General features: G+C 42.6%; 1 protein-coding gene across 1 annotated transcript; it reads right to left on the minus strand.

Annotated features, from left to right (window-relative positions):
* Positions 1–5,206: 5,206 nt before the first annotated feature.
* LOC311136907 (semaphorin-3D-like) lies at positions 5,207–74,468 on the minus strand. The gene is made up of 18 exons (XM_084171222.1): positions 74,263–74,468; positions 58,757–58,998; positions 48,544–48,704; positions 44,628–44,690; positions 44,425–44,544; positions 44,231–44,324; positions 43,577–43,705; positions 37,982–38,118; positions 32,952–33,066; positions 32,752–32,821; positions 32,284–32,428; positions 30,175–30,397; positions 29,750–29,838; positions 29,299–29,340; positions 26,878–27,035; positions 22,723–22,787; positions 22,483–22,622; positions 5,207–6,709 (listed from the first exon to the last, which is right to left on the minus strand). Exons 2-18 carry the CDS (start codon positions 58,944–58,946, stop codon positions 6,179–6,181), a joined length of 2,472 nt encoding a protein of 823 aa, XP_084027348.1. The 5' UTR covers positions 58,947–58,998; positions 74,263–74,468; the 3' UTR covers positions 5,207–6,178.
* Between the last annotated feature and the right edge of the window lie 69,711 nt (positions 74,469–144,179).

Here is a 144,179-nt window from a genome sequence, read left to right on the forward strand (position 1 = left end):
GACACACCGCCCCAGACCATGACGGACCCTCCACCTCCAAATTGATCCCGCTCCAGAGTACAGGCCTCGGTGTAACGCTCATTCCTTCAACGATAAACGCGAATCCAACCATCACCCCTGGTGAGACAAAACCGCGACTCGTCAGTGAAGAGCACTTTTTGCCAGTCCTGTCTGGTCCAGCGACAGTGGGTTTGTGCCCATTGGCGACGTTGATGCCGGTGATGTCTGGTGAGGACCTGCCTTACAACAGGCCTACAAGCCCTCAGTCCAGCCTCTCTCAGCCTATTGCGGACAGTCTGAGCACTGATGGAGGGATTGTGCGTTCCTGGTGTAACTCGGGCAGTTGTTGTTGCCATTCTGTACCTGTCCCGCAGGTATGATGTACGGATGTACCGATCCTGTGCAGGTGTTGTTACACCTGCCACTGCGAGGACGATCAGCTGTCCGTCCTGTCTCCCTGTAGCGCTGTCTTAGGCGTCTCACAGTGCTCACATTGCAATTTATTGCCCTGGCCACATCTGCAGTTCTCATGCCTCCTTGCAGCATGCCTAAGGCACATTCACACAGATGAGCAGGGACCCTGGGCATCTTTCTTTTGGTGTTTTTCAGAGTCAGTAGAAAGGCCTCTTTAGTGTCCTAAGTTTTCATAACTGTGACCTTAATTGCCTACCATCTGTAAGCTGTTAGTGTCTTAACGACCGTTCCACAGGTGCATGTTCATTAATTGTTCATGGTTCATTGAACAAGCATAGGAAACAGTGTTTAAACCCTTTACAATGAAGATCTGTGAAGTTATTTGGATTTTTACAAATTATCTTTGAAAGACAGGGTCCTGAAAAAGGGACGTTTCTTTTTATGCTAAATTTATATTAATCTGACTAGGCTAAACATTTTAACACTGCCAGAACTTTGTCGGAGCCTACGACCGTACGTAGGGGTACTGAATTGGCAGATCTAGACCTAGACCCTGTCACACCAAGAAGTCCGACAATCATTTACAAGATAAGAATTTGCCCAGGACATGGACATTTTCTGTGGGATGGCAACATTTTTGCATAACACGGCTGAAATCATACAGTCTGTGTGGGCCTTCAATCCGCACCTTTGGCCCCCTGACTTGATGTGGCACTAGCACGAGTTGACTCCCCCTGGGTGGCACAGGCAAAAGGATCTCTGCGAGTCACTCTGCAAAATACATTTTTTTATGTTTAATGCTGTGTCAAGTTATTGTTTGATTCATTATTTGCTTTGAATCATTAGCCTACAATTATTTGTTTTAAACAGAAAGGACAACCTTTCTTTATTATTGTTTTCAATAACATGAATAGTAATTGGATTAAATTAATATGCTGTATCCTTACCTTCAATCTGAATTTGTGATGGCTTTGAATCAGACACTGGGCTGGGGTTACTGTCACCCCCCCGGTAGTATCCCTGACAGTAACTTCACACTGGGCATGTCTATTCCACGTTGGTTTAACGTACAGCGCCTTCAAAAAGTATTCACACCCCTTGACTTTTTCCACATTTTGTTGTGTTACAAAGTGGGATTAAAGTGGATTTAATTGTCATTCTTTGTCAACGATCTCCACAAAATACTCTGTAATGTCAAAGTGGAAGAAAAATTCTAACGTTTTAATTAATGGAAAATAAATCACTAATATATTTTGATAAGATAAGTATTCAACCCCCTGAGTCAATACATGTTAGAATCACCTTTGGCAGTGATTACAGCTGTGCGTCTTTCTGGGTAAGTCTCTAAGAGCTTTGCAAACCTGGATTGTACAATAGTTGCCCATTATTCTTTTAAAAATACTTCAAGCTCTGTTAAGTTGGTTGTTGATCATTGCTAGACAGCCATTTTCAAGTCTTGCCATAGATTTTCAAGCCCATTTAAGTCAAAACTGTAAGTAGGCCACTCATTCAATGTCGTCTTGGTAAGTAACTCCAGTGTATAATTGGCCTTGCATTTTAGGATGTCGTCCTGCTGAAAGGTGGATTTGTCTCCCAGTGTATGTTGGAAAGCAGACTGAACCAGGTTTTCCTCTAGAACTTTGACTGTGCTTAGCTCTATTCAGTTTATTTTTATCGTAAAACACTCCCTTGCTGATGACAAGCATACCCATAACATGATGCAGCCACCACCATGCTTGAAAATATGAAGAGTGGTACTCAGTGATGTGTTGTGTTGGATTTGGACAAAAAGTTAATTTCCTTGCCACATTTTCTGCAGTATTACTTTAGTGCATACTGCAAGCAGGATGCACATTTTGGAATATTTTCAGGGTTCCTTCTTTTCACTCTGTCATTTAGGTTAGTATTGTGGAGTAACTACAATGTTGTTGATCCATCCTCAGTTTTCGCCTATCACAGCCATTTAACTCTGTAACTGTTTTAAAATCACTATTGGCCTCATTGTGAAATCCCTGAGCGGTTTCTTTCCGCTCCATCAACTGTGTTAGAAAGGACACCTGTATCTTTGTTGTGACTGGGTGTATTGATACACCATCCAAAGTATAATTAATAACTTCACCATGCTCAAAGGGATATTCAATGTCAGATAAAAATGTTTTACCCATCTACCAATAGGTGCCCTTCTTTACGAGGCATTGGAAAACCTCCCTGGTCTTTGTCATTGAATCTGTGCTTGAAATGTACTGCTCGACTGAGGGACCTTACAGATAATTGTATGTGTGGGGTACAGAGATGGGGTAGTCATTCAGAAACCATGTTAAACACCATTATTGCACAAAGAGTTAGTCCATGCAACTTATTATCTGACTTGTTAAGCACATTTTTACTCCTGAAGTTATTTAGGCTTGCCATAACAAAGGGGTTGAACACCTACTGACTCAATACATTTTAGCTTTTCATTTTTTATTAATTTGTAAACATTTCTAAAAACATTTCACATTATGGGGTATTTTGTGTAGATCAGTGACACACAATCTAAATGTAATCCATTTTAAATTCAGGTTGTAACACAACAAAATGTGGAAAAAGTCAAGGGGTGTGAATACTTTTTGAAGGAACTTCATTGAAATTACATGGAAACAACATGAATTCAATCAGTGTGTGCCCAGTGGGTTATCTCCTATGATTCCAGCAATTCTTAGTTCTAGAGGAGAGAGGATCGTCTCACTCTACCGCGCTCCAGTTGTACCGGCAGGTAGCTTAGTGGTTAAGAGCGTTGTGCCAGTAACCAAAAGGTCGCTGGTTCTAATCCCCAGAGCTGACTAGGTGAAGAATCTGTTGATGTGCCCTTGAGCAAGGCGCTTAACCCTAATTGCTCATGTAAGTTGCTCTGGATAAGAGCGTCTGCTAAATGACGTAAATGTAAATGTCCACCTGTGGGCTACTAATGGCTTTTTTTTTACTTGAGCTCAAATCACTTTTTCTTTATCTCTGCCTCTGATCGGCATTCTGAAGAGGCAGTGTTCACTGTCATTCCTACACTCTCCCATGCTATGTTTTTCATTTTTACTGATAAAGCCACAACTGAGTGAAACAAATAAAATGTTTTGGTTGCACTCAACCTCTGACACTAGCACCTCTATTTCAGACTCGAGATGAATTTAGTTGTTGTTGCTTTTTTTTGGTTACGCCATTGTCGTCGATGTATATTTCCCACAGGCTTTAAAGGGATGATTTTGACCATATATGGATAATTAGGGGCATTTCGAAATGCAAATAGCCAAGGTCATGCACGAGCACTGGGGCTGAGAACAATTGGTATACTGTATAGCAATGGTGATCTCCTACCGGTGTACGTATGACGCTCGTAGGATTGTTTGATAAATCACACTTTTTGTATGCGAACAAGAATTCTAAATTTCGTTCGTAATGAGAATTTTTGAATAGTTTCTACACAATATTGATAAATGAGGCCCCAGAGGTTGTATAATACTACATCACAAGATCACACTCATAGAAAAAAAGGTTCCAAAAGTTTTTTTTGCAGAGGGATAGGATTCTACCAAGAACCGTTTTGATCAGAAGAACCCTTTTTGGAAGACAAGGGGTCTTTGTAAGGCAAAGGGTTCTACCTAGAACCTTTAACATCCTAAGAACCGTTTTTGTAAGAAAGGGTTCTTTGATGATTCTTTTGTTTTACTGTAATATCTGTGTTTTTGCATGGATTGATGGATTAACGTTATGCTACACAAAGATAAATAACATACAGTTTTTTTAACTAATCAAATCTGTTAGGAATTTGATTTATTGCACCCATCACTGAGATGGATTCTTCCAGTTTAGATGATTGAGGTAGTCTCAGTATTCAATCTTCCCTACCCTGGCAGTATGCAGGTTGCGGGTGATAAACAATTCCACTTTTTGGCTATCCAGCATAATGTGACTTGCAGGCCTGTAAACCAGGAGATTCCTAACACCCCTGTGTGAGGGTATAACTAGGCCCTCAAAGAAATACCTTCTATATGTAATATATTGTCAAAATTACATTTTAAAGGCTAATAAGGCTACCTGTTCATAGAGGGTTCTAGGAAGAACCCTCCAAAGATAAAAGGGTTCTCAGTAGAACCCTTCATAGAAGGTTCCAAGAAGAACCTTTAGATTATACAATGGTTCTTGGTAGAACCGTTCATAGAGGGTTCTAGGTAGAACCATATACAGTGGGATCTTTGAAGAACCCTACATAGAGGGTTCTATCTAAAGGGTTCTACCCAGCACCAAAAAGGGTTCCCCTATGGGGACAAACCCGAAGAACCCTGTATGATTCTACTTTTTTCTAAGAGTGCACCTTGGGCTTTATACTGTTAGTCTGTCCAATCAGCCCAATACTGAGAAACCAACCTCTCCTGTTCATCAGCTGTATCTCCCATGGAAAACACACACACACACACACACACACACACACACACACACACACACACACACACACAAACAGTTCTCCTTGTACAGTATCTATGGTCAGCTGGGACTGAATCATCCTGACACGCTTTGAAGAGGGACAGATCATTAAGGTCAGCTAGTGTGTGTGTGTGTCTGTGTGTGCGTGTGTGTGTGTGTGTGCGTGTGTGTGTGTGTGTGTGTGTGTGTGTGTGTGTGTGTGTACAGCTGCTGTTACTATATCAGTACTGGACCAGCTGAGCTAAACAAAGTTCACTGCAGTAAAAAAAAATGAAAACGTATGGTGCATTTTTCATTTCTCTCACTCATTCTCCCTCTTCTCCCCCATACTCATCCAGAAATTATAAGACAAGAGTTTATTTAAATAACTTTCAGACAAGACCAAAATACATCTACATACAAAAAGAGAAACATTCACTTTGTACAAAAATATGATTCTTTGTTCATTCTAGACATAATATATGATTATCATAGTAGCAGTAGAATAGGTCCTATCTAAGCTTAACTAGAGCATGCAGTTTCACCTGTACATGTTATAAAAGTATTTACAGTCATTCAACATAAATGCATCTGATTAAGACACAAAACACTGACCTCTGGGACACGTCTCAATAGGCTAAAATATAGTTATGGCTAGAAGGGATGCAGCTAATGTTAAAGTGATGTCACACTCTCGCTGTGAACTAAGACTTTGAACTAACCTACCCACCCGAAAGCTAGTTAGTTAGTTAATGCTGGCTAGCTTGCAAGGGCGGTAGTTAAAATTGTCAAAAAAACGTTGATTATAGCAAGTTTAGTCAATATCAGTGTGACAACTAAGGCACAGTGATTGCAGTGATCTTCCCCTTAAATGTACAACTACGGCATTAACATGTACTACGATCAAAACAGAATGATTCTAAACACTCTCCAAAGTCCCAAATTCAGCAGACAAGTTCTACACTCTCGAGTTTAAAATCACTTTTGACATTAGCTTCAACCCTTCTAAAATAGGGTTATTTTGCTACAGTATGTCAGCAAAAGCACTGAGATGCTATTGAGACATGGCCCTGGACTGAGGCACAGCCAGGGGAATCATGGGTAGTGTAGTTTGAGAAGCCAGGCCTATGTGAGTGTTTGACTGGTATGAAAGAAGATTATACCTCTGTAAGAAGAGTCTATCGTGGTCCATCTTATCAACGACAGGATCCCTGTTCCCATGCCGTTATAACTGTCCCTCAACTAACTATGATCATCTTACCTATGGCCCCCTCTTACACCTATAAACATTGATGCACTCCCTTAATACTTTGACTGATTACACTTTTCGCTACTGCTGTTCCAGTAGCAATGCCTCCCCTTTGGTACCCTCACCACCACATCCTCTCCTCCGCTGCCCTACCCTCTCTCCATCCTTCTCTTTATCCCTCTCTGCACCCCTCTCTCCATGGTGTCGTCTGTTCCTGCTCTTCTTCAGCTCCTGGATGTGTTTCCATTTTCCTGCCCCTAACCCCGCCCCCTGCCCTCTTCCCCCTCTCCTATTGGCCGGCCTCTTCTCCAGCCACAGCGAATCACAGTAGTCCTCCAGCGAGCCAATGGGAGAACGCATCACACGCAGATAGTCCTTATAGCGCTGACGAGATTCAGCCCCGGGGCGAATCTCAACGCTGGGTTCCTCACTGGGCTTGGTCCGCCCGTCCAGATGCACGTAGGGAATGAGGCGAAGTGTAAGGCGGAGCAGAGTGTGTGTGAAGTGTGTGTGTTCCTGTGCCACACACACATACACGCCAGCGTCGGCAGGGTGGAGAGAACGGATGAGAAAACCTCGGTCTGTAAGGACCACTCTGTCATCTGGCCTCACCTGGAAGACGGGGTGAGATGAGAGAGTACACTTGCTATAAGCAGTCATATACTGTAGTACTCTATAAAGACAACCATCTATAATAGGAATGAAACATTGGACAGACTTTTAGCCTAACTCAACCAAGAAAACACAAGCAGGGAGATAAGCAGGACATTAACAAATATGATGGTAATGAAACATATGGAATGTGTGATATGGGCGGCAGGTAGCCTAGCGGATAGGAGAGTTGGACCAGTAACAGAAAGGTTGCTGGTTCAAATCCCTGAGTTAACTAGGTGAAAAATCTGTCAATGTGCCCTTGAGCAAAGCACTTAACCCTAATTGCTCCAAGGTCGCCATCAATAATGGTTGATCCCTGGCTCTGGATATGCAAAAAAAACAAATGTCCAATTCACACACACTTGTAAGCACCTAATTATTGTATCTTATATCTGGGTGAACTAACACTCACAAGGTCTAACAGGGAAAACCAGACCTATCAACACCAGACTGTAACCCTTCAACAACAAGTCACACACACCAATACCTCACTCACGCACACAGCTAATTTGTACCCAAGGTGTGTTAAGCACGGTAATGGCCCTTGAAACAGGATGCACATTAAAGGTTTGGGTGCGGTGTTTGTTGACTGATGGGGTCAGAGGTGTGTGTGTGTCAGGGTCGCTAGCATAGCAGAGTGATAATGGTCTTCTCTATCCATGCCCACAAACATCCCCTATGATTCATCAGGTGACACAGCCTAAAACAACACATCTGGGCTCTGAGAGAGAAAGAGAGAGAGAGAGAGAGAGAGAGAGAGAGAGAGAGAGAGAGAGAGAGAGAGAGTAAGCAGGAATGTTTCAAAGCATACCTCCCCCCTGCCAGAGGGGAAACTGAAAACAGAGATAGTTGGGGTGCTTTGAAGAGGAAGAGATCATTCTGGCCAGCTAGTTTGTGTGATCTGTGTGTGGGTCTCAATAGAATATCACTCAATCTTGATGATGTGTAGTTGAGCCAGAGGCAGCAGACCCTACAGTTGGGATATGATAGGAGTCTGCAGACCTGAACATGGTGACCCATATAGAGACGTTCTAGTGTTTAGCACCGTGCTATTATAGATATATACTTTACAATCAGATCAGTGGATAAAAGTGTCAGGAGTGTTTTAGGTGGAATCTGACTGTAATTTGTAGAGAGTAGAGTGGAATGTTAGTTTCACATGATTCTGCATTTATTCTGAGTATGGTTTGTTTGAGTCAACAGTTTGGAGACACCAGCTCTTAGGTTTTATAACTGAGTTTTACAAGGGGATATGTTCAGCGGATATGGGGGATATGAAACACTGTGAATGAACAGATACTGATATGCAGGTGTTCTGACCAGCTGGTCCAAGGTACTTCCTGTCACAGCCGGTCTGGATTGGAAATGATGGAAGGAGAAGAAGAGAGAGAGAGAGTGAGAGATAGAGAGGGGTGGGGGGAAGAAACTGAAGAAACGGAGGGTGAAGATTTGAAAAGGGAGGAAGGGATTGAGGAGAGATGGAGTACATATGGAATGAGTTGGAGGACAGAAGGAAGGAAAGGGAAAGAGAGGAAAAGGGTGATGGGAGGAGAGGAGAGGAAAGGCAGGACAGTCAAATGTTTAAATAAAACATAACCCGCTCCTACAGTTGAAGTCGGAGGTTTACATACACCTTAGCCAAATACATTTAAACTCAGTTTTTCACAATTCCTGACATTTAATCCTAGTAAATATTCCCTGTCTTAGGTCAGTTAGGATCACCACTTTATTTTAAGAATGTGAAATGTCAGAATAATAGAGAGAATGATTTATTTCAGCTTTTATTTCTTTCCTCACATTCCCAATGGGTCAGAAGTTTGCATACACTCAATTAGTATTTGGTAGCATTGCCTTTAAATTGTTTAACTTGGGTCAAACGTGTCGGGTAGCCTTCCACAAGCTTCCCACAATAAATTGGATGAATTTTGGCCCATTCCTCCTGACAGAACTGGTGTAACTGAATCCGGTTTGTAGGCCTCCTTGCTCGCACACACTTTTTCAGTTCTGCCAACAAATGTTCTATAGGATGGAGGTCAGCGCTTTGTGATGGCCACTCCAATACCTTGACTTTGTTGTCCTTAAGCCATTTTGCCACAACTTTGAAAGTATGCTTGGTCATTGTTTATTTGGAAGACCCATTTGCGACCAAGCTTTAACTTCCTGACTGACGTCTTGAGATGTTGCTTCAATGTATCCACATAATTTTCCTTCCTCATGATGCCATCTATTTTGTGAAGTGCACCAGTCCCTTCTGCAGCAAAGCACCCCCACAGCATGATGCTGCCACCCCCGTGCTTCACGGTTGGGATGGTGTTCTTCGGCATGCAAGCAACCCCCTTTTTCCTCCAAACATAACGATGGTCATTAGGCCAAACAGTTATATTTGTGTTTCATCAGACCAGAGGACATTTCTCCAAAAAGTACGATCTTTGTCCCCATGTGCAGTTGCAAACCGTAGTCTGGCTTTTTTATGGCGGTTTTGGAGCAGTGGCTTCTTCCTTGCTGTGCAGCCTTTCAGGTTATGTCGATATAGGACTCGTTTTACTGTGGATATAGATACTTTTGTACCTGTTTCCTCCAGCATCTTCACAGGGTCCTTTGCTGTTGTTCTGGGATTGATTTGCACTTTCCGCACCAAAGTACATTCATCTCTAGGAGACAGAATGCATCTCCTTCCTGAGCGGTATGACGGCTGTGTGGTCCCATGGTGTTTATACTTGCGTACTATTGTTTGTACAGATGAACGTGGTACCTTCAGGCATTTGGAAATTGCTCCCAAGGATGAACCAGACTTGTGGAGGCCTACAATGTTTTTTCTGAGGTCTTGGCTGATTTATTTTGATTTTCCCATGATGTCAAGCAAAGAGGCACTGAGTTTGAAGGTAGGCCTTGAAATACATCCACAGGTATACCTCCAATTGACTCAAATCATGTCAATTAGCCTATCAGAAGCTTATAAAGCCATGACATCATTTTCTGGAATTTTCCAAGCTGTTTAAAGGCACAGTCAACTTAGTGTATGTAAACTTCTGACCCACTGGAATTGTGATACAGTGAATTGTAAGTGAAATAATCTGTCTGTAAACAATTGTTGGAAAAATTACTTGTGTCACACTACAAACAAACAAACAATATACAGTATCAGGGCTCTAAAGTACAACCAATTTGGATATGCGACCAGGAGTTTTAGTTTTGGACCAGTGTGCGACAAGGATTTTTTTGTTTTTATGATAAGGCTACGCTGTACCATTGTTTCTGAGTACCCTAGAGAAAAAAACGATGCAGATTCGATAGCGTCATGGTTGCACCGTTACTGCAGAGAAAACGGCTTGCTTGTAGCCCAACCAGGTCAAAAGATCTGACCCATATTACCGGTGTAACATTTTTATTGCTAGGAACCCATTTTAGGGTGTTTTCACACTTGGTCCCTTTCAGCCAATTTTTGTGAACTCAGTGCGGTTTGCTAATTTTTTTGTGCAGTGTGAACACTCCAAAGGAACTCAGACCCTTCAAAAGAGCCCCCAAAGTGAACTGAACTGAGACCATCTTGAGCGTTGGTCTGAGTTCCGTTCACTTGAATTCCGTGGTCCGTTTCCCTTTTTTAAGGCAGTTGTCATTATTCCCACACCACACGCTAGACTACTGCAACATCGTTTCCCCTGCCATGAAATTCACAAATATGTGTGGAGTTTTTAGCTCAGACTATTTACAATATGTGATCTATAGGCTAAGAGAGCTTTATACGCTGTTTATTCGATTGTGGGGTTTGAATAGTGTGAGAAGACAACATCATATTTGGTGAGAATCACAACATAGGGTACAAAATCTATTCTAGATTTTAAAGTGGCAGAAGCCTACATTGGGTGTACATTTTTAAATGACAGCATTATTTAATCTGCAGTTATTCTTCTGCTATTTATTCTGTTACCAATTATATTTATATGTTAACAGTATCTTCTGATTACAATTATTATGTCCCATGTTTTAACTAAATGCAATCTATTAGCTTCCAAAATGTAAGTAGGTAACGCATGGCTTGTCCTGCACTTTGTAAAAACCAAAAGTGAATTGAGTGAATGTTGGAAAACGTTATTGGTTCCTTTCTAAACATAGCAATGTGAATGCAAAGAGGACTCGAACCACAAAGGAGGTGAAGTGAACTGGCAAAAGAGTTGAGTCCTCATTCAAAGGCAAGGGAAGTGTGAATACAAGATAACTGAGTTATTTTGCTTTTTTTTACCCCAGAGTTCACTTTAAAGAGGCCTGAGATCGGTTATTTTAAAGAGGACTATATGTGAATACGCCCACATTCATAAACCATGTCATGGACCTTTCTAAAACGACTCGCGTGTCGTTAACCATTTGTTTACACTTTGCTCAGTCATGTTACCTCATTGGTAATTTTACCGGTATATCCAAAAATGTTGGTGCACAGAAATAAAGGAAAAGCGATAGCTTCTTCAGGAGATCAATGTTCTTAGCAATGAATGAATAATATATGTCTTGCATGTCATCATCACAAATCTGACATTTTTTTAAAGACAATGCACAATTTTCAATATAATGCGTCTCAGTAGGAAAAGTATGTTTTTACACAATGTAGAAACCTAATATTCCACAAATTACATTGTAATTTCAATGACAGGTATTCGTATCAACATCTTAGCTTTTATAATAAACAAATGTCTTTACAGTGTTACATATTTGTTTCTAGGAGCACAACATGTGCTTCAAAAGTAGTTTGAATTCATTTACAGTAGGCCCAATATTGGCTGTATCTCAATCAATGAAAAAAAAAGTATTTTCTTGTGCTCCTAAATTTCATGTGGTGCTCCTAACTTTCTTAATCGCTGTAGAGTATATAATAAACGTTGATAAATGAAAAGCTTCTCTAAAGGTCAATTCCCCAGTAGCATGTGTGTGGACAGCTGTTAGAGTGAATGTTCTTCTCTGTGGGACTTCTCCTTTGTTTGGATTAGAAAGAAGATTATATTATATTGCATCTGTATCCACACACTATTCAACATAGTCATGGTCAAACTATTCCAGCGAGAGTACTCCTGCATCCAATCCTTCAACCTCCTTCCCATTGTGTTGCTAACCCACAAACACATGGCCCTGCCTGGGGAGGACAGGGTTATGGTTTCCCCTGTAGAGGCACACATAAACACATGCATATGCACACTCACATATTCACACTCATACACACTCACACCACACACTGCCAATAAAGAAATCTGGGACGGTTTGGGGTAAAAGGGTGAGGAGACAGGGAAAAGAGGGGACATGAGGAGAAGTGAAAGAAGGGGAGAAGAGAGGATGGAGGAGAAAGGTGAGGGGAGAGGGGTGATGAGAATATAATGATAGGGGAGGTAGATGAGACAAGGAGAAGGTGTAGTGACTGGAGTTGTTGATTAGGCCAGTCTCTGTCGTCTCAATGAGTTGCTCTGCTCACCTTTTCTCACCAAAACACCCCCACCCTCTCCCTGTCCCTCTCTCGTTTCCTCACCTCCCAGTCCCACTCCTCTAATACAAACACATGTATCTCGCCATCTCCTTCTCTTTCTGTGTTTCTCTCCTTCTCTCTCTCTCTCCCTTTTCTTCATGCCTCCTCAAATACATCCCCTCTTCCATGTAAAATACAAATAAAGCCCCTTCCTCTATCTCAATCTCTCTTTCTGTCTCTTGCTCTCTCTTGCTCTTCCAGTGTCTGGTCTCAGTCAATCGCCACCTGTCTAACAGAGAAAGGGTTCCGAAGGTTCTATTTCCTCATAACGATCAGTGAGTTCAGGGAGAGAGGAGAAGAGATGAGGTGGCAGGAGGTAGAGGAGAAGAGCATCAGAAAGAGAGAGAGAAAAAAAACTGATATTTGTATGGGCTGTGTTTCTGCACAACTATCATTATCACTCCTCTCCATCTTGAAGTCACTAGTGATTGACCCCTGGTCATCGGCTCTCTGCTCTACAGAAGAGAGAGTTGATAGTTGAATGTTTAGGTCTTAGACAAGGTTACTCATCGAACATCACAGCATACTACACAGTGGTGGAAAAAGTACCCAATTGTCATACTTGAGTAAAAGTAAAGATACATTAATAGAAAATGACTCAAGTAAAAGTGAAAGTCACCCAGTAAAATACTACTTGAGTAAAAGTCTAGAAGTATTCGGTTTTAAATATATTTAATTATCAAATTAGATGTAATTGCAAAAATATACTTAAGTATCAAAGGTAAAAGTAAAAGTATGAATCATTTCAAATGAATTCTATTAGGCAATACAAATGCCACAATTTTCTTGTTTTTTTATTTATTTACGGATAGTCAAGGGCACACTCCAACACTCAGACATAATTTAGAAATGAAGCATTTGTGTTTAGTGAGTCTGCCAGATCAGAGGCAGTAGGGATGACCAGGGATGTTCTCTTGATACGTGTGTGAATTGGACCATTTTCCTGTCCTGTTAAGCATTCAAATTGTAACGAGCACTTTTGGGTGTCAGGGAAAATGTATGGAGTAAAAAGTACATTATTTTCTTTAGGAATGTAGTGGTGTAAAAGTAAAAGTTGTCAAAAATATAAATAATAAAGTAAAGTACAGATACCCCAAAAAACTACTAAAGTATTTTTACTTAAGTACTTTACACCACTAACGCTAATCTAACAGCCTTATTAGCCTTTAAAATGAAATTATGAAAATGCATTACCTACAGCGCATTCAGAAAGTATTTAGACCTCTTGACTTTTTCCACATTTAGTTACATTACAGCCTTATTCTAAAATGCATTAAATTGTTTTTTCCCCCTCATCAATCTACACATAATACCCCATAATGACAAAGCAAAAACAGGTTTTTAGAAAGCGGGCTGTCATGTGCCTTTTACTGAAGAGTGGCTTCGGTCTGGCTACTCTACCATATAGCCTGATTGGTGGAGTGCTGCAGAGATGGTGGCCCTTCTGTAAGGTTCTCCACAGAGGAACTCCGGAGCTCTGTCAGAGTGACCATCGGGTTCATGGTCATCTTCCTGACCAAGGCCCTTCTCCCCCGATTGCTCAGTTTGGCCGGGCGGCCAGCTCTATGAAGAGTCTTGGTGGTTCCAAACTTCTTGCATTTAAGAATGATGGAGGCCACTGTGTTCTTGGGGACCTTCAATGCTGCAGACATTTTTTGGTACCCTTCCCCAGATCTGTGCCTCGACACAATCCTGTCTAGGAGCTCTACGGACAATTCCTTCGACCTCATGGCTTTTGCTCTGACATGCACTGTCAACTGTGGGACCTTATATAGACAGGTGTGTGTCTTTCCAAATCATGTCCAATCAATTGAATTTATCACAGGTGGACTCCAATCAAGTTGTAGAAACATCTCAAGGATGATAAATGGAAACAGGATGCACTTGAGCTCAATTTCTAGGCTCATAGCAAAGGGTCTGAATACTTATGTAAATAAGGTATTTCTTATTTTTGTATATATATATATATGCATTTTATAAAATTCCTAAAAACCTGTTTTCACTTTGTCATTATGGGGTATTGTGTGTGGATTGATGAGAAAAAATATAATATTTAATCCATTTTAAAATAAGGCTGTAACATAACAAAATGTGGAAAAGGTCAAGGGGTCTGAATACTTTCCGAATGCACTGTATATAAGGCCTTTCTTTGAGGGACTAGTTATACCCTAACACAGGGGTGTTAGGAATCTCCTTGTTTACAGGCCACATCAGGCCTGCAAGTCCAACTATGCTAGCTTGCAAAGTGATGTGTAATTCCTATTGGAATTACTAACAGACAGTTAGTGGCATTGTTTATCACCCGCAACCTGCATACTGCCAGGATAGGGAAAATTGAAGACTGAGACTACCTCAATCATCTAAACTGGAACAATCATCTCGTAATGTGTGATGGGTGCAATAAACAGATTGGATTAGTTTAGAAAACGGTATGTTATTTATCTTTGTGTAGCATAAAATTAATCAACCAGTCAATGCAAAAACACAGATATTACAGTAAAACAAACAATTCTGAAAATCGCCCTGCAATAGAGCATGCTGGGAAATATGATATATGGTTATATGTAGAACCCTTGCCTTCCAAAGAATCATCAAAGAACCCTTTCTTCCAAAAACAGTTCTTAGGATGTTAAAGGTTCTTGGTAGAACCCGTTGCCTTACAAAGAACCCTTGTCGTCCAAAAAGGGTACTTCTGATCAAAACTGTCCTTGGTAGAATCCTATCCCTCCGCAAAAAAAACTTTTTTTTTTTCTAAGAGTGTACCCTGCTTCTGACCTCTTCCTACAGTAACACTGGCAGTTCCAAAGTCAACCAATCATACTGCTAGAGTTAGAAACAGGCTCCGCTTCCGGTCTGAGGGCAACAGTGAACTCAGTGCACTCTGGTACACACACTTCAAATATTTTTTCTGTTTATATTTTCTGTAATTTTCTGTACTTTCTGTAATTCAGAAATCCCTGAGCTGACTAAGTGCAAAATCTGCCAGTGTACCTTTGAGCAAGACACTTTACCCTAATAGAGCCCCACAGTGGAGGTGTCATAAAACCTAGCAGTCAAACAGGGAAACGGTTTCAATCGTTTCTCCACCATTCATTTTCCCCATAGGGGATTTTAGAAACACTTAAAATAAGTGCTGTGTTTCTTGTAGGCTGGCGTGACATTTTGATAACCATATAAATCTCTATCGGACAAGGTGACTTTTATCAATATATTCGGCTCTATTTACTCTCAGATTCGAAAATGCTTCGAATTAAAGTAGACATCATGCAAAACTACAAATCCCTGCAAGTTCCAACACGTCATCTCTAGCTGACACCTTTGCTAAAAGGTATTGTGTCAATTTAAAACTTGCACAAGACATTTCACAGAATTGTCCATATAAAGAAATGTTGCCAATTTATTCATTACTACATTTAGCTAACATTAAATAGTTAATACAGAGATTTTTACCTTTGCCTCGATTCGGCAGTCTCGTCCAGATCATCATGGCAATTGTAGTTCTTTATGATAACCACATTAGCAGCTAATTAGCATTTCATTTTGGGGGGTAAATACAGGCAAATATTGTCCTAGAGAGATTTACACGGTTATCAAAACACAACGCCAGGGTAAGCCTACACGAAACACAGCCCTTATTTTAAGTGTTTCTAAAATCCCCTATGGGAAAAATGAATGGTGGAAAAAGATAAACGATTGGAACCATTTCCCTGTTTGACCGCTAGGTTTTATGGGTATTATGACTCATACTGTGGTACTCTATTGCTGCTGTAAGTCGCTCTGGATAAGAGTTTCTGCTAAATGACTAAAATGTAAAAATGGCATAAATCAGGACAAAATGTGTAGAATTGCAGGAAATTAACTTAAAAACTGCAAACATTTCTCTCCACCCTATGGCAGAATGTGGAGAATTACATGAAATTAGTTATAAAATTGCAGAATTTTATCTCTGCCCCATGGTAAAATGTGTATAATTAACTCAAAGCATCATTTTCTCTATGCCCCATGGCAAAATGTGTAGAATTGCAGGAAATTAACTCTAAAATGTAAATGTTTTCTCTCTGCTAAAATGTTACTTTTCTTGCAAAGATTGCTGATCTAGAACATCGAAGCACCCCTCCAGGTTGTTTTGGTTGGTCGTGTTGTTTTGCTGTTATGTAAGGGTACATGATGTAACAGCAAGTGTCTGTTTTAAGCAGTTAAAATGTCTGTTTTTCAGCCATGGGACATGATGACTTACAACTAACCTCTGTACTACTGCTAGTACTGTAAGCCTCTGATAGCACAAGATTAACTTCTTCCCTGACCTGATCCCTCTTTACAAGCTGTGTGTGTGTGCAGGGAGGCAAAAGGGTGAGGACCCAAAAAAGGCAAGAAAAACATTTCCTCACGGAAACACGGTGTAAAGTGCAAGAAAAAATGAGTATATTTTTAGAGAATAAGTACGTAATACACATTTGATTAATCTCAATACTCCTAACTTTCCAAACCACAATAGACAGAGAAAATAGTTCCAGAGGGAGTTGGGCTCTTTGGTCTGTGTTCAAGGTTTATCATGACATGTAATGATAATCTCAGTCTCCCCACACAGGAATACATAGCCCACTGGGCACACACTAAATCAATGTTGTTTCCACGTCATTTCAACAAAATTAGGTTGAACCAATGTGGAATTGACGTTGAATTGACGTCTGTGCTCAGTGGGAGGGCACTATAAAATCTTTTTTTCAGGTTCTCACTCTCAAAATCACACTTTTTAAAATAGAAAATCAACACAATTGGAAGTCCTATGTCCACAACAATGCTTCGACCACATTAGGAGACCACTTTTGAGGTCTGTGGAAAATACAAATAACATTTATTTGGGGGGGGGGGGGGGGGGGGGGGGGTAGTTGCTTTTAATTAAATTGCACACTAACAAGAGACCATTGTGTTTCGCTAGCGGTGTTTATGTAGGGGTTCTTGTAGTGGTGTTTAATGTGATGGGAGAGTTTGCTAAAAAAATACCCACCCAATTGATACAAATCATTATGATATCATTCTGCCAGGTAGGCCTACTTTGCAATCAACATTTCGTTGGGAAGGTTTATTGGGAAAGCCTTTAGAAATGACTGTTTAGGCATGCTAACTGGCTACACAATAAGACACAGGCGCACAGAAACAGACGTTATTCTTCAGAAAGTTGCAGGAAATACAAATCACTGATGCATTCTTTTCATGAATTATGAGAAACAAGTGCAATTTAACTACTTTTCTAATAAGTTCAATACATTTAACCTTCTGTGCTCAGTCCAGACGCTCAGCCAATGATTTCGATATGAACCTTCGGATCTACACAGCAAATTGGCCAGTGTTGATTATTTTAGTCTAAAATGTTACATTCACTCTGTTAGAGTGAAATTAACATTCAGTGGTGTAAAATAACCACAGTGTTGGTGTTAATAACTAGAGTTATTGTTTTATACTGTGTAGAGAAAAACAGTCCCATCAAAACCACACCGATCATTACCATATTTCCCAGCATTCTATGCAGGTATTTTTTTTTTTTTTTTTTTTTTTGGGGGGGGGCGGTATTTTAATATCTGTGTTTTTGCATGTACATTGATCGAATGATTAATCTTATGCTACACAAAGATAAATAACATACATTTTTCTAAACCAATCCAATCAGTTAGTTACATTTATTGCACCCGTTACTGAAATGGTTGTTCCGGTTTAAATGGTTTAGGTAGTCTCCTTAACCTGAGTTCCTAATCCTGGTATCCATTCTGAATGCAGATAGCGAGGTGAATAAAAATTCAAACTGTTGGATATCTTAACTCTGGCTGGATTCCAAAAGGAACTACACATCAGTTTGCCAGCCAGTATCATGTGATTTGCAGGCCTGACGTGGCCTGTAATTTGTAAAAACCAGGTTGTTCCTAACACCACTGTTAGGGTAAAACTATGCCAACAGCTTCATAAAGTCAAAAAAGGTATGATAACATGTGCATAGATACTCATGTGGTGAAAGCAACATGACTTTAAAAGGAACGAATTCAACAACCATGTCTCTGTCACTAACAAATACAGTCATGGGTGGTAACCCTACAATTCACTTGAAAAGAAACAGCACCATGGGAAATATGCAAATTAGGCTTTTCACCATATAGTGTTAAAACACCTCAAATCACTCACTGTAACAGTGTTTTTGCATAACACTAATAGGAGTTAGCTCTAGATTAACGCTAGTGTTGAATAGAAATAACACTGTGAGTGTTAATTACCCCATAGCGATAAATTTGAGTAACACTGGCAAACGTAAAGCAGTGTTATTTTTTTTACAGTTTTTTCCAACCGCTTACACACAAAATCTTATCATGTCACACAATTTTTGAAACCTCTCACTCAAAGTGCAAAACTACACACCAAATCTCCAAAACCATAAGCTATTTCTCAGCCTTTGACTCAAGTTGTCAATTGCATAAAACACTTTTTTCAAAACGCTACACACAATTCTCTACCTAAAACACAAAAATCTAATAGGAAGTGACTTGCTTTCCTTTTCCAAACACAACCAATCAAAATGCTACACTTATTCACCAGGTCACACACACACTCCTCACATGTGCAAACACTAATTGCTTAACTGATCACTAACCAATCACTGCTTTACTGTATTATAGGCCTATAAATAGGTCAAAGGTCAGATTACCTGTTTTTGAACAATGGATGCCAACAATGGACAGAGAGCAAGAGGAGTAGGAGGGAGAGGCAGGGGACAACAACGAGGACAAAGTCAAAGACGAAGAGTTGGAAGACGAGGGCAAAGAAGAGAAGGAAGGAGAGCTATCTCTGATGAGATTAGGGCAACACTTGTTGATCATGTGATCAACCACGGTTTGACCGTGAGAGAGGCTGGACTGAGAGTCCAGCCCAACTTGAGTTGATTTACAGTGGCGTCCATAATTAGAACAGGTATGCAACTATCTAATTACTATTTTAGCATTACAGTAATGTACTGTAAAATACGTCTGACTGCATAGTATTGCATAAAGTATGAAAAATTGATGCACTCACTAACTGTAAGTCGCTCTGGATAAGAGCATCTGCTAAATGACTTACAGTTTTTTCCGACTGCTTACACACAAAATCTTTTCATGTCACACGATTTTTGAAACCTCTCACTCAAAGTGCAAAACTACACACCAAATCTCCAAAACCATAAGCTATTTCTCAGCCTTTGACTCAGTTGTCAATTGCATAAAACACTTTTTTCAAAACACTACACACAATTCTCTACCTAAAACACAAAATTCTAACAGGAAGTGACTTGCTTTCCTTTTCCAAACACAACCATTCAAAATGCTACACTTATTCACCAGGTCACACACACACTCTTCACATGTGCAAACACTAATTGCTTAACTGATCACTAACCAATCACTGCTTTACTGTAGTATAGGCCTATAAATAGGTCAAAGGTCAGATTACCTGTTTTGAACAATGGATGCCAACAATGGACAGAGAGCAAGAGGAGTAGGAGGGAGAGGCAGGGGACAACAACGAGGACAAATTCAAAGACGAAGTGTTGGAAGAGGAGGAGGAGGAGGAAGAGGAAAATGAAGAGGAAGAGGAAGAGGAAGAAGAGGACGAGGGCAAAGAAGAGAAGGAAGGAGATTTATTTATGTGGATGAGGTTGGCTTCAACCTCACCAAAACCAGGCGCCGCTGAAGAAATGTAAAAGGACAGAGGGCAATTACCAATGTCCCTGGACAGCGTGGGGGTAATATAACTATGTGTGCTGCCATCACTCAAAACGGGGTCCTCCATCACAATGCCACACTGGGTCCGTACAAGACCGGCCATAGGCTCACTTTTCTGGATGCAATTTACACAATGCTTGTCCCTGATCCAGATCAGGAGCCTGCTGGATTTGTGGTTATATGGGACAATGTTAGTTTTCACCGGGCTGTTCTGGTCCAAAACTGGTTTGCCACCCATCCACAATTTGTAGTTTTGTACCTACCCTCATATTCACCTTTTCTAAATCCCATAGAGGAATTATTCTCAGCCTGGCGCTGGAAAGTGTATGATTGCCAACCCTATGCCCGCATGCCGCTTCTCCAGGCAATGGAGGACGCATGTGGGGACATAGAGGTTGCCTCTGTCCAAGGTTGGATACGCCATGCTAGGAGATACTTCCCTCGATGTTTGGCAAGAGAAAACGTATCTTGTGATGTGGACAAAGTATTGTGGCCAGACCCAGCCCGGAGAAGAGATGAAGCGTAGCTTAGCACTGGTGACTGCCCACCCCCCTACCAATTCCTGGACTGCCCCCCGGGACCCCACACACACAATTGTGTTCTTTACTGTATTCTAAAGAATATACTTTTGGTTTACATATGTTTATGGTTTTGTTGTGTGCTACTGTATACAACAGTAATGTTTGGCCTAATAAATATTTTCTGTTTCTACATTGCATTGGTGTTTACAGTGTACTTGTTACCCCTCTCAGCAGATTACTTTCACTGTAGAACATTGTATTGAAATGTAGATATAAGCCTATGAAAGACCAAAGAGCTTTAGATTTAGAACAACAGTGTTTACATGGTATATCCAAAAATGTACTATTATGAAAGAAGTGTTTGCCATTTGATGCAAATGCTTCATTCTGACATGTGTTTACGGCATTTTGAATGCAGTGTTACATTTTGAAGGAGATGTGAGGCATTTTGCATTTTGTGTGTGCAGTTTTGGGAATTGTGTGTAGAGTTTTGAAAAAAGGAGACATAGTTTTGAAAACGTGTGTAAGCAGTTGGAAAAAACTGTAAATGTAAATGTAATGTAATGGAAAGGCAAAGACATCATGGAGGACGAGGACACTTGTTTACAGATGTACAAGAGACTGCAATTATAAATATGGTTTTGGCCAACAATGCAATTAGGATTCGAGAGATAAGAGAGTATATCTTCAATAATGACACCATATTTAACAACATCATTGCTGTAAGCCTGTCGACCATACAACGCATCCTCCAATGGCACCAAGTGACTATGAAACAACTTTACAAGGTGCCATTTGAGAGAAACTCTGACAGAGTCAAGAATCTGCGACATGACTTTGTAGAGGTACAATGTTAGTTTTCACCGGGCTGTTCTGGTCCAAAATTGGTTTGCCACCCATCCACAATTTATAGTTTTGTACCTAACCCCATATTCACCTTTTCTAAATCCCATAGAGGAATTCTTCTCAGCCTGGCGCTGGAAAGTGTATGATCGCCAACCCTATGCCCGCATGCCGCTTCTCCAGGCAATGGAGGACGCATGTGGGGACATAGAGGTTGCCTCTGTCCAAGGTTGGATACGCCATGCTAGGAGATACTTCCCTCGATGTTTGGCAAGAGAAAACGTATCTTGTGATGTGGACGAAGTATTGTGGCCAGACCCAGCCCGGAGAAGAGATGAAGCGTAGCTTAGCACTGGTGACCCCCCCTACCAATTCCTGGACTGCCCCCCCGGGACCCCACACACACAATTATGTTCTTTACTGTATTCTAAAGAATATACTTTTGGTTTACATATGTTTATGGTTTTGTTGTATGCTACTGTATACAACAGTAATGTTTGTAATGTTTTCTGTTTCTACATTGCATTGGTGTTTACAGTGTACTTGTTACCCCTCTCAGCAGATTACTTTCACTGTAGAACATTGTATTGAAATGTAGATATAAGCCTATGAAAGACCAAAGAGCTTTAGATTGAGAACAACAGTGTTTACATGGTATATCCAAAAATTAGCTATTATGAAAGAAGTGTTTGCCATTTAATGCAAATGCTTCATTCTGACATGTGTTTATGGCATTTTGAATGCAGTGTTACATTTTGAAGGAGATGTGAGGCATTTTTCATTTTGTGTGTGCAGTTTTGGGAATTGTGTGTAGAGTTTTGAAAAAAGGAGCAAGTTTTGAAAACGTGTGTAAGCAGTTGGAAAAAACTAAACTACGAAGTATTACATTAACACTCAAAATGTAACACCATAATCAGAGTACTTTCTACACTCTGTAGAGTGGGACCATATTTTATCTGAAGTAGTGTTAAAATGAACTCTTTAAGTGTTGATTTATCGCTGCAACATGTACTGTGTACACAATTCATGTGGATGGTCTATTTTGAGATCAAAACGACGACTATTGCCGAAAAGTTTGAATCCCTGTGTGTGTGTTTGCTTGTGTGCGTGCTGTCTCACCTCCTCTCTGTGTTCAGCTCCAGGTCTGTGTATGAACCAGCGTATGGTGGCCTGTTGTGATTTGGGAAGACACTCCAGGAAGGTCGAGTTATTCTCCACCCCAAACATGATCCTCTCCTCCACCCTGCCTCCATGCAGAGCTGAGAACACAGAAATAAATTCATGAAGTGTTAACATGTTATATCGGGATTGGCTGAGCAACACACACGAGAGGGAAGCATATGTTGTGTTATCACTTACTGTCATCTGTGTCCCAACACTGGCTGGAAGGGTCGCCATGTTTAATGTCTTGTCTCCTTGCTCTCCTGTCAATCCAAAATGCATACATAAACCCACACACACATGCCACAGGGTCGGGGTGAAAGGTAAATAAAGGTAATAAGGTCACGTCCTGCTGTCAAGGCAATGTTTGGCTGCATACATAAATTCTTCAGTGTGAGGTGAGTTCATTGTAGTTAGCCTACAGCAAGACCAGGGGCAACATTTTACTCTTCTAAACGCTCACACAAAATGGTGCCTGTGTGTGTCCTGAGTTGCTGTTTTCCAGGGGTTTCTATTATAGGTAACAGGAGTTACTTCAGGCTGTGATTTAAGCTGCTCTGTCTGTCATGATAACCCTGTTAAATCTGTCTAACATACTGAACATCCTGACAACAACCACATATGGACAACACACTGAACCCAACAACTGACAACCACAGACAGATAACACACTGAACCCAAATACAGACAGCCACATTTGGATAACACACTGAACCCAATACCCAGGTATTCAAGTGTTTTGGACAAAGACTAGAGATACCAAAGCTGCCTCTCTCTCTGAAAGCTATGGATGTATCTATGGATGTTTACACAGTCAACCACATACATTCTATAAATTGAGCTTGAACCTGAGCTACAGTGGCTTGGGAAAGTATTCACCCCTTTGGCATTTTTCCTATTTTGTTGCCATACAACCTGGAATTAAAATGGATTTTTGGGGGGTTTGTATCATTTGATTTACACAACATGCCTACCACTTTGAAGATGCAAAATATTTGAAACAAACAAGAAATAAGACAAAAAGAAAACTTGAGCGTGCATAATTATTCACCCCCCCAAAGTCAATACTTTGTAGAGCCACCTTTTGCAGCAATTACAGCTGCAAGTCTCTTGGGGTATGTCTCTATAAGCTTGGCACATCTAGCCACTGGGATTCTTGCCCATTCTTCAAGGCAAAAATGCTCCAGCTCCTTCAATTTGGATGGGTTCCGCTGGTGTACAGCAATCTTCACGTCATACCACATATTCTCAATTGGATTGAGGTCTGATCTTTGACTAGGCCATTCCAAGACATTTAAATGTTTCCCCTTAAAACACTTGAGTGTTGCTTTAGCAGTATGCTTAGGGTCATTGTCCTGCTGGAAGGTGAACCTCGGTGTCCCAGTCTCAAATCTCTGGAAGACTGAAACAGGTTTCCCTCAAGAATTTCCCTGTATTTAGTGCTATCCATAGTTCCTTCAATTCTGACCAGTTTCCCAGTCCCTACCGATGAAAAACATCCCCACAGCATGATGCTTCCACCACCATGCTTCACTGTGGGGATGGTGTACTCTGGGTGATGAGAGGTGTTGGGTTTGTGCCAGACATAGCGTTTTCCTTGATGGCCAAAAAGCTCAATTTTAGTCTCATCTGACCAGAGTACCTTCTTCCATATGTTTGGGGAGTCTCCCACATGCCTTTTGGTGAACACCAAACGTGTTTGCTCATTTTTTCTTTAAGCAATGGCTTTTTTCTGGCCACTCTTCCGTAAAGCCCAGCTCTGTGGAGTGTACGGCTTAAAGTGGTCCTATGGACAGATACTCCAATCTCCGCTGTGTGGGGTGGAAAGGTAGCTTAGTGGTTAAGAGCATTGTGCCAGTAACCAAAAGGTTGCTGGTTCTAATCCCCGAGCCGACTAGGTGAAAAATATGTCTGTGCCCTTGAGCAAGGCACTTAACCCTAGTTGCTCTGGATAAGTGTGTCTGCTAAATGACAATAAAAAATATTTGGTTTCTTTGTTGCCTCTCTGATTAATGCCCTCCTTGGCTGGTCTGTGAGTTTTGGTGGGCGGCCCTCTCTTGGCAGGTTTGTTGTGGTGTCATATTCTTTCCATTCTTTCTTTCCATCCGTGGGATGTTCAAAGTTTCGGATATTTTTTATAACCCAACCCTGATCTGTACTTCACCACAACTTTGTCCCTGACCTGTTTGGAGAGCTCCTTGTTCTTCATGGTGCTGCTTGCTTGGTGGTGTCCCTTGCTTAGTGGTGTAGCAGACTCTGGGGCCTTTCGGAACAGGTGTATATATACTGAGATCATGTGACTTTATTTAACTCATTATGTGACTTCTGAAGGTCTGGTTGCACCAGATCTTATTTAGGGGCTTCATAGCAAAGGGGGTGAATACATATGCACGCACCACTTTTCCGATATTAATTTTTTTGAATTTTTTATTTAACCAATTTGGACAATTTTGTGTATGTCCATTACATGAAATCCAAATAAAAATCCATTTAAGTTACAGGTTGTAATGCAACAAAATAGGAAAAATGCCAAGGGGGATGAATACTTTTGCAAGGCACTGTATATGCCTCCCTATATCGTTTTCTACATTTACATTTTACATTTTAGTCATTTTAGCAGACGCTCTTATCCAGAGCGACTTACAGTTAGTGAGTGCATACATTATATATTTTTTTCTTTCTCTCTTTTGCTCTCTCCCCGTCTCTCACCATCTCTCTCTATCCGCCATAGATTTAGGTAATGTGTAGAGTTTTGGGCCACTGCTATAGTCTGACTAGGCTACTTATTCTGGACACACACACACACAAAGAGGACAACGGAGAGTAACAGTAACATTAATCATTAGCCCATCAGAGAGATTCTAATCAATGCTTCTGACCTAAGAGAGAGAGAAAGAGGTAGGTGAATACCCCTATGGCACAGAGAAACGCTGAAGAAACAAAAGCCCACCAAAAATAAAATAAAGAAAATATCTGAACACTCTATTACAGTCCCTAGAGCCCTGAATTGGGACAAAAATAGGGCAAGGTCAGGTAAGAGATAAACTTTCTCTCTTCTTCAGGTTCATTAAATCATGCTTGTGGACGTCTTCACATTCCTGATCTGACAGTGAAAGATGAACGTGTCAGAGTAAATGACAAATATACCTCATTTCATGGATAACTAAGAGGTAATCTATTGATCCTGAGGCCTGCTATGGTTCAGATACCTTAGATGAAAGGAATAGCAATGTGGCACAGCTGTTGTATATGCTCCTGTATAGTTTATTTGTTCTTCAGGCTACAAAATGTTATATTCATATATGGGAGAATATGCATTCGCCAAAAATACATCTGAACGGATTTCTGCAAATATGTCAATACCAATTGGGAGTCATCTTACATTTGAGAAATGTACAGTCCTATTGGTCAAACAACCATGAAAAGGTAGGCTCTCTCCCTCAGTTATGCACATCAACAACAAAAAGATCAACAACTAATGCGAGCCAGAGAAAGATGAGCTAAAATCTAACGAAGGAACATTAGAGAAACCCTCTCAAATGTATTAAATTAGTTGCCCGTCAAAATTGCACTTATAGACGATGGGGAATTGTAGCCTACTCGTCCTTCTGCAGCTTGCCTGCCAACAATGCTAGCTAGCTACTTCCAGACACAAATGAGAAAACACCTTACTCTGACCATTTTACTCGCCCTAGCAGAGCTGGTCAGCTATTTACATGTTATCTAGAGCATTCTTGACTAACTATTACTTTCGTTGCCTACGTTTACTGACACTGGTCGGTCATATTCTGTGGGTGCTGCGTGTTCGTAAATTCATCAGTTAGTCTGCGCTCTGGCACAATCAAAACCTCTTATAAAGTTGAGGCAAATAGAACCTATTTGATATTGATATTATGATTGTGTGTTTGTTTCATATCTGCAAAGTAGCTAAAATGCTGTCAGTTCCACTTTAAGTGCCTTTGAACGGGGTATGGTAGTAGGTGCCAGGCGCACTGGTTTGTGTCAAGAACTGCAAAGCTGCTGTGTTTTTCACACCCAACAGTTTCCCATGTGTATCAAGAATGGTCCACCACCCAAAGGATATCCAGCCAACTTGACACAACTGTGGGAAGCGTTGGAGTCAACATGGGCCAGCATCCCTGTGGAACGCTTTCGACACCTTGTAGAGTCCATGTCCCGATGAATTGAGGCTGTTCTGAGGGCAAAAGGGGGGCCGTGAAACTCAATATCAGGAAGGTGTTCTTAATGTTTTGTACACTCATTGTATGCCTGTGTGTGCGTGCGTGCTTGTGTGTGTTTCTGTATGTGTGTGTTTGTGTGTGTGTTTTGTGTGTGTGTGTGTGTGTACTCTACCTCTTGGATGCAGGGATGTATCGTGAGCAGGTGTATCCATCCCAGGCACAGTAGGGGTCTCTGGCGAGGCAGCACTCTGCACACACCTGACCATACAGGTGACACCTGCTCAGTGACACCTGGGCTAGCCCCGCCCCCGAACCCACATATAGCTGTTGCTATGGAGACAGAGATGGAGAGAACAAACAACCTCAGAGAAGGGTACAGTCCAGCACACCTGGTTCAACTAATCAACTAATCACCTTGTTATATGTTGTTGTTTACACTATACTATGGTTCATTGTGGTAAAATATATCTGTTCTTCTGATCTCCATTTTGGAAAGTGTGTGTGTCCATATGAGTGCACATGTGTGATTTAGTACACCCACATGTCCAGCGGTATATAGCACAGTATCCTCAGGGTTCTAACCTCCAATTATTATTACTGGAAGTCAACCCTATAACTCTAAAGCTTGTTTAAATGACAAAACCTTCAACAACACATGATAGAGAGAGAGCGAGAGAGAAAGAGAGAAAGCGCGAGAGAGAGAGAGAGAGAGAGAGAGAGAGAGAGAGAGAGAGAGAGAGAGCGAGAGAGAGAGATGTTTTGTATGGATCTGTCGGGACTCGTCTGAACCAGGGATTCCAAAACAAACTCTGAACGGAAACATGGAAAACACTGGGGGATGGGCTATGATGAGATGAAAACACACACACACACACACACACACACACACACACACACACACAGGCTGTGGCAGATGAAGGGAGGCTGTGATTGGAGTTGAAGGGTCTGCTGACATCCCGGACCCTCAGATAACGAGGGAGGAGAGGAGAGGGGGAGGGAGGGACAAGGGAAGGATGAGAGGGGAGGAGGAGGGGGACAGAAGGGAAAGTGAGTGGGAAGGTGGCTGTGGAAGATGCAGGTAGAAGCACTGAGCCTGATGTACAGGGCATTCGAAAAGTATTCAGACCCCTTCCCTTTTTCCACATTTTGTTAAATTATAGCCTTATTCTAAAATTGATTAAATAAAAACAAATCCTCATCAATCTACACACAATACCCCATAATGACAAAGCGAAAAGTTTTTATATTTTTTTGCTAATTTATTAAAAATAAAAAACAGAAATAACTTTTTACATAAGTATTCAGACCCTTTGATATGACACTCGAAATTGAGCTCAAGTGCTTCCTGTTTTCATTGATCATCCTTGAGTTTTTCTACAATTTGATTGGAGTCCACCTGTGGTAAATTCAATTGATGTGACATTATTTGGAAAGGCACACACCTGTCTATATAAGCTCCCACAGTTGGCAGTGCATGTCAGAGCAAAAACCAAGCAATGAGGTCAAAGGAATTGTCCGTAGAGCTCCGTAATGTCTGCAGCATTAAAGGTCCCCAAGAACACAGAGGCCTCCATCATTCTCAAATTGAAGAAGTTTGGAACCACCAAAACTCTTCCTAGAGCTGGCCGCCCGGACAAACTGAGCAATCGGGGGAGAAGGGCCTTGATCAAGAAGGTGCCCAAGAACCCGATGGTCACTCTGACAGAGCTCCAGAGTTCCTCTGTGGAGATGGGAGAAACTTCCAGAAGGACAACCATCTCTACAGCACTCCACCAATCAGGCCTTTACAGTAGAGTGGCCAGACGGAAGCCACTGCTCAGTAAAAAGAACATGACAGCCTGCTTGGAGTTTGCCTAAAGGACTCTCAGACCATGAGAAACAAGATTCTCTGGTCTGATGAAACCAAAATTGAACTCTTTGGCCTGAATGCCAAGCGTCATGTCTGAAGGAAACCTGGCACCATCCCTAGGGTGAAGCATGGTGGTGGCAGCATCATGCTGTGGGGATGTTTGTCAGCTGCAGGGACTGGGAGACTAGTCAGGATCGAGGGAAAGATGAACGGAGCAAAGTACAGAGAAATACTTGATGAAAACCTGCTCAGGAGAGTGCTCAGGACCTCAGACTGGGGCGAAGGTTCACCTTCCAACAGGACATCGACCCTAAGCACACAGCCAAGACAATGCAGGAGTGGCTTCGAATGGGAGAAACTCCCCAAATACAGGTGTGCTAAGCTTGTAGCGTCATACCCAAGAAGCCTTGAGGCTGTAATCGCTGCCAAAGGTGCTTCAATAAATACTGAGTAAAGGGTCTGAATACTTATGTAAATGTGATGTTTCCGTTTTTAATTTTTTATACATTTGCAAAAAATTATAAAAACCTGTTTTTGCTTTGTCATTATGGGGTATTGTGTGTGGACTGATTAGGAAAATAAACAATTTAATACATTTTAGAATAAGGCTGTAACGTAACAAAATGTGGAAAAAGTCAAGGGGTCTGAATACTTCCTGAATGCACTGTATATTGTAGCTATATGAGAAATGTAGGGAGGGGTGGAGATGGAAAGGAGGGATACAGAGAAGAGGGGTGTTCTTACCTGTTTAGAAGAGATCTCCATACTTAGGATGGGAGTGGGAGTCTGGAGGAGAAAGTAACCATTATATCCACTACACACACATATACACAGATTCATACTTTAATACGTAAAGCAGTTAGCTAATTAGTTCTGCTTGAGAAGAACCAAGCTCTCTTTCCTGCCACAGAGCTGACTTCATGTTAGGGAGGTCAACCAATGAGTCTGTGAATCAATGTGAGAAAAGGAACTCACTCTATCTCTGTGATTCTAGACAAACACACCAACTCTCCTCTCTGTACCCCTAGATCTACTGCTGTGTGTTTAGAATAGAAGGACATTAATATTTTACTGCTCTTTGATGAGCTGACAACCCCTTGAGAGAAACAAGTACAGTGTTTGTCTTAAAAAAGTTCACATCAGGTTCAAACAGGCTTCGGGGGAACAGAATGAACTCTCTGTGTGTGTTTGTTACCTGGAACACCTGGAGCTCCTCCAAAATCACCTCCTCAGTGGACCAGTTCTCCTGAGTGATGCTCACCACCTTCAGAACTGAACCAGCATCTGAACACACACACACACACACATAAGAAACACATACATACATGGACACATGCACACAGTGTCCTTCTCTTTTGGAAACTTTCTAGTGAGAGAGTTCTACTGAAATGCGACTACTTGGCTCCAAACAGACTATGATGTTGTAGAGCTTTGAGCATTAGAGCAAAGATAAGGGGTTCATTGACTCATACACTGAAGAAACCTATTGCAACCGAACACAGTCTCCAACATTCAAACAGCCTTCAAACACATCAATATTAGATCATAAAAAAACAGAATTATGTGTGTGTTAGTGTGCGTCCGAGCATGTGTGTGGATGTGTGTGTTGGAATCTCTCACCTGTCCCCAGAAACATGATTTCATACAGTCCATCCTCAGCCATGACACGGTCCACCACTATCTGTGTCAGTGTGTAGTCGACACGTACACGTGTAAACAAGGGCCGGCCGGTCAGGGGGTAGACAGAGCGGAACATGAGGGGGTGGAAGCGGATGAAGCTTACCACCTCGTCTGAGAAGTCCTTGGTGGTTTTTATCCTGGGGTCATACGTCTTACTGGGACACTGAGGAAGGAAGATACTGTCAGTTTCTGAAAAGAGACATCAAATAATGTGTAGTTTCAGAGACTAAATGAGATGAACTGAAACAATTTATCTAGAGGTATAGAAAGTTCAGTCAACAAAAAGAGAGTATGGATGTCTACCTTAAAGCAAATACTGATCTAGGTACCTACTGGTAACACAGACATTTTTGGGATTCCCTGTCATTAGTTACAAGCATTTCGCTACACCCGCAATAACATCTGCTAAACACGTGTATGTGACAAATACATTTTAATTTGATTATTTTTCAGGTTTGCCAGTGGCCTCTGAATAACAGGTATGTGTCACCATCTGGTGGTGAGATGAGGTACTCCTCTAAATTAAGTACATCTGGAGCACACAATCCTTTAGTATATTTACATTTACATTTTAGTCATTTAGCAGACGCTCTTATCCAGAGCAACTTACAGTTAGTGAGTGCATACATTTTTCATACCGGTCTGTTCCTTTTACAATACAGTAATAAGCCATCAGTTTATGGCGCTATGCTTGTTGACTCTGGATTTTCTCTCTCTCTCTCTCTCTCTCTCTCTCTCTCTCTCTCTCTCTCTCTCTCTCTCTCTCTCTCTCTCTCTCTCTCTCTCTCTCTCTCTCTCTCTCTCTCTCTCTCTCTCTCTCTCTCTCTCTCTCTCTCTCTCTCACACACACACACACACACACACACACGTAAAGCACACACACACACACAATCTTGTTTAACTAACCTTGTGGGGACATAAAATGAATTCCCATTCAAAATCCTATTTTCCCTAACCCCTAAACCTAACCCTAACCGTAACACTAATTCTAACCCTAACCCTAATTCTAACCTTAACCCCAAACCCCATAGAAATAGCATTTTTCCTTGTGGGGACTGACAAAATGTCCCCAGTTGGTCAAATGTTTTGTTTGTTTACTATTCTTGTGGGGCATTCTGGTCCCCACAAGTATAGTTAAACATGTCCATAGCGGGTTAGTGTTTTTCATCATGAATCTTGTTCTGGAGGCAGCTCTGCCGAGAAGTCACTAGCTGGCACAGCCACAATTACATTTTTTTGTCATTTAGCAGACGCTCATCCAGGGAGACTTACAGTAGTGAGTTGATATATTTTCATTTTTACTGGTCCCCCGTGGGAATCGAACCCACAACCCTGGCATTGCAAGTGCCATGTTCTACCAACTGAGCCACACAATGTCATAAAATCAGATTTTAAACCTAACCCTAACCTTAACCCTAATCTTAACCACGCTACTCACCCTAATGCTTAACCTTAACCTTAAATGAATTTTTACAATATAGCCAATTTTTTCTTTGCAGCTGGCCCATCTAACAGAAATCACTCAGTTCTGCCTCAAGGACAAGACTCATCCCAATAAACGTCCACCTGCACACACACACACACACACACACACACCAGTCACAGTACCTCATGCTAATCAGTTCTACAAACACTGTGGAACAGGACACATACGGCGGTGATCACCGTGACGACTTAGTGACATCATCAAAGCTGCCTCCCAGACTGACGTTTATTATTGTTCATCAAGACAGAGACTGGGTCATATATCACACAACCTCACACACACACACACAAACACTTGCATGGTTTCACATATAAACGTTGACTTCTGTCACACACTCTCACAGACTATTAATTAATTATGCGCACAGGCACATGCAATAGATAGGTATTTATTATTGTTAATCAGGACTGTGTCATATATCAGGATTGGGTCATATTGTAAGCCATTTAAGAGGAGGGTATTTCCAAATTATCCTGAACAGAAACAATATGCAGTCAGCTTTCAGGCAGGAGGGAAATGGAGCGGGGTAGGGTTAGCAGAGATGAGCGTGTTTGTTTGTGTACCGTTCCAGGGCGAGGGTAAGGTATTCTCCCCTCATATTCTACCCAGCGATGGTCAGGTCCTTCCTTGTGAGCGTAGGGTCCGTTGAACACAGCTCGTATGTCAGCCATGCTGTACACACACACCGCCGAGCCACGGAACACAGAGCTGGGGGAGTAACACAGTACAGTGTAATAAGTATATTATAGTGGGAGAAATAAGCGGAGCGGTAGAGAGATGTCTCAGTAAGGTATGGTGTAAGGCAGTGTTTCCCGACTCCAGTCCTCCAGTACCCCCAACAGTACACATTTTTGTTGTTGCCCCGGACAAGTATACCTGATTCAACTTGTCAACTAATCATCAAGCCCTCCATGAGTTAAATCAGGTGAGTTTGTCTGGGGCTACAACAAAAATGTGTGCTGTAGAGGGTACTGGAGGACTGGAGTTGGGAAACACTGGTGTAAGGTATGGTGTACTAAGTGTAATTTTACCTGGAGGTGGTGAAGATTCCATACACTACAGGGTTCTTCTCATCTCTAGTGGGAAGCATGAATATGTCCTCTACAACACACACACACACACCGCACACAGACACAAACACAAAAGGTAAGAATGTGGCATTTAGTGCGCATGTGTTGTGTGTGTGTAAACATGGAAGCGTGTCAGGTGTGCGTGTGTGTTTGTGTCTTACGGAGCTCGTCAAAGTGTGTGTCCACTCCTTCAGGTCCAGGGATGGAACACACCAGTCTGGCTTTGAGGAAAGTCGTCCACTTATTGGTCAGACTCCTCAACCCTCCCACGTCATTCTGAAACACAACCACAACACAACCATAACACAATCATAGTCTGACACACAAATACAACTGAAATCAGGTTTAAAACCATGAAACAACCATAGTCTAGTCCAAAGACCTGACATATTAAGCATAACACAACAGCACACCTTTTTACAGACCTTGACATCTTAAACTCCTGTTTGAGACTAGTTTAAATAAACCCAGATAAAGACAGACACATGTACCTGGTTAAATGTGATTATTTAACTGGCAGAGGAATGAGGCCTGCTCATTAACGGTAATGATGACGGCAGTCAGAATAAACTGACAAAAGAGGGAGAGAGGACTGAAGAAGCAAATTACTGACAAGGAGGAGAGAATATGGTAGAGGGATTTAGTAGAACAAGAATAACAGTACGAAGGAGGAATTGAAGCCAGAAAAAAAGGAGAGAAATAAAACAAAAGAAATAGAAAGAGGAGGGAAGAATAATTGAAGGTAAACTAGCAAGCTCATTAATTATGCAGATATTCTAATTAGCATATGTATACCCCTGACTGAGTGCTCTTCTCAATAAAAAGTGCCGTTCTCTGGGCTAGGGCAGGAGTACTCAAGTATACATCTCAAGTACAGGGCCCCTTTATCCAGCACAAGGGCCCTAGACTAACCTCCCTATTGAACTTGGCCCGAAGACTATCTTAAATAGACACACAATTATAGAAAGAGTTAGGATAATGGCTTTAGCGTTTTCTAAATGGGATTATCTTCAAATGAAGCTCTGTTATTCCACTTATCCAGGGAGGAACCCCTCTATGGTCAGCTGTAGACACAGGAAAAGGAATCCCTCTCCTGCCTCTCCTGCCTCGCCGGCCTTAAAGCTTACTCCCAAGTCATAAACACTCCAAGTGCCTGTAACTGGGAATTTGGCAATAGAGCTTGGACTTTTTATTTTGGGAAGATGTGGCGACATAACGCAGTACAGGGACAGTCTCCCTACTACCAAAAAATACCAAACCTCAAATAGCTGGGAACTGAAACTGAATCTCTTCGTCCAGCAGTGGCCAGGAGCTTCCAATAGCACGTGTGGGTGCATACTTTTGTTCAAGCCAAGAAGTAAAACACCTGATTCAACTAAACAACCTGCTGTAGTCACAGAACTACACTGTAAAAAAAACTCCTGTTGATTTTACGATAACTTACTGGCAGCCAGTTACCTGTGAGTTACTGTAAAAAAAAAAGGTACAGTATGTTACCGTAAATTCCAAATAAAATTTGGCTTAACAGTACATTACTGAAAACTTTACAGCAGCGGTCTTCAACTTTTTCTTGCCCAGGGACCCCCTCCCAGGCAAATGGCAGCACAGGGACCCCCATCATATATTAACAAAAAATAAAAAAAATCTGGTCTTGTATTAACATCAGGTGAATGATAATGGTAAGGAGAATAATCAACATTTTAAAATGAATAGATTTGGTAGATTATAATTGGAGGAAGTGTACACTCTAACATAGCCTATTATACAGAAAGGTAACTCCAAACAAATTTTTTCTAAGAGCAGCTGTTTAGCTGGTTAAACAAAGGTTAGCCATGTTTTGGCAAAAAGGATTGTTCAAGTCAAGAAAGCTTACCACTTGCCGCACTTGCCGCACTGGTAGCCTATTTGCGGGTGCTTTTTCAAAGCCTATGTCAGATACACCAGTGTAATTGGCTCCAATTAGTGTAATTCAAAATGTGTTTATTCTGTTGTTGCTAGCGATATTCATAAAAAAATTGGAATAAAATATATGTATTTTTTTACTTTTCTTTCTATTTTCGATGTTAAACCAACGTTTGGAATTTACAGTAACATACTGTACCTTTTTTATTGTAACTTACAGGTAACTGGCTGCCAATAAGTTACCATAAAAACAACAGGATTTTTTTTACAGTGTAGAATTAGATTCTATTTCTATGGCTGTAGTCTCCATCTAGCCCCCAACAAGCCTGAGTAGAGCTTATGCTGTATCGCTTCACTAATTCAGCTCCTTCAGAACTGTGAACATGGAAGGAATAAGAGCTACGGGTAGGGGCTAGGGATAGAGGTAGAACCTAAAGAATGGGTAGGGGGCTAGAGTAGGGGCAGGACCAACATGGGACTGGACCAACTCTCCTACTGTCACCCTTACAAAGAAATAGCTGTTTTCACATGTTGAGCTTCAATTTAGCTAGTGAAACCATATTTTCACATGTATTACATTTTGAGTTCACATGTTAACACCACCTTTACACGTGAGGAGAATAACATGTGAATTGCAGTTCCATATGTGAAATGTGGGGTTTCACGTTAAAAACGTTCACGTGAGTATCGGATATGCGGTTTTACTAGTGAAAAACATTCACATGTAAAAATCACATTTGCCTTTTTCACATGTAAAACAACACATGAAAATCTCACTTTCACATGCGGAATTACAAGTGTAAAAATCTAATTTGCAGTTTCATATGTGAAAAGCTTTAACGTCATTGTTTTTCAAATCTGAACTTGCAATTCTAATTTGCAGTTTCACAAATAAGAAAACTCCACATTTACACCAATGTCAGAGTGAAGGAAAAGCAGCCAACAAGTGCTCAGCATATGTGGGAACTCCTTCAAGACTGTTGGAAAAGCATTCCAGGTGAAGCTGGTTGAGAGAATGCCAAGAGTTTGCAAAGCTGTCATCAAGGCAAAGGGTGGCTATTTGAAGAACCTCAAATATAAAATATATTTTGATTTGTTTAACACTTTTTTGGTTACTACATGATTCTATATGTGTTATTTCATAGTTTTGATGTCTTCACTATTATTCTACAATGTAAACATTTTTTTAAATAAACAAAAACCCTTGAATGAAGTGTCCAAACTTTTGACAGGTAGTGTATAAGAAATTCCTGACGCTTGTAAGAAATCCCGCTATGCCCTCAGATGAACCATCAAACAGGCAATGCGTCAATACAGGACTAAGATTGAATCCTACTACACCGGCTCTGACGCTCGTCAGATGTGGCAGGGCTTGCAAACTATTACGGACTACAAAGGAAACCTAGCCGCGAGCTGCCCAGTGACGCGAGCCTACCAGACAAGCTAAATGCCTTTTATGCTCGCTTTGAGGCAAGCAACACTGAAGCATGCATGAGAACACCAGCTGTTCCGGATGACTGTGTGATCATGCTCTCCGTAGCTAATGTGAGCAAGACCTTTAAACAGGTCAACATTCACAAGGCTGCATGGCCAGACAGATTACCAGGACGTGTACTCAGAGCATGCGCGGACCTACTGGCAAGTGTCTTCACTGACATTTTCAAGCTCTCCCTGACCGAGTCTGTAATACCTACATGTTTCAAGCAGACCAAGAAAGCGAAGCTAACCTGCCTAAATGACTACCGCCCCGTAGCACTCACGTCGGTAGCCATGAAGTGCTTTGTTGACTCACATCAACCCCATCATACCGGAAACCCTAGACCAACTCCAATTTGCTTACCGCCCCAACAGATCCACAGATGACGTAATCTCAATCGCACTCCACACTGCCCTTTCCCACCTGGACAAAAGGAACACCTATTTGAGAATGCTGTTCATTGACTACAGCTCAGCGTTCAACACCATAGTGCCCACAAAGCTTATCACTAAGCTAAGGCCCCTGGACTAAACACCTCCCTCTGCAGCTGGATCCTGGACTTCCTGATGGGCCGCCCCCAGGTGGTAAGGGTAGGCAACAACACATCTGCCATGTTGATCCTCAACACTGGGGCCCCTCAGGGGTGTGTGCTTAGTCCGCTCCTGTACTCCCTGTTCACCCACGACTGCGTGGCCAAGCACGACTCCAACACCATCATTAAGTTCGCTGACTAAACAACAGTGGTAGGCCTGATCACCGACAACCATGAGACAGCCTACAGGGAGGAGGTCAGAGACCTGACAGTGTGTTGCCAGGACAACAACGTCTCCCTCAATGTGAGCAAGACAAAGGAGTTGATCGTGGACTTCAGGAAAAGGAGGGCCGAACAGGCCCCCATTAACATCTACGGGGCTGTAGTGGAGAGGGTCAAGAGTTTCAAGTTCCTTGGTGTCCACGTTACCAACAAACTATCATGGTCCAAACACACCAAGACAGTCGTGAAGAGGGCACGACAACACCTTTTTCCCCTCAGGAGACTGAAAAGATTTGGCATGGGTCCCCAGATCCTCAATAAGTTCTACAGCTCCACCATCGAGCGCATCCTGACCGGTTGCATCACTGTCTGGTATGGCAACTGCTCGGCATCTGACCGTAATGCACTACAGAGTGTAGTGCGTACGGCCCAGTACATCACTCGGTCCAAGCTTCCTGACATCCAGGACCTATATACTAGACAATGTCAGAGGAAGGCCCAAAATTTTTTCAAAGACTCCAGTCACCCAAGTCATAGACTGTTCTCTCTGCTACTGCAGGGCAAGCGGTACCGGAGCGCCAAGTCTAGGTCCAGAAGGCTCCTTAACAGCTTCTACCCCCAAGCCATAAGACTGCTGAACTTTTCATCAAATGGCCATCCGGACTATTTACGTGTTTTTTTCACGTTGTCGTTTTTATTTTAATTTTTTTGTAAGGGCATCCTTAATTCATACACCTCAACTGGGACGAGACATTAGGCTGCCCTGTCAGCCAGACACAAAGAGAGGTTGAACTATGATTTACCCTCTTTGACAGCAGTGGTCCGCTCCTCTGTCAGCAGACTACACAAAGGAATGTACCAGGATGTATCCTCCCAGGGAGGTTTAAGCATATCTGTGGGAGAAGCTAGCACTATAGTAGTGGACACAGATCTATCACTGTACATGCGCCCTGTTAGATGGCTGTCCTCCTCTTCACCCCTTCCCTGACCTCTCCCCAAACCATCCCTCACTCTTCACCTTCATTCTTTCACCCTTCTACACCTCTCCCCTCTCTCACCTTGCAGACGCGTGCTACGCGGGACAGGACACTCTTATCGCTCCTGTCGCGTGATGACTCTCGGAAGAAGAAGTAGATTTTGTCATCGTCAGGGTTGTAGGTATCGGACACAGGGTGAGCTGATATAAACCTGGCCTCTAGAGTGAGAGAGAGAGAGAGAGAGAGAGAGAGAGAGAGAGAGAGAGAGAGAGAGAGAGAGAGAGAGAGAGAGAGAGAGAGAGAGAGAGAGAGAGAGAGAGAGAGAGAGAGAGAGAGAGTTATAAAAGCAACATTGTTCATTTCCTGCCTGACCCTATGGACACAGCGGAGCGTCTTTTAGAAGTTAGAGTTAACACGCGCCTCAGTCTCCTCTGAGCACCCTGATTTATGAACATTAAAATACCTCCAGACAGAGCCATGGAACAGAGGAAAGGAACGAGACAGAGAGAGAGAGAAAGAAAGAAAGAAAGAAAGAGTCTGTGGCCGTGATCTGAGTGTTACGGTAACATGATATCAACCCTGGAAACTAACCGAAGCCTCTGGGGAGATTCCTTAAAATAGTCTAATGTAGGCCTGCTCACACACACTACACATAGTCACTGTTACTGTACGTTTGGTAAGATGTTCCAGAACCCCTGACACACACACGCACACGCACGCACACACACACAGTGACAGCACGCCTCCAGAGATCTCACTCACACCCCGCCCCTGGCTCTGAAATGTGGTGACAGGAGTTGGAAACTGGTGACATCTGTTGATCCATGACAAACGTACACGAGAGTGATTCATAGAATAGATGGAGAGGAGCGTGTATCATAGAATAGTGCTTGTAGTGTGTGTATGTAGACCAGGGACCTGTGAATTGTGACATACTGTAAATCCCCTAGTAGGTACAGTATGCATGCCCTGTACAGTAGGTGTGCTGTCTTTAGTGTGGAACTCATGTAAAAGTCATAAATGAATAACTGGACTGTTTGCTTTGGGCAGGAATGCCAATTACCTCACTCAAGCCCACCCTGAGAACACAAAACAGCTCTGTGTATCAATGGAAAGACTGGGAAGTGAAACACTCAATGGCAAAACTATCCTATGATTGAACTCACCTGCTTCAACCAAGCCTTATGTACCGAGACTGAGAGGAAGGATGTATTCAAAAGAACCAGGCCAACAGTTACTGAGATATAATGTCATGCCACAATGAATGGCTCTACAAACTCATAATTCACAGCTCTACAATACGTGTGTGTGTGTTTGTGTGTGTGTATGTTGTGTGTGTGCACAGCAAATTGGCCAGTGTTGATTTTTCAGTGTAACATTTCTTGTGTTGATTCAGGAGTTACATTCACTCTGTAAGAGTGAAATTAACACTCAGTGGTGTAAAATAACCCCCAGTGTTGGTGTTAATAACCAGAGTTATTGTTTTACACATTCGAGAGTAAAACAGTCCCATCAAAGCCACTCCCATCATTATCATATTTTCCAGCATGCTCTACTGCAGGTCAATTTTATTTTAGGATTGTTTTAATATCGGTGTTTTTGCATGTACATTGATTGATTGATTAATCTTATGTTACACAAAGATAAATAACATACATTTTTCTAAACCAATCCAATCAGTTAGTTAGATGTATTGCACTCGTTACTGAAATGGTTGTTCCAGTTTAAATGGTTTAGGTAGTCTCCTTTTCAACTTTCCTAACCCTGACAGTCATTCTGAATGAAGGTTGCTGGTGAATGAACTGTTGGATATCCTAACTCTGGCTGGATTCCAATAGGATTTACACATCACTTTGCAAGCCAGCTTAATGTGACTTGCAGGCCTGATGTGGCATGTAAACCAGGAGTTTCCTAACACCACTGTGTTAGTGTCACGCTCTGGCTCCGGGACTGTGTTGTTTGAGCCAGGGTGTATTCATTTGGTTGTGTTGGGTATAGGGTGTGTTCATTTGTTGTGTTTGGTTTTGGTTTTGTTTCCGTGTTTGGTCAGTGACTCCCAATCGGAGGTAACGAGTGTCAGCTGTCGGCTCGTTATCTCTGATTGGGAGCCATATTTATACTGTGTGTTTTCACCTTGTGGTTGTGGGTTTTTGTTCCGTTTCGGTTAGTTAACCGTGGACTTCATGAGTCGTCTTTTGTTTTGTAGTTCGATAACGTTTGTTTAATAAAGTCATGTTTCTTGGACACGCTGCGCCTTGGTCATACTTAGACGACATAGACGACCGTGACAGAAAAACCCACCATCAAAGGACCAAGCAGCGTGTCCGGGAGCAAAGAGACTGGACATGGGAGGAGGCGCCTGGTAAGGAGATCGAGAGGCTGGCGATGGCCCAGGTGGGCAAATCGTGGTCCTGGGAGGACATGCTCGGGGGCAAGGGACCTTGGGGGAAGATCAAGGCCCTGGCGAGAGAGGAGCAACGGCGTCAGCAGGGTCATCGTTGGAAGGACGTGAGGCAACCCCAAAAAGTTTTTTGGGGGGGGCACATGGCTTGGGCGGCTGGGCAGCAGGAGGCTGCCACAGGGAGATGTGGAGAGAAGGCTACCGGATTACGGGAGCCATTGGCGAATAGAGGGAGGGAAGCAGTTGAGGCACGGCGTGAGAGACTGAGGTGTGTTACCAGTCCGGACCGGCCCGTTCCTGATCCCCGGTTAAGGCCAGTGGTGTGTGTTCCCAGTACGGACCGGCCTGTTCCTACTCCACGCATCAAGCCCACGGTGTGCGTCGCCAGTCCAGCCCGGCCGGTTCCTGTTCCACGTAGAAAGCCTACGGTGTGCGTGGCCAGCCCAGCCCGACCTGTTCCGACTCCACGCATCAAGCACACGGCATGGACGACGGAGGCAAAGATGGGGCGAATCCAGGAGGCCACCAGGCCAGGGGTACACCGCCCTGTACGTCCTGTGCGGATGCCTCACACAGAGTGTGTGAGGGTAGGCATTCAGCCAGGACGGGTGGTGGCCGCTGTTCACTCCAGGCCTCCTATCCGTCTCCACAGCCCGGTCCGGCATAGTCCTGCTCCCCGCACCAAGTCCACGGTGTGCGTCGCCAGTCCAGCCCGACCTGTTCCTGCGCCACGTACCAGACCCACGGTGTGCGTCGCCAGTCCAGCCCGGCCGGTTCCTGCTCCACGTACTAAGCCTACGGTGTACGTCGCCAGCCCGACCCGGCCTGTTCCTGCCACCCGCACCAAGTCTATGGTGCGCGTCGCCAGCCCGGTCCGGCCTGTTCCTGCCACCCGCACCAAGTCTATGGTGTGCGTCGCCAGCCCGGTCCGGCCTGTTCCTGCCACCCGCACCAAGTCTACGGTGCGCGTCGCCAGCCCGGTCCGGCCTGTTCCTGCCACCCGCACCAAGTCTACGGTGCGCGTCGCCAGCCCGGTCCGGCCTGTTCCTGCCACCCGCACCAAGTCTACGGTGCGCGTCGCCAGCCCGGTCCGGCCTGTTCCTGCCACCCGCACCAAGTCTACGGTGCGCGTCGCCCGGCCAGAGTCTGCCGTCTGCCCAACGGCGCCTGAACTGCCTGTCTGCCCAACGCCGTCTGAACTGTCCGTCTGCCAAGCGCTACATAAGCCGCCCGTCTGCCATGAGCCTTCAGAGCCGTCCGCCAGACCGGAGCCGCTAGAGCCTTCCGCCAGACAGGATCAGCCAGAGCCTTCCGCCAGACAGGATCAGCCAGAGCCTTCCGCCAGACAGGATCAGCCAGAGCCTTCCGCCAGACAGGATCAGCCAGAGCCTTCCGCCAGGCAGGATCAGCCAGAGCCTTCCGCCAGCCAGGATCCGCCAGAGCCAGCCAGCCAGGATCCGCCATTCAGTCCGGTGCTGCCCCTTAGTCCGGTGCTGCCTCTTAGTCCGGTGCTGCCCCTTAATCCGGTGGGGGTCAGTTGGAGGGGGCTACGAAAGCGGGTAGTGACTATGGTGGGGTGGGGACCACGACCGGAGCCAGAACCACCGCCGAGGAGGTATGCCCGCCCAGCCCTCCCTTGTTTAGCCCGTATTGAGGCGCGGTCGCAGTCCGCGCCTTTAGGGGGGGGTACTGTCACGCTCTGGCTCCGGGACTGTGTTGTTTGAGCCAGGGTGTATTCATTTGGTTGTGTTGGGTATAGGGTGTGTTCATTTGTTGTGTTTGGTTTTGGTTTTGTTTCCGTGTTTGGTCAGTGACTCCCAATCGGAGGTAACGAGTGTCAGCTGTCGGCTCGTTATCTCTGATTGGGAGCCATATTTATACTGTGTGTTTTCACCTTGTGGTTGTGGGTTTTTGTTCCGTTTCGGTTAGTTAACCGTGGACTTCATGAGTCGTCTTTTGTTTTGTATTTTGTGCGTCATCTATTAAAGTCATGTTCGCCACAAACGCTGCGCTTTGGTCCGCTTCCTTTCAAGACGGCCGTGACAGTTAGGGTAAAACTAGGCCATCAAAGTAAGGCCTTGTGATATTGTTTTGTCTATTTATTTCACAGCGATTTAGATGGTACAATGATTCCCAACACTATTCAGTGCTTGTTTTCTCACATAAACTGAAACTGTAGTGAACAGTGTAGAATATTAGCAACCAGGAAATGACAGAGAGATATCTACATTGGCCACTTGACCCGATATCCACTAGATAACACAGCAACAAAGTCAAAACAGCTTTCCCATTTTGACAAAAGATGACGACCCGGTGGGAGAAATCAATAGGCGAATATCACAGCCAATCACAACACTGGCGGATAAGTAATACTGTGAAACACTATAATTGTACTATTACTGCAGATATATTATGGACATTTTCTGAAATTACAATGCAAAAATGCAAAAAAATACTATGTGTAGCACCTTTAAATACCAGCCCCTCATATCATGCTTGGACAGCCTGGGATACAAATGCAAGTTGGTGGCATTGATATTTGGCAGTCTCGGCCACGTACATAGGCTTATGGTACGTGGCCTTTAGATTACAGGCCTGCTTAAGGGTAGAGCAAATCAACTGGCTAGGTACTGCTCTGTTTCAGCCATTATGGGCAGCCTAGCTGTGTGGAGGAGAAGGTGCTTTTTGTTTCCTTAAAGCTGCAATATGTAACTTTTTGGGCGACCCGACCAAATTCACATAGAAATAGAGTTATAGATCTGTATTTGTCATTGAAAGCAAGCCTAAGAAGCGGTGCATCGGTTCTATGTGCACCTTTTCTATGACTACCATTCTTAAGTTTAGTTTTTGCGTCTTTTACTTTCGGTTTTGTACACCAGCTTCAAACAGCTGAAAATACAATATTTTTCGTTATAGAAAATATATTTCACAACGGTGTAGATGGTACAATGATTCTCTACACTATACTTGCTTATGTTGGCACATAACCTGAAATTAGGCAAACTACTAGAATTTTAGCAACCAGGAAATGCTGGAGCGATTTCTGCATAGATTTCTGCATAGTGCATCTTCAACGACCTTTGAAATGTTTGAATCCTTTAAGATGTAATGTGATTTGTGGATTCAAATGAAGTATTTACAATGTGTGTGTGTGTGTGTGTGTGTGTGTGTGTGTGTGTGTGTGTGTGTGTGTGTGTGTGTGTGTGTGTGTGCGCGTGTGTGTGCGTGCATGTGTGTGCGTGTGTGTGTGTATGTGTGTGTATGTGTGTGTGTACCGTTGATCCAGTAGTCCTCTGAGATGTCAGTGCGTATATAGTGCTGGTCGGGGGGCGGGCCCAGGGAGCGGGTGAACATTGTGTCTTTACCCAGGAAGTCTGATGCTGTGCCCGCATACAGGAATTGGTCTGCAACCAATCAGACACAAGGAGGGTTAGGCCTGGACCAGTGATGATGAGGGTCAAGTAAAACTGTAAATGTGAACCTATTAGAGTAGCCAGCCCAACTCTGATAAAAAGCAAGAAAGCAAACCTGAACAAACACAAAGTCAATCTCTCTAAATTGTGCATCATGCTTTCAGTGATATGACATTCTTTGGCATGAAGTGAGGGGTTTTTGTAACCAGATTTCTGAAAGAAGATATGTGGAGCAAACATGTTTCAATGAATCTAGCCTTGACAAAAATATTTCAGATAAATTAGGATTTGGCTTAGGAGATGACAATGTCTTTCTTACCTCATCATAACAACACACACACAGAGAGTGCGAGCGTACATGATGAGGGTTTTGTAGAGGGGTTTTGAACACCAGGACAGGAGCGAGAAGGAGTTAGGGCTGAATGTGGGTGTAGAATGGTGTCAGGGTGGGGCTGAGATACCATCAGAAGGTCTAGGGTAGTAAAAATAGGACATTATGATGGGGCATAGTCTGACCTGTGAGTACAGAGGTGAAAGGTTGCAAGGGGTCGTAAGGACATTTCAGCCTCCCAGACTCCACTGTACCGGACAACAACTGGAACACACCCTCCTGAAGAGAAGGAGAGAGAGAGCGAGAAAGAGAGAAAGACTGTGTAAGTAAGCAGTGTGTGTTGTGTGTGTGTGTGTGTGTGTGTTCTCTCCGACTCTACCTCTCTGCGTCCTGAGATCTCAATGAAGGCACACATGGGGTGGAAGGCTCCTGTCCCACAGGTGTACAGATGGGTGCGGTTATAGTTGTGGAGCACACGCACAAAATTGCCACACTCCAACTGAGAGTAAGAAGAAAGGAACCGTGATTGTATTGTCAATGTGAATGAAACAAGGCTTCAGGCTTTTTCCAGATTGTACTCACATGAGCATTCTTGCCGGCCAGTTTACACATCTCCACTCTGTCTCTGGGGGCTGGCCAGCTGATCTGGGAATATATGGACAGGGAGGTTTACATGACATACAACACACTACAAACAATACCACTGATCCTGCATTAGAACCACACAACTCAACACATAAGAACAAAGCATAACGCACAAAACCCTGAGAGTAGGAAACTTATGTCAATTAGACAGGAATCAGCCTGTCTTAACAGTGATCTTAAGGGGGGATAATGTTCTGTGTCCCTTGTATGTAATGTAGCCGATGTTCACACATGTTATAACTGGCTTATGTTCTTAGCATGTTCACCCCTAACCCACTACCAAGGAGCGCCATCACTGGGGTTACACAGACTCCACACATCCCCCCACACGCGCATATACACGTACCTCCGTCAGCGTATTAGGATTCTATAATACTGCCTCGCTCCATTGAATTCATACAACAAGTCTTCTGATATGACATATTAAGTACACAGTATAGTACATTACAGGTCTGGGCACGTGAGAGGATTTTGGCTTGAGCTGGATTTGAGAATTCCAGTAACATAAATCCTATACCACCAATCAATCAATGCATTCGTTTCACAATGGGATGATTGGGTCACACTTGATTTCACAATCTGCAATGTACCTGGTATTCACTTAGAACTTGGCATATCATGTGGTTACTTGTTGGTAACTTTGGAATTCATTGTAATAGGTACCATTTTTGCAACAGGTACCATTTGTCGCAGGTAAGTAAGGATTATGTTGAATTCAATTGTACCTATAGTGCAATTTCAATGTAGTCATAGTTGTAAATATCCGGTTCTTACCAGTTGAAATAGGACAGTAAGATGTGTTACAAACTAAGGAAAATGAGACACACCTGTGAATGTGTGTCTAATTTTCTGTCTATCTTATTCCTAGATATACACTGAGTATACCAAACATTTTGACCTCAGAGCAGCCTCAATTCGTCAGGGCAAGTGATATTATTAAGTGATCATAGTTTTCACCTGGATTCAGCTGGTCAGTCTATGTCATGGAAAGAGCAGGTGTTCTTAATGTTTTGTATACTCATATTCACACAGCTCTACCACAGAATAATCTAGTCTAACTATCTGGCAAGCATTAGTATCAATGACCAGAAATCAACAGTTAGAAAGCACCACTCAGGCTTACAACAACGAGATATAAAGATCAAATAAACTTAACTCGGTCTCGCGCAGGGATCAACCACACCTGCATAAACACACACTCGCTTCTACAACCTCAAATCTACACTGAGTATACCAAACATTAGGAACACCTTCATAATATTGAGTTGCTCAGAACAGCCTTAACTCATCGGGGCATGGACTCTACAAGGTGATGAAAGCGTTCCACAGGGATGAAAGCGCTCCATGTTGACTCCAATGCTTCCCACAGTTGTGTCAAATTGGCTAGATGTCCTTGGGTGGTGGACCATTCTTGATACACACAGGAAACTGTTGAGCGTGAAAAACCCAGCAGCGTTGCAGTTCTTGACACAAACCGGTGTGCCTGGCACCTACTACCATACCCCGTTCGTCTTGCACACACACACAATCCATGTCTCAATTGTCTCAAGTCTTAAAAATCCTTCTTTAACCTGTCTCCTCCCCTTCATCTACACTGATTGCAGTGGATTTAACAAGTGACATCAATAAGGGATCATAGCTTTCAACTGGATTCACCTGGTCAGTCTATATCATGTTTTATATACTGAGTGTATGTGTCCCATTTGCAGCTGTATGTGTGCGCGTACACGTGTGTGCGCACGTGTGTGGTCTAGGTCAAAGTCAAGGTCAGCAGGTAGTCTGATAGACAGACAGAGCACCCTGTTAACTGACTGGTGCTAATTCCATCCACTCTACAACCTCTGCCCACCACTACAATACATCACTGATTACGCAGCATTCCTCACAGATCCAATCCACATAGCTGTGTCAGTAGTCAGGTGGAAGATATGCAGCACAAGCACAGTCAGGTTTAAATGACTGCCTAAATGACAGATACAATGATGGGAAACTAAATCTAGTATCTAGTAATGAGTCCATGGAACATACCAAGTGCCTATAGACAGTCTACACCCCCCTTGGATTTCTTCACATTTTATTGTGTTACAAAGTGGGATTAAAATGAATTTAATAGTCATTTGTTGTCAACGAGCTACACAAAATACTCTGTAATGTCAAAGTGGAAGAAAAATTCCAACATGTTTTAAAGATGAATGAAAAATAAAACACTAATATACCTTGATTAGTTATGTATTCACCCCCCTGAGTCAATAAAACACACCTTTAGCAGTGATTACAGCTGTGAGTCTTCTTGGGTAAGTCTAATAAGAGCTTTGCACACCTGTATTTTGCAATATTTGCCCATTATTCTTTTCAAAATTATTTTATCTCTGTTAAGGTGTTGGGGATCATGGCTAGACAGCAATGTTCAAGTCTTGCCATAGATTTCCATGCAGATTTAAGTCAACACTGTAACTTGGCCACTCAGGAACATTCACGGTCTTCTTGGTTAACAACTCCAGTGTAGATTTGGCTTTGTGTTGTAGGTTATTGTCCTGCTGAAAGGTGAATTCTTCTCGGAGTGTCTGGTGTAAAGCAGATTGAACAAGGTTTTCCTCTAGGATTTTGCCTGTGCTTAGCTCTATCCCGTTTCTTCTTATCCTGGAAATCTCCCCACTATTTGCTGATGTCAAGCATACACAAACCATGATGCAGCCACCACCATGCTAGAAAATATGAAGGCAGTTCCTCAGTGATGTATCGTGCTGAATTTGCCCCAAACATAAGGCTTTGCATTTAGGCCAAAAAGTGTATTCCTTTGCTGTGTTTTTATATTGTTTTTGCATTACTTTAGTGCCTTGTTGCATACGCATGTTTTGGAATATTTTTGTCTGTATATTTGTATTATTCTTTTCACTCTGTCATTTAGGTCATTATTGTGGAGTCACTACAATGCTGTTGATACATCCTCAGTTTTCTCCCATCACAGCCATTGAACTCTTTAGCTGTTTTAAAATCACCAATGGCCTCATGGTGACATCCCTAAGCAGTTTCCTTCCTGTCCTACAGTTCAGTTCAGAAGGACGACTGTATCTTTGATGGGTCTGGTTGGTTTAATACATCATCCACAGCATAATTATTAACTTGACCATGCTTAAAGAGATCCTAAAGAGATATTCAATGTCTGATTTGTTATTGTTACCCATCTACCAATCACTGTCCGTCTTTGTAGTTGAATCTGTGCTTGAAATTCAATACTTGACTAATGGACCTTACAGATGTTGTATATATGGGGAAGTGGTAGCCATTCCAAAATTATGTTAACCCCTATTATTTCATTTTTGTAAAATTTGTAGAATTTTCTTTTCACTTTGACATTATGGAATATTTTGTGTAGATCAATGAAAAAAAATACAATGAAATCTATTTCAATCCCACTTTGTAACGCAACAAAATGTGAAAAAAGTTCAAGGGGGTGTAGACTTCCAACCGATAGGCACTGTAGCTGAGCCTATTGGAGCCTATTGGAGAGAGTTGGGTGATTCCATGCATGAGTGTGCATGTCTGAGGAGTGACAGTTTGTGTCTGCATGGGGTTATAGCTAGTCAGCTGTTAAGACTTGAGTTCTGCCCAGGGCTTTCCTTCCTTCTGCTGGAGAGAGATACTATACTGTCTCCAATAGGTCCGGCTCATACCCTTTTTCGCATAATCATGCCAAATTATACTGTGTTGGCTTAGATATTTTTATTTTTACATTGTCCTTTCCCGCACAATTACATGTATCTAGCTATTTGGATAAAGATTGCGCCCCCCAAATTCCCTGCATAATTAAAGTAAAAATTTGCTCTCCAGAAGGGTTGCAGGTGTAGCATACCTTCCTGGGGGCTCTACTGAGGTGGTCAGGGTCCAGTAGGTAAACTGAGTCTCTGGTTCCCAGCAGCAGCCTGCCTCTCTCCTCATCCAACAACACAGAGTGGGAATGGAGACCATCAGTAGGACTCAGGAACACTGATACACTACCACCCTGGACCAGCTCTGAGAGAGAGAGTGAGAGAGAGAGAGAGAGAGAGCGAGAGAGAGAGAGAGTTAGGGTCAAAACACACACAGGCATGCATGCGACTTTCATACACATATTCTGATGCATGGAAGAAGTTTGGTTTGTTACGTCAAGAATTCATAGAATACACTTAGCTTAATGAACCTGGAAACTATGAGCATAGTTTGGAGAGACATTTTATAGAGAGAGACAGGTTGTGTTGAAACAGGTGATGGATGTCTGCGTGTCTTGGCATGAGCTGAAACTTTCTAATCGCTTGTCTCACAATTCAACATCTTAACTGAATGAAGAGAGACTGAAAATCCTTCTGTGTGTGCATGCGTGTGTGTGTGTTTGTGTGTGTCTGTGCATGTGTGTGAGAGAGAGAGAGTGTTGGTCTTATGGCTCATCACCTCTCCTACACACACAGATAAACTTTAGACTACAGACTGACAGAAAGAGAAGCTAATGCATGGGCACGCTACACTCACATTACAATAAGGGCATAATGAGATATTACAGTGGGTTTAATCTTCATACAGTGACAGTGTTAAAGATGCCAGGATAAAGTGACCTCAACCCACAGTGTTACTGACTGGCTGTAGATGGAGAAGGAGATGAGGAAGAGTGGGTTTGTCCTCAGTCACCTCCATACCTGCATCACTATCAATAACCCACCATCACCATTGTAATAGATCTCTGTCACCCCAACATATCCATACCTATACACCATCAATCATCATCTTCACTAAATCTCCAAATGGTTAAACCTGACCATTAAACTGATGTCACATGTCTGTCAAGACTAGGTTTAGATTAGACCCTGATCAAAGTTACAGTTTGAGTTCCAGAGGGGAAAGCCTTCTGAATAGCTCCCATACATCCATAAACTAATCCAGATACCACAGCACCTGCCCTCCACCCCTGAATATCTCCTGCTCATCCATGAATACTTTCTTCTAGAGTGAGAGCTGAGCTTCAGAGCCAGACCAGTGAGAGGTATGTATGCATGTTTTCACAATATCCATTCACCTGTCTCTAACCTAGTCTAATCTCTCCATAGTTCAAATGCAGTTAGAAACTTTATGTTATGCACCACATACATGACCAAAATATGTAATAAACAACCTGGTAGACGTAACAAAGTAAACAAAAATCCAGGACACTCAAATTAGTATGATACACTACATGCCCAAAAGTATGTGGACACCTGCTTGTTGAACATCTCATTCCAAAACCATGGGCATTAATATGGAGTTGGTCCCACCTTTGCTGCTATAACAGCCACCACTCTTCTGGGAAGGCTTTCCACTAGATATTGGAACATTTTTACGGGGACTTGCTTCCATTCAGCCACAAGACCATTAGTGAGGTCAGGCACTGATGTTGGACAATTAGGCCTGGCTAGCAGTCAGCGTTCTAATTCCTCACAAAGGTGCTCGATGGGGTTCAGGTCAGGGCTCTGTGCAGGCCAGTCAAGTTCTTCAGCACTCGGCGGTCCCGTTCTGTGAGCTTGTGTGGCCTACCACTTCACGGCTGAGCCATTGTTGCGTCGAGACGTTTCCACTTCACAATAACAGCATTTATAGTTGTCCGGAGCAGCTCTAGCAGGGCAGAAATTTGATGAACTGACTTGTTGGAAAGGTGGCATCCTATGACGGTCCCACGTTGAAAGTCACTGAGCTCTTCAGTAAGGCCATTCTACTGCCAATGTTTGTCTGTAGAGATTGCATGGCTGTGTGCTCAATTTTATACACCTGAAAGCAACGGGTATGGCTCAAAAAGCCAAATCTACAAATTTAAAGGGGTGTCCACATACATTTGTATATACAGTGGGGAGAACAAGTATTTGATACACTGACGATTTTGCTGGTTTACCTACTTACAAAGCATGTAGAGGTCTGTAATTTTTATCATAGGTACACTTCAACTGTGAGAGACGGAATCTAAAACAAAAATCCAGAAAATCACATTGTATGATTTTTAAATAATTAATTTGCATTTTATTGCATGACATAAGTATTTGATCACCTATCAACCAGTAAGAATTCCAGCTCTCACAGACCTGTTCGTTTTTCTTTAAGAAGCCCTCCTGTTCTCCACTCATAACCTGTATTTACTGCACCTGTTTGAACTCGTTACCTGTATAAAAGACACCTGTCCACACACTCAATCAAACAGACTCCAACCTCTCCACAATGGCCAAGACCAGAGAGCTGTGTAAGGACATCAGGGATACAATTGTAGACTTGCACAAGGCTGGGATGGGCTACAGGACAATAGGCAAGCAGCTTGGTGAGAAGGTAACAACTGTTGGCGCAATTATTAGAAAATGGAAGAAGTTCAAGATGACGGTCAATCATCCTCGGTCTGGGGCTCCATGCAAGATCTCACCTCGTGGGGCATCAATGATCATGACGAAGGTGAGGGATCAGCCCAGAACTACACGGCAGGACCTGGTCAATGACCTGAAGAGAGCTGGGACCACTGTCTCAAAGAAAACCATTAGTAACACACTACGCCGTCATGGATTAAAATCCTGCAGCGCACGCAAGGTCCCCCTGCTCATGTCCAGGCCCATCTGAAGTTTGCCAATGCCAGTGGTCTGATGAGACAAAAATAGAGCTTTTTGTCTAAACTCCACTCGCCGTGTTTGGAGGAAGAAGAAGGATGAGTACAACCCCAAGAACACCATCCCAACCGTGAAGCATGGAGGTGGAAAGATCATTCTTTGGGGATGCTTTTCTGCAAAGGGGACAGGACGACTGCACCGTATTGAGGGGAGGATGGATGGGGACATGTATCGCGAGATCTTGGCCAACAACCTCCTTCCCTCAGTAAGAGCATTGAAGATGGGTTGTGGCTGGGTATTCCAGCATGACAATGACCCGAAACACACAGCCAGGGCAACTAAGGAGTGGCTCCGTAAGAAGCATCTCAAGGTCCTGGAGTGGCCTAGCCAGTCTCCAGACCTGAACCCAATAGAAAATCTTTGGAGGGAGCTGAAAGTCCGTATTGCCCAGCTTTAGCCCTGAAACCTGAAGGATCTGGAGAAGGTCTGTATGGAGGAGTGGGCCAAAATCCCTGCTGCAGTGTGTGCAAACCTGGTCAAGACCTGCAGGAAACGTATGATCTCTGTAATTGCAAACAAAGGTTTCTGTACCAAATATTAAGTTCTGCTTTTCTGATGTATCAAATACTTATGTCATGCAATAAAATGCAAATTAATTACTTAAAAATAATACAATGTGATTTTCTGGATTTTTGTTTTAGATTCCATCTCTCACAGTTGAAGTGTACCTATGATAAAAATGACATACATCTACATGCTTTGTAAGTAGGAAAACCTGTAAAATCTGCAGTGTATCAAATACTTGTTCTCCCCACTGTATAATGTATATTATGTTTGGTAAGGTATTGTATGTATTCATTTGTGGATTTATATTATCCATTTCGTATGATTTGTTACAAATTACAATTCGTATGATATGTTACGAATTACAATTGGTATGATACTGTATGTAATTAATTGCAATTCACACAATATGTTACACATTTGCAATACGTATGATATGTTGTGAATTCTAATTTGTTGTAGCAAATGTTAGCTAGGTGGCTAGGTGGCTAACATTAGCTGGGCTAGGGGTTAGGGTTAGGGGTTAAGGTTAGGTTTAAGGTTAGGGTTAGGAGTTAGGTTAAAGGGTTAAGGTTAAGGGTTAGCGGAAGGGTTAGCTAACATGCTAAGTAGTTGCAAAGTAGCTAAAATGTAGTAAGTAGTTGCAAAGTTGCTAATTAGCTAAAATGCTAAAGTTGTCCGTGATGAGATTCAAACATACAACCTTTGGGTTGTTAGACGTTCATGTTATACACCCACCTACACGCCCACCTAACCATCCTCCCTGTATTTTTGCCTTAATGCCTTAAGTAACCTTCTGTCTTTTGTAACCATACCAAACGTAACATATCATACACATTTTAGTGTCTCGTCAATGAGACCAGGCTGCATGAAATCATACTTGGGAGGAAAGTACTTTTCTTGTTCGGGGTAATTGATTTGGGTGAGTCTTCCCAAAACCACCGTAGCTAACTTGGTACTTTACTTCACTTGACGAACCAGACTAAAGCACACACAGAGCTTCCCTCACCCCAGACTGCCCCACATTGAGGTGATGTTGACTTTATGTTTCTATGCTGGGTGAATGAAGGCTGGTGACTCCAGAGATCTGGGTGTGTGAGGGGGTCACTGTGAGAGGTTTGACTCTGTGATTAGCCTTAGGGTGTGAAGGCTTAGCGAAGTTACTCACCACCAATATTTGAACTATTAGACCCCCTCCCTCACCCCCTAATACCTCTTCCTACACACACATCACCCCCACCTCTCTCTCTCTCTCTCTCTCTCTCTCTCTCTCTCTCTCTCTCTCTCTCTCTCTCTCTCTCTCTCTCTCTCTCTCTCTCTCTCTCTCTCTCTCTCTCTCTCTCTCTCTCTCTCTCTCTCTCTCTCTCTCTCTCTCTCTCTCTCTCTCTCTCTCTCACAAACACACAGAGCCCCTATGCCCTTTCCACACTAAACCTACAGAAAGCTTAGTCGTGCTAGCCCTTGGTTAACTCTGTAATTTGCTCGGTAAATACACAGCACTAGGATCCCAGGGAATGGCCTTGCTTAGCCTCACTGTTAGCACTTAGCTTAGCGCTCTGAGCTCCAGCCAGTCTCTCTCCAGGCACTGTTCAGCAAACCCTGATTATCCCCATGGAGTTCTACTGGTTTATTTGAGTTAGATAGCATATCACATCGGCTAGCGGCTAGCATCAGGCCTTAAGATAACCCCACTGATGGACTGTCTGAGTGCATGTGTAGCGGTTGTGCGTGTGACAGCTACAGCGCCATAGCCCAGGGTGTGTTCACTATATGGTGACTAAGAGGCTTCCTCTCCTCCCCACCCTATTCTCTGAGGATGGGAATCAACAGTGACAGAGAAATATGTGTCTGCTTATGATATACAGATGAATATCCTGCAGGGAAATACTTTATAGTTTTTATCTCAAGTTAATCAGATACCAGAGTTAAAACATTGAGATCTTCAGTCAAACTTAATCGATGTCATGTAAAACAGGATGAGGATTGTTTTCAGATTGGAATGTCATAACTGTATTGGGTTGGAGGGTTAACACTCCAGCTATACTGTATAGGAACATTGTGTAATATCACAGAACCATCGACCTGAATCAGCTTGGAAAAATGTAAGACATGGAAGTGTTCCCCTGGCAAAGAGAGATGGAGAACATGGATTTACAGTTACATATAATTCAGGGCTATAAAGTAAACTGCTTGTCTGGATCTGGATCAGCATGTGGGTTATGGAACAACTGATTTGCATGAGTTTAAAGTGGGAGGGCCAGTCAGATTAACTCTGTAGAATATATGCCAGTATTATTACATCATAAACCAAAATGTCCTAATATGATCGTATTATAGATTATAGCCAAACTGTTCGCCTAGTTACTTGGCAAGGAGCCACTAGTACGACAGTAACATATGTACAGTACCCTCATACTGTCGTCACAGCTCATCCTCATGACAGGTTTTTGGAAATACACACAAAAACAATAACTAAACACAGTCTGCTGTGATAATATTTAGATTACATCAGGATTATTTAGCTGTGTGTGATTGGACGGGAGCCATACTGTAGCCATACATGTTTAGGATCCACACAGACACTGAGAGAGGTTTCAGACTAGAGCATCAGTGAACCTTGAATGTTGTTCAACACAACACAGTGCTATGTTGTTGATTGTTCTCCCTTTTGAAAAATGCTGAACTCTTTCACCTCTGAAGGAATCAAAGGACAAATGTTGTCTGATGGTTATTGAGAGGAAAGTTCACTGCGAATACCCTTTCTGAACTCCAGTTCATTCAGCCAGGGATGATGTGTGTATTTTAAGTTTGTGATCATAAAGAGATGATGTTGTTTGAAGCGTGTGGTCAATCAGGGATGATGATGTTTTGGAGGAATTTGTTCAATCGGAGATGATTGACTTCAGTAGAGTTTGACTTCCCGTCATGGAAGCTTTTGCTTTGATGGATTTCATAATACACTCTCAGAGCCTAATCTGATAACATTCTGAATATTTGAGTTTTGCTGAGTTCTAAGGCTCAGATATTCAACTGGCATGAAACAAGACAAGCTGCAGAGCTGGACATGCATATTTCTACAGGCCAAATTGCTAAATAAATAGAGTGTTTCAGAAAGTTATTATTTCTACCAGTACTTATGTACTACAATGTATTTATGTTGGAAAATAACAACATGTAAATGAGCTTATGTTTTCAGCCATGCTGGGTTTGTAGGAGACTTGGTCAGGGAAGAAGGTTGGTGTTAAGGGGTGAGAGTCCAGGGCTGGAATTGGGATGAGGGGGTTTGTATCTGGGTTACTGTAGTGCAGAGGTCGGCAACAGGCAGCCACGGGCCAAAACCCGTATTTTTTTTGCCCCCACAAAGTTTTTAGTAAAAAAGGGGTTTCGGTCAAAAAATACTGTAAAATCACCAGGAATTCAGCTAAAAATGTGTTCCCAAGTATTCCCACAAAAAAAAGGGACGTGATTGTGTCTCAATGTAATCAAGGTATCAAATTATTGTTCTTTTCAAATACAATCTATTTTTGGGCTTATTTGTGATCAATTTGCAGTGCAGAAATTATTATAATTATTACCCCCCACCCCCCGGGACACTTTTTTGCTTTGGGGTAGAATGGGTTTTTAAAGAGTTATAGCTTCCCTTTGGTGGGGTTTAAAAACAAACACAGCCTCTAGTTTACCCAACACTAAACACACTGACACACACAGAGGACCACAGCTACCACACAGCCAGACCAATTGTGGTCCTGTATTGCTCAGTTGGTAGAGCATGGTGCTTGAAATGCCAGGATTGTGTATTCAATTCCTGGGGCCACCCATACGAAACATTTATGCACACATAAAAATGATTTTGGGGATAAATGTGTCTGCTAAATGGCATAACGACAAAAGATTTACAGTTGAAGTCAGAAGTTTACATACACTTAGGTTGGAGTCATTCAAACTCGTTTTTCAACCACTCCACATATTTCTTGTTAACAAACTATAGTTTTGGCAAGTCGGTTAGGACATCTACTTTGTGCATGACACAAGTAATTTTTCCAACAATTGTTTACAGACAGATTATTTCACTTATAATTCACTGTATCACAATTCCAGTGGGTCAGAAGAAAAACAATTGGAGACCTCCACAAGTCTGGAAGAAGCCACTGCTCCAAAACCGCCATAAAAAATCCAGACTACGGTTTGCAACTGCACATGGGGACAAAGATCGTACTTTTTGGAGAAATGTCCTCTAGTCTGATGAAAATAGAACTGTTTGGCCATAATGACCATCGTTATGTTTGGAGGAAATAGGGGGACGCTTGCGAGCCGACAAACACCATCCCAACCGTGAAGCACGGGGGTGGCAGCATCATTTGTGGGCAGAACTGAAAAAGCGTGTGCGAGCAAGGAGGCCTACAAACCTGACTCATTTACACCAGCTCTGTCAGGAGGAATGGGCCAAAATCCACCCAATTTATTGTGGGAAGCTTGTGGAAGGCTACCCGAAACGTTTCACCCAAGTTAAACAATTTAAAGGCAATGCTACCAAATACTAATTGAGTGTATGTAAACTTCTGACCCACTGGGAATGTGATGAAAGAAATAAAAGCTGAAATAAATAATTCTCTCTACTATTATTCTGACATTTCACATTCTTAAAATAAAGTGGTGATCCTAACTGACCTAAGACAGGGAATTATTACTAGGATTAAATGTCCGGAATTGTGAAAAACTGAGTTTAAATGTATTTGGGTAAGGTGTATGTAAACTTCCGACTTCAACTGTAAGTGTCTTTGAACGTGGTATGGTAGTAGGTGCCAGGCGCACCGGTTTGTGTCAAGAACTGCAACACTGCTGGGTTTTTCATGCTGAACAGTTTTCCGTCTGTATCAAGAATGTTCCACCACCCAAAGGACATCCAGCCAACTCGATACAACTGTGGGAAGCATTGGAGTCAACATGGGCCAGCATCCCTTTATACTCAGTGTAGATTTATGTACACACATGGCAGACTGAGCTACATACTTTATATACCATACTCATTGTGTATTTCTGTATCAATATAGAACTCTATAAAGTACATGTGCATTTAAAACAAATTAAATGTTTGCCTATTCATCATCACCACTATAAATGCTTCAGAGATTTAACATGGTAACAGAGTGTAAAAGAGATTTTCCTTACTGTACAGACTAAAGCCAAGTTGTCATACAGTGGAGGCTGAAAAGACTACAGTTATTGTAGTTTTACAGCATGATAAATGCAATACAACTCTACGCTCTCCCTTTAGTACCTACAGTACGGACCACCCTACATAGCTGTCTCTCTGTTTTCAAGCTTTCACACCTCATATCTTTTAACACAGCGGCCAAGTGATTGTTTATTGGTGTGCGTATTGGTATGTGTGTCTGTTCTGATAACAGTTGTGTGTCGTTCCACGAAATTATTGCCTTTTGTGTTTTAAGTAGAAATTTTGCACAAGTATTGCATTTTAAAAGCCTGTTATATTAAATGAAGTGCCCTTTAATATAGACCATATGGAATATTCAATAAATATGATTTTTATTATGGATAAAGGCTTGCTAAAGTGCCAACATGCAGCATTGTGACATGTACCCTCTGTGTATCCTCTGTGACTTCTAGGAAGATTTTAACCCACTTAACAGCAACATCTTTGTAAAGCCCTAGTTATTTTGTTGCTTTGACCAAGTAATTTCTGAAGATTAGTATGTATTTAATTTGATTAGGGTTTCATTTTAAGGAAGAAAAAAAAAGTAACTGTCCCTTTTTTTAAGGTCAACCCTGTTACATTAACTGAACTCTTATTTTAATATGGTGAAACTATTATTTTTACATATTTGTTTTTCAAAAGAAACATTGAACATCTAACAGTCAAATCATAGTGTAAAAGCAGGTGAGCTGGTGTTACTCTTGTTTGCAATTTTGTGGTGTTTTGTGGTGGAAAGCTGAGTGGGTCGAGCATAACATGTCAACCCTGTTACCCATAGATAGACAGGCTAGAAATGTTTTCACAATTCAATTTTTTTTGTGCAGCTTGCATTCAATTGCCGCTCCCTGTTGCACAGAACATGCTTCCAATCCCCCTGTCACAAAGGGATTTACGGCTGATTTAAGAAGAAATTGTCAACACTGTTACGGTCAACCCTGTTACGGTCAACCCTGTTATGGTCAACCCTGTTACTTTATTTGGCACTTAATAGGCACTTACTATAGTCATTTTTATTTATTTAACCTCTTGAGATGGGAAAACATGTTTTTTATTAAGTTGAACATGTGCTGTTTATTACATAATGTTAAAATTAGGCAATTTATTTTTACCAAGTTATACTACTCAAAAGGCACCGAATTGGTGGAAAGACCCTTCGAACTCACATGAGCTGAAAAGAAAAGTGAAGAAATATAAAAGTAAAACGATCAAGAAGAGAGGGGAGAGGAGAGAGATAGAAGTCAGAACAATCATCTGGATAGTGCACCAGAGAACGGCTCATTTACAGATAATTCAACATAGCTACTGATAAAAATACTGCAGGTAGCTATCATAGAGCAACAGTTAAAGTAACTGGCATGATGATGGAGAAAAAGCTGTTGTGTATGTTGCACTTTCTGCATATATGAAGTTCCACCTCTGTTGTAGATATCATGTTCCCTCTTTGTAGATGTGGCAGTAATTTCTTGCTTAGAGCATGTTGCCAAAAACCTGTGCCAACTTAAAGTTAGGCCGCTGTTTGTCAAAATGTTGGTTCAGGACCTACTGGTGGGTCATAGCTAGTTCATCCTCCCAGCTAAAGCATCTATTAAATCTAGTAGAATCAATTTCATCTGGTTAAGTAATATATTAAACATGATTATATCATTCAGCTATCAGTGCATCAGCATGTCATTATTGTATCATAGCTCCCAGTCTCTTACCTTTGTAGCTGAGATGGACTCTGGGGACACTCTGTTTGACACTTTCTCCAGAGGGCAGGAGGACCAGCAGTACCATCCCCAGAAGAAGCAGCCCTGGGTGGGCTAGAGACAGCCTAATCCTGCCCTGACCTCCAGTGAAGCTCCAGGGCTGTCTCTCACCAGGCTCAGGCTCAGTCCCTCCAGTCTTCATGTTGAGAAAGTGAAGGTTTTCTTCTATGATCCACTACTTTTTCTCAACAGTCCTGAAAGGAGGAGGAGAGCAATGTCAAGGAGTTTGGGAGTTAACCAAGGTAAGTCATCTTTCTTCTCTGTCTTTTCTCTTCTCTCCCTCCCTCTCCCTGTCTCTCCCTCTCTCTTCCTCTCTATCCCTGCGTGAGTGTGTCTGTCTGTTTGTGTGTGTGTGCGTGTGTATGTGAGTGTGTGCAAGGGTGTGTGCGTGTGTGTGTGTGTGAGTATTCAGCTGTTTCTCCATGGTACCCTATAGGCATGTGTGTTCTCTGTACCAGGCCAACATCAGCTGTTCCCTGTCCCTGCCTCTCCTTTTGTGTCCATCTAAATCTGTTTGCGCAAAACAGAAGGTCAGGCAAACAAAAACAGCCACCATCTTTCACACATACATCCTTCTTTCTAAGGTCTCTTTCACCTCCCTCTCTGCCTCTCTCTTTCTTTATCGGTCTCTCTCTTTCTCATGCTAAACTCATTTCATTCTGTACCTAAATGACAAGATGATTCTGGCCCATGGTTCTTGCATTAGGCTGATGACCCAGTGTCAACTGTTCCTTTATGTTGTGTTATAAATGTTCTAGGATCTGCATATTTCTTCACGCTGCACCAGAGAGGTGTTAAGACTGAGTTTAGACCAATAATACTGCCGTTAGACAGGACAGGATGGATAGAGAGTAGAGCAAAGTGTTTAGGGGCAGCCTACGGTGAGTGGACACAGACTTAATAGTAATTGTTTAGTCAGTAGAAGGTCAGAGGTGACACTAGGGGTGAGACTAACGGGAGACCTGTATGTAGGGCTGAGTAACCAATAACAATGCAGTTTCTTGAACTCTCATAAAATCTGTTATTTCCTTGCAGTGATACATCCTAACACATTTCACATATCTCATCTAGTTAATGATTAACTAACCAATCACAAATGGATGCTTCAGAATGCAGATTCTCCCCCTCTCACCCTCCCTCTTTTCCTACATCCCTCTCTCTCGCTCCTCCCTCTATCTCTCGCTCTACCTCCCACACAGATAACATACATCAACCTATCTATGTTTAACATGATGTCACGACTTCCGCCGAAGTTGGAGCCTCTCCTTGTGCGGGCGGCAATCGGCGGTCGTCGTCACTGGCTTTTTAGCTGCCACCGATCTACGTTTCTGTTTTCTATTTGCTTTGTCTTGATTGTACACACCTGGTTCCCATTGCATTATTATTATTTCCCTATTTAACCCTCTGGTTCCCACATGGTTTTGTGCGTGTTTGTACTTTGTTTTGTGTCATACACTTATGTGAGCTGGTGTGTTTTCCCTGTGTGGAGATTAGTATTGTTTATTTTCGAGTAAAGTACGTTGTGTACTCAGTTCTGTGTCCTGCGCCTGACTCCGTCCTACCGCTGCACATTTCACACATGACACATGAATGTCGGACTAAATTAATTAATCTGATTAATTCTACATAGACACATTTTTCAAACTCTGCAAAAAAACAAACATATCCAAGTAACCAAGTTAGATGGAGAGTGAGCGAGAGGGAGAGAGAGATACAGAGATAGAGACAGAGAGAGAGAGAGAGAGAGAGAGAGAGAGAGCGAGAGTGAAAGTGAAACCAACCAACCTGCACATGTCCTCTATGCATATTGTTATTGTTCAATGTATGGTTATTCTGACCCTTGATTATTGTTGTTACTGTTGTCCCGTTGACAATATTATTATTATTTTAATTACGTTCATATTGTAAATCTCCAAAGTAAGCTTTGGCAATATGTACAGTGGGGGAAAAAAGTATTTAGTCAGCCACCAATTGTGCAAGTTCTCCCACTTAAAAAGATGAGAGAGGCCTGTAATTTTCATCATAGGTACACGTCAACTATGACAGACCAAACGAGAAAAAAAAGTCCAGAAAATCACATTGTAGGATTTTTAATGAATTTATTTGCAAATTATGGTGGAAAATAAGTATTTGGTCAATAACAAAAGTTTCTCAATACTTTGTTATATACCCTTTGTTGGCAACGACACAGGTCAAACGTTTTCTGTAAGTCTTCACAAGGTTTTCACACACTGTTGCTGGTATTTTGGCCCATTCCTCCATGCAGATCTCCTCTAGAGCAGTGATGTTTTGGGGCTGTCGCTGGGCAACACGGACTTTCAACTCCCTCCAAAGATTTTCTATGGGGTTGAGATCTGGAGACTGGCTAGGCCACTCCAGGACCTTGAAATGCTTCTTACGAAGCCACTCCTTCGTTGCCCGGGCGGTGTGTTTGGGATCATTGTCATGCTGAAAGACCCAGCAACGTTTCATCTTCAATGCCCTTGCTGATGGAAGGAGGTTTTCACTCAAAATCTCACGATACATGGCCCCATTCATTCTTTCCTTTACACGGATCAGTCGTCCTGGTCCCTCTGCAGAAAAACAGCCCCAAAGCATGATGTTTCCACCCCCATGCTTCACAGTAGGTATGGTGTTCTTTGGATGCAACTCAGCATTCTTTGTCCTCCAAACACGACGAGTTGAGTTTTTACCAAAAAGTTATATTTTGGTTTCATCTGACCATATGACATTCACCCAATCCTCTTCTGGATCATCCAAATGCACTCTAGCAAACTTCAGACGGGCCTGGACATGTACTGGCTTAAGCAGGGGGACACGTCTGGCACTGCAGGATTTGAGTCCCTGGCAGCGTAGTGTGTTACTGATGGTAGGCTTTGTTACTTTGGTCCCAGCTCTCTGCAGGTCATTCACTAGGTCTCCCCGTGTGGTTCTGGGATTTTTGCTCACTGTTCTTGTGATCATTTTGACCCCACGGGGTGAGATCTTGCGTGGAGCCCCAGATCGAGGGAGATTATCAGTGGTCTTGTATGTCTTCCATTTCATAATAATTGCTCCCACAGTTGATTTCTTCAAACCAATCTGCTTACCTATTGCAGATTCAGTCTTCCCAGCCTGGTGCAGGTCTACAATTTTGTTTCTGGTGTCCTTTGACAGCTCTTTGGTCTTGGCCATAGTGGAGTTTGGAGTGTGACTGTTTGAGGTTGTGGACAGGTGTCTTTTATACTGATAACAAGTTCAAACAGGTGCCATTAATACAGGTAACGAGTGGAGGACAGAGAAGCCTCTTAAAGAAAAAGTTACAGGTCTGTGAGAGACAGAAATCTTGCTTGTTTGTAGGTGACCAAATACTTATTTTCCACCATAATTTGCAAATAAATTCATTACAAATCCTACAATGTGATTTTCTGGATTTCTTTTTCTCAATTTGTCTGTTGACGTGTACCTATGATGAAAATTACAGGCCTCTCTCATCTTTTTAAGTGGGAGAACTTGCACAATTGGTGGCTGACTAAATACTTTTTTTCCCCACTGTACATTGTTATGTCATGACAATAAAGCAAACTGAATTGAATTGAGAGAGAGCGAGAGAGAGAGAGAGCGAGAGAGAGAGAGAGAGAGAGAGAGAGATGGAGAGATGGAGTTATGTGGAATGTATCCTTGTATTGTCATAGATACACCATATCACTCCTGTTCAGACAAAATGGAATCAGAGCTGGTTTCCATGTATTTGATGCCATTCCGTTTGCTCCGTTCCGGCCATTATTATGAGCCGTCCTCCCCTCAGCAGCCTCCACTGGTGTGTGTGTGTGTGTGTGTGTGTGTGTGTGTGTGTGTGTGTGTGTGTGTGTGTGTGTGTGTGTGTGTGTGTGTATGTATGTATGTATGTATGTATGTATGTACAGTGGGGAAAAAAAGTATTTAGTCAGCCACCAATTGTGCAAGTTCTCCCACTTAAAAAGATGAGAGAGGCCTGTAATTTTCACCATAGGTACACGTCAACTATGACAGATAAAATGAGGAAAAAAATTCCAGAAAATCACATTGTAGGATTTTTAATTTATTTATTTGCAAATTATGGTGGAAAATAAGTATTTGGTCAATAACAAAAGTTTCTCAATACTTTGTTATATACCCTTTGTTGGCAATGACACAGGTCAAACGTTTTCTGTAAGTCTTCACAAGGTTTTCACACACTGTTGCTGTTATTTTGGCCCATTCCTCCATGCAGATCTCCTCTAGAGCAGTGATGTTTTGGAGCTGTCGCTGGGCAACACAGACTTTCAACTCCCTCCAAAGATTTTCTATGGGGTTGAGATCTGGAGACTGGCTAGGCCACTCCAGGACCTTGAAATGCTTCTTACGAAGCCACTCCTTCGTTTGGGATCATTGTCATGCTGAAAGACCCAGCCACGTTTCATCTTCAATGCCCTTGCTGATGGAAGGAGGTTTTCACTCAAAATCTCACGATACATGGCCCCATTCATTCTTTCCTTTACACGGATCAGTCGTCCTGGTCCCTTTGCAGAAAAACAGCCCCAAAGCATGATGTTTCCACCCCCATGCTTCACAGTAGGTATGGTGTTCTTTGGATGCAACTCAGCATTCTTTGTCCTCCAAACACGAAGAGTTGAGTTTTTACCAAAAAGTTCTATTTTGGTTTCATCTGACCATATGACATTCTCCCAATCCTCTTCTGGATCATCCAAATGCACTCTAGCAAACTTCAGACGGGCCTGGACATGTACTGGCTTAAGCAGGGGGACACGTCTGGCACTGCAGGATTTGAGACCCTGGCGGCGTAGTGTGTTACTGATGGTAGGCTTTGTTACTTTGGTCCCAGCTCTCTGCAGGTCATTCACTAGGTCCCCCCGTGTGGTTCTGGGATTTTTGCTCACCGTTCTTGTGATCATTTTGACCCCACGGGGTGAGATCTTGCGTGGAGCCCCAGATCGAGGGAGATTATCAGTGGTCTTGTATGTCTTCCATTTCCTAATAATTGCTCCCACAGTTGATTTCTTCAAACCAAGCTGCTTACCTATTGCAGATTCAGTCTTCCCAGCCTGGTGCAGGTCTACAATTTTGTTTCTGGTGTCCTTTGACAGCTCTTTGGTCTTGGCCATAGTGGGGTTTGGAGTGTAACTGTTTGAGGTTGTGGACAGGTGTCTTTTATACTGATAACAAGTTCAAACAGGTGCCATTAATACAGGTAACGAGTGGAGGACAGAGGAGCCTCTTAAAGAAGAAGTTACAGGTCTGTGAGAGCCAGAAATCTTGCTTGTTTGTAGTTGACCAAATACTTATTTTCCACCATAATTTGAAAATAAATTCATTAAAAATCCTACAATGTGATTTTATGGATTTTATTTCCTCAATTTGTCTGTCATTGTTGACGTGTACCTATGAGGAAAATTACAGGCCTCTCTCATCTTTTTAAGTGGGAGAACTTGCACAATTGGTGGCTGACTAAATACTTGTTTTCCCCACTGTATGTATGTATGTGTGTGTGTGTGTGTGTGTGTGTGTGTGTGTGTGTGTGTGTGTGTGTGTGTGTGTGTGTGTGTGTGTGTGTGTGTGTGTGTGTGTGAGAGAGAGATAGTGGTTGTGATTGTCTTTCTCCCTCACATCAAGCGGTGGTGACACGATCTAGACCAGGTGAGTAAAATTCATGTAATGGATCTTACTTTACGCTTGAACAGACATATCACACACACACACACACAGGAACACACAGACACACACACACACACACATAACATTCAACACCAGCACCTCTGCAGTAAATGTGTTGGAGAATGTAGTGTTAACAGAGAGAGAAGCTCAAGTGTTAGGAGAGGAGATTCAACAACCCTCTTAGCCAGCTCTGACAGAGATAGAAAATTAGGAAGAAAGCAGTGGGCTTAGCTGTACTAAACACTATTTTCAGAGATAGGTACAGCCCTATTCAAGTATTAAAGAGACGTCAGATCAGATCCCCTATGTGCCTGGATAGAAAGGGAGAGAGTGTGTGTGTGCGTGTGTGTGTGTGAGTGTGCGTGTGTGTGAGTGCGTGTGTGCGTGTGTGTGTGTGTGTGGAGGATTTGACCTACTGTCAATGGAGTCCTGAGCCTTTGACGTACTGACCGTCTCTGGAGAATATGTAACTATGCCTCCATTACAGAAGACACTAATACTGAAGGCACCATTCATCTAGATAGATCACATGAGAGGGAGAGAGAGAGAAAAGGAGGCAGATGGAAAGATGCCTCCTTTTCTCTGGTTGCCCAGCCTGTGCCATGCGGTTAAGCTAACATCCCTGTTTCCTGACGGGCTGCATTAAGTGTGTGTGTGTGTGCTTGTGTGTGTGTGTGTTCGTGTGTGTGTGTGTGTTTGTGTGTGCGTGCGTGCGTGTATGTGTGTGTGACAGGGCAACAGTAACTGTTATCTTTGGCAGGGTGGGCAGCACACAGTGCAAGGGGCAAGGGGAAACGGTTATGATGGTGATAGTGTCAGTGACTGACCAAAGCTAATAGTTCTCTCTCTCACACACACACACACCATAGCAATAGAGTCCGGATGGTGAAAAGTTCAGTTCTGTTATAGTGTGTGGTGTTCAGCTCGACAAAATGATGTCTCATCAAAAATATAGCATTCTTCTTTGAATTACCCAACTGTTTTTGCCCAACTGTTCTGAACAGTGACACACCCAACCAAAAAGCATGTCACTAAATATACAAAATCCTGTTTCTAAACCACCAACCACAACCGACATACCAGAGTCCCCAACAAATCATTTGGGAATCATTGTAATGGAACCACAATTGTCGTGGATTGCTGATGGCGATCATATACAGTACCAGAGGAATATATTCTCTCTCTCTCTCTCTCTCTCTCTCTCTCTCTCTCTCTCTCTCTCTCTCTCTCTCTCTCTCTCTCTCTCTCTCTCTCTCTCTCTCTCTCTCTCTCTCTCTCTCTCTCTCTCTCTCTCTCTCTCTCTCTCTCTCTCTCTCTCTCATATTCTGCTTCATGGAAAAAGTTAAGTTTGGTACATCAAGAATTCATAGAATAGACTTAGTTTAATTAACCTGGAAACTATGTAGCACAGTTTGAAGAGACGTTTCATAGACAGAGAAAGGTTGTGTGTCGAAACAGGTCATGGATGTCTGCGTGTCTTGGCATGAGCAGAAACATTCTAATCCCTTGTCTCTCGGTTCAACACCTTAACTGAATGGAGAGAGACTGAAAATCCATTGAATGCATGGTGTATGTGTGAGGAGAAAGCGGGAGCGAGACAAGGAAAGACCACCCTTGGTAAAGCATTAGCTACCACTGAAGTACCCAGTAAGTAAGCCATAATCACATCTCTCCATCTATCAAGGACAAAGTGAATTAGACCTCCTATTACACACATACACACACATACACACACACCCACACACACTATTCCCTGACCAAGGGCACAGACTTGGCGTAATAACAGAGCTAATTAGTTTTAGCTCTCAGGACTTGAGCTGTTTTTCTTGGCAACAGTCAATCATGTTTCTTTGTGCTGTTTAAGAAAGCATGTTGCTAACTCCCATGTGGTTCTATGTGAGTGTCTACTAGACTAAATACATGACTGACACTATGTTATGTTGAAACAATACACAACATAAAATATACCAGCAACATTTAAATTGTCTCTATTAGCTATTATTACTGTATAAAACACAGTTAAGAGAGAAACATAATAAAATGAAGGGCCTATAACAACAGTGTAACTTTAAGCAGGATTTCTCACAGTCAGTGTTGGTGCTGTAATGTTTTACTCACAGTGTTAGTTTGTTGTTTCTCCACTCATAAAATGCTTCCACTGACTTACACTAACAGAACTCTGAACTGATGTCTGTGTAATACTGTTCATAAATGCTCCACTAATGTTTATTTTCAATTATTTCCACTAATATTAGTGCCACCGCTCTCTATCCTCTCACTCACCTCTCCTCACTCCTGAAGAGAGACCTCCCTGTTCTACTGTTTGGGAACTGTTGTGTTTTACACACACAAACACATGCACACACACACACACACACACACAGAGCGAGAACTCCTTGGGTTATAGTGAAAGGGGTGAAATGTGTTTCATTGCACAACCCTAAAGGCTACAGTAAACAAATACTCTGAAATACTCTGCATTTACCATCCCTATGGGACTGCAGAGAGCTCAACATTAGTCATAATATCTATATAGTAACTATACAGTGTTGGAAAAAAGTATTTGATCCCCTGCTGATTTTGTACGTTTGCCCACTGACAAAGAAATGATCAGTCTATAATTTTAATGGTAGGTTTATTTGAACAGTGAGAGACAGAATAACAACAAAAGAAATCCAGAAGAACGCATGTCAAAAATGTTATAAATTGATTTGCATTTTAATGAGGGAAATAAGTATTTGACCCCCTCTCAATCAGAAAGATTTCTGACTCCCAGGTGTCTTTTATACAGGTAACGAGCTGATATTAGGAGCACACTCTTAAAGGGAGTGCTCCTAATCTCAGCTTGTTACCTGTATAAAAGACACCTGTCCACAGAAGCAATCAATCAATCAGATTCCAAACTCTCCACCATGGCCAAGACCAAAGAGCTCTCCAAGGATGTCAGGGACAAGATTGTAGACCTACACAAGGCTGGAATGGGCTTCAAGACCATCGCCAAGCAGCTTGGTGAGAAGGTGACAACAGTTGGTGTGATTATTCGCAAATGGAAGAAACACAAAATAACTGTCAATCTCCCTCGGCCTGGGGCTCCATACAAGATCTCACCTCATGGAGTTGCAATGATCATGAGAACGGTGAGGAATCAGCCCAGAACTACACGGGAGGATCTTGTCAATGATCTCAAGGCAGCTGGGGCCATAGTCACCAAGAAAACAATTGGTAACACACTACGCCGTGAAGGACTGAAATCCTGCAGCGCACGCAAGGTCCCCCTGCTCAAGAAAGCACATATACAGGGCGGTCTGAAGTTTGCCAATGAACATCTGAATGATTCAGAGGAGAACTGGGTGAAAGTGTTGTGGTCAGATGAGACCAAAATGGAGCTCTTTCGCATCAACTCAACTCGCCGTGTTTGGAGGAGGAGGAATGCTGCCTATGACCCCAAGAACACCATCCCCACCATCAAACATGGAGGTGGAAACATTATGCTTTGTGTGTGTTTTTCTGCTAAGGGGACAGGACAACTTCACCGCATCAAAGGAACGATGGACGGGGCATGTACTTTCAAATCTTGGGTGAAACCCTCCTTCCCTCAGCCAGGACATTGAAAATGGGTCGTGGATGGGTATTCCAGCATAACAATGACCCAAAACACACGGCCAAGGGAACAAAGAGTGGCTCAAGAAGAAGCACATTAAGGTCCTGGAGTGGCCTAGCCAGTCTCCAGACCTTAGTCCCATAGAAAATCTGTGGAGGGAGCTGAAGGTTCGAGTTGCCAAACGTCAGCCTCGAAACCTTAATGACTTGGAGAATATCTGCAAAGAGGAGTGGGACAAAATCCCACTTGAGATGTGTGCAAACCTGGTGGCCAACTACAAGAAACGGGTTTGCCACCAAGTACTGTCATGTTTTGCAGAGGGGTCAAATACTTTTTTCCCTCACTGTAATACATTATAGTATGATGTGAAGGTGTTTTGGGCGTCTGTATTGCATCATATCTGTTCAGCTGCACTCTGAGGTTTGAATCTGGGTTATCCAACAGGACAGAAGGTCAACACAGGAACCAACGAGAGCCTGCTTTGAGATGTTATCCGCATTATAGCTTTTGATCATAACAGCAGCATATGCTTATCTCTATATAATGACATTAAAAACTCACATTGATTAAGCATAAGTTATTAAGTGATTACTCAGTATGATTGCTATAGAGCCCCCTGACATACTTCCATACAGGTTAACTTGAGAATCCATCTAATCTGATAACTGAAATGATTAGATGAATGGTGATGGAACAAATCTTACAGGTTTAAATAGCTATCATACCTCATCCACAATAATTTTTTAATCCATGCCAAAAAGTAAAGGAAGGTAAGGAGGTAAGGAAACCCAACACCCACTCAATTCTTAGTAGTGTACAGTGACTATTTGATCATGTGCCATAAGGAAAAGCTGTAGTTCCTGTGCTAATGTGCCTCCTAATAAATCCTATACATCATCCTGACAAAGCTCTTTGGTCGGATCCAATGACCTATAACGGCTTTAGTTAGGGGACTTTTCAGTATAACTGGGCTTGGTTAGGGGATGTTTCAATGGTGACTCTTTTTTGGAGACCATTTATCATGCAAACGTCAGATAACAAATAGCTGCAATCCACAAAATAACTTCCCCCAAAACCCTTAATGCGTTCAATCAATACAGGGTGAGGTTCCAAAAGGACGATATTACAACAGAATTCCTTCCATTTAGCTTTTATAGGAAAACATTCTCAGAGCTGGAAACAAGAGGGAAAGTATCAGGTTCCAGCCCTGTGGTCCTTGTGCACTCTGGCAGAGATGAGACTGTTTTATGATGACAGACTTGTGCTGCTGTTGTTAGAGGCTCATTCCATGTTTAATGTAGCGGTTTAATCTTCCGTTATGTCTAAATGTGAGAGTCCTCAGGTCAGTGCAGAATATTGTGTGCGAGCGTGTGTGTGTGTGTGTGTGTGTGTGTGTGTGTGTGTGTGTGTGTGTGTGTGTGTGTGTGTGTGTGTGTGTGTGTGTGTGTGTGCGTGCGTGTGTGTGTGTGTGTGTGTGTGTGTGTGTGTGTGTGTGTGTGTGTGTGTAACCCTACGCACCTGAGAGAGGGTAAGGCCGACTGACAGTAACAGGACAGGTAACCCTAAACACTAAACATCCTGAGAGCTACACTGATAGGAATAATAGCCTGTGACTAAAAGGCTTGACAGGTCTGAGTGCTGCATTTACATCAGTCCAGTGGCCTGAGGCGACAGCAATACTTCTTCAACACTCATCACACTTACTCCTGCTAGGGGATGGGCAACTCCCATCCTGGAGAGCTAAAGGGTGTTCAGGCTTTTTTAGGACATTATTAGCTGAATGGTGATAAGTAGGTCATGGACCTGAGGGAACTGAGTTTCTGCCATATTGCTTTCTGTGAAGGGGAGTGAACAAGGGGAAATAGAAGTAGACATAACGATATACACTGTGAGTACAAAACATTAGAAACACCTGCTCTTTCCATGACATACATTGACCAGGTGAATCCAGGTGAAAGCTATGATCCCTTATTGAACTGTTAAATCCACTTCAGTCAGTGTAGATGAAGGAGCGGAGACAGGTTAAATAATGATTTTTAAGCCTTGTATGTGTGCCATTCAGTGGGTGAATGGGCAAGACAAAATATTTAAGTGTCTTTGAACGGGGTATGGTAGTAGGTGCGTGGCGCAACAGTTTGAGTGTGTCAAGAACTGCAACGCTAATGGGTTTTTCATGTTCAACAGTTTCCAATGTGTATCAAGAATGGTCCACCACCCAAAGGACATCCAGCGAACTTGACACAACTGTGGGAACCATTGGAGTCAACGCTTTAACACCATGCCCCGACAAATTGAGGATGTTCTGAGGCCAACGCAATACTAGGAAGGTGTTCCTAATGTTTTGTACACTCAGTGTATCAAGAGAGAGGAGGACAGACAGGAAGGAATGAGAGCCAGCAGGGCTGTCCTGTGCCACCTGGATGTTCAAGACTCTGAGCACACACATACTAATTTTCATGCATGCATGCACACATACACACACACACACACATACACACAAATGCACACAGCATGACAGAAGACTGACTAAGAAATAATAGAATAGTTAATAACATTTTATACTATAATAATTCCAGGTGACCTGTGATACAAGTCAGTATTCAACGTAAATCCATGTTGGTCCTGTGTGGCTCAGTTGGTAGAGCATGGTGCTTGCAATGACAGGGTTGTGGGTTTAATTCCCATGGGTAACCAGTACAGAAAAAAAAGTACGAAAAATTTATGCACTCACTACTGTAAGTCGCTCTGGAAAAGAGTGTCTACTAAAATGTCAAGTAAAATTTAACGTCTGAGGAAGTCGGGAGGTGATGTGGAAACCAGCCACTAGGGGCAGAAGTGAGCGCTTTTACCTTCAAGTAGGTTTTTCTAGGGCCAAAGGTTGTATGTTCGAATCCAGCGATAGAAAGTTGTTTTTGAGATTTTCGTTTTAAGCCTATGTGAAACCTTAACCCTTACCCTAACCATTCGGAGTTAATGCCTAAACTTAACCCTAACCTTAACAATGTGGAGTTAATGCCTAAACGTAACCTTAAACACTTTGAAATGTGACGTTTGGGAAACATGGATAAACATCTAATTCTGACATGAGACTGTGAGCGCTAGTTGAATAATTCATAGTAAAGGTCAGTTTCTTTGGTTATGTATGTTCGTCTTTTGTGTTTGGTAACAGTTTAAATAATGTGGCAGGCACACACACACAACACACACACACACACACACACACACAAACCATCTCATCTAAGGTACCCCTCTCTGTTTGCATAAAGGGATCTAAAAGCATAACCATATAAGGACATGCTATTACCACCAGTCAGATAACTTCCAACTGCAGAGGTGATTCTAGGTATTTAACCTCCTGTAGAAATGATTCAAATCAAACAAAACACAAAACATGACAGATTACAGTTCCATTGGCTCAACATCCCAAAATCCTGATATGCTATTGATAAAATGTCAGTGCAGATTCTATAATTATTACACAAACATGCACATACACACACACCTTCCACCCCTGACCAGGAGAGTTCTGAGAGAGTGGGAATGCTTTCAGCCCAGTCCAGGAAAACGTTGAGCCATAAAACCCATGACGCTGTCACACAGCTCAGGAATGGCGCTGAGGGCGATTCTAAACACAGCAGAATATTGATGCATACTGGAGCCTGTACAGCACAGCTGGATATAGCATTGATTGTTTTATTTAATAAAAGCAGGTGTGATATGGCCTCTTCATTGCTATCCATTTTACCTCTTCTAAAAGCGAAATATTTTCAAACACAAATGTCTGTATAAGAATCAACCTCCAGCCCTTTGCTTGCGCCCTGTCTCTGCCACTGTGTGTGTGCTTGCGTGTTTATGTGTCTATGCCCATGCCTGTGCATACACTAATCAGTCCTACGCATGTCTGACAAGGCATGGTCAGTGAGGCAATGATTGGCTGCTGTTTAAAGAGTCCAATCACAGGAGGTTTTTCTCTGTCTTTCTGAGGCGAAATGGCAGAAAATGTGCCAGCATTTATTTACCTACGTCTCCCTGACTGACACTACTGGTCTACTGCCAGACAGAGGAGAGCAATCCCCATCCCTCTCTCTTTCTCTCTTGATCTTTCTGTCTCTCTCTCTTTCTCTCTTTCTCCATGTCTCTCTCTCTCTCTCTCTCTCTCTCTCTCTCTCTCTCTCTCTCTCTCTCTCTCTCTCTCTCTCTCTCTCTCTCTCTCTCTCTCTCTCTCTCTCTCTCTCTCTCTCTCTCTCTCTCTCTTTCTCTCTCTCTCTTTCTCTGCCTACTCTGTGTCCTGGTAGGGTGTTAGGTAAACCTTTAGCAGAGCTGAGAGCTGTAGAGCTGAAGTACAGCTGTATAGCTGGGAGCAGGCTGGGCTGGGATGGCTAGAATAACAAGGTAGCAGGTCATGACTGCGTCTTTCTCCTGCCCGTTACACTGACTGGAGTTAAACCACAGGGTGTCAGAGAGTTTCCACACAGCCACTGTGTGTGTGTGTGTGTGTGCAACATTATGAAAACTGTTACCAAACACACACACATAACCAAAGAAAAACTATGAATCATTAAACTATAAAATGTCATAAACTATTATATTATTATTTTGTCAATCTTCTGTCATGCTGCTCCTTTAAGCTCTTTTTAAGGAAAAACTTCAGCTCTACTTCAGATTTTGGCAGAAGGGTATAAAGCCACTGAGTCAACACAGTGACCAGACAGTACCACACACATCAACACCCCCCACCCCCCCCCCCCACACACACACACACACAAAACAGACAGACACACACACACACACACACACACACACACACAAACACACAGACAGACACACACAACCTCAGAACACAGACTATTAGCACTGAGGTGAGAAAAAGTGTGTAAAGGAGGAGAGTTTACTACTGTCAGAAGACTGTCAGAATGTCCTCATACCGAACTTATCTTAAACATTCTGTCTATGTCTCTCTGAAATACTCCTCATATACCAGGGGGATACATATTTTCATCCACATCGTATGCAGTATTTATGGACTGTGAGAGATAAAGACAACACTATATCATAAAGAGAGAGAAATATGTATACTGTATGAGGCTTATCAATTTATCAACTCCTGGCTCATGGTAGCCTAATCTGTTTTATGAGAACTATCCACCTCTTCTATTTCTAGCTAGAATCCACAAATTAAATCAAAAAGCTTTGTCCTACATCTCTGTAGCTTTGGAACACACCACGTGTTAGTAAACCAATCTAAACCGTGTCAATAAACTGTTTGTGTGCTATTCTTGTAGGCCTATTGTTTTCTAAGAAATACTTAGTTAGATCTCCTCTTGCCTGGAAACCCGATGTTGAATTGCGTTGAATTCTATGTAGGGCAGAAATGAGCGTTTGAATCAGGAAAGTTTCCTCTCATGACCTCTACAAGCAGAATGTCGAATGAAATTATATTTTAACATACTTTACAGGTTGTCTGTGTGGTTGGTCCTTTTGGCGGTAGGAATGTGATACAATATATCCACAGGAAAGTAGAATTACATATTTTCAAAGTGCTGGTAGCGCGTTCAGATTTCTATCACCTGAAGCATACGCAGAACCATGTAAACATGTGCACGACCTAGGCAAGTATGCATGCATCACCTGCATTTATTTTTATATTGTGTGCATGCTTCAGGTAATAAAAATCAGAATGTACTACCAAGCGCTTTGAAAAGTTTATGTAATTTACTTTCTTGTGGATATATTGTCACACATTCCCATCGCCAAAAGGACCACCGCACAGACAACCTGTAAAGTACTGCCCATTAAAATACATTCTGGATTGTAGAGGTCGTGAGAGAAAACGTTCCTGTGTGTTAGTGTTTGTCAATGTCGTGTTTCCAGACAAGAAGAGCTCTAGCTGTGCCAATAGTCATAATTCAATATGCAGCAGATAAGAGCTGTTGGCAAACTGACGAGGCTATGAAGACATCAAAACATTCTGCTTACAAAAAAACATAGCCTAAAATACCAACACCCAATAAAATATTTAATAAAATATGTGAATGTGGCTATTCATTGTAAACTTTTCTAACCAGATAAATTATTTGCATTATGCAAAGTTCTACACGAATTTTACATACATATAGCGTTCACTTATTTCTTCATTAAGCCTAATATATTAAATACAATTAACCATAATTATTTATCAATTTACCTGTTCTCAACGTTGTCTTGTAGCTCCTGGAGCGGGATTCATCCCGTGCGTATTGATGGAGCAAATGATCCAGTTACGAACTCACACACAGCTCAACAACAACATTCCCTAAACCTGTCATTGACGCGCACTGCTCTCTCCAAACAATAAAACAGTCAAGGGGCTAGCTGGCCTATATCACAGCAGCAATAAAAGTCACACAAACTAAATTGCCCCGATATTTCCCCGCCCTTCCTTTTTATTCACCTCTGAGCGGTTTGACGCACGCTCGGTAGTCTCGGTCACAGGGATGAACTCTCTGTGCACTCCACTTGCGCATGCTGGATGGATGGGATGGAGAGGGATGAGTTGGATGTGCGGAGTTTTGCCTCGAGGCAAGTGAGGATGGCAAACCCCCACTCAATAACCCCCCTAAAAATAAAAATAAACTGCACTGCTGTATAACCTCCATCCAAATAGCGAGGGAAAACACATTGATTTGTATATATTTAAACCTAGGGCTCTATTCAATCAGATCCGCTTTAGCTAACATCCACATAAGGATTGTTTTGGCAGTGTTGGAGGTGGAACTGTGTTAGAGCTGTCAAATCCACTAGAGGCTCCTGGCATTATACCTAAAGTGGACATTGCCATTGACTGCATGGAGTTGAATTAAGAGAAATCCCATGCAGCCTTGTTTACAAGTTTGGACACAGGGATGTGAGATGTAATCTACATCTGATTAGGCTGATAGAAATCCTCATTATTTAATTTAATTATTTTCAATTTCAGCGTCATAATTATCCTAAACTTTCTCATTCTGAACTTCTAATGACATTGGGATGGGTGTGGCTTCATGACAATGATCAAAAGCAGTTGCTCACCGATTTGACAGCTCCAATGCAGTTACACATCTGACAACTCCAATGCAGTTACACCTTTGACACCCTCAAAACATCAGCTATGTGGGTATGAAAAAATAAATAATGTATGCACTCACTAACTGTAAGTCGCTCTGGAATAAGAGAGTCTGCTAAATGATTTCCTCAAGTGCCTATGCATATCCCATTGTTGGGACAGTTACCACTGTTATAATATTTAAATAATAATGTTACTACTTCCCAATAGTTATTTTGGCCAGCTGTGAGAGTGAATGTCATTCCTGTTCATCATGTTAAGTTTGTACACTGCAAAGTTAACTTTCATTCAATATTTTTGCATATTATATATGTGACTCGTTTCAGAAAACTAGGCGTAAAAACTCAACTCGTCGTGTTTGGAGGACAAAGAATGCTGAGTTGCATCCAAAGAACACATTTACATTACATTACATTACATTTAAGTCATTTAGCAGACGCTCTTATCCAGAGCGACTTACAGGTAGTGAGTGCATACATTATTATTTTTTAAATATTTTTTCATACTGGCCCCCCGTGTGAAGCATGGGGCTGGAAACATCATGCTTTGGGGCTGTTTTTCTGCAAAGGGACCAGGACGACTGATCCGTGTAAAGGAAAGAATGAATGGAGCCATGTATCGTGAGATTTTGAGTGAAAACCTCCTTCCATCAGCAAGGGCATTGAAGATGAAACGTGGCTGGGTCTTTCAGCATGACAATGATCCCAAACACACCGCCCGGGCAACGAAGGAGTGGCTTCGTAAGAAGCATTTCAAGGTCCTGGAGTGGCCTAGCCAGTCTCCAGATCTCAACCCCATAGAAAATCTTTGGAGGGAGTTGAAAGTCCGTGTTGCCCAGCGACAGCCCCAAAACATCACTGCTCTAGAGGAGATCTGCATGGAGGAATGGGCCAAAATAACAGCAACAGTGTGTGAAAACCTTGTGACGACTTACAGAAAACGTTTGACCTGTGTCATTGCCAACAAAGGGTATATAACAAAGTATTGAGAAACTTTTGTTATTGACCAAATACTTATTTTCCACCATAATTTGCAAATAAATTCATTAAAAATCCTACAATGTGAATTTCTGGATTTTTTTTCCTCATTTTGTCTGTCATAGTTGACGTGTACCTATGATGAAAATTACAGGCCTCTCTCATCTTTTTAAGTGGGAGAACTTGCACAATTGGTGGCTGACTAAATACTTTTTTCCCCCACTGTATTATATGTTTCTAATTTGGTCAGAAAGTCATATCCATTGCAAGTTAAAGCATACTGTTAGCTAGCTAGCTAATGTTAGCTGGCTGGCTGGCTCGCTAGCTAACGTTACATGTATGATCTGTGTAGTAATATTATTTGTATCTCAGAAACATTTGCATCGCTAGTTATAGCCTAATGTTAGCTAGCTAGCTAACATTGAACCTAGTTGGTGGTTAGCTTTAGCTACATGTAGATTCATGCAGGGTAGTAACGTTATGAGTTGGGATTATGGTTCATTGTTTAGCTAGCTAGCTACATGTCTAAACAAAAGACTCCACTATGCAAGTAACTATTTCACTGTACCGTTTACACCTTCTGTATCCTGTGCATGTGACAAATAAACATAGATTTTATTTGATATAGTGTGTGTTTACCAGAGACGGTAATGTGAAGAACAACATGACCTGCACCAAAGTCAAATTAGTATATAACATTAGCCCAACGACAGTGGCAAGTTCTAAAATTCTCCAGTAGAATGCCATGCCTTTATTTCATCACACTCACAACCGTAAGCTATTTTCTGTAATTAGCTCACCAATAACTTGTAAATAATGATCTTGTTTGAGTTTATTTTCCTGTAATAATGAATACAAATTAGCTAAAGTTAAGACGTTGTCAGATATATGATATGGTCATTATTTGAACTGGCTAGCCAGCTAACTTAACATTAGCTAGCTAGCTAACAAGCTAGAAACCAAGCAAAACATTGTTTAGAAAGTTGCTTTTAGTTGCCTGGTTTGCTAGATTGACATACACTAAATTAATTTTTAAACGGATGGGTTTATTGGTGTTAAAATACACCAGTTATGCTATTTTGGACCACCAGGCTGCTGATGTCATGTAGACTGTCATTTTTGTGTTTATACTTTTTTATAATGAAATTGACAAGGTACAGGGATTGGACTGCTGAGGACTTGGCTAAGAGTTGAGGAGAGACTGACTGCATCACTTATTTTTATAAGAAACATTAATGTGTTAAATCCCAAATTGCTTGCATAGTCAATTTACACACAGCTCTGACACACACACTTACCCCACCAGACATGCCACCAGGGGTCTTTTCACAGTCCCCAAATCCAGAACAAATTCAAGAAAGCATACAGTATTATAAAGAGTCATTATTGCATGGAACTCCGTTCCATCTCATATTGCTCAAATAAACAGCAAACCTGGCTTAAAAAAACAGATGAAGCAACACCTCACGGCACAACGCCTCTCCCCTATTTGACCTAGATAGTTTGTGAATGTATTGATATGTTGGCTACTTATGTCTTTAAAAAATATGTATGTAGTTTTGTTCTTGAGCTGTTCTAGTTTATTATTTTTCTATAATATGTAATGTTTCATGTTTTGTGTGGACCCCAGGAAGAGTACCTGCTGCTTTTGCAACAGCTAATGGGGATCCTAATAAAATACCAAAAATACCAAATAATGTCACTGTGACAACTGTATACAGACATGTTGAAAGATGTAGTATAAACCAGCCTTTAGTCTTGAAATCTTTGGTTGTTTAGTACACTACCGGACTCACTGTTTAGCACATGGCCAAAAGTGAATCGTTAAAGACATGGGTGGGGCTAAGGCATAAGAGGGTGTGAACGATGCTGAATGGGTGTAGGCAAAGAAGAGCTCTCCAGTAGGTGTACCGAAACATTCAAGGGTCATTTTCTAAAAAGTGAGGTTAGAAGTTTATCAACTTTCAAAGCAGAATTACTCTCCCATTGTTCCTCAACTGTAGTGTATGATATACCATTTTCTAGTTCTGAGTCTCTCCTTTTATCCAATGTAAAAAACACCATTTTAAATGTTGCTACATAAGACCGAATTGAGCCGGTCCGTCACATATTCTAACTTAAAATTCATAAGAAATGAATAATATTATAACAAAGTAGTAGCTCTCCCAACATTAGGCTATGCATAGGAACTTGAGAAACTCATACTCTTGCGCAAGCCTCATTAAAGCTACAAAAGTGTCTTTGATCCACCTTAACAAGTGATGACAATACAACGGAACAGATCAACCCTAATGACATTTACTCTCACGTGTGGCCAAAAAGAACTATATGAAAGCCACGCCCCTACTAAGACATGTCAACCCAAGACCTTAACAATCACTTGACGAGGTCGCTAGGTGTTGGGTTAAGGTCGCTCCATTACCCCAATGCTTCGGGAGAGCGTGTCCCCACGCATCTCTAGCCTATACAAGTCGCTCACATGTACATGCCTCTTTGACGGCCTCACGGGCACCATCCCACTTCCGACACCAATGTAGCAAGTTGGGGGGTAGCCTTGACTGGGCCTCGAACCCAATGACTGACAAATGAACACCTTAACCGTTAAGCCAAGACGTCTGAACCGCTTGATGAGGTTGCTAGGTGGGTTAAGGTTGCTACAGTTGTGGTCAAAAGTTTTGAGAATGACACAAATACTAATTTTCACAAAGTCTGCTGCCTCAGTTTTTATGATGGCAATTTGCATATACTCCAGAATGATCAGATGATTTGCAATTAATTGCAAAGTCCCTCTTTGCCATGAAAATTAACTTAATCCCCCAAAAACATTTCCACTGCATTTCAGCCCTGCCACAAACGGACCAGCTGACATCATGTCAGTGATTCTCTCATTAACACAGGTGAGAATGTTGACGAGGACAAGGCTGGAGATCACTCTGTCATGCTGATTGAGTTAGAATAACAGACTGCAAGCTTTAAAAGGAGGGTGGTGCTTGAAATCATTGTTCTTCCTCTGTTAACCATGGTTACCTGCAAGGAAACACATGCCGTCATCATTGCTTTGCACAAAAAGGTATTCACAGGCAAGGATGTTGCTGCTAGTAAGATTGCACCTAAATCAACCATTTATCGGATCATCAAGAACTTAAAGGAGAGAGGTTCAATTGTTGTGAAGAAGGCTTCAGGGTGCCCAAGAAAGTCCAGCAAGCGCCAGGACCGTCTCCTAAAGTTGATTCAGCTGTGGGATCGGGGCACCACCAGTGCAGAGCTTGCTCAGGAATGGCAGCAGGCAGGTGTGAGTGCATCTGCACGGCGAAGACTTTTGGAGGATGGCCTGGTGTCAAGAAGGGCAGCGAGGAAGCCACTTCTCTCCAGGAAAAACATCAGGGACAGACTGATATTCTGCAAAAGGTACAGGGATTGGACTGCTGAGGACTGGGGTAAAGTAATTTTCTCTGATGAATCCCCTTTCCGATTGTTTGGGGCATCCGGAAAAAAGCTTGTCCGGAGAAGACAAGGTGAGCGCTGCCATCAGTCCTGTGACATGCCAACAGTAAAGCATCCTGAGACCATTCATGTGTGGGGTTGCTTCTCAGCCAAGGGAGTGGGCTAACTCACAATTTTGCCTAAGAATACAGCCATGAATAAAGAATGGTACCAACACATCCTCCGAGAACAACTTCTCCCAACCATCCAAGAACAGTTTGGTGATGAACAATGCCTTTTCCAGCATGATGGAGCACCTTGCCATGAGGCAAAAGTGATAACTAAGTGTCTCGGGGAACAAAACATTGACATGTTGGGTCCATGGCCAGGAAACTCCCCAGACATTAATCCCATTGAGAACTTGTGGTCAATCCTCAAGAGGCGGGTGGACAAACAAAAACGCACAAATTCTATCAAATTCCAAGCATTGGTTTTGCAAGAATGGGCTGCCATCAGTCAGGATGTGGTCCAGAAGTTAATTGACAGCATGCCAGGGCGGATTGCAGAGGTCTTGAAAAGGAAGGGTCAACACTGCAAATATTAACTCTTTGCATAAACTTAATGTAATTGTCAATTAAAGCCTTTGACACTTATGGAATGCTTGTAATTATACTTCAGTATACCATAGTAACATCTGACAAAAATATCTAAAAACACTGACGCAGCAAACGTTGTGAAGAGCAATTATTGTGTAATTCTCAAAACTTTTGACCACGACTGTCCAATATTGTATGATACTTGTGTAAAACTGACCCTCAGCAGGCATCCAGAATTCCATCTGAGCCACAAAGGGATCCACCTCAGCCTGAAGCTTCCTCTACCTTAGTCCACCAACTCTCCAATATGGGACAGGACCTACAGGAACAACAACAGCAGGACCCATCCTGGCTGAAGTTATCAGTTGGAGAACCCAAGGTCAGAAACCACCTCATTGTCAGATGAAACATCCCAGGCCAGCAGAGAAGGTACACTGGCACGAATTCCACAGACTATTGTCTACTTTGCCTACAGATCTACCAGCCTGCCTCAAATTCAGTCATCTATCAGGTCATTGTGCCTCAGTCCTTGCTGGAAGATGAACCCCAACTCCTGTAACCCTTTGACAGGCCATCTGTCAGCTGACAAGGTCTTGCAACGTGCTCCCCAAGTCTGCTACAGGCCTTTCATGTCGCATGACATACGGGAAAGGTGTACGCAGTGCATATCATGTGACACCAGCAGATCCCAACAATCAGGCCAACCAGAAGGTCTGAAACAGACTGGCATAAATACCATTTGGTAACCCTGCTACCTAGGTAAGGTCGTAAGCTACCACGACACTTCTCCAGAGAGGTGACAACATTATCTCTCTACAGTACATCACAGTATTACACTCAAAATAATTCAGCATAAAACAAAAAGTCCATACAATTTCTCAAGTCAACATAGAGAGAGCTCATACATTTATATTCTCAAAACAACAAATGGGGAGAAACTAAAGCCCTGCGCCAAAGGTGGTGCTTCCATTCTCTCTAGGTATGAACACAGACGGAAGAGGAAGCGAGACACCCCACTCGCAGTTTTTATTTTATTTATTTTTCTGGTTCAATGAAAGTGAATGAACTAAGTAGACCAGACACAGCTGCTATTGCATTCGTGTCTATGGGAGACACACCCAGTTAAGTAGACTGGAACGGACACATTTCTTTTCAATGGTAAATGGCCTGAGTGAACTATTTTTAACTTATCCACCATCTTTGGTATGATTGGGCACCCACTGTGATCTCCCCCTAGAATCAGGAAGTGCATGTCGGAAGTGCTGCAAACAATTAATGAATGAGCTGATGATTAATATTTCTAAAGTGAGTAATACTTTTAATAACTGCAAAATACATAATAATTAGTGGACTGATGTAATGTGTGTCCTCCGTCGGCCGGTTCGTACATAAAACATCCTCTATTCAGGCTGCAAAGGCCTTGGTTTCCTCCTTATCTCTATTTAATGATGAGAAGGCGGAATAAAACTGAGGAAACATGCGTAATGTCTTAATAAAACACGATTTCCCTCCACCATGCTAGAGTGGCAAATGCTACTTGCTTATTTTGCGCACAAGCTTCAGCCAGGGGAAACAACAGACTGCTGCAACCTGATTGGCTGAACGCGGTGCGCAACATCAGGAAGTAGCATTAGCCACTCTAGCACGGTGGTGTAAAATTGTGTTTTATTAAGACAGTATGCATATTTCCCCTTTTTTGGGGGGAGGGGGGCGGGCAGTTAGGCGGACCATTAAATCGAGTTAAGGAGGAAACCGACGCCTTTGCACCCTGAATAGAGGATGTTTAATGTACTAAGCGGTCGCCGGGGGATAGAAGTATATTTATTATTATCATTATTTATTAATTTTTTATATATTTTTTAGGGGGGTAGATCACCTTTAATATTGCAGATAGATTGTGGCTTCTATCAATGTCATTGTAATGGCATATTATTATTATTATTATTATTATTATTATTATTATTATTATTATTATTATTATTATTATTGTCTGCATCATTTCCAATCCCCCATATATATTTTGGTAAACATATATTTTTAATATATTTTCTTTATTTATTATTTTCCCCTAACCCTATCATCCCTCCCCTAATTGGAGTAAACTAATGAACAACAATACTTAGGCTTCTACATTTTACGGACAGCATATTTTACATTAGTTCTCTTGTTTTTTTGTTATTTTTGTTATTTTTTTGTCCCACCCTTCAGCTTCCCTCAACCCCTCCCATCTATCTCTGAACACCATCGAGTTTTGATTAGCCATATATTTTTCAACTGTACTGTGATGTTTCACAAAAGTCCTGAACCTTTCTATTCGCATAGTTTCTACAGATTGTAAATTAAAGATAAAATGTTTTGCTAAGAGTATTATTATATTGATTGACTATAACTTTTCAAATCACCCAGCAGTGCTATTTGCAGAGTTAGCTCCAGGTCAATGTTATAATATAAATTATTCAGCCATACCTGAACCTGCGACCAAAAACATATAGGATAGGAGTGTACTACTGGCTGGGCACATTAAAGCAGGAGGCCAAGATGACCAACAACGTAAGGAATAATACCTCCATCTGGTGGCAGTAGGGCTATGTGAATGGCGCTGTGCTTATCTCCAACCATATTTACATTTGAGTCATTTTAGCAGACGCTCTTATCCAGAGCGACTTACAGTTAGTGAATACATATTTTTATAATGCCATGCTCTATCAACTGAGCTACATCCCTGCCGGCCATTCCCTCCCCTACCCTGGACAACGCTAGGCCAATTGTGCGCTGCCCATGAGTCTCCCGGTCACGGCCGGCTGCGACAGAGCCTGGATTCGAACCAGGATCTCTAGTGGCACAGCTTGCACTGCAATGCAGTGCCTTAGACCACTGCGCCACTCAGGAGACATATACAGTGCAATCGAAAGGTTTTCAGACCCCTTGACTTTTCGACATTTTGTTACATTACAGCCATATTCTAAAATGGATAAAATAAAATAAATGTTCATCAATCTACACACAATACCCCATAATGACAAAGTAAAGACAGGTATGTAGAAATTTTTGCTAATCTATTAAATATAAAAAACAGAAATACCTTATTTACAAAAGTATTCAGACCCTTTGCTATGAGACTCGAAATTGAGCTCAGGTGCATCCTGTTTCCAATGATCATCCTTGAGATGTTTCTCCATCTTGATTGGAGTCCACCTGTGGTAAATTAAATTAATTGGACATGATTTGGAAAGGCACACACCAGTCTATATAAGGTCACACAGATGACAGTGCATGTACGAGCAAAAACCAAGCCATGAGGTCGAAGGAATTGTCCGTAGAGCTCCAAGACAGGATTCTGTCGAGGCACAGATCTGGGGAAGGGTACCAAAAATTGTCTGCAGCATTGAAGGTCCACAAGAACACAGTGGCCTCCATCATTATCTTCCTAGAGCTGGCCGCCCAGCCAAACTGAGCAATCGGGGGAGAAGGGCCTTGGTCAGGGAGGTGACCAAGAACCCGATGGTCACTCTGACAGTGCTCCAGAGTTCCTCTGTGGAGATGGGAGAACCTTCCAGAAGGACAACCATCTCTGCACCACTCCACCAATCAGGACTTTATGGTAGAGTGGCTAGACGGAAGCAACTCCTCAGTAAAAGGCACATGACAGCCCGCTTGGAGTTTGCCAAAAGGCAGCTGAAGGAAACAAGATTCTCTGGTCTGATGAAACCAAGAATGAACTCTTTGGCCTGAATGCCAAGTGTCACGTCTAGAGGAAACCTGGCACAATCCCTAATGTGAAGCATGGTGGTGGCACCATCATGTTGTGGTGATGTTTTTCAGCGGCAGGGACTGGGAGACAAGTCAGGATCGAGGGAAAGATGAACAGAGCAAAGTACAGAGAGATCCTTGATGAAAACCTGCTCCAGAGCGCTCAGGACCTGAGATTGGGGCGAAGGTTCACCTTCCAACAGGACAACGACCCTAAGCACACAGCCAAGATAATGCAGGAGTGGCTTCGGGACAAGTTTCTGAAGTTTCGTCCTTGAGTTGCCCAACCAGAGCCAGGAATTGAACCCGATCGAACATCTCTGGAGAGACCTGAAAATAGCTGTGCAGCGACGCCTCCCAACCAACCTGACAGAGCTTGAGAGGATCAGCAGAGAAGAATGGATGAAACTCCCCAAATACAGGTGTGCCAAGCTTGTAGCGTCATACCCAAGAAGACTCAAGGCTGTAATCGCTAACAAAGGTGCTTGAACAAAGTACTGAGTAAAGGGTCTGTATACAGTGCCTTGCAACAGTATTCATCCCCCTTGGCATTTTTCCTATTTTGTTGCATTATAACCTGTAATTTAAATGGATTTTATTTTTATTTCATGTAATGGATATACACCAAATAGTTCAAATTGATGAAGTGTAATGAAAAAAATCACTTGTTTTCAAAAAATTATAAAAAATAAATAACGGAAAAGTGGTGCGTGCATATGTATTCACCCCCTTTGCTATGAAGCCCCTAGATAAGATCTGATGCAACCAATTACCTTCAGACGTCACATAATTAGTTAAATATAGTCCACCTGTGTGCAAACTAAATGTCACATGATCTGTCACATGATCTCAGCATATATACACCTGTTCTGAAAGACCCCAGAGTCTGCAACACTATTAAGCAAAGGGCACCACCAAGCAAGCGGCACCATGAAGACCAAGTAGCTCTACAAACAGGTCAGGGACAAAGTTGTGGAGAAGTACAGATCAGGGTTGGGTTATAAAAAAATATCTGAAACTTTGAACATCCCACGGAGCACCATTAAATCCATTATAAAAAAATTGAAAGAATACGGCACCACAACAAACCTGCCAAGAGAGGGCCGCCCACCAAAACTCACGGACCAGGCAAGGAGGGCATTAATCAGAGAGGCAACAAAGATACCAAAGATAACCCTGAAGGAGCTGCAAAGCCTCACAGCGGAGATTGGAGTATCTGTCCATCGGACCACTTTAAGCCGTACACTCCACAGAGAATAGAATTAGAATGTAGTCATTTAGCAGATGCTCTTATCCAGAGCAACTTACAGTTAGTGAGTGCATACATTTTCATACTGGCCCCCCGTGGGAATCGAACCCACAACCATGGCGTTGCAAACACCATGCTCTATCAACTGAGCTACACGGGACAGAGATGGGCTTTACGGAAGAGTGGCCAGAAAAAAGCCATTGCTTAAAGAAAAAAATAAGCAAACACGTTTGGTGTTCGCCAAAAGCCATGTGGGAGACTCCCCAAACATATGGAAGAAGGTACTCTAGTCAGATGAGACTGAAATTGAGCTTTTTAGCCATCAAGGAAAACGCTATGTCTGGCGCAAACCCAACACCTCTCATCACCCCGAGAACACCATCCCCACAGTGAAGCATGGTGGTGGCAACATCATGCTGTGGGGATGTTTTTCTTTGGCAGGGACTGGGAAACTGGTCAGAATTGAAGGAATGATGGATGGCGCTAAATGCAGGGAAATTCCTGAGGGAAACCTGTTTCAGTCTTCCAGAGATTTGAGACTGGGACAGAGGTTCACCTTCCAGCAGGACAATGACCCTAAGCATACTGCTAAAGCAACACTTGAGTGGTTTAAGGGGAAACATTTAAATGTTTTGGAATGGCCAAGTCAAAGCCCAGACCTCAATCCAATTGAGAATCTGTGGTATGACTTAAAGATTGCTGTACACCAGCGGAACCCATCCAACTTGAGGAGCTGGAGCAGTTTTGCCTTGAAGAATGGGCAAGACTTGAGCTGTAAAAATGCCAAGGGGGGTGAATACTTTCGCAAGCCACTGTACTTATGTCAATGTGATTTTTCTGTTTTTTATTTGTAATAAATTTGCAAACATTTCATCAAATCTGTTTTTGCTTTGTCATTATGGGGCATTGTGTGTAGATTGCTGAGTAAATTGTTTTTATTTAATCCATTTTAGAATAAGGCTGTAATGTAAATTTTTTTGGAAAAGGTCAAGGGGTCTGAATACTTTCCGAAGGCACTGTAGCAACTGATAAAGTTAGAAAATGACAAGACAGGTACTTGACTACAACCCACACGGAAAAGGAAAGCAGGGAAGGCCTAAAACCAAGTGGAGTCACTCCACACTACAGGAATTGAGTAAAGCGGGGCTCTCCTGGCAAGAGACAAAGGCCCTCGCACAGAAGAGAGTGAGGTAGAGAGCCATGGTGGACGCCCTCGGGGGGCAAAAGGATCATTTGAAAATGACTTTGATGATTATATAACTATTGCTGGGATAATTCTACAGCAAAATAGCAAACGTGGTTATACATTCGGTAGCAACTTAATTTAATGGAATGTTCACACTGTGCTAGGCCGGCGCCAAGCTTCTTCATCACATCCTCTCTAGCATGTTAATCTGCCCCCCACTGTTTCTTATTCTACAGGGTGTATTCCTGCAGTCTTCCTCAGAGGTGCAGGTTAGAGATTACAGCTGTGTTAGGGAGGAGATCCTCAGCGGCCTGCCTTTGGCCTGCCTATCTTCCTGGTTCACTGGGTTCCCTTCAGGAGCCGTAACTTTATGTATCAGACACACACAGGTGTGGTTGGTCAGAGCTATGTCCTCCCCTCACTGGTTCTGAGATTTATGACAGGGTGTATGTGTGTGTGTGTTATGGGTGGGTGTGTGTGTTATGGGTGGGTGTGTGTGTTATGGGTGTGTGTGTGTTATGGGTGTGTGTGTGTTATGGGTGGGTGTGTGTGTACTCCTGCCCTTCCTCATGTCAACTCATCGCACATCAACATGGTTCCCTAGAGTATGGGTGTGCGTATGTGTGTGACTTTGGTGTCATCAATGCATTCACCCATGACAGTGCTGAAACACACATACACATACCAGCATTTCAACCTAACTTGCTTCATAGATTTAGAATGAGAGAAAAGATCTGGCAACATAGTGGGGATTTCATTTCAACTTGAGCCCATTTCAACTTGAGCCCAAAAAATTGGTTGAATCAACATTGTTTTCACGTCATTTCAACCCAAAAAAATCTATGTGAGGACGTTGAATCAACGTGGAAAACTGATTGTATTTTCAAAAAGTCATCAACGTAAGGGAATTTCGTCTTTTTTTCACCCAAATCTTACCCTAAATCCAATGACATGGTACATATGTTTTTTGATTTCACGTTGAATTCAACGTTCGTTGACAACTCAACCAAATGTAAATCAAAACTGCACATTGAACTGACGCCTGTGCCCAGTGGGAAGGCATTTAAAAACAAATCCTAAAACGCTTCCTGCCTAATCTCTGTTAAATCACATACTCTTACTAGAGGATCAAATATTGGAAGTGAACAGATGTATTTACACAGAGTAGAAATAAGTGCTGTTTATTACTTTTCTCCATACTGTTTAGGACTTAACTAAAAGGTAGCACATCCAGGGGATCTGAACTGGGAGAATAAGTAATTTGAAGTCCTGAGCCAAATGTAGCCTGTACTGTATAACAATACCAGATCAGGGCTTGTATCCAAAAAGCGTCTCAGAGTAGGAGTTCTGATCTAGGATCTGTCCATACAATCTTATTCATTATGTCAAAATTGTCAAAAAAGTCAAAATTGATCCTAAATCAGAACTCCTACTCTGAGATGCTTTGTGGATACAGGCCTTGGTCTCCATCAGTAGGATTAGAAGCACTTTAAATAGGATAAGAACATGTATTTATCACTAACATGTTATGGACTTGGGATATCTAGTATGACCTACAGTGGGGGAAAAAAGTATTTAGTCAGCCACCAATTGTGCACGTTCTCCCACTTAAAAAGATGAGAGAGGCCTGTAATATTAATCATAGGTACACGTCAACTATGACAGACAAAATGAGGAAATAAAATCCAGAAAATCACATTGTAGGATTTTTTATGAATTTATTTGCAAATTATGGTGGAAAATAAGTATTTGGTCAATAACAAAAGTTTCTCAATACTTTGTTATATACCCTTTGTTGGCAATGACACAGGTCAAACGTTTTCTGTAAGTCTTCACAAGGTTTTCACACACTGTTGCTGGTATTTTGGCCCATTCCTCCATGCAGATCTCCTCTAGAGCAGTGATGTTTTGGGGCTGTCGCTGGGCAACACGGACTTTCAACTCCCTCCAAAGATTTTCTATGGGTTTGAGATCTGGAGACTGGCTAGGCCACTCCAGGACCTTGAAATGCTTCTTACGAAGCCACTCCTTCGTTGCCCGGGCGGTGTGTTTGGGATCATTGTCATGCTGAAAGACCCAGCCACGTTTCATCTTCAATGCCCTTGCTGATGGAAGGAGGTTTTCACTCAAAATCTCACGATACATGGCCCCATTCATTCTTTCCTTTACACGGATCAGTCGTTTTGGTCCCTTTGCAGAAAAACAGCCCCAAAACATGATGTTTCCACCCCCATGCTTCACAGTAGGTATGGTGTTCTTTGGATGCAACTCATCATTCTTTGTCCTCCAAACACGACGAGTTGAGTTTTTACCAAAAAGTTATATTTTGGTTTCATCTGACCATATGACATTCTCCCAATCCTCTTCTGGATCATCCAAATGCACTCTAGCAAACTTCCGACGGGCCTGGACATGTACTGGCTTAAGCAGGGGGACTCATCTTGCACTGCAGGATTTGAGTCCCTGGCGGCGTAGTGTGTTACTGATGGTAGGCTTTGTTACTTTGGTCCCAGCTCTCTGCAGGTCATTCACTAGGTCCCCCCGTGTGGTTCTGGGATTTTTGCTCACCGTTCTTGTGATCATTTTGACCCCACGGGGTGAGATCTTGCGTGGAGCCCCAGATCGAGGGAGATTATCAGTGGTCTTGTATGTCTTCCATTTCCTAATAATTGCTCCCACAGTTGATTTCTTCAAACCAAGCTGCTTACCTATTGCAGATTCAGTCTTCCCAGCCTGGTGCAGGTCTACAATTTTGTTTCTGGTGTCCTTTGACAGCTCTTTGGTCTTGGCCATAGTGGAGTTTGGAGTGTGACTGTTTGAGGTTGTGGACAGGTGTCTTTTATACTGATAACAAGTTCAAACATGTGCCATTAATACAGGTAATGAGTGGAGGACAGAGGAGCTTCTTAAAGAAGAAGTTACAGGTCTGTGAGAGCCAGAAATCTTGCTTGTTTGTAGGTGACCAAATACTTATTTTCCACCATAATTTGCAAATAAATTCATAAAAAATCCTACAATGTGATTTTCTGGATTTTTTTTCCTCAATTTGTCTGTCATAGTTGACGTGTACCTATGATGAAAATTACAGGCCTCTCTCATCTTTTTAAGTGGGAGAACTTGCACAATTGGTGGCTGACTAAATACTTTTTTTCCCCACTGTATAATACTAACTCTATGGCTCAATTTCATTTTCTTCCTTATTCCCTATTCATATGATCCAAGATGGCCAAGTAGTGCGGTCGTGTATTCTGTTGTGTCCTTTTTTTTTTTTTGGTCTTTTTTCCGTATATATTTCTCTATCTCACTTTCCATCCTTTAACTAACTATACTTTCCTGCAACCCGCCTCACTCAATGTTGAACGGATTCTATTATTTCTTTATTTTTATCAAGAACTTACGGCTGAAACTAGCCAGCTAGCCAGCTAACTAGCTACGTGCTATTAGCCACCGTTAGAGGTCGTCACCACTGTCCGTGGCCTGCACTACCTACCAGCCAGCTCTAGCATGGACAATTATCGGCCAGTCTGCACAGCGTGCTATCGACCCAGAACATATCGGATTTTCATCCGGAATCACTGAATCACTGGACCTTAACACCAGACCATCGCAACTAGCTAGCTGCAACTGAATGGCTGTTGTTGGCTAATCACCACTGTCCCGACTTACCAGTCAACCTTGAGCTAGCCTTGAGCCAGGCCCATCTCCCGGCTATCTACCTCTATGTCAACCAGACGGGACCTCCTAGTGTCGACACGGAGCCCCGCCGATCCATCACGACTGGTCTGCCGACGTAATCGTCTGATGTGGTTTCAACAGGCTTCCCGTTGCGACGACCACGAAGATCCATCTGCTAGTCCAGGCCCGCAAGCACGCGCAATCAACACCCGTGCCTCCTGCTCGCCTGTGCTGTAGCAGCCTATGAACTGCTCCTGGACTTACTTATTGCTGTTCTCTGGACCTTATGATCACTCAGCTACACAGCTAATGCCTGCTGGACTGTTCCTTTACACAGTACCCCATCCTGTTTATCTGTTTAGCCTCAGCCCACACTTTCGTCGCCATTACCAGTTGTTTTCTTAGCCCTCTCGAATAACACCTGTGATTGCGTTATGCCTCTCTCCCATGTCAATATGCTTAGCCTATTACGGTTTGGGTTAGTTCTTATTATACAATTTCACTGTAGAGCCCCCAGTCACGCTCAACCAGCCTCAGAGAGCTCCTTAGTCCCACTCCCCATACACGCGGAGACCGGCTCAATCGGTACCTCCAGTGATGCTATCTCTTTCATAGTTACCCAATGCTTAGGTGTACCTCCACTGTACTCATATCCTTCGATATCCTTGTCTGTACATAATGCCCTGAATCTATTCTACAACGCCCGGAAATCTGCCCCTTTTATTCTCTGTACCCAACGCACTAGAAGACCAGTTCTTAAAGCCTTTAGCCATATCCTTATTCTATTCCTCCTCTGTTCCTCTGGTGATGTAGAGGTTAACCCAGGCCCTGTAGCCCCCAGTATCACTCCTACCCCCCAGGCGCTATCATTTGTTGACTTCTGTAGCCCACCGTGTAGCTCAGTTGGTAGAGCATGGCGCTTGCAATGCCAGGGTTGTGGGTTCGATTCCCACGGGGGGCCAGTATGAAAAATGTATGCACTCACTAACTGTAAATTGCTCTGGATAAGAGTGTCTGCTAAATGACGTAAATTTAACCGTAAAAGCCTTGGTTTTTTGCATGTTAAGATCAGAAGCCTCCTCCCCAAGTTTGAGTTTTTCACTGCATTAGCACACTCTGCCAACCCTGATGTTCTAGCAGTGTCTGAATTCAGAAATGTCCATCCCGAACTACAACATTTTCCGTCTAGATAGAACTGCCAAAGGGGGCGTAGTTGCAATCTACTGTAGAGCTCTATCATACTGTCCAGGTCTGTGCCCAAACAGTTTGAGCTTCTACCTCTAAAAATCCACCTTTCCAGAAATAAGTCTCTCACTGTTGCCGCTTGCTACAGACCCCCCTCAGCCCCCAGTTGTGCCCTGGAAACCATATGTAAATTGCTTGCCCCCCATCTATCCTCAGAGTTCGTGCTGCATGGTGACCTAAACTGGGATATGCTTAACACCCCAGCCATCCTACAATATAACCTAGATGCCCTCAATCTCACACAAATTATCAAGGAACCTACCAGGTACAACCCTAAATCCGTAAACATGGGCACCCTCATCCTGACTAATTTACCCTCTAAATACACTTCCGCTGTCTTCAACCAGGATCTCAGCGATCACTGCCTCATTGCCTGCGTCCGTAATCGGTCCGCGGTCAAACGACCACCCCTCATCACTGTCAAACGCTCCCTAAAACACTTCAGCGAGCAGGCCTTTCTAATTGACCTGGCCACGGTATCCTGGATGGATATTGACCTCATCCCGTCAGTAGAGGATGCCTGGATGTGCTTCAAAAATAAGCATGCCCCATTCAGAAAATTCAAAATAAGAACAGATATAGCCCCTGGTTCACCCCAGACTTGACTGCCCTTGACCAGCACAAAAACATCCTGTGGCATACAGCATTAGCATCGAACAGCCCCCGCGATATGCAACTTTTCAGGGAAGTTAGGAACCAATATACACAATCAGTTAGGAAAGCAAAGGCTAGCTTTTTCAAACAGAAATTTGCATCCTGTAGCGCTAACTCCAAAAAGTTTTGGGACACTGTAAAGTCCATGGAGAATAAGAGCACCCTCCTCCCAGCTACCCACTGCACTGAGACTAGGAAAAACTGTCACCACCGATAAATCTACGATAATCGAGAATTTCAATAAGCATTTTGCTACAGCTGGCCATGCTTTCCACCTGGCTACCCCTACCCCGGCCACCAGCTCTGCACCCTCCGCTGCAACTTGCCCATGCCCCCCCCCCCCCCCCCCCCCCCCCCGCTTCTCCTTCACACAAATTCAGATAGCTGATGTCCTGAAAGAGCTGCTAAATCTGGAACCCTACAAATCAGCTAAGATAGACAATCTGGACCCTTTCTTTCCAAAATTGTCGCAACCCCTATTACTAGCCTGTTGAACCTCTCTTTCGTATCGTCTGAGATCCCCAGAGATTGGAAAGCTGCCACGGTCATCCCCCTCTTCAAAGGGGGTGACACTCTAGATCCAAACTGTTACAGACCTATATCCATCCTGCCCTGCCTTTCGAAAGTATTTGAAAGCCAAGTTAACAAACAGATCACCGACCATTTCGAATCCCACCGTATCTTCTCCGCTATGCAATCTGGTTTCCGAGCTGGTCATGGGTGCACCTCAGCCACGCTCAAGGTTCTAAACGATATAATAACCGCGATCGATAAAAGACAGAACTGTGCAGCCGTCTTCATCGACCTGGCCAAGGCTTTTGACTCTGTCAATCACTGCATTCTTATTGGCAGACTAAATAGCCTTGGTTTCTCAAATGACTGCCTCGCCTGGTTCACCAACTACTTCTCAGATAGAGTTCAACGTGTCAAATCGGAGGGCCTGTTGTCTGGACCTCTGGCAGCCTCTATGGGGGTGCCACAGGGTTCAATTCTCGGGCCGACTATTCTCTGTGTATATCAATGATGTCGCTCTTGCTGCTGGTGACTCTCAGATCCACCTCCACCCAGACGACACCATTTTGTATACATCTGGCCCTTCACTGGACACTGTGTTAACAAACCTCCAAACGAGCTTCAATGCCATTCAACACTCCTTCCGTGGCCTCCAACTGCTCTTAAACGCTAGTAAAACTAAATGCATGCTCTTCAATCGAACGCTGCTTGCACCCGCCCGACTAGAATCACTACTCTCGGCGGGTCTGACTTAGAATATGTGGACAACTACAAATACCTAGTTGTCTGGTTAGACCGTAAACTCTCCTTCCAGACTCACATTAAGCATCTCCAATCCAAAGTTAAATCTAGAATCGGCTTCATATTTCGCAACGAACCTCCTTCACTCATGCTGCTAAACATGCCCTCGTAAAACTGACTATCCTACCGATCCTTGACTTCGGCGATGTCATTTACAAAATAGCTTCCAACACTCCACTCAGCAAATTGGAAGACCGTTTTGTCACCAAAGCCCCATATACTACCTACCATTGTGACCTGTACGCTCTCGGTGGCTGGCCCTCACTAAATATTCGTCGCCAAACCCACTGGCTCTAGGTCATCTATAAATCACTTCTAGGCAAATCCCCGCCTTATCTTAGGTCATTGGTCACCATAGCAACACCCACCCGTAGTATGCGTTCCAGCAGGTATATCTCACTGGTCATCCCCAAAGCCATCACCTCCTTTGGCCACAATTCCTTCCAGTTCTCTGCTGCAAATGACTGGAACGAACTGCAAAAATCTCTGAACCTGGAGACACTTATCTCCCTCACTAAATTTAAGCATCAGTTGTCAGAGCAGCTTACCGATCACTGCACCTGTACACAGCCCATCTGTAATTAGCCCACCCAACTACCTCATCCCCATATTGTTATTTACATTGTTATTTATTGTCCTCATTTGCACCCCAGTATCTCTATTTGCACATCATCTTCTGCACATCTATCACTCCAGTGTTAATACTAAATTGTAATTATTTTGCACTATGGCCTATTTATTGCCTTACCTCCATAACGTACTACATTTGCACACACTGTATATAGATTTTCTATTGTGTTATTGACTGTACGTTTTGTTTATTCCATATGTAACTCTGTGTTGTTGTTTTTATCACACAGCTTTGCTTTATATTGGCCAGGTCGCAGTTGTAAATGAGAACTTGTTCTCAACTGGCTTACCTGGTTAAATAAAGGTGAAAAAAAAAAAAAAAATGATCCCATTCTTCGATCCTACCCTTCCAGTTATCACAGATCTATAGGAATGGATAGATGAAAGCAGTTGTGATGAGTGTTCCATTGCGCTTTCCTACAGGCTACATGGAGTTTCTGCCATATTGATTTCACCTATCCATCCATTTCATATTTGTAGACTGGGTATGGTAAGGAGCTATAAGGGGATGAGGGAAGGCCACAGGGAGCCAAATGGAACCAAGCAATGCAATTATGTTAGTAAGAGAGTGTGTTTTCCTGGATTCTATGAAAAGGAAAGAGCTTATTTCAGTCAGCAAATGCTTATTACTGTCCTATGGGACAGTGGAACACACACACACACACACACACACACACACACACACACACACACACACACACACACACACACACACACACAGCTCAATTAAAAAGTAGAGAAATCTGTGAGTAATTTCTGCTTCCACAGTAATCATGCAGTAGATCTGTAGTGTAAGGAGAACGTCAGCCAGCCTTATTCACCCAAGAGTGCACTTACCACACACACACACACACACACACACACACACACACACACACACACACACACACACACACACACACACACACACACACACACACACACACACACATACACACAGACACACACACACACACACACACACACACACACACACACACACACACACACACACACACATACACACACCACCCAACAGAAACACATTAGCACTAACAGGCTAGCAATCATTAGCTAATCATCTTATTAGTAGACCATACAAGCCAACAGGCACCCGGAGCTCTGCTACAGCTGCAACACAATAATAATCTCTTATCAATAATTAGGATAAAGATCAATAATTAGGTCTCAGCTAGTCAGAGCCAGGGGCTGGATAGGGCTGTTATCAATGTTGAGACTCCCCAGAGCATTATGTACTGTGATACCTAGGAACATAACATCTCTTTATGTTCTCAGAGTAGAACACACACATGGTGCTATGGTTGTGTTATGGTTGTGTTGTGGTTATGTTTCAGAATGACGTGGGAGGGTTGAAGAGTCTGACCAATAAGTGGACGACACTCCTCAAAGCCAGACTGGTGTGTTCCATCCCTGGACCTGAAGGAGTGGAAACACTTTGACGAGCTCCGTAAGACACACACAGACACACACACACTCGGATGGGCCAGTGGAAAATCTAGTCATTAGATTAGATTAAGATTTGATAAGAGATAATATGTGAGTTTATTTAAGAGGGCCTACTAGGGCTGAGGCAGTAAAGTGAGTTTAACATGAGAGTTTTGCTGTAATTTGAGAACCAACAAAACACATGAAAGTCATTGGGACCCCAATACTAACTAAAGATCAGGAGGCAGATATTGCATTTTTGTATTAGTCATGCATTGAATCAATAGAATGGAAGATTTACTCACGATTTAGCAAAAAACTGATGGGATATCCAGTTAGGATTGGGGTTTTATGCTTTTATGGATATGTTTCAGACCTAACAAATGGCTTTCCTGTAGTACACGCTCAGAAAAAAAAAGAGTGCTACGTGGCACCATTTGTCTCTGTAGGGGAACCCTTAAAAAAAATAAAAAAATAAGATCAGAAATAAATCTTTCTGGTTCCAAATAGCACACTTTAACAGGTTCTATTTGGAACCCAGAAGAGTTCCATCTGACTTGAAAAGGGTTCTATCTGGAGCCTAATTTCGGGGGGTCGTCCTACAGGGACAAATGGTGCAAAAAAAAATCTGAGAGTGTAGTATATACAGACTATTTATGGCTGGTCAACACACACAAACACAACCCTCTCCAGAGGTCTCAGATGGGCCAAAGATTTACAAGGTACGCTTGAAGACCAATTCTCCAGGACGGGTAACTATGAATCTCTTTAATGTCTTGTGGAAGTGCTGTCACTGAGAATAATGAAATACAACCAGTACTCACATAGGTGAAGCTATACACTTTCGGGTTATGACTCTCGTTCGCCGTTCTCTTTTTGTGTATGAGAGAGAGTGACATTGTGTGTGACCTCTGGTGAGGGGTCATCTCACAGTGTGAAGGCGAGACAATTAGACACCCTGCCACTGCTACTGAGTGTAAGGTGACTGTTGTAACACACATGCACACACTCAAGGCCACATCTCAGCCCGTTGTCTTTGACTTAACCATTAGGCTGCATTATATTTAAAAACACCTGATAGCATGTATTCATAATTCCTGAAAACAAACCCTGTATGCCATATGAGATGTGAACATGTTAATGTGTATGAGTCTGCACCACAGAGAGTAGAGAGAAGGTACATAAACATAGTTTCAGACTTCACAGACGCACACAGTCAAAGGAAAACAGGAAACACAGGGATCAACTGCAGGAACAACATGTAATCAGAGAGGGAGGGAGAGAGCGAGGGAAGTTTTCTCTCCTTCTATCATCTATTTATTTGCTAGTGTGTTTAGTTAGTGATTGGCGAGCGTCTAGGCATAAACTTATTTATTTGTTTCCAGCAGGTCAGACAGTTGTTTAAACTGTGCTATGATAGCTGTGTGGGGTAGTTTACACTGAGCTCTGGTTGGTTTGGAGTTGCCAGCAGTACCCTGGGGCTATCAGAGAGGAGGGGGTTGATAGATACAGCCAACACAACAGACATGTCCTTTTACATATCGTTTTTTTGTATCCTAGCCATCCTTTGAGACACCAAGGGCCGGTTTCCTGGAAACAGATTAATTAAAGGTAGACTCAGCGAGATTACGTAAATGCCCAAAGTAAACAGTAGTGGGTCAATTTCTGGAACAACTAAGAGCGTTGAAGCGCAAGGTTAACTTCTCAGCTGTTTTGGTCTTGTAGCTATCACATTGTAGCAGCGTGGAGCGCATCTGTGCACATGCGCAGTGTGTGACTGTGTGAGAGCAAAGTCTTGCATCGCGCTCATCAAGTTTCAAAGTTTCAACGTTTATTCGTCACGTCAATCTCAAGTTTCAAAGTTGATTCAACAAGTCATCTCAATATATGCGGTGCTGCTCCAGGCAGAATCTCACTCTACTTTTAATTAAATTAAATATTTGTATGTAATTTGAAGGAAATTCTTGACTTTTTTAGATTCTCCATTGATCATGCTTTTTATTCCAGGAGTAGGCTTGATCTGTGTCTGGGAACCCGGACCCGGAACTTTTAGTCTGTGAATAAACAAGGGAGTACACTATAAAGTGCATTCGGAAAGTATTCAGACACCTTGACTTTTTCCACATTTTGTTACGTTACAGCCTTATTCTAAAATGGATTAATTTGCTTTTTTCCCTCCTCAATCTACACACAATAACCCATAATGACAAAGCAAGAACAGGTTTTTAGAGAACCCCCCCCCCCCCCCCAGAAATATAACATTTACATAAGTATTCAGACCCTTTACTCAGTACTTTGTTGAAGCACCTTTGGCAGCGATTACAACCTAGAGTATTCTTGGATATGATGCAACAAGCTTGGCAAACCTGTATCTGGGGTGTGTCTCCTATTCTTCTTTGCAGATCCTCGCAAGCTCTGTCACGTAGGATGGGGAGCATCACTGCACAGCTATTTTCAGGTCTCTCCAAAGACGTTCGATCGGGTTCAAGTCCGGGCTCTGACTGGGCCACTTAAGCACATTCAGAGACTTGTCCCGAAGTCACTCCTGCATTGTCTTGACTTTGTGCTTAGGTTCGTTGTCCTGTTGGATGGTGAACCTTCGCCCCAGTCTGATGTCCTGAGCGCTTTGGAGCAGGTATTCATCAAGGATCTCTCTGAACTTTGCTCTGTTCATCTTTCCCTCGGACTAGTCTCCCAGTCCTGACTAGTCTCCCAGTCCCTGCCGCTGAAAAACATCAACACAACATGATGCTGCCACCACCATGCTTCACCATAGGGATGGTGCCAGGTTTCCTCCAGACGTGATGCTTGGCATTCACGCCAGAGAGTTCAATCTTGGTTTCATCAGACCAGAGAATCTTGTTTCTCATGGTCTGAGAGTCCTTTAGGTGCCTTTTGGCAAACTCCAAGCGGGCTGTCATGTGCCTTTTACTGAGGAGTGGTTTCCGTCTGGCCACTCTACCATAAAGTCCTGATTGGTGGAGTGCTGCAGAGACGGTTGTCCTTCTGGAAGGTTCTCCCATCTCCACAGAGGAACTCTGGAGCTCTGTCAGCATGACCATAGGGTTCTTGGCCACCTCCCTGACCAAGGCCCTTCTCCCCCGATTGGTCAGTTTGGCCGGGTGGCCAGCTCTAGGCAGAGTCTTGGTGGTTCCAAACTTCTTCCATTTAAGAATGAAGGAGGCCACTGTGTTCTTGTGGACCTTCAATGCTGCAGACAATTTTTGGTACCCTTCCCCAGATCTGTGCCTCGACAGAATCCTGTCTTGGAGCTCTACGGACAATTCCTTCGACCTCATGGCTTGGTTTTTGCTCGTACATGCACTGTCAACTGTGGGACCTTATGTAGACGTGTGTTTGCCTTTTCAAATCATGTCCTATCAATTGAATTTACCACAGGTGGACTCCAACCAAGTTGTAGAAACATCTCAAGGATGATCAATGGTAACAGGATGCATCTGAGCTCAATTTCAAGTCTCATAGCAAAGGGTCTGAATACTTATGTGAATAAGATATTTATGTTTATTTTTTATAAAAACCTGTTTTCGCTATTTCATTATGGGGTATTGTGTGTACTGTAGATTGATGATGAAAATGTTTTATTTAATCCATTTTAGAGTAAGGCTGTAACGTAACAAAATGTGGAAAAAGTCAAGTGGTCTGAATACACCCCTCAAAATTAGTGGATTCGGCTATTTCAGCCACACCCGTTTCTGACAGGTGTATAAAATCAAGCACACAGCCTTTCAATCTCCATAGACAAACATTGGCAGTAGAATGGCCTTACTGAAGAGCTCAGTGACTTTCAACGTGGCACCATCATAGGATGCCACCTTAGTCCGTAAAATTCCTGCCCTGGCAGAGCTGCCCTGGTCAACTGTAAGTGCTGTTATTGTGAAGTGGAAACTTCTAGGAGCAAAAACGGCTCACCCGGGAAGTGGTAGGCCACACAAGCTCACAGAATGGGACCGCCGAGTGCGACTGTGTCATCTTTCCTCGGTTGCAACACACTACTGAGTTCCAAACTCCCTCTGGAAGCAACGTCAGCACTAGAACTGTTGGTCAGGAGCTTCATGAAATTGGTTTCCATGGCCGAGCAGCCGCACACAAGCCTAAGATCGCAATGGGCAATGCTAAGCTTCGGCTGGAGTGGCGTAAAGCTAGCCACCATTAGACTCTGGAGCAGTGGAAACGCGTTCTCTGGAGTGATGAATCACGCTTCACCATCTGGCAGTCTGATGGGCATAGTGCCAACTGTAAAGTTTGGTGGAGGAGGACTAATGGTCTGGGGCTGTTTTACATGGTTCGAGCTAGGCCCCTTAGTTCCAGTGAAGGGAAATCTAAACGCTACAGCATACAATGACATTCTTGACGATTCTGTGCTTTCAACTTTGTGGCTTCAGTTTGGGGAAGTCCACTTCCTGTTTCAGCATGACAATGCCCCCGTGCACAAAGCGAGGTCCATATAGAAATGGTTTGTCGAGATTGGTGTGGAAGAACTTGACTGGCCTGCACAGAGCCCTGACCTCAACCCCATCAAACACCTTTGGGATGAATTGGAACGCCGACTACGAGCCAGGCCTAATCGACCAACATCAGTGCTCGACCTCACAAATGCTCTTGTGGCTGAATGGAATCAAGTCCCCGCAGCAATGTTCCAAAATCTAGTGGAAAGCCTTCCCAGAAGAGTGGAGGCTGTTATAGGTGCAAAGGGGGGACCAACTCCATATTATTGCCCATGATTTTGGAATGAGATGTTCAACGAGCAGGTGTCCACATACTTTTGGTCATGTAGTGTATGTCTAGCTATGAGTTTGCCCTGTGCAGTGTTCGGTTAATGAGGCATGGTTTAAATCTGCTTTGTAATGACTTATGATTGCTTGATAAATAACCAGGGAAACCAGACTTGTCTTGACTATTATTACAATGACTGTTTTCAGGATCAGCTGCCAATATCAATATCATTATCTCTTTAACATTTAATTCCTCTGCTTTAAGGGAGTATAGGAAGGGGACTTGTCTGTCCCAGGAAATAGATGAGTTTTATATAGGCCTGACCTGTTGAGGATGTTAGGGAATAGTTTCAGTAGAATCTATTTGTCTGAAAAGTCTTGTCAGCCAGCTAGCAGTAGTGTAGTGCCAGTCCTCAGGCTGTTTCATCCTCCATTAAGAATCCTGTCCTCAGTTTCCTCAATTCATAATCAAATCAAGTATTAATTAAACATATAGAAACTTCACACATTAATTCAATCACATACTGTAGGTGCTTTGCATGTATTTAATTAATGTCTAGACTCCATGTCATAGCTACTGTTTCAAGTCTTGATTAATGTTGTATTCCTGCATAATGACATAAACATCTGTTGAGATTATCTGATTATCAATACCTCTTCTCTATCTCTCTCTATTTCTATCTCTCCCTCATTCTTTCTCTAAGAGGAAGATAAAACCATGAAGAATGAGTTTAACACATGTCCTGACATGGTCTGGTAGTATTACATTAAAATGTGATTAAGAAGAACATCCTCGCTCCCTCCCTGTGCGTGTGCATATGTGTGATAAAACACAGATGTTAGGTTATCGTAAAGACCTATCCTCCCTTAATAAACTGAGTCAAAACATCTAGCGTTAAAGACTGAAAATCGTTTTGCATCTGACTCCAGTTCTCTATCAGCACTAATATATTAATAAACTTGTCCTTTAAACATGTCCTTTAAAAGTGCACTGTGTTGAATGTACTGCTCTACAAAAATGCATAAACAGACAAGCAATGGACTGAAATTGTAACCACTTGGGGAGGTCATGTCATGATGACGTCATTCTGAGGTCATGATGAAGCCATGAGGAGGTTGACATCGGAGCAGGTCAGAGAACATCAGTGGTGTGTGTATGTGTAAGGCCCCGTGTAGCTCAGTTGGTAGAGCATGGCGCTTGCAACGCCAGGGTTGTGGGTTCGATTCCCACGGGGGGCCAGTATGAAAATGTATGCACTCGCTAACTGTAAGTCGCTCTCGATAAGAGCGCCTGCTAAATGACAAAAATGTCAAATGTGAGTGAAGTCTTGTCAGCTGGTGACAGGAGATAGGAAGTGGGGGTGAGAGGCATGTGCTCTCCACTTCTAATGAGTGTGTGTTTAATTGGTGTGTGCCAGTGGTCCTTCTCCCAGAGGTGCTCAGGGTTGACTGTCCCCGCTTGAACAGTGATTGGATAGATATCTAGATTCTGTCTCCCTCTCCTCTCCATCTGTTATCCTTCTGCATCAGTATCCCTCTCTGTCCCTCTTTGTCTCTATCAGAGAGAAAAAACAATGATTCTTACAGACTTATTGCATCATCTTCCGTCAGATTCCACTGATGTTTTGTCTTTATATTTCTCTCTCTCTCTCTCTCTCTCTGTCTCTCTCTCTCTCCTCTCTCTCTCTCTCTCTCTCTCTCTCTCTCTCTCTCTCTCTCTCTCTCTCTCTCCTCTCTCTCTCTCTCTCTCTCTCTCTCTCTCTCTCTCAATTCAATTTCAATTTAAGGGCTTTATTGGCATGGGAAATGTATGTTAACATTGCCAAAGCAAGTGAAGTAGATAGTAAACAAAAGTGAAATAAACAATAAATATTAACAGTAAACATTACACTCAGAAGTTCCAAAAGAATAAAGACATTTCAAATGTCATATTATGTATATATACAGTGTTGTAACAATGTACAAATAGTTCAAGTACAAATAAATAAATAAACATAAATATGGGGTTGTATTTACAATGGTGTTTGTTCTTCACTGGTTGCCCTTTTCTTGTGGCAACAGGTCACAAATCTTGCAGCTGTGATGGGACACTGTGGTTTTTCACCCAGTAGATAAGGGAGTTTATCAAAATTGGGTTTGTTTTCGAATTCTTTGTGGATCGCTGTAATCTGAGGGAAATATGTGTCTCTAATATGGTCATACATTTGGCAGGAAGTTAGGAAATGCAGCTCAGTTTCCACGTCATTTTGTGGGCAGTGTGCACATAGCCTGTCTTCTCTTGAGAGCCAGGTCTGCCTACGGCGGCCTTTCTCAATAGCAAGGCTATGCTCACTGAGTCTGTACATAGTCAAAGCTTTCCTTAAGTTTGGGTCAGTCACAGTGGTCAGGTATTCTGGCACTGTGTGTTCTCTGTTTAGGGCCAAATAGCATTCTAGTTTGCTCAGTTTTTTTGTTTGTTCTTTCCAATGTGTCAAGTAATTCTCTTTTTGTTTTCTCATGATTTGGTTGGGTCTAATTTGTTGTTGTCCTGGGGCTCTGTGGGGTCTGTTTGTGTTTGTGAACAGAGCCCCAGGACCAGCTTACTTAGGGGACTCTTCTCCAAGTTCATCTCTCTGTAGGTGATGGATTTGTTATGGAAGGTTTGGGAATCGCTTCCTTTTAAGTGGTTATAGAATTTAACTGCTCTCTCTGTCTCTCTGTCTCTCTCTCTCTCTCTCTCTCTCTCTCTCTCTCTCTCTCTCTCTCTCTCTCTCTCTCTCTCTCTCTCTCTCTCTCTCTCTCTCTCTCTCTCTCTCTCTCTCTCTCTCTCTCTCTCTCTCTCTCTCTCTCTCTCTCTCTCTCTCTCTCTCTCTCTCTCTCTCACACTCTCTATTTATCTCTATTCTTCATCCCTTTCTCCCCACTATATTTTCAAACTGTCTACATTTTGATCTGTATCAGCCCTGTATTTCCCCTCTAGGTACCTCACTGTAGCTGGTTGTGGTGCGCTGCATGTGGTCCCTAGACCTCACCACACTAAACTCACTGCATATTTCTCACAGCTTATCAACCATCTCAAGTCACTTACAGAGAAGGGAAGGAGAGAGAGGAATACAGATATGGACAGGGGAGAAGTAGAGTGGAGGAGAGGGGTAGAGGAGAAAGGAGAGGGAAGAAGGAGAGTGTGTGTCCGTTTTCTACATTCCCCAAATGAATCAGTTTTAATCATTGCTGTATCCTGTGTCAGCCCTAATGGTTGTAGTTTTTAATTGCAGTCAGTCATGCGGAGAGAGAGAGAGAGAGAGAGAGAGAGAGAGAGAGAGAGAGAGAGAGAGAGAGAGAGAGAGAGAGAGAGAGAGAGAGAGAGAGAGAAGTTGGACATTCAGAGCAATCAGCACTATTGGAAATAAAACTTGAATAAACTAAAACTAAAAGACTGTACTACAGTACAATTACTTGGATGTATATTTTGTCTCATACAGTAGGCCAACAGATATAGGATCTTAATTTGATCACCCTTTTGCAGGAGAACTGCAAAAAGTTTAAAAATGCTTCTGAAGTTTCTAATTTTCCTGTAAAAAAATGTTTTCAACCTGTACAAAAATGTCCATTAGTTATAATACACATAATAATTCACATTCCTGTTGCTGCAGGATAATTATACTGCTGTAGCAAACTGGTTCAAACTGACTCTACAAGGTGTCGAAAGCATTCCACAGGCATGCTGGCCCATGTTGACTCAAATGCTTCCCACAGTTGTGTCATGTTGGCTGGATGTCCTTTGGGTGGTGGACCATTCTTGATAGACACGGGAAACTGTAGAGCGTGAAAAATCCAGCAGCGTTGCAGTTCTTGACACAAACCGGTGTGCCTGGCACCTACTACCATACCCTTTCAAAGGCACTTCAATATTTTGTCTTGCCCATTCACCCTCTGATTGGCACACACACACAATCGAAGTCTCAATTGTCTCAAGACTTAAAAATATTTCTTTAACCTGTTCTCTCCCCTTCATCTACACTGATTGAAGTGGATTTAACAAGTTACATCAATAAAGGATCATGGCTTTCATCTGGATTCACCTGGTCAGTCTATGTCATGGAAAGAGCAGGTGTTCATAATGTTGTGTACACTCAGTGTACACAGAATATCCATTGCAAGTATACCTGCAAGTATAACTATATGTGAATTTGTCTAATCAAAATGATCTGAAATGCCATTTAACAAATTATATTTCATTGGTAGAATCCACACAATTTTTTTTTTTTAGAACACTGAGAGGGTTAAATCAACACATAAACAGTCAGAATTAGGTTTTTCATGAAATTGGATGATATTTGAAGGAAACCAGATCAAAGTATGAAAAATCACTGTTGCTTCTACATTGATAAAGTTTGATCATAAAGTTACTGGTCCCCTCCCCCATGTCAAACACTTAGATTCATTATTAAGGGGACAAGATGACATCACCTTAACTCTAATTTTAATACAACAATGGTAACATGATATTCTCTTACCTAATTTGAATAAGTAACGCCTTGTAAACAACATTGGAGAAGGTGTGTTTGCAGAGGGGTGTGGTTTATGTACACTGTAGCAAGATAGCTACTCTACTGGTGCCAAAACTTGACTGTAGGGTGTCAGCAAATATAATAAAACGTTTACTATGGCAAAGATACTTATATATTTCCCCTTGCATCTGTGTCTGGTGTTAGCTTGTTACTGGCTAACTAGGTCTTCAGCCTGAATGGAACAAAATAGGGGGAAGGGTCATTCAAAACTCTGACACAATTGTCAAGTCAACACATCCGTAGATGCTGCTGTGAACTGCATTACAAAGAGACATGCCACACGGGATATATACAGTGCATTTGGAAATTATTCAGACCTGTTCACTTTTTCCACGTTTTGTTACGTTACAGACGTATTCTAAAATGGATTCAATCGTTTTTTCTCCCACTTCAATCTACACACAATACCCCATAATGACGAAGCCAAAACAGGTTTTTAGATTTTTTTGCAAATGTTTTTTTTTTAAATAACAAAATGAAATATTACATTTACATTACCATTCAGAGCCTTTACTCATTAATTTGTTAAAGCACCTTTGGCAGCGATTACAGCTTTGAGTCTTTTTGGGTATTATGCTACAAGCTTGGCACACCTGTATTTGGGGAGTTTATCCCATTCTTCTCTGCAGATCCTCTCAAGCTCTGTAAGGTTGGATGGGGAGCGTCACTGCACAGCTTTTTCAGGTCTCTCCAGAGGTCTTCGATCTTTAGTCCGGGCTCTACATTCAGAGACTTGTACCGAAGCCACTCCTGCGTTGTCTTGGCTGTGTGCTAAGGGTCATTGTCTTGTTGGAAGGTGAACCTTCGCTCCAGTCTGAGGTCCTGAGCAGGTTCTCTTCAAGGATTTCTCTGTACTTTGCTCCGTTCATCCCTTAAGCATGATGCTGCCACCACCATGCTTCACCATAGGCATGGTATTGGCCAGGTGATGAGCGGTGCCTGGTGTCCTCCAGACGTGACGCTTGGCATTCAGGCCAAAGAGTTCAATCTTGGTTTCATCAGACCAGATAATCTTTTTCTCATGGTCTGAGAGTCCTTTAGGTGCCTTTTGGCAAACTCCAAGCGGGCTGTCATGTGCCTTTTACTGAGGAGTGGCTTCTGTCCGGCCACTCTACCATAAAGTCCTGATTGGTGGAGTGCTGCAGAGATGGTTGTCCTTCTGGAAGTTTTTCCCATCTCCACAGAGGAACTCTGGAGCACTGTCTGAGTGACCATTGGGTTCTTGGTCACCTCCCTGACCAAGGCCCTTCTCCCCCGATTGTTTATTTTGGCCGGGCGGTCAGCTCTAGGAAGAGTCTTGGTGGTTCCAAACTTCTTCCATTTAAAAATGATGGAGGCCACTGTGTTCTTAATAATAATAATAATATGCCATTTAGCAGACGCTTTTATCCAAAGCGACTTACAGTCATCCGTGAATACATTTTTGTGTATGGGTGGTCACGGGGATCGAACCCACTACCTTGGCGTTACAAGCGCCGTGCTCTACCAGCTGAGCTACATCCCTGCCGGCCATTCCAACCCATACCCTGGACCAATTGTGCGCCGTCCCATGGGTCTCCCGGTCGCGGCCGGCTACGACAGAGCCTGGATTCGAACCAGAATCTCTAGTGGCACAGCTAGCACTGCGATGCAGTGCCTTAGACTACTGCGCCACTCGGGAGACCATTGGCTTGGTTTTTGCTCTGACATGCCCTGTCAACTGTGGGACCTTAAATAGACAGGTGTATGCCTTTCCAAATCATGTCCAATCAAGTTAATTTACCACAGGTGGACTCCAATCAAGTTGTACATTTACATTTACATTTACATTTACGTCATTTAGCAGACGCTCTTATCCAGAGCGACTTACAAATAGGTGCATTCACCTTATAGCCAGTGGGATAACCACTTTACAATTATTATTTGTCTCCGGAAGGTAGTGAGTGACTCCGCTGTCCTGGCGTCGTGAGGGAGCTTGTTCCACCATTGGGGTGCCAGAGCAGCGAAACATATCAAGGATGATCAATGGAAACAGGATGCACCTGAGCTCAATTTCAAGTCTCATAGCAAAGGGTCTGAATACTTATGTAAATAAGGTCTTTTTTTTGTTGCTTTGTCATTATGGTGTATTGTGTATTGGTTGATGAGGCTGTAAAGTAGCTACCCTTTGCCTTGATGACAGCTCTGCACACTCTTGGCATTCTCTCAACCAGCTTCATGAGGTAGTCACCTGGAATGCATTTCAATGAACATGTGTGCCTTGTTAAGAATTACTTTGTGGAGTTTATTTTCTTCTTAATGCGTTTGAGCCAATCAGTTGTGTTGTGACAAGGTAGGGGTGGTATACATAAGATAGCCCTGTTTGGTAAAAGACCAAGTACATATTATGGCAAGAACAGCTAAAATAAGCAAAGAGAAATGACAGTCCATCATTACTTTAAGACATGAAGGTCAGTCAATCCGGAAAATGTCAAGAACTTTGAAAGTTTCTTCAAGTGCAGTCGCAAAAACCATCAAGAGCTATGATGAAACTGGCTCTCACGAGGACCGCCACAGGAAAGGAAGATCCAGAGTTACCTCTGCTGCAGAGGATAAGTTAATTAGTTACCAGCCTCAGAAATTGCAGCCCAAATAAATACTTCACAGAGTTCAAGTAACAGACACATCTCAACATCAACTGTTCAGAGGAGACTGCGTGAATCAGGCCTTCATGGTCGATTTACTGCAAAGAAACCACTACTAAAAGACACTAATAATAAGAAGAGACTTGCTTGGGCCAAGAAACATGAGCAATGGACATTAGACCAGTTGAAATCTGTCCTTTGGTCTGATGAGTCCAAATTGGTAGGTGAACGGATGATCTCCGCATGTGTGGTTCCCACTGTGAATCATGTAGGAGGAGATATGATGATGTGGGGGAGCTTTGCTGGTGACACTGTCTGTGATTTGTTTAGAATTCAAGGCACACTTAACCAGCATGGCTACCACACCATTCTGCAGTGATATTCCATCTCATCTGGTTTGGGCTTAGAGGGACTATCATTTGTTTTTCAACAGGACAATGACCCAATACACCTCCAGGCTGTGTAAGGGCTATTTGACCAAAAAAGAGAGTGATGGAGTGCTGCATCAGATGACCTGGCCTCCACAATCACCCAACCTCAACCCAATTGAGATGGTTTGGGATGAGTTGGACCACAGAGTGAAGGAAAAGCAGCCAACAATTGCTCAGCATACAGTGCCTTGCAAAAGTAGGCATCCCCCTTGGCGTTTTTCCTATTTTGTTGCATTACAACCTGTAATTTAAATGGATTTTTATTTGGATTTCATGTAATGGACATACACAAAATAGTCCAAATTGGTGAAGTGAAATGTAAAAAAAAATTCTAAAGAATATAGAACAGAAAAGTGGTGCGTGCATATGTTTTCACCCCTTTTGCTGTGAAGCCCCTAAATAAGATCTGGTGCAACCAATTGCTTTCAGAAGTCACATAATTAGTTAAATGAACCTGTGTGCAATCTAAGTGTCACATGATCTCAGTATATATACACGTGTTCTGAAAGGCCCCAGAGTCTGCAACACCACTAAGCAACGGGCACCACCAAACAAGCGGCACCATGAAGACCAAGGAGTTCTCCAAACAGGTCAGGGACAAAGTTGTGGAGATCAGGATTGGGTTATAAAAAAATATCAGAAACTTTGAACATCCCACGGAGCAACATTAAATCCATTATTAAAAATTTTTAAGAATATGGCATCACAACAAACCTGTCAAGAGAGGGCCGCCCACCAAAACTAACGGACCAGGCAAGGAGGGTATTAATCAGACAGGCAACAAAGAGACCAAAGATAACCCTGAAGGAGCTGCAAAGCTCCACAGCGGAGATTGGAGTATCTGTCCATAGGACCACTTTAAGCCATACACTCTACAGAGCTGGGCTTTATGGAAGAGTGTCCAGAAAAAAGCCATTGCTTAAAGAAAAAAATAAGCAAACACGTTTGGTGTTCGCCAAAAGCCATGTGGGAGACTCCCCAAACATATGGAAGTAGGTACTCTAGTCAGATGAGACAAAAATTTAGCTTTTTAGCCATCAAGGAAAACGCTATGTCTGGCGCAAACCCAACACCTCTCATCACCCCAAGAACACCATCCCAACAGTGAAGCATGGTGGTGGCAACATCATGCTGTGGGGATGTTTTTCATCGGCAGGGACTGGGAAACTGGTCATAATTGAAGGAATGATGGATGGCACTAAATACAGGGAAATTCTTGAGGGAAACCTGTTTCAGTCTTCCAGAGATTTGAGACTGGGACGGAGAATCACCTTCCAGCAGGACAATGACCCTAAGCATACTGCTAAAGCAACACTTGAGTGTTTTAAGGGGAAACATTTAAATGTCTTGGAATGGCCTAGTCAAACTACAGACCTCAATCCAATTGAGAATCTGTGGTATGACTTAAAGATTGCTGTACACCAGCGGAACCCATCCAACTTGAAGGAGCTGGAGCAGTTTTGCCTTGAAGAATGGTCAAAAATTCCAGTGGCTAGATGTGCCAAGCTTAAAGAGACATACCCCAAGATAATTTTTTGGTTACTACATGATTCCTCATGTGTTATTTCATAGTTTTGATGTCTTCACTATTATTTTACAATGTAGAAAATAGTTTTTAAAAAATAGAAAAACCGTTGAATGAGTAGGTATTCTAAAACTTTTGACCAATAGTGTATATATTTAAAAATAATAATAATTGATGCAATTTCAATGTTGTTTTATTTGTTTGAGATGGTTTTACTGTGAAACTGCTCACTGCATCCAAGTTACTTGACATAGGCATTTCAAAGAGCTGTCAGTCAAGTTGAGGTCATGAATATAACCTCTCTGCCCACTCAGCCTGTCTTTTCAAACTTCTTGGTAGTTAGCAATGAGAGAAAAAGTACTTTTCAGAATGACTGTTCAGGACCTTTAACACAATACCATACGTATTTCATAAGGCCTTATTTTGAGGCCCTAGTTTTACCCTAATACAGGGGCTGAAACTCATACACATGCCTTTGAACCAAACGTTTTTTGTTTGTTTCAGTATCTATGTTTGTGCATGTACATTGATTGATTAATTAATCTTATGCAACACAAAGATAAATAATATGCATTTTTCTAAACTAATCCAATCAGTTGGTTAGATTTTTTGCACCCCCGTTATTGAAATTTTTGTTACAGTTTAGATAGTCTAATTTATTCATTGTTCTAATCCAGGCAGTCATTCTGAATGCAGATTGTGGGAATCCACTCTGGCTAGATTCCAATATGAATTAAGCATCACTTTCAAGCCAACATAATGTGACTTAATGCTGGTTTTGCTTTAGCTTTACCAAAACACAGCGAAGGCTGGTCACCGTTGAAAAACAAAACGAAGGTTGGTCACCAGTGAAAACACAACAAAGGCTGATCACCAGCGAACACACAATGAAGGTTGGTCTGCCAGCATAACCAGCTAAACCATACTGGTCAGACCAGCTTAACCAGCTAGACCAGGCTGGTCGGCCAGCAGAACCAGCTAGACCATCCTGGTCAGACAATTTTGACCAGCTAGACCAGGCTGGTCGGCCAGCAGAACCAGCTAGACCATCCTGGTCAGACCAGCTTGACCAGCTAGACCACATGTGTCAAACTCATTCCATGGAGGGCAGTATTTGCGGGTTTTCGCTCCACCCTTGTACTTGATTGATGAATTAAGGTCACTAATTAGTAAGGAACTCCCCTCACCTGGTTGTCTAGGTCTTAATTGAAAGGAAAAAACAAAAACCTGCAGACAGAGTTTGACACCCCTGAGCTAGACCATGCTGGTTCAGCAGCAGGTTCTCTTCAGAGTCGTATCTGAAGATCAAACAGTAGTCTGCTGCAACCGTATGGGTTTTAATGTAATCTTGTCACCTTCTGCTAAAATGTCACTGGTTTCTTGGTTGATTGTGATTAGAAGAGCCAGTAGAATGCTTAATGACTGGTGGCTCACACTCGGTCTCTGCTTCTGTATTAGTAGTAACACATTCAAGCAACTGGCTTCATATCTGTTCTACAGTATCTCACTTATTATAGTACTCAATGTTGCAATGATGATGACCTTGTGATGTTCAGCTTCATATGTGCTCATGTCTGTTTTCTGAGGGGCTGAAGTGTCAGAGCAGAAAAGCAGAGTGCAGTGTAAAGGTCACTGATGGGTCAAGACGACACTGATTAAAAATACTACTTATGAGAGAAACAGACCAGGATCCACTGGCTTTATTGTAGGCCAAGTTTGCATAGGTGTTCTTCTGCGTAACTGTCAACTGAAAATGTGTAAATATTTTACATTGCACCTCTTTCTGTAAACATAAAACATTCAAGAGCCATTGATGTTACAATTCTGGTAAGCTCGGTTAACCCAGAACTAAAGTCTCACATAATTGGTCAGCTGATCAATTCAGTTCTGTGTCCATAAGTGTTAAGAGAAGGGATGAAGAGATGCTAGAATGAGGAGTGGAACCAGAACAAGGAGCTCCATCCGCTCTCTTTGTAAGTTACGGGCCGAATGTACCGTCCCCTTACGAAATTCTCAAGATGCTAACACCTGCGAAATCGTGATTTGTCCAAATAACCAGTGACTAAAAGCCCAAACACTGAAACTACTGCTGCTTGTTATCCCACACATCCCATTCCTTCCCGACAGATTCTACGGTGCCAGTTATATTTACATATATCTGTCCACGAGAGATTACAATTCAGTTGACCTCATGAGGTTCAGCTCCATCTGCTCATCTCTTTTTTCTCTGAATCTCTGAGAGGCTGAAGTGTTAGATCTGAGAGTAGAGTACAGTGGTAAAGGTCACTGATGGGTCAAGACGTCACTGATTAAAAATACTGATTATGACAGAAACAGACCGTAATCCACTGGCTTTTTAGTGCCCTAAGCTTGCATAGGCATCCTTCTGAGAATGCGTCCACTTTTTAATATCTAACGTTGCACTTCTTTATTGTTAAATTAAACACTCAAGCCACCCTGATGTTACAATTCTGGTGACCTTGAGATGTTGAGCTCCATATCTACAATGAATATAAAAAAGAGGAAGGTCCACACTTTGCAGTGAAATAAAGTAAAATGTATTCCGTCTTTAACAAATGTTTCACCCAACAGGGTGACATCAAAAGTACACCCTATAGATAGGGCTACCTGTCGGGTGAAACATTTGTTAAAGATTAAATAAATGTTTCTTTATTTCACTGCACAAAAAAATACCATAGTATACTATGGTATAAATAATATAGTATTCACTGTAGTGTTTTTGCAGACTTTACTAAAGTCAATACTATAGTATTTACTGTACTATTCACTGTAGTATACTGTAGTATTTACAGTTAACTATAGTATAAATACTGTGGTAAAATAAAACTGTAGTATATACTATCGTAATTAATGTAGAGTTTTTGCAGATTGTAGTATACCGTAGTATTTACCGTAGTGTTTATGCAGACTTTTCTGTACTGTAGTATTTACTGTAGTGTTTCTGCAAACTGTAGTACACTGTAGTGTTTTGCAGACTATACTAAAGTCAATACTATGGTATTTAATGTACTATTCACTGTAGTATACTGTAGTATTTACAGTTAACCATAGTATAAATACTGTGATAAAATAAAACTGTAGTATATACTATAGAAATTAATGTAGAGTTTTTGCAGATTGTAGTATACCGTAGTATTTACCGTAGTGTTTATGCAGACTTTTCTGTACTGTAGTATTTACTGTAGTGTTTCTGCAAACTGTAGTACACTGTAGTGTTTTGCAGACATTACTCTATTGTTTACTATGGTGTTTTATTATCTTTGACAAAGAAGTCAAAGATAATTTTCCATAACCTGTAGGCAGGACTGGGGTCTGAACAGATAGCTATTTTTATTTTATTTTATCTGTACACTTATGTGTGGCACAAATTGTGATATGGGGGAGGGGAATGGGCAGGGTATATGCAAATGTTTTGCCTTCAAATGTACTATTAAAAAACAACTGAATCTATGGCATTATTTAGGATGCTGAAGACAGAAGCTTATATTATACTAAATAAAACAAAGTATTTGAACAACAGTGCAGAAAGTGTGGTTTCACATAAAACAATTTTCAAAATAGTATGCCTTCAATGGGATACAACCTCATGCCCTCACTTCCCTGAATGTTCCATAGTTCCCTACTCTACCAGCTAAGCTACCGATCGCATGAAATTGTATGTGCAAAATCCGAACTATTTTGCAAGTATGCAAGTCCAGTAAAGGTTGGCATTTGAAAGCAGCTTGAAATCAAAGAAAGCACCAGAGCAACGGCAAAATCAGTGGGATCTCGCATTTTTTAAGTTCACAGTTTGAAAAAGCACATGATCAAACGAAGCTTTGGACGTCATTGATGACATACTTCTGATAAATTGATACACGCGTCGGCACACTGCTTCGAAATTAGCTGCTTAGCGATTTTGAAGTATGCGTCGGAGCTACAGTATCAAACGTAACATCACTACAGTTTATTTTCTAATTCTATAGTAAACTGTAGTATTTTTTCATGTGGGCAACTAGCAGTTTTGTAGCTGATGTTTGGATAGCAGCATAGATGTCCTCATGCACAACTCTTTAAGTTCAACAGTCTTGCTGGAGTTTGTTTCTCCCTAGCACTTACTTGATAAATTCTCTCACTCTGCTTAATTCTCCCTCCCCCTCTCTCTCACAAAAGACACATACCAACACTCACTCAAGCCTGGCTTCCGCTGCGGATCGCACTTTGAAATGCAGTATCAATTTGTGTAGATCTAAGTGATTCAAACTGGTACTATTGAACCAACATCTGCCAGCGACTGCTTTTATAGACAGCTTCCTATTCGTCCAGCCCAGCTCTGAAGTGGCTGTTTCCTGACAGGCCTCTAAGGTGTTCATTGGAAGCTATAAATTATTATTTTACTGTATTTCGCACTAGAACATAATTAGGAGCATTTAGAGATCCAATTATCCACACATTGACAGATTACTGCAAAACCAAAAACCTCAACTTTAACACCAACACTATCATTACCGCAACTCCTAAACCACCCTATAACACCTTTTACCCAACTATTAGGACTAATGGGGAACAGTTTAAGGTAGTTAAGTGTTTCATTAAAAGCAACTCTCCTATATAGAGTGATGTAGCAGCAGTAAACAGTGTAGCAGATTGATTGTATGGCTGGGTAGGTGGAAGTGTTTTAAAAGCTGAGGGTCAGTGAGGTGGGAAATCTGGGTAAATGTGTGTGTGTGTGTGTGTGTGTGTGTGTGTGTGTGTGCGTGCGTGCGTGCGTGCGTGCGTGCGTGTGTGTATGTATGTGTGTTGTGTTTTTACCTGACTGTGACAGAGGCAGACTGAGTTGTAAAAACACATTTCCCTCAATTAGTGTATAATACCAAATCTGTGTAAGGCTGCTATTTGCACCATCATGAGCCTCAGTATAAAGGAAATATTAAAATAACGAGTGATCGCTACAATGGTTCTCTCTGTAAGAGGGTAGTGGGCTGGAAGGGCATTAGTGGCACCAGTCCCTGGCTGGGACTGGGAAGGGAGAGAGGGGCTGGGCTGGTTTGTGCTGGTTTGTGCTGGACTAGGCTGGAAGAGAGGGCATATGGCTGAGCTCCGGGCCGGGTGATAGTTGTAATGGTGTCATTGGTGGCCAGGTACAAAAGTTATCAAGTGATTTCGGATCATTATGAGAGTGTTTGTTGTAAGAATGTGTATGGGTGAGGGGTTGTAACTGGTGTAGAAACCTTCACCTCTATCTCCCTCCCCCATCAACATCAAATGTCATGGGTTAAGTTTAGGCATTCATTGGGAATGGTTAAGGTAAGGGTTAAGGTTTGGGATAGGGTTAAAAATGTTTTAAAAAATGAGTGCCTAGCCCTAAGCTTAAGGCTTACGCCCATCCGCCATCCCCATCCACAACTAGGGATGTGCATGGTTATTTGAATATTTGAATATCCGAATGGACATTATTTATTTTTATTTTTTACCTTTATTTAACCAGGTAAGCCAGTTGAGAACAAGTTCTCATTTACAACTGTGACCTGGCCAAGATAAAGCAAAGCAGTGCGATAAAAACAACAACACAGAGTTACATATGGGGTAAACAAAACATAAAGTCAAAAATACAACAGAAAATACATATACAGTGTGTGCGAATGTAGTAAATTATGGAGGTAAGGCAATAAATAGGCCATAGTGCAAAATAGTATTATTTTGAATTAGTATTCAAACACTTATAATATATACAGTGAGGGAAAAAAGTATTTGATCCCCTGCTGATTTTGTAGGTTTGCCCACTGACAAAGAAATTATCAGTCTATAATTTTAATGGTAGGTTTATTTGAACAGTGAGAGACAGAATAACAACAAAAAAATCCAGAAAAACGCATGTCAAAAATGTTATAAATTGATTTGCATTTTAATTAGGGAAATAAGTATTTGACCCCCTCTCAATCAGAAAGATTTCTGGCTCCCAGGTGTCTTTTATACAGGTAACGAGCTGAGATTAGGAGCACACTCTTAAAGGGAGTGCTCCTAATCTCAGATTGTTACCTGTATAAAAGACACCTGTCCACAGAAGCAATCAATCAATCAGATTCCAAACTCTCCACCATGGCCAAGACCAAAGAGCTCTCCAAGGATGTCAGAGACAAGATTGTAGACCTACACAAGGCTGGAATGGGCTACAAGACAATCGCAAAGCAGCTTGGTGAGAAGGTGACAACAGTTGGTGCGATTATTCGCAAATGGAAGAAACACAAAATAACTGTCAATCTCCCTCGGCCTGGGGCTCCATGCAAGATCTCACCTCGTGGAGTTGCAATGATCATGAGAACGGTGTGGAATCAGCCCAGAACTACACGGGAGGATCTTGTCAATGATCTCAAGGCAGCTGGGACCATAGTCACCAAGAAAACAATTGGTAACACACTACGCCGTGAAGGTCTGAAATCCTGCAGCGCCCGCAAGATCCCCCTGCTCAAGAAAGCACATATACAGGGCCGTCTGAAGTTTGCCAATAAACATCTGAATGATTCAGAGGAGAACTGGGTGAAAGTGTTGTGGTCAGATGAGACCAAAATCAAGCTCTTTGGTATAAACTCAACTCGCCGTGTTTGGAGGAGGAGGAATGCTGCCTATGACCCCAAGAACACCATCCCCACCGTCAAACATGGAGGTGGAAACATTATGCTTTGGGGGTGTTTTTCTGCTAAGGGGACAGGACAACTTCACCGCATCAAAGGGACGATGGACGGGGCCATGTACCATCAAATCTTGGGTGAGAACCTCCTTCCCTCAGCCAGGGCATTGAAAATGGGTCGTGGATGGGTATTCCAGCATGACAATGACCCAGAACACACGGCCAAGGCAACAAAGGAGTGGCTCAAGAAGAAGCACATTAAGGTCCTGGACCTCTGTGATTGCCAACAAGGGTTTTGCCACCAAGTACTAAGTCATGTTTTGCAGAGGGGTCAAATACTTATTTCCCTCATCAAAATGCAAATCAATTCATAAAATTTTTGACATGTGTTTTTCTGGATTTTGTTGTTGTTATTCTGTCTCTCACTGTTCAAATAAACCTACCATTAAAATTATGGACTGATCATTTCTTTGTCAGTGGGCAAAAGTACAAAATAAGCAAATCACTGTATAATATATAGGCCTATTTGGAAAATGATTTTTCTAAATTAAATTAAATTATACATACAATTTAAAATGATTCATTTAATAAAACAACAAACTTCTTTATGTATATTTTTGTACATGCACCCCATAAGGTTGCCTTCATGTGTGTACTGTAGCTTGTTGTTTATCTTGGCCAATCAAAGGGGCAAAGAGGTTCAATGTGTAGCAAGTGGAGTGAGAGTTCACTAATGCAATGTGAAATGGAATCAAAAGTTATAAGTTAGCGAAATGAGAAGGAGTAGACTACAACGAGCAACCAACAGGTAGGCTGTTGTTTTATCTGAATGGGGTTGGGAAGAAATGCAGGATGTAGCCTTAATTCGCTTAGCTAGCTTCGATAGGCTATTCCAGTCAAGACAGACACTGTTATATGGGATGATAAATAACATTGTGGCTGCTACAAGTTAGCTAGTCTATGCTTTAGCCGAGTTGCCTTGGCTAGTGGCAACTACGTCTCTCTCTATCCCTCCATCTGCTCGCTCCCGTTTCACACATACTGGTCCATCCACAACTGCAGCAATAGAGCGCCAGCCTCTCTCTCTCGCACAGCAGTGCTCAGGTTAAAAACGTAAGTATTTAGAATATCCGGATATCCGACAACAATTCATGATACTATTCGAATAGTGAAATTATTTAAAACCCCCATCCCTATCCACAACTCCCTAGCAAAACCCAATCCTACTTGATGGTAATTTCCTATAGTGGCTGGTTTTGAAGTAATCTGCCAATGCCCTCCTTACCTGGATGGACGTCGAATTTCGCAATGGATCTTGAGTGACCTGGCTGGGTAGCTAACATTTTAATTGGAGAATGCAGCTAGATAACAACAATCACTAACGATTATTTGCATAAAAACAACTATAACACTGTAAAGCATAGCCTAAGGAAAGCAATACTATACTAAAGTGTTTGCATGCAAACCATGAACTGCCTAACTAAACAGAGGAACACTGAGGTACACTGGACTACAGAGAGGTACATGTGAGGACAATAGAGAGATTTGGAGTGCTATGGAGTAAGTCCTGCATGTGGTCAAATTTGTTTAATGTTGGATATCCTCTCTGGTGGTGAATACAGCTCTTATCTGTTATTAATGGTTGTGAACACAGCTCTTATTAATGGCTGTGGCTGTGGACACCTATGGAGTCTGGGTCAGTCTGTAGCTTGACTTTCTGACTCTCTGACACACATAACCACACAGGATGGCCGTAAATCTGAGAGAAAGAGAGAGAGAGGGAGTGAGCGAGAGAGAGAGAGAGAGAGAGAGAGAGAGAGCGAGGAGAGAGAGAGAGAGAGAGAGAGAGAGAGAGAGAGAGAGAGAGAGAGAGAGAGAGAGAGAGAGAGAGAGAGAGAGCGAGAGCGAGACGGCAGTAAAGTCTGAGAAATTAAACCCTTTCTCTGCTTTGCATCTTCCAGTACTGGTCAGTTGTGTCTTTGTGAGGCTCGTAGACTCAAAGTACATTTCCAACGGTTCAGTTAAAAATAAAATCCTGTTGTTTTTACGGTAACTTACAGGCAGCCGGTTACCTGTGAGTTACTGTAAAAAAAAAATACAGTGTGATATCTGTAAATTCCAAAGAAACTTTGGTTTATCAGTACATTACTGTAAACTTAATTCATTACATTGATTTGTGTAACTTGTTCTAAATCTAATATAATTTTCCTTGGGATGGTTAATTAGATCAGAGCTTATAGTGAAACAGAAACGAATACCAGATGGTAGTTAGAACAGGAGAACACACATGGCCTATGAGAGAGAGGGGTGGGAGTGATTTAGGGTGGAGAGAGAGGGGGAGAGAGAGGGTGGGATAAAGAGAGAAGGAGAGAGACTGAGGGAGGGAGATAGAAAGGGAGAGGGGAGAAGAGAGTTACATTGTCAATGTGTTTATTTGAAAGGGGAAAGAGCCTGGAATGTCTCCTGATATCTGAGAATCACGAAGGCTAATAAGGATCAATATATTTATCTTAGATCAGGATCTATATACACTGAACAAAAATATAAACCCAACATGTAAAGTGTTGGTCCCATATTTCATACGCTGAAATAAAAGATCCCAGAAATGTTCCAGATGCACAAAAGCTTCTTTCTCTCAAATTTTGTGAACAAATTTGTTTACATCCCTATTAGTGAGCATTTATCCTTTGCCAAGATAATCCATACACCTGACAGGTCTGGCATATCAAGAAGCTGATTAAACAGCATGATCACTACACACATGCACCTTATGCTGGGGACAATAAAAGCCCACTCTAAAATGTGCAAATCTCTGTCCCCCAGTCCTCCCTCCCCCTTATTTCCCTCTCACCTCAGCCCTCTCTCCCCAACACGCTCCCCTTTCCTCCCCCAATCTCTCTCCCTCAGCCCTCTTTACCCACATCTTTGTCCCCAGCCCTCTTTTCTACCCCAATCTCTCTCCCCAGTCCTCTCCTCTCCCCTTTCTCATTCTGCTTCCTCTATCTCTCTCTCTCCTCCCATTCTCTGTCCACCAGCTCTCTCCCCAGGCCCTGACCACCTGTGGCCCCAGGAGACTCCAGTCTGGTCTGTTAGAAGTACAGTCAGTTAACTGATGACTTCAGCCCAGTGTTAATTACTCTTCCCAGGATGCATGACTTTAAAAAATAGTAAGAGAGAGAGAGAGAGAGAGAGAGAGAGGAGGAGAAGGGAGTGAGAGACAGAGCGAGAGAGCACGCTGTGGGGAGGTGATCAATCACAAGATGATCAGACCCATGGGCGGCGCACAATTGGTCCAGCGTCGTCCAAGGTAGGGGAGGGTTTGGCCGGCAGGGATGTGGGTTCGTTTCCCACGGGGGGCCAGTATGAAAAACAAAACAAAAAACAAAACAAACAAAAAAACATGTATGCATTCACTAACTGTAAGTCGCTCAGGATAAGAGCGTCTGCTAAATGACTAAAATGTAAAATGTAAATGTAAATGTGAGAGTGACACATACATGCACACAATGCTGTAGTCTGATGTGATGGCCCCACCATGCATATTGTTTATTCTTGAATATATATGCACTCTCTCTCTCTGTTAACATGGACACCTGACAAGCCCTCTTTATACACTGTATATTCTCCCAGTTTGTGTGTACATTATGTATGTATATTACATCTCTAGTATGTGTGTACAGTATATTTAAACACTTCCCCAGCTTTCATTAATGCAAATGTAAATATCAGTCAGTCTGAAACAGAGATCAAAGCAGCCATGTGAGATTGAGAGTGTGTGTGTGCATGTGCGTGTGTGTGTCCGTGTGTGTTTGTGTGTGTGTGTGCCATATGCCGCGTTCAAAACAACTGGGAACTCGGAAGTGGGAACTCGGAAATCTCAGACTTCCGACTTCAGTGCATTCAAGACAACTGGGAACCCCCCCCCCCCCCCCCCCCCCCCCCCCCCTCCCCCCCCCCCCCCCAAACAAAAAAGGAACTAGGGCCTCTTTCTAGAGCTCCGACTTTCCGACCTGAAGATCACTGACGTCATGATTTGACCACATATTTTTCAGAGTTCCCAGTTGTCTTGAAAGCACCAATATACCATGTGGTCTATAAGGACATCACAGGCAGTGACCTCATCACCTTATCAACCACTCAGAGCACATCCCGCTGGCCTGTAAGGAGAATAATATATTAATTCCCATCCTTTCCATGCTCAGGAAAGAGACAGAATTCCAAACCATACAACACTCCACATCTCCATACCTACCATAGCCTACCACCTGGGATTCAAACCCACGTCACAATGACAAAACATCCTCTAGAAAGCACCATCAATATCATTGATCCACTGCCCTGTTTTCTCGGTATCTCCAAAGTCCTTGTTGCCATAACAATGAAATATATCCTGTGTAGCTGTCACTTTCGTTGTATAAAGGATTGGACCAAGGTGCAGCGTGGTATGCGTACATGTTTAATTTATTAAATAAACACTTGACAAAAGCAACTGAACCTGAAGTTCTAAACACTAACAGCAACAAGCAGAATCAGAATCAGAATCAGAATCAGAATCAGAATCAGAATCAGAATCAGAATCAGAATCAGAATCAGAATCAGAATCAGAATCAGAATCAGAATCAGAATCAGAAACAAGATCCCACAAGTAAAGGTAGGCAAAATGGCTGCCTAAGTATGATCCCCAATCAGAGACAACGATCGACAGCTGCCTCTGATTGGGAACCACACCCGGGCCAACATAGAAATAGAATAAACTAGATTCTATCCAAATCACACCCTGACCTAACCAAACAGAGAATACAGGTGATCTCTAAGGTCAGGGCGTGACAGTAGCTCAGTTGGTAGAGCATGGCGTTTGCAATGCCAGGGTTGTGGGTTTGATTCCCACGGGGGGCCAGTATGAAAATGTATGCACTCACTAACTGTAAGTCGCTCTGGATAACAGCGTCTGCTAAATGACGTACATGTAAATATCAGAGGGAGATCCAATGTTGACACTTCAACCTCCATAAACGGTAATGGATTCAAAGAAAACCAGAGCAGCACCAAGGTCAACTCTGTCTCTCCATATGATACCAATGTTGGTTATCGGTCATAAAGTAAATCCAAAGTCAACTATTGTGATTTCAGGGAACTACGTCATGGTCTTCTCTGTGTTTTTATCAAGGAGAGGCACTGCGATTAAATCACTTGAGTCAGCGATTGAGGGCCTTGTTTAAAGTGATTTTTGTACTGTACTGTGTTTTCAGGTGGATTCTTGACTGTTTTCACACCAAGGCCAGCCAGGGTTTCTACAACTCTGCTCCAGGGTTTGGGTCATAATACTTGTGATATGACAGGCTTTCTAAAGGCGAAATGTTCACTGGGTCATGGTTTCACCCTGTTATTTTCTTCCAGTTGTGCTGCCAACTACAGTTAGTGTACAAAACATTAGGAACACCTGCTCTTTCCATGACATAGACTGACCAGGTGAATTCAGGTGAAAGCTATGATCCCTTACTGATGTCACCTGTTAAATCCACTTCAATCAGTGTAGATGAAGGGGAGGAGACAGGTTAAAGAAGGATTTTTAAGCCTTGATACAATTGAGACATGGATTGTGTATGTGTGCCATACAGAGGGTGAATGGGCAAGACAAAATATTTAAGTGCCTTTGAACGGGGTATGGTAGTAGATGCCAGGTGCACCGGTTTGAGTGTGTCAAGAACTGCAAGGCTGCTGGGACCACCCAAAGGACATCCAGTCTTTCTTGACACAACTGTGGGAAGCATTGTAGTCAACATGGGCCAGCATCCCTGTGGAACGCTTTCGACACCTTGTAGAGTCCATGCCCTGACGAATTGAGGCTGTTCTGAGGGAAAAAGGGGGTGCAACTCAATACTAGGAAGGTGTTCCTAATGTTTTGTACACTCAGTGTATATGTCCCTATTTGCTTCCTCCCTCTGTCTCTGTCTCTGTCTCTATTCCCATCTGTCATTGCACTGCTCACTTTCTCCCTCTCTTTTTTATTTCTGTTGCAATATTTCTCAGAGCCTTAACTGCTCTGTTACTATTGATTTCTATACAAAACAGAGGTTATTTTAGTGAATTAATTAATCAGAGCAATAGCTCTATGAAGGAATTACAGCTTTGACAGTTCTGTTGTTGTTGTTGTTTTGAAATCTTGAGTGGTGTCAGGGCCATGCTCAGACCTTTCAGGGGGCAGGTGCTCATATCTCACAATTCATAACATACTAACTGCCTATGTAGCGAACATTTTTACATTGTTTACCATAGGCCTAATTATTTCTGCAACAACACACTCACTTATCACAAATTGTAAGCAAGCTAGTTACAGTGCCTCCTAAAGACATGATTGATGTTGTGAAAAGAGGGGGGGCTATCAGCTGATCATTGATGTTGATGATTGATGTAAACAGCTCTCACAGTCTCATGTCAGAATTCGACGTTCATCCATGTTTGTCAACCATCAAATTTCGAAGTTGTTCCAAACGTCAAATTTCAAATTGTTTAAGGTTAAGTTTAGGCATTAACTCTGAAATCTTAAGGTTAGGCATTAACTCCGAATGGTTAAGGTAAGGACTAAGGTTTGGGATAGGCTTAAAACAAAAGCAACTTTCTATCGCTGGATTTGACCTTGCAGCCTTTGGAATCATAGGCAGATGCTTATGTCCAGCCATCATCCCCTTCCACAACACCCTAACAAAACTGAAGCCTACTTGAAAGTAACAGCGCTCAATGTTGCCCCTAGTGGCCGGTTTCCACGTCATCTTCCGACGTCCTCAGACATGTCTGGACGTCGAAAACTGACTTGTATCACAGGTGACCAGGCTGGATGTAAATCTGCTAGTTAGCGACCTCAACATTTTTTTGTACTGATTGTGATTTATCTTCAATGTTCTTCAATAATAACTTCATAATATAATATTCTGGATATAATGGATATTGGCGGGAACTGGAACACGCTGTTGTACACATCAATCCAGAGCATCCCAAACGTGCTCAATGGGTGACGTCTGGTTTGTATTCAGGCCATGGAAGAACTGGGATATTTTCAGCTTCCAGGAATTGTGTACAGATCTTTGCGACATGGGGCCGTGCGTTATCATACTGAAACATGAGATGATGGTGGCGGAAGAATGGCACGACAATGGGCCTCAGGATCTCGTCATAGTATCTCTGTGCATTCAAATTGCCATCGATAAAATGCAATTGTGTTCGATATCCGTAGCTTACGCCTGCCCATACCATAACCACACCGCCACCATGGGGCACTCTGTTCACAACGTTGACATCAGCAAACCGCTCGCCCACACAACACCATACATGTGGTCTGCTGTTGTGAGGCCGGTTGGACGTACTGCCAAATTCTCTAAAATGACGTTGGAGGCAGCTTATGGTAGAGAAATTAACATTCAATTCTCTGGCAACAGCTCTGGTGAACATTCCTGCAGTCAGCATGCCAACTACACGCTCCCTCAACACTTGAGACATCTGTGGCATTGTGTTGTGTGACAAAACTGCACATTTTAGAGTGGCCTTTTATTGTCCCCAGCTCAAGGTGCACCTGTGTAATGATCATGCTGTTTAATCAGCTTCTTGATATGCCACACCTGTCAGCTGGATGGATAATTTTAGCAAAGGAGAAATACTCACTGACAGGGATGTAAACAAATTTGTGCACACATTTTTTGAGAAATAAGCTTTTTGTGAGTATGGAAAATTTCGGGGATCTTTTATTTCAGCTCATGAAACATGGGACCAACACTTTACATGTTGCGTTTATATTTTTGTTCGGTGTATATGTTGGTTAGCTAGACTCTAGACGACCTGTGTTGCTGCTGCCGACTGAGGAAGGGATGGAGTTGGTTCGGAGCGAGGGTCGTTGATGAAGTTGCTCCTCTCTGTCTTTCTGCCTCTCTCTGCTGTGCATATCAGCCAACCAAACTGAATATTGATGATGATGTAAAGTGTCATCAAGCGTTAATCAAATGTTATGCTGCTGTGTCAGAACTGTTGATATTTAAACTAGGTAGCTAGCAGGGTTGGGTTGGTTACTCTTTAATCAGTAATGTAACTTTTGGATTACCCAAACTCAGTAATGTAATCTGATTACTTTCAGTTACTTTTAGATTACTTTCCCCTTAAGAGGCATTAGAAGAAGACAAAAATGAATATTACCAATTGAATGACATTTATTGCAGGATAAATCAATGTTATAGTTTACATAGCTGGTCATAAATGGATGTTGCATATTATTTTATGGGTTATGTAGGCTTCTTCTAACCCATTGCATTCTACTTCAATACAGATAATAATACGATTAGCCTATATCTTTACATTAAAAACCAAAGTCTGAAAGATTTCTAGTCATTCCAATTAATGTAATACCCCTTGATCTTCAAGAATAGGACTTGGAAATATAGATTAGCCAAATTGTTTTACCTGAGAATAACCCCAAAACTAAGGACGTATTAGCCTCGCTGTTGTTTATGATTTTGTTGTCATGGAGGACTGATTGGGCTCATTGCTTCGAGTTGAAAAATAAATGCTGCCTGTTTCTGATATTCAGCTTAGATCTGTTAGTTTTAGGAGACAATAAAAAGCCGTGAGGGTGAAGTGTGTGTTGTAAAGGTTGAAGTAAGTGTGCTGTTCTTAACAAACTGTCACTGAAGGAATTATTGTGTTTTATGAAAGCCTTATTGACAGTAAAACAGCAGGATCACACGTGCAAACACACAACACACATTCGTATACGCACACACACTCTCCCCCTCGTGCCCTGGTCCAATTAGGCTCCAGCACATGGAAGCTATTGAGTGTGAAATTGAAAGCAGGGACTGAAACGCTGTTAGAAGTTCAGTGCAGTACATTTATATTGTCCACTTTAAGGTTCATCCACACAAAGTCAACTAGGCCAAATGCACAGAGTTTACAAGGCCACATAGAAGCAGACACGTGCAACGGAGGACTCAGGATCCACAAAGCACTATTAATACCATTGATCCACCAAGACCAAGGCATTGGTCTCAGGAAGGCGATTTCACTGTGTGATGCTAACTTAGCCATCTCACTATATACTGTATGCATTGACAATATTTGAACATGATAAGGTTGTTTTTCTTTCTATTCTGGAGACTCTAGAATAGAAACCTTGTCATCCAACATACTATGGTAAAGTTCAAGTACGTGCTGATTAGTTTGCAACATTTCTCTAATATAATTACTGATTACATTTTTGGCACTTATGCAAAACAAAATGTGATGCTTGAGGGAAGAGCTAATTACTGTAACGATGTTGGAGATGTAGAGCTGGAGAGTGTAATGTATAACTAATCAGAAACATGTGTAGCTTGGCCCAGGCTGGGCTAGTAATTAACATAAATGTTACAGCTCTGATACACGCACAGCCTGAAATTAATTTGGCAAATAATTAAAGTGGAGAGGAAAGTCAGAGTGAGAATGAAAGGAAAAAAGCTGCAGAACTAATGAAGCTGGGGATAGAATGAGGGAGATGCGGTTCAGAGTGCTGTAAGGAGCGAGAGACACAGGGGTTTCAATAAGGTTTTGTACTGTAAATACATTACAGATGTACAGTCAAATCTGGTGTGAAGTGAAACAAAAGATCCCTTTGAACTTGGAGAGGAGAGCGACAGAAAGACAGAGAGAGGACAAGAGGTGCATGTCATCAGTTCCTCTGTATATTTACAGTCCAGGGTAGGGACAGGGTCATGGTACCGGGTACCCAGGAGTGTCTGATCCAGAGGAGGCTGGTGGGAAGCGCTATAGGAGGATGGGATCATTGTAATGGCTGGAATGGAATAAATAGAACAGAATCAAACATGTGGTTTCCGTATGTTTGATGTGTTTGATACCATTCCATTGATTCCATACCAGCCATTACAATGAGACCGTCCTCCTATAGCTCCTCCCACCAGCCTCCTCTGGTCTGAACCCCCTGTCTGCATCAAGACCATGAGTCCAGGAGCCTCCAGGAGATCGCCCTCTCTGGGACTGGGTTATCACACTCTCTGGACTGTGTCTTTCTTTAATACCTCATGGTGGCTAAATTGGAAAGTTGTCAGAGGGTGATCTGGCACTAGGTGGAAGGGCTCAGGACAAAATAATACAGTTATGATCATCTAAGGGTTCTGTACCTTAACCTCCCCCCTTACCCCTCCTCTACCCTCCTCCTCTACCCTTTTTGGTGATAGATACAGTAGATGGGGCTGTCAGTCTCCTCTACCCCCTCTTCTTCCCAGGTTGTTGATAGGCAAGCTGGGGCTTTAGCTCCAGGGGCCAGTCCCTCTCTGGGGCTCTGCTCCATATAGGACACTCTGGAGAGTCTGGACTTGAACCCTCACAGCTCTCTTCCTTGAACTCTACTGTTCTGTTCTTCCCCTCGTTAGTCACCGAGCACATCTGATGACAGCAGACCGGCTGTATGGCACAGGGACTAAGTTCATTCAGTCATCACACACTTAGTACTGGTCTGGGACCCTATAAGCTACTACTGTACAGGGTATCTGTTCATTCTAAATGGCCACTGTCTGTTTCACTGGCTTCTCTTTACTGTCACCACACACTTAGTAAGTGAGTAAGGACAGGATCTGTAAAATTCTTCTTATTGAAGTGCTCTGCTGGGGTTTACAAGGCTGCTGATGTATTGATCTGTCTAATTCTTGTCTGTTCATTCCCCAGACAGCCAGAGCTGGAGTCGTAGTCGTAATGTGGCTTGTAATGTGTGTTTTACCATCTAGCCTTTCCTGTCATCACATAGTTAGAGGTACATCCACCCTCTCATATCTCAGAGCAGGCTGAGGTACATCCACTGGCCTCGACAGGCTCTACCTAGATCTGTGTTTTCAACTCTCTATCCTTCCATCCCTCCTCTACTCCTTTCCACCTCTCTATCCATCTCCAGAGATGGATAGAATGGCACTGTAATGGATAGCTGCTGTTTTATGGGCTCCTGACCAATTCCGCTATTTTGTGTGTTGTTCTGTGCTGATCATAACTTTTTTGTACATAATGTTTCCGCCCTCGCATCCTATGACTGAAAAGAGCTTCTGAACATCAGAACGGCGATTACTAACCTCGATTTGGATGAAGATTTCTACTTCAACTAGTCAGAGGTGCAGGACATGCTGCTCAGCCCGAACTAGGCCCTAATCCTAGGGCGGCGTAAGAGAGGCCAATGTGCGGGCACCCTGACGAAACTACGTCGGCGAGTATATAAACCGCCTCTACCCTCCGTTATATTGGCAAACTTACAATCACTGTAGAACAAACTGGCGAGCTCCGTTCGAGACTATTCTATCAACGGGACCTGAAGAACTGGAATATCATATGTTTCTCGGAGTCATGGCTGAACGAGGACATGGATAATATACATCTAGCAGTTTTTTCTATGCATAGGCAGGACAGAACGGCAGCGTTGGGTAAGCTCAAGGGGGGAGGTGTGTGTCTCTTTGCTAACAACATCTGGTGCGCAATCTCTAATATTAAGGAAGTCTCAAGGTTTTGCTCGCCTGAGTTAAAATACCTCATGATAAGCTGGAGACCCCTCAAACTCAACTCTGGAAGCCAGTTCCACTATTTTTTAATTAATTATTGTTGCCTAATCAGGGACTGATTTAGACATGGGACACCAGGTGGATGTATTAATTATCAGGTAGAACAGAAAACCAGCATGCAGGCTCCAGACCTCATAGGGTAAGAGTTGAATACCCCTGCTGTAGACAATACTATTTACCAAGATAATTTTCATCTACATTTTTCGTAGCTGTCTATTTACCACCAGAAACCGATAATGGCACTATGACTGCACCCAATGAGCTGTACAGGGCCATAAGCAAACAAGAAAATACTCATCCAGAGGGGGTTCTCCTAGTGGCCGGTGATTTTAATGCAAGAAAAATGAAATCTGTCTTACCTCATTTCTACCAGCATGTCACCTGTGCAACTAGAGGCGAGAAAACTCTAGATCACCTTTACTCCACATACAGAGACGCATAAAAAGCTCTCCCTCACCCTCCATTTGGCAAATCTGACCATAACTATCCTCCTGATTGCTGCTTACAAGCAAAAACTCAAACAGGAAGTACCAGGGACGTACTCTATACGGAAGTGGTCCAGTGAAGTGGATGTTAAGCTACAGGACTGTTTCGTTAGCACAGACTGGAATATGTTCCAGAATTCATCCAATGGCATTGAGGAGATTACCACATCAGTCACCTGCTCCATTAATAAGTGCATTGACAACGTCATCCCCACAGTGACCGTACGTATATCTCCCAACCAGAAGCCATGGATTACAGGCAACATCCTCATTGAGCTAAATGTGAGAATGCTGTTCAATGACTACAACTCAGCGTTCAACACCATTGTGCCCTCCAAGCACATCACTAAGCTAAGGACCCTGCGACTTGACACCTCCCTCTGAACTGGATCCTGGACTTCTTGACGGGCCGCCATCAGGTAGTGAGGGTAGGCAACAACACATCCACCACGCTGACTCGCAACACAGGGGCCCCTCAGGTGTGCATGCTTAGTCCCCTCCTGTACTCCCTGTTCACTCACGACTGCATGGCAGCGCATGACTCCTACACCATCATTATGTTTGCTTGCGACACAACGGTGGTAGGCCTAAACACTGACGACCATGATAGAGCCTATAGGGAGGAGGTCAGAGACCTGGCAGTATGGTGCCAGGACAACAACCTCTCCCTCAACGTCAGCAAGACAAAGGAGCTGATTGTGGACTACAGGAAATTGAGTGCTGAGCACGCCCCCATTCACATCGACGGGGATGTAGTGGGGCTTCAAGTTCATCGGTGTCTTCTTCTTTGGTATTATGGTGGTCTGCAAACAAATATTATAGATGCATGCCACCACCTACCATATTGGCTGTGTGTCAGCCTACTATTCTGTAGTATGAATTCATTACACTTTGTGAAAAAGTTGCCCTACCAACTAACCCTGCACCCATTAAAACCTCACCACTATTCCAATACGTTGGCCCTATCTGATCCTACTTCAGGCCAGCAGCCTGGGAGGATGGGACACTATCATTCAAAATATCTTAAAACTCTTCTGCAGTAAAATCTCCTACATTCAAGTACTTCTCTGCAGCTGCAATCACAACATCTATTCACCACAACATCTATCCTTTATGTTCCATTCCTGGGCTACAATTGAAAACCATGGCCATGAATGCCATAAAAACAACCTTACTGAAGCAGATGTTATTCCTATCACTCTCTATTGGCATCGGCCTACTCACAGGGATCCTCTTAGGATCCCTCACCCTGGACCCATCTTCCTCTACTAATCTCGTCACTGCCTCAGCATACGACACCTTCTGCACTACTGTTCCGGGTAGCTTGTGAAAATAATTTAGACGAACACACTGAAACGGTGACTAAGTTTATCAGGAAGTGTATAGGTGATAAGGTCCCACTGTGACTATTAAAACCTACCCTAACCAGAAACCGTGGATAGATGGCAGCATTCGTGTAAAACTGAAAGCGTGAACCACCGCATTTAACCATGGCAAGGTGACTGGGAAAATGGCAGACTACAAACAGTGTAGCTACTCACTCCACAAGGCAATTAAACTGGCAAAATAGAGTATAGAGACAAAGTGGAGTCGCAATTCAATGGCTCAGACACGAGACGTATGTGGCAGGGTCTACAGACAATCAAGGACTACAAAAGGAAAACCAGCCACGTCGCCGACACCGACGTCTCGCTTCCAGACAAGCTAAACACCTTATTCGCCCGCTTTGAGGATACACCGTGCCACTGACGAGGCCCACTACCAAGGACTGTGGCCTCTCCTTCTCCGTGTCCGACGTGAGTAAGACATTTAAGCATGTTAACCCCCGCAAGGCTGCCGGTCCAGACGGCATCCCTAGCCGCGTCCTCAGAGCATGTGCAGACCAGCTGGCTGGTGTGTTTACGGACATATTCAATCTCTCCCTTTCCCAGTCTGCTCTCCCCACATGCTTCAAGATGGCCACCATTGTTCCTGTACCCAAGAAAGCAAAGGTAACTGAACTAAATGACTATCGCCCGGTAGCACTCACCTCTGTTATCATGAAGTGCTTTGAGAAACAAGTCAAGGATCATATCACCTCCACCTTACCTGTCACCCTAGACCCACTTCAATTTGCTTACCGCCCCAATAGTTACACAGACGATGCAATCGCCATCACACTGCACACTGCCCTATCCCATCTGGACACGAGGAATACCTATGTAAGAATGCTGTTCATTGATTATAGCTCAGCATTCAACACCATAGTACCCTCCAAGCTCATAATTAAGCTTGAGTCCCTGGGTCTGAACCCTGCCCTGTGCAACTGGGTCCTGGACTTCCTGACAGGCCGCCCCCAGGTAGTGAATGTAGGAAACAACATCTCTACTTCGCTGATCCTCAACACTGGGGCCCCACAAGGGTACGTGCTCAGCCCCCTCCTGTACTCCCTGTTCACCCATGACTGCGTGGCCAAGCACGCCTCCAACTCAATCATCAAGTTTGCAGATGACACAACAGTAGTAGGCTGATTACCAACAATGACGAGACAGCCTACAGGGAGGAGGTGTGGGCTCTGGGAGTGTGGTGCCAGGAAAATAACCTCTGACTCAACGTCAACAAAACAAAGGAGATGATCGTGGACTTCAGGAAACAGCAGAGGGTTCACCGCCCTATTCACATTGACGAGACTGCAGAGGAGAAGGTGGAAAGCTTCAAGTTCCTTGGCGTACACATCACTGACAAACTGAAATGGTCCACCCACGCAGACAGGGTGGTGCAGAAGGCACAACAGAGCCTCTTCAACCTCAGGAGGCTGATTAAATTTTGCTTGGCACCTAAAACCCTCACAAACTTTTACAGATGCACAATTCAGAGCATCCTGTCGTCCTCTATCACCGCCTGTTACGGGAATTGCACAGCCCGCAACCTCAGGGCTCTCCAGAGGGTGGTGCGGTCTGCCGGACGCATTACCGGGGGCAAACTACCCGCCCTCCAGGACACCTACAGCACCCGATGTCACAGGAAGGCCAAAAAGATCATCAAGGACATCAACCACCCGAGCCACTGCCTGTTCACCCCGCTATCATTCAGAAGGCAAGGTCAGTACAGGAATATCAAAGCTGGGACCGAGAGAATGAAAAACAACTTCTATCTCAAGGGCATCAGACTGTTAAATAGACATCACTAGCACATTAGAGGCTGGTGCTGCCTATTGAAATCACTGGCCACTTTAAGAAATGGAACACTAGTCACTTTAATAATGTTTACATATTTTGCACTACTCATCTCATATGTATATACTGCATTCTATAATATTCTACTGTATCTTAGTCCATGCCGCTCTGTCATTGCTTGTATATATTCTTAAATTCCATTCCTTACTTAGATTTGTGTGTATTGGGTATGTTGTGAAATTGTTAGATATTACTTGTTAGATATTACTGCACTGTCGGAGCTAGAAGCACAAGCATTTCGCTACAGCCGCAATAACATCTGCTAAACACGTATATGTGACAAATAACATTTGATTTGATTTGATTTGATTTTTTACTATGATCCTGGCAACCTCAACCTGTCTTTCTCTCACCAGACACCTCTGATCTCCAGCACCATGGGTACCCCTATAGTTTACACACAGAACGTTGTCCACCAATACTACACATTCCTTTGTCTCATGTCGTCCTGTACACTTCTCACATCTAGGAATCTCCCTCCTACACACTGCTTCCGTTTCTCGGTGTCCACATCACTAAGGATCAAATATGGTCCACACACACCAACACAGTCGTGAAGAGGGCACGACAACGCCTCTTTCCCCTCAGGAGGCTGAAAAGATTTGGCATGGGCCCTCAGATCCTCAAAAAGTTTTACAGCTGCACAATTGAGAGCATCTTGACTGGCTGCATTACCACTTGGTATGGCAATTGCTTGGCATCTGACCGCAAGGCGCTACAGAGGGTAATGTGTATGGCCCAGTACATCACTGGGGCCGAGCTCCCTGCCATCCAGGACCTCTATACCAGGCGGTGTCAGAGCTCCAGCCTCTGAAGTCATAGACAGTTCTCTTTGCTTCCGCACAGCAAATGGTACCGATGCACCAAATCTGAAACCAACAGGTCCCTGAACAGCTTCTACCCCCAAGCCATAAGACTCTGTACCAGGCAGTGTCAGAGTAAGGCCCTAAAAATTGTCAAAGAATCCAGCCACTGAAGTCATAGACAGTTCTCTGCTACTGCACTGCAAGCGGTACCGATGCACCAAATCTGGAACCAACAGGACCCTGAACAGCTTCTACCCCCAAGCCATAAGACTGCTAAATAGTTAGTTAAATAGTTAACCAAATAGCTACCCAGACTATCCACATTGACCCTTTTTGCACTAACTTTTTTGACTCATCACATACGCTGCTGCTACTGTTTATTATTTGTCCTGTTGACTAGTCACTTCATTCCTAGTTATATTTACCCATTGTAGTTATCGTTACTCATTGCATATTTATTATTACTTTTATTATTATGTGTTATTACTTTTCTATTATTTCCCTATTTTCGTTCTCTCTGCATTTTTGGGAAGGGCCCGTAAGTAAGCATTTCACTGTTAGTCTACAGCATATGACGAATACAATTGGATTTTATTTGATTTCAGAGGTCTCTGTCCATGCTCAGTCTCCAGTAGTAGTCTGCTTTCTCATTACTCAGACTGTTGCTGTTGGTTTGAAGACAGGGGAATAGAGCTATGGCATCAGTGTATTGTGTATGTGTGAGTGCCTGCTCAGTGTATGTGCCTGCAAAGTGCACAGTGACTGGAGTGTGGCTGGAGCCCTCTCCTGTATGAAGTTGTGACTGCAGGTAAAGCCAGTGATGCTGAGACTGTTCTGCTAAAACACCACTAGAGGTCTCTGTTGTATCTGTTATTTGTCTCAGCTTCTCGCATTTGTTGCATTTTGAGTATTACAGATTGGCTGTAGAGTTCAAACACCTGGTTTTCCTGTTAGAAATCAGTTTGTTTTTTAAAAGGCAAACAACTACCATGATTGGAGCTGTGCAGTGCTGCTAAACACTGATGTCTTTGGGTCAGAGCTAGGTGCAGTGGAGAACATGATGATGGATACAAACCGAAAAAGATAGAAGTTACCTCTAAGCTAAGATCTAGTATAAGCTAACCTGACATCATAACCATAGATATAGAACATAGAGTATAGACAGACAAACTGATATAACGTCTGTGATCATAACATGAAACAGGATGAAAAAAACAACAACACAGAACTCATAATCCAGGCCAGTACCATCTCCAACTTTGATCATCTAGTTTTGTGTAATGACATGACAACAATGGAGTAATACAATATTTTTAAATGATTTATAACACACACACACACACACACACACACACACACAAACACCATTCATGTCAAAAGGGCCTCAGAGGGAAAACACTTGCAAATGACTAGCACAGTAATTAAAGTTCAGGCTAAATTGTTTGAGAGCTCACGGAACTTGAGTAAATTGATGTGGCTGAAATTGTTTGAGTTTTTCATAGCTATGGTAAATTAGGCAAAGAGGGAATCAATTAATGATGGATAAAAGCTGTGTGTGAGGTTATTTGTGTGTGTGTGTATGTGTGCATCTACTGTGTACTAGGCGACAGAATCAAACACAGATACGTAATTTTCTTGGTGCAGACATATTAGGCTTGGTCGGTTGTTGGTATAGGTGTTGGTTAAAGGTGACTGTATCTAAAATAAAGTCTGTAGCCTTCTGTACTATGGGCTCCATCATCCATCATCTTTAAGATCCTGCATGGCCTTGCCCCTCCACCTCTATGCCAGCATATCATGCTCAAGGAAAGCACCTCCAGGATAACAAGGGCAGTAACTAGAGGGGACTGTGTTGTCTCTTTTCGACACAGTAAACTCTGACAATCAGCCCTCTCAGTAAGAGCTACAATATACTGGAATACACTGCCCATGGACTTGAGAAACTGCACTGATTACTGCAAAATTGAAAACATAGCTCAAATCTTTCCAAACCTGTACACATGAGTTATCTGTGTTTCCTCATATGTAAGACGACAGCTGATGATAGTGTTTTTATTATGAATAGGTTGTTGTTAGAATCGTATTGTATTGGATGTAATGTATTTGTATTTTGTATTCTTTTTTGTGAGTTTTTATATTTGCATTGTGGCTGTGTAATTCCCCTTACCTGCCCAGGGACTACGGGTGCAAACTAGCTTTTGGCTAAACCCGGCACATTTACATGGATGTTACATTACTGTAATATTGATGTTGATTAATGTGCACTGTCCCCTATAAATAAATAAATAAATAAATAAATAAATAAATAAATACATCTAACATCACATGTCCACTTTGTACCAGGACAAGCTGTTCTGCTCTCTGCTCTTTGTGAAAGTGCCACAACAATCCAGTTACTAAATTTAATAAATGTATCAAATTCAATTAAAATGTATTGTCTGAATTGTTTGTCTAATACCACACCTGTATCCTCTCACCCTACCTGTTGACAAACACACACATCGGATCATTGTTCAGACGGACAAAACACACCCACCATAATACAGTATAAGTGGTTTCCTATTGGTCTGGGACAATAGGAGAATTAGGGCTGAGTAGGTCTCAGTGAGGATGAGTATGTACGGTAACACACAGCTGCAGATTGGACCTGGTTTAGCATATCAGAGAGGCATTATTGTCAGTCCTGGCCTTTGTTAGTGGAGGTATTATGAATTAATTTGGGGTCAACACACACAGGCACATGCACACACACACACACACACACACACACACACACACACACACACACACACACACACACACACACTGTTTCCACACTGGAGGCTGGTTGGAGGGTGCAGGGTTAGCAGTAATGGGGTGCTCTATGAGATAAAGATGGAGAGAAGAGAGATGGATCTACATAAAACCTCTCTCTTCCTCTGTAAAGACTATTAATATTCAGGTCACCTGACTGATGCGGTGCCATGTTTTTAGACAATGAACAGCAGTTTAGCATGAGAATGAGACCCAGAGGTCACCGATAGAGAGGAGATAAAAGGACAAAACCAACTGGGATTATAATAGGGAGAGAGGGAGAGAAGGGGTCCGACACATGGAAATAGAAACAAATTTATTTCATGTTTATTACATGTATTCAGTACCCAGTCTCATTATAGGACATCTGTCTTTACAAAAGCATTTATCATACTGGCCCATCTCCATTTATTCAGATACATATTCAGATAGGCCTCAATACAATAGTATAATATCATATTCAGGTGGCTGAGCTAGTATCAATGAGTAATGTGGGTTGTTGTAGTTGCAGCGTAGCGGCTACAGGATGTTCTGAGTTCAGGGTTTAAGAGATCAAGTTGAGAACTGAATAACTGATTTAAGTATCCGCTACCTAACTGACTGACCAATCAGCAACATCCCAGGTTCAAGATCAAGTTATCTTTTGCAGAGTAGAGTCAACAGAATAGAGTATATACCTTAAGACCTAGTAATGGGTCATAGCTACACCGGGATGGGGATACATATAGATGTACGATCTTAATTTAAGCCAGTTTGCTACAGCAGGAATTTAATCCTGCAGCCACAGGAAATTTGAATTATTATGTGGATTATAAATAATGGACATTTTTGTAGGGGTTGATACATTTTTCTTATGGGAAATTCAAGTCTGAAATTTCAAAGTGGAAATTACAAACTTCAGAAGCCTTTTTAAACCTCAACTACACTACAAGTTTTACATTTCCTGCAGAAGGTGATCAGATTAAGATCCTATATCTGTAAACACAGGCCATCTGATGTGACTATATGTTGGGACAGTTTGTATTGGACATATTTGAAGATTACAAGCAGGGAAGCAAGGTCTCCCCAGATTCTCTACAACTGAAGTGGGACACACCTAATGCCTTTTAAACAGTCTTGAGATGCACCAAATAAACAAAGCAATGTGTGTCTCTCATACATACACACATACAGCTGGATAACCATAAATACAAAAAAAAAACGACTTAGCATTTAAGGAATGTTTAACAGTGCAAATGGAAAACAGTAATGTGTGTGCGTGTGTGTGTGTGTGTCTGCCTCATTAAGCCAGTAGCAGAGGAAAGCAGACTGTCCAATTATACAGCATTCTCCTCTCTTCCCTCTACACCTCCTTCCTCTCCTCCCCCTTCTCTCCATCCTCTCCCGATCAACCCAAACAAACACAACTATTTGCATATTGCTTAATGGATTGCGAACCAGCCAACCCCAAAAGCAGGCCTAATTGAAGTAATGCATCAAATTGTCTGTTTATATAAAAAGGCCGATCTTTACACGTCATCTGGCAACATTTTGTCTTCCCTCACATATTTCAGCTATTACACCAACCGTCATACTCATAGGTCTGTTTTGAGCAAAATTACAGTGCAATAAACTATTGTAACAGGAGAAAATGTAGTATGTCTATAAGTTACTAATGGGTCCGAACCTTTATGGCAGGCACAAGTTTCTCTATTGCTGTATTATTTTCCACTCCAGCAAGTCTCTTGTGCTAGGTGGCAGCATTTATCTCACAAATGGAGAGGGAGAAGGAAAAACATAGAGAGAGAAAGGGAAGACAGAGAGAAATAGACTGGGCAGTGTGTATAGTGATATTGGTGTCTCTTTCTGTTTCTCCAGGGGAGTAGTGGCTTCCTTTGGTTTTAACAAAGAGCTAATGGATTCTCGTCAGCCAGAGTGAAGCAGGGTTAACAGGCTAACTGATCCACCAATGGAGGTTCAGAGAGAACCCAGGTTCCCATGCTCCTGGAGGCTGAGGCACAGTCAATGGGAAGCCTCTTAAACCCTCAAACACCACTCCTCCTAACAAAGAACACACACACACACAAATGCATATGCACGCTCAAACATGCACACACACACACACACAATCACACACATGCAGCAAACCGCACACACACACACACAACTACTTTCACAGAGTAGACTGATCTCTCCCTTTGGCAAAGGCTGCAGCCTCTGTCCTAGGCCCCACTCCATCCATCTTGAGGATTTCATTTTTCCCACAGTGCTAACACAATAGTGGAAATGGAGATTTAGTTTTTAGTGAGCATTCCCTTGGATTCATTAATTGATAAAAAGTGTGAGGGCCATTTGGGTAATGCCATGAAGGAGCTCAATCATTGTTTAATTTCTCAAAAAGCCCACACAAGAAAGAGCGAGGGGATTCCAGAAATATCAAATGTGCTGAATACTGCTCCTTTGACACACTTAAAAAAAGAACGTGAATTGTCTGATGTATGTCTGGATTCATCAGAGTTGGTGTCGCATCTAATCTAATTTCAATATTTAAAGTCACTAAGAGGAATGAGACATAATCACATCTAAAATATGGATCTCCTAATCAGACCTAATAAATATTTGACTTTTGAGGTCTATGGTCCAGATGAATGGTTATTCTGAGTTGAATAGTTAATGAGGGTGGCTATGGAGACTGCCATGTCATTAGGACCCCAGTCATCTTCGTCACGTCTACATCACATCTACATCAATGCCTAATTATATCATTACATACCGCTAATTTCTGTCAGGCAAAAGAATCAGACAGCCTTCCTTCCCATGATTATCTAGAAAGTATTCTACGAAATCTCTCTCCCTCCCTCTATCTCTGTCTCTCTCTCACTCTCTCTCTCTCTCTATTTCTCTCTTTCTCTCTCTCACTCACTCTCTATCCCAGTCAAGACAGGGCAGTAGTGATATAGGAAAGAAAAGGAAGAGAGGAGGAAAGAAAGCTCTCTCTGACTATTGGGACATTACTTCCACTCTTGGTATTCTACCCCAGGAGTGTCTGAGGAGCTGAAGATGATGGATCCCTTGACAGCCCCTGGAGAGATGTTAAGTCCATCCTGCCTGTCCTTGGTGTTAAGCCCTCTCATCCATTTCTTCCTTTCCCTTTCTCTTTCATCATCTCTTTCTCTCTGTTTCTCTCTTTCTTTCTTTCTTTCTTTCTTTCTTTCTTTCTTTCTTTCTTTCTTTCTTTCTTTCTTTCTTTCTTTCTTTCTTTCTTTCTTTCTCACTCCCTCTCTCTTTATGCTCGCTCTGTTTCTCTCTTCCCTTTATCTCTACCCCCTCTCTCTTTCACTCTCTCTCTCTCTCTCTCTCTCTCTCTGATGGATGGTGTGACAGTGTTTTATCTGTATGTGACTGTCTGTCATCTCACCTGCTCTCTCCACCTCACCATGACCTGAATCCCAACACCAGCCATGCACCCAAGCTCTACTCTCTGCTATGATCGCTCTGCCTGATGCTTCTCTCATGAAACACACTCACCCTCAGTAGATACCATTAGCTTACATTTAATTTAAACATAAGTTGATGTTTTTCGCTGGGGGGCTATTTATTTCAATGACAAGAACATGACACAAAATCAACAGGAGAGGAGAGGAAACACAGTGACAGTATCTAACAATAGGACCCTAGAGTCTGAGCCAGAGGACTATTTGAATTCTGTCTCTGAAAGCCTAAACAGCCACATGCTGAGAGTGATAAACCTGGGGATTTATTCAACTCATTCCTCTATCTGTCTGCTGCTGCATACGCAGGGGAGCAGGAAATTAAAGAAAAAGGACGAGGGGGAACAGGAGGGGAGATAGATAAAATTACTATTACTTCATAAAAGTGTTCCTTTTTAGGGGGTTTGCCTCGAAAGCAGAAACAACTTAAAACTTCCATCTGAAAAACGTAAGATAAGTCGTTTTTTGCCCTAACCGTAGTCAATTGATGATTGCAAGGGTAGTAAGGTCATATTTGGATGAAAATGAAACTATGTGAACTACACTCCCTTACTTATTTATTTGGACAGTGACGCAAAAACTTTTAATTTGGCTCTATACTCCAGCATTTTGGATTTTAGATAAAATGTTTTATATGAGACGCCAGTACAGAATGTCACCTTTTATTTGACGGTATTTTCATACAACTACTTTACCGTTTAGAAATTAATGCACTTTATATGTCCCCACATTTGTATCATAAGTATTCTGACAAATTAATTTATAGTGTATTACATTGTATTCAATATTACTAGCACGCAATGACTACATCAAGCTTGTGACTCTACAAACATGTTGGATGCACTTGCAGTTTGTTTTGGTTGTATTTCAAATGGGGGGACTAGATACATATGTGATTTCCTTTCTAAACAGTAAAACAGATATGTATGAAAATACCCTCAAATATAAAACATATAAAACATTCAAACTCAAATAAAAAATGCTGGAGTACAGAGCCAAATTAAAAGTTTTAGCTTCACTGTCCAAATAAATAAGTAGGGGAGTGTATGTGAGGGACAGAAGTTGATATTCCCCAGGATGCTATTAGCTGCAAAAATGCTGTGTTTTGTGTTTTGTTGACCCAACTGCTTGGTTGCAGGCGTTGGGTCACTTAGATTGGTTGTTTTCTTGAAAAACTGCTGGGTTATTGATGCTGAGTGCTGGGTTATGGTGCTGGATTATTGAGATATAATCCAGCGGGTCAAATCAGAAAACTGGAGGCGTAGTTTAGTAGGTGCGTGGCTTTAAGATAATTATTTTTAGCGACCCTTGAGAGTTAATGTCATTTCTGTTAATCTTTTTTATTGTATAGTTTTCACATATTAAGGTCGTACATTTAAATGTTTTTAGTTTCAATGACGCTTACAGAAGTGTATGAGTTACCTAAAAGCCTATGTAAATCCCATTGTTGGTATGTAGTTAGGTGGTATACTTATTATAATATGTAATAAATAACCTTAATATTATAGAAACATTTGTAAAAAATAAATAAATAAGGAACATTTGAATTTTTACTATGTAAATTTAACATGATTAACAGGAATTACATTTACTCTCATGGGTGGCCAATAAGATCTAGCTAAAAGCCACGCCCCTAAAAAGCCACACCTCCTGGAATCAACCTAAGGATTACATTAAAAAAGACCCAGCTGCTAGGTCAACCCAGCAAGAGAGTAAAAAATACCCAACTGATGGTTAAATTAACCCATGTTTGGGTCATCCCAACAACCCAACTTGTTGGGTTATTCACGCAACTGTCTGTCCAATATTTACCCAGCTCTGGGTTACCAAATAACCTAGCCTCTTTTAGAATCTGAGAGTGAAATATTTAGACACTCATCTCTAATATGTAGGCTCAGCATTCCCGAACAGAACCTGTTGTTCTCCGATTTTGTCCCTTTGTCAGAGGTACAGTTGAAGTCGGAAGTTTACATACACTTAGGTTGGAGTCATTAAAACTCATTTTTACACCACTCCACACATTTCTTGTTAACAAACTATAGTTTTGGCAAGTCGGTTAGGACATCTACTTTGTGCATGACACAAGTAATTTTTCCACGAATGTTTACAGAAAGATTATTTCACTTATAATTCACTGTATCACAATTCCAGTGGGTCAGAAGTTTACATACACTAAGTTGACGGTGCCTTTAAACAGCTTGGAAAATTCCAATTTGAGTCAATTGGAGGTGTACCTGTGGATGTATTTCAAGGCCTACCTTCAAACTCAGTGCCTCTTTGCTTGACATCATAGGAAAATCAAAATAAATCAGCCAAGACCTCAGAAAAAAGATTGTAGACCTCGACAAGTCTGGTTCATCATAGGGAGCAATTTCCAAACGCCTGAAGGTACCACGTTCATCTGTACAAACAATAGTATGCAAGTATTAACACCATGGGACCACGCAGCCGTCATACCGCCCAAGAGGGAGACGCGTTCTGTCTCCTAGAGATTAACGTACTTTGGTGCGAAAAGTGCAAATCAATCCCAGAACAACAGCAAAGGACCTTGTGAAGATGCTGGAGGAAACAGGTACAAAAGTATCTATATCCACAGTAAAACAAGTCCTATATCGACATAACCTGAAAGGCCGCTCAGCAAGGAAGAAGCCACTGCTCCAAAACCGCCATAAAAAAGCCAGACTACGGTTTGCAACTGCACATGGGGACGAAGATCGTACTTTTTGGAGAAATGTCCACTAGTCTGATGAAACAAAAATAGAACTGTTTGGCCATAATGACCATTGTTATGTTTGGAGCAAAAAGAGGGTGGCTTGCAAGCCGAAGAACACCATCCCAACCGTGAAAAATGGGCGTGGCAGCATCATGCTGTGGGGGTGCTTTGCTGCAGGAGGGACTGATGCACTTCACAAAATAGATGGCATCATGCGCTGTGGATTGCAGTCGTCGGGTGAGGTTGTGTCTCTCTCTGGTGGGAGGTAAGCTTGGCTTATATGGCTTATATGGTGTCGAGTAAAGCTTAAACTATGTATTTAGATTGTAGTTAGGTATTGTAGGTAGTCATCGTAGGTTATTGTAGTTATCGTAGGTTATTGTATGTAATTATTGTAGGTAAGTATTGTATTCGGCTGAGCCCGGTGAAGCACGAGGCTAGCTAACCAACTACCTGGACTAGCTAGCGGGTAGCTACTGGTAACTATTAGCAACTGTGGATAGTTGTTTCACGCTTAAGAGTACCTGTAATTACGCCAGCTAGCTGCCTACCATTCAGCTGTTTTTCTAACCTCATTGTCTGAAGCGTTAACATTAGGTAGTAAGTAGCTACTGTGCTCGAAATGTAGCTAGCTTGTTGCTACCTGGATAGCTACTAAACAATAGCTGGGACGACCTAGCGAACAGATGCAAACTGGCAAACTGGCTGAGTAGCTAACAGTAGCTGCTAGGGGTAAGTTATAACCTATATTTGTGTTTTGTTTACATACTGGTAACCAGAGACGTTGAAGGGAATTCGGGACATGGGTGACTAGTTAACGTTAGCTTGGCACTCTCTGTGTGTTCGTGCCGTGGGAGGAGGGTTTTTTTCGTTGGCAGAAAGCAATGGCTAGCTAGTATGCTAACTATTCTAGCTAACTAACTGGGTGAATAAGTTGATGACGGACTCGCTCAAGCTGTCGGGACTAACCCACAACGTTACACACGGACACGAATGATCTGCTTGGCGTGTTGACACACTGGTGGTTTGTTGTGGTCGAGTATTGGTGCTAAACCATGTTATTGGAGCCTGGCATGCTAGTTGGCTATGGCGTCATAGGACTAGGTGCCCTGGACAGTTTTCACAGAAGAATACTGTACCAAGTTAGCTAGCTGAATAAACTAAGTTAGTCTATTCCTAGAAAACATTGAACCGCTGTAGTTTACAACAATTATAGTTTCTGAGGTGGAAGTTGGGAGAGCTATATTTGGGTGTTTCAGTGAAATGTAAGTGAGGGAGGCCCCGCTCTCTCGCTTTCCCAGATGTTTAGTTCATTTCATTCCGATCTCCTTTGCATTATTGTAGCCATTTTCTGTAGCCTGTCAACTATGTGTCTGTCTATCCCTGTTCTCTCCTCTCCGCACAGGCTATACAAACGCCTCACACCCCGTGGCTGCTGCCTCTCTAACCTGGTGGTCCCTGCACGCATGACCCATGTGGAGTTCCAGGTCTCCGGCAGCCTCTGGAACTGCCGTTTTGCAGCCATCAAGGCAGAGTTCATCTCAGCCTATGCTACCCTCCAGTCCCTCGACTTCTTGGCGCTGACGGAAACATGGATTACCACTGAAAACACTGCTACTCCTACTGCTCTCTCCTCGTCTGACCATGTGTTCTCGCATACCCCGAGAGCATCTGGTCAGCGGGGTGGTGGCACATGAATCCTCATCTCTCCCAAGTTGACATTCTCTCTTTTTCCCCTGACCCATTTGTCTATGTCCTCATTTGAATTCCATGCTGTCACAGTCACTAGCCCATTCAAGCTTAACATCCTTATCATGTATCGCCCTCCAGGTTCCCTTGGAGAGTTCATCAATGAGCATGACGCCTTGATAAGTTCCTTTCCTGAGGATGGCTCACCCCTCACAGTTCTGGGTGACTTTAACCTCCCTACGTCTACCTTTGACTCATTTCTCTCTGCCTCCTTCTTTCCACTCCTCTCCTCTTTTGACCTCACCCTCTCACCGTCCCCCCCTACTCACAAGGCAGGCAATACGCTTGACCTCATCTTTACTAGATGCTGTTCTTCTACTAATCTCACTGCAACTCCCCTCCATGTCTCCGACTACTACTTTGTATCATTTTCTCTCTCGCTCTCCTCCAACACTACTCACTCTGCCTCTACTCAGATGGTAATGCGCCGTCGCAACCTTCGCTCTCTCTCTCCCGCTACTCTCTCCTCTTCCATCCTATCATCTCTTCCCTCTGCTCAATCCTTCTCCCTCCAATCTCCTGATTCTGCCTCCTCAACCCTCCTCTCCTCCCTTTCTGCATCCTTTGACTCTCTATGTCCCTTATCCTCCCGGCCGGCTCGGTCCTCCCCTCCTGCTCCGTGGCTTGATGACTCATTGTGAGCTCACAGAACAGGGCTCCGGGCAGCTGAGCAGAAATGGAGGAAAACTAGACTCCCTGCGGACCTGGCATCTTTTCACTCCTCCCTCTCTACATTTTCTTCTTCTGTTTCTGCTGCTAAAGCCACTATCTACCACTCTAAATTCCAAGCATCTGCCTCTAACCCTAGGAAGCTCTTTGCCACCTTCTCCTCCCTGCTGAATCCTCCTCCTCCCCCTCCCCCCCTCCTCCCTCTCTGTGGATGACTTCGTCAACCATTTTGAAAAGAAGGTTGACGACATCCGAACCTCGTTTGTTAAGTCAAATGACACTGCTGGTCCTGCTCACATTGCCCTACCCTATGCTTTGACTTCATTCTCCCCTCTCTCTCCAGATGAAATCTTGCGACTTGTGACGGCCGGCCGCCCAACAACCTGCCCGCTTGACCCTATCCCCTCCTCTCTTCTCCAGATCATTTCCGGAGACCTTCTCCCTTACCTCACCTCGCTCATCAACTCATCCTTGACCGCTGGCTATGTCCCTTCCGTCTTCAAGAGAGCGAGAGTTGCACCCCTTCTCAAAAAACCTACACTCGATCCCTCCGATGTCAACAACTACAGACCAGTATCCCTTCTTTCTTTTCTCTCCAAAACTCTTGAGAGTGCCGTCTTTAGCCAACTCTCTTGCTATTTCTCTCAGAATTACCTTCTTGATCCAAACCAGTCAGGTTTCAAGACTTGTCATTCAACTGAGACTGCTCTTCTCTTTGTCACGGAGGCTCTCCACAATGCTAAAGCTAACTCTCTCTCCTCTGCTCTTGTCCTTCTAGACCTGTCTGCTGCCTTTGATACTGTGAACCATCAGATCCTCCTCTCCACCCTCTCCGAGTTGGGCATCTCCGGCGCGGCTCACTCCTGGATTGCATCCTATCTGACAGATCGCTCCTACCAAGTGGCGTGGCGAGAATCTGTCTCCGCACCACGTGCTCTCACCACTGGTGT

This window comes from Coregonus lavaretus (genome assembly GCF_964263955.1).
Source record: "Coregonus lavaretus genome assembly, chromosome: 11".
Classification (NCBI taxonomy): domain Eukaryota; kingdom Metazoa; phylum Chordata; class Actinopteri; order Salmoniformes; family Salmonidae; genus Coregonus; species Coregonus lavaretus.

Coding starts and splice junctions, on each gene's coding strand:
- LOC311136907 (XM_084171222.1), bottom strand. CDS start 58,946: ATGAAGACTGGAGGGACTGAGCCTGAGCCTGGTGAGAGACAGCCCTGG. Junction 44,545..44,627: donor TGGCCGGCAAGAATGCTCAT/GTGAGTACAATC, acceptor TCTTACTCTCAG/TTGGAGTGTGGCAATTTTGT. Junction 44,325..44,424: donor AGATCTCAGGACGCAGAGAG/GTAGAGTCGGAG, acceptor CCTTCTCTTCAG/GAGGGTGTGTTCCAGTTGTT.